Source organism: Sander vitreus, chromosome 12, assembly GCF_031162955.1.
Source record: "Sander vitreus isolate 19-12246 chromosome 12, sanVit1, whole genome shotgun sequence".
Lineage (NCBI taxonomy): Eukaryota > Metazoa > Chordata > Actinopteri > Perciformes > Percidae > Sander > Sander vitreus.
In genome coordinates, this window is record NC_135866.1 from 16,120,451 (window position 1) to 16,264,629 (window position 144,179).

At 39.5% G+C, this 144,179-nt stretch overlaps 3 protein-coding genes and 1 long non-coding RNA gene across 6 annotated transcripts in view; all 4 read right to left on the minus strand.

The window, feature by feature from the left end:
- Positions 1-14,442: 14,442 nt before the first annotated feature.
- On the minus strand, positions 14,443-88,748 carry pde1cb (phosphodiesterase 1C, calmodulin-dependent b). Its single transcript, XM_078264506.1, has 18 exons — positions 88,412-88,748; positions 82,532-83,303; positions 76,183-76,209; positions 42,034-42,147; positions 39,752-39,934; positions 37,695-37,761; positions 37,378-37,494; positions 36,466-36,606; positions 33,172-33,272; positions 32,323-32,451; positions 31,703-31,804; positions 28,138-28,258; positions 26,682-26,763; positions 25,272-25,392; positions 21,786-21,955; positions 19,657-19,887; positions 19,114-19,176; positions 14,443-18,423 (listed from the first exon to the last, which is right to left on the minus strand). The coding sequence occupies exons 2-18, from the start codon at positions 82,630-82,632 to the stop codon at positions 18,404-18,406; spliced, it is 1,890 nt and encodes a 629-aa protein (XP_078120632.1). The 5' UTR covers positions 82,633-83,303; positions 88,412-88,748; the 3' UTR covers positions 14,443-18,403.
- A 30,552-nt stretch (positions 88,749-119,300) lies between these two features.
- LOC144527165 (vimentin-like) lies at positions 119,301-125,341 on the minus strand. Its single transcript, XM_078265076.1, has 9 exons — positions 124,694-125,341; positions 124,258-124,318; positions 122,247-122,342; positions 121,792-121,956; positions 120,716-120,841; positions 120,223-120,443; positions 120,070-120,113; positions 119,886-119,971; positions 119,301-119,777 (listed from the first exon to the last, which is right to left on the minus strand). Exons 1-9 carry the CDS (start codon positions 125,221-125,223, stop codon positions 119,736-119,738), a joined length of 1,371 nt encoding a protein of 456 aa, XP_078121202.1. The 5' UTR covers positions 125,224-125,341; the 3' UTR covers positions 119,301-119,735.
- An 8,224-nt stretch (positions 125,342-133,565) lies between these two features.
- Positions 133,566-137,386, minus strand: LOC144527177 (uncharacterized). Of its 3 annotated transcripts, none has more exons than XR_013502796.1 (4): positions 137,332-137,386; positions 136,170-136,454; positions 134,664-134,761; positions 133,566-134,536 (listed from the first exon to the last, which is right to left on the minus strand). It is a non-coding gene; the product is annotated as an uncharacterized LOC144527177 (long non-coding RNA). The 3 variants fall into 3 exon arrangements; XR_013502797.1 differs by having other exon boundaries at positions 136,170-136,450; positions 137,332-137,374; XR_013502795.1 differs by having other exon boundaries at positions 136,170-136,450; positions 137,221-137,359.
- A 339-nt stretch (positions 137,387-137,725) lies between these two features.
- Positions 137,726-144,179, minus strand: part of LOC144527166 (uncharacterized) — a 9,213-nt gene continuing 2,759 nt past the window's right edge. Inside the window, 2 exon segments of the mRNA XM_078265078.1 lie at positions 137,726-138,585; positions 138,587-144,179. The exon segment at positions 138,587-144,179 is cut by the window's right edge and continues 40 nt beyond it. Coding sequence (XP_078121204.1) covers positions 138,400-138,585; positions 138,587-144,179 — 5,779 coding nt within the window. The 3' untranslated portion in view covers positions 137,726-138,399.

The window sequence follows — 144,179 nt, forward strand, 5'->3', positions numbered from 1 at the left end:
AGATAGATAGATAGATAGATAGATAGATAGATAGATAGATAGATAGATAGATAGATAGATAGATAGACAGATTGAAAACTGATTAAACAGAAGAATAGAAATGTCAGTTTTAAATAATCCCAGATTTATTCAATTTAGTGAAAAGCAATGGGAAACAGGGAAGTTAAAACCCTTAATTCAAAAAACATGAGAGATGGAGCAAACCTCAAGTTTTTTTGTGGATATAAAAACGGAATGCTGCTTTGTTCAGTTTTGACTCGGTTTGTATTTTGGTCCTAAACCGTGGTCCTGAATTGTATTTATTCAAGAATTTGCACATACATAGGCTACACATGTAGAAGTGTAAGACATCGGCATTTAAACACACATACAGTATAAACCCTGTGAAGGTATTGTACAAAGACCTGCCCTAAAGCTCAAAGCATGATAATTTAATTAAATTTAATGAAACCAATTATAAATGCATTTCTGACCGGAAGCTGCAAACAAGGAAAAAAAAACGGACATGTGACCAACACCATTTAAATTATACAGCTGTACTATATACAGATACAGATATATGTCTGTCTGTTAACTCTAATGTTCTGTTTCAGGTCCTCTTAAACAGCTCAAAAAACACACCCAACACTGTTTAATCATCTGGACACCTTTATGAGAATTGCTCATAAACATGATTTTTTTAATTGACACATTTCTTCGGTTTGAGGTCTCCAATCACAAAATATTTGGACTTCTAGTACTTGTTATGCTGCACCTAGTCTATATCCCTAACGTTCCACTTCCGGGATTGCTCTGTTGCCGCCAGGGGCGTAGCACAAAATTCTGGGCCCTGTAGAAAGGCATTTTCTATGGGCCCCTCCCCGCATCCACTGCTATTCATTCTAGCATCTTTTTGGGCCGTCCTCACATGAGGGCCCTGGGTACCCAGTCCCCTTCCCCCCCCCCGCAAGAAAACATTTCTATGTGTTCTGGAGGCAGTTACAAACAACATATTTGGTTGTTTAATTTGAAGGACTGTGGTTTATTGATGTCAGAAGAAAAGATTTTTTTTTTTTTAAATGGTTGATTTTACAATAATTATTATACAGCTGTTGGGTTTGTGGGACCTCAAACAATAAGGAAGTAAAGCTCTCTTAACAAAACTCAAGGGTTGATAGACTATGTAGTATATTATATAAATTGAGGCCTGCGACTAATGATTATATTTATTATTGATTAAACTGCAGACAAATTTCTCGATCAATCGTTTCGTCTATAAAATGTCAGAAAATAGTGAAAAATGCCCGTCACATTTTCCCAAACTTTTTGTTGACGTCATTAAATGTCAAAACATTCCATTTAAAAGAGAGGAAATCTGCATATCTACACATTGGAAAAGCTGCAACCAGAGAACTTTCGGAATTTATGCGCAAAAAGCTGACACAAACGATTAATCGATTATCGAAAAAGTTGCATACAATTTTTCTAACCGATCGTCTAATCGACTTATTGTTGCAGCTCTATATTAAAAATTCCAGCAGGCACCTCACATGCAGAGGATGCTATGATACCAGGGGGGCGTGCACAGTGTTGGTACCTCAGGACTGTAGACATTAAGTACACCCCGTAGAAAAGGCCCAGTGGCACGCTGCCAAATCCACACTGGGGCACAGCTGGCACTCGATATGGGTACATGCACTCCTCAGTTATGTGAAACACACACACAAGCGCACACAAATGTATCCCTGTGAATGACCTTGTTGCAAGGAGAATCAATTAAAGTGAAATATCAATCTCTCTGTATTGGACAGTATAAGACATTGATCAGCAGTAAGGGCCTGGCAGCAGAGTGCCACAGCGTGTTTACGACACCTGACGGTGTGAGCTCAGAGCATGAAAAATGAATGGCGAAGGTAAAGATTGCAGGTGACAACGATAGCATCATCTCACACACTGGTGACTGTGCATACACTTAACCCTAATGTGTGTGAGACAGAGCACCAAACGTGTTCACACAAATACAGGCAAGTGTGTGGGAGCGTGCATGTGGACGAACACATACTGTACATGAGCACACCCCCCCCAAAAAAGAGAATAACAAAAAACAAAAACAGACCCCTCATCACTGCCTTCCCCCTAAAATGCCTCAGCTGGTCTGCTGATCGTTCTGGTCCAGCACACACACACACAAGCATCTGATGAGTCAAACTCCCCATCTCAGACTAATCAGTTGACTGCACTAATTGCAAATGCAAATATGCAAATTTATATTAATTAATTACTCCACTAATTAGTTCTCTTGTCTTTTCAGGTAATAAATCATGGTGTGGTTGAGAGGGAAAGAGAGAGACATGGCAGTGATCTTTTGTCTGCTAGAAATCCTCCTTTCAGGCCTGAATCTAATCTTGTTCTGATGTTTTTAGGGCGGTTTTCATTTAAAACTGTCCTCAGCTAAGACTGACTTTTTTTTCTCCCTTTCTTACAGCAGTCCTAACCTAGTTAATTATTTCAGTTGATATTTTAAGTGTCATACTTCAAGGGTGGAAGCATTGTAATTTGAGAGGTATAACAAATAGCAGAGGTTGGTAGATCAGGGTGTCTCGCTGACAGTTCTTGCCTGTCAGCTCTTTTAATTATCACATTATCAGCTTTTATAGGCACGGTGCGTGGTGTTGAGCTGCAAATGAAGGCGCCACTGATCGCACGCTGAGTTGCAAGCATTTCTCAATTGATGTCAGCAGTTAAAGCGAGTTTGTGTCTGGATGATGAGTGCGAGGTGAAGTGGTTGAGCATACGGACTTCAGACATAACATGGGCAACTGTCAACTTCTAGTAGTTCTCTGATGATACAGCCATCATTAGATGTGCATCAGAAGGGAACAAACAGGAATACAGGGAGGTCATCAAGGACTTTAACCACCTTCACCTAAACGCCTAAGACAAAGGTCATAGACTTTTGCAGGAAGACACCCCAGACTTCACCGGTGAACATCCAGGGATGGTATATAGAGACAGTGGGAGCGCACAAATACCTGGGTGTTCACCTCAACAATACACTGGACTGGTCAGACAACATTGCTGTCCTGTATAAAAAGGGCTGAGGTCCCAGGGAGGTCATTTGGAGGTTGCAGTTGACACTGTTAAGAACATTTCATGACACTGAGAGGTGGCATGTGGCATCTGCAATCGTCTACGCAGTGGTCTACTGGGGAGATGGAAGCACGACGAGGGACGGAAAAAGACTCAATAAAGTCGTTAAGAGGGCTAGGTCTGTCTTGGACTCCCCTCTTGATTCCTGAGGTGGGTGAGAGGAGGATGTGAGCCAAGCTGACGTCAGTCATGGACAACACCACTCGCATGAGACTGAGGCGGCCTTGAGCAGCTCCTTCAGTAACAGACTGCGACACCTACAGTGTAAGAAGGAGCGCTACTGCAGGTCCTTCGTTCCAACGGCAGTTAGACTTTTTAGCACGAGCATAACATAATGTAACACTGCTGTTGTCTGTCACCATCACCCACCACTTACAACATGACAGACTATCCTGTGCAATGTCCTGCTTGTATCCTGTACAATTATATTTATACTGTAGATATTGTTTTATTTTCTAGTACAATGCTACACGCCATGTGTGTATTACAATGGGCAATTATCTTGTGCAATTATCCATTATGTACATATCTGTAATAGTTAAAGGTGTATATAGCTTTTATATTATTTAATTTCATTTGTATTTTTGTATTTTTGGTGTGGCAATACAACGTGATACTGTCCAAAATCAAATTCCCTGCATTTTTCTTTATAGTTAATTTCTTTAGTACAACCCTGTGAGGCAGAAGAACGCTCCGAAATGAACTCTAAATGCAAAGCATGTATTTTTTTAATCCTGACACTGACTCCGTAATGAGCCTGCTGTTAATTTTCAGTTCCTCAACAATCTAACAACTCTCACTATTTATTTTGCATTGCTTTACGCTGAGGTGCATGTACAAATAACTAAAGCTAAATAAGGAAGTGCTTAAGCAGTCCCAAATACAAGTGCAAGTCATTTATTTTGAGTACCTAATACACAGATGAATACCTTGGTTGTTGCTATTAAATTGTTTCAGATTTTTGTTCTCACACCGTAAACCTGATGTTGGCAGATTTATGTCTTTATTTATTAGAAAATGTTTCCAAACCTGACATGCTCATCTTTTGTAACACTAGTTTATTTAAGTTTAAATGTTTTTGTTCCTTTCCTTTTTCCCCCTTCTTTTATTTAACCAGGTAGAAGTCTCATTTCAAGAGAGTTCTGGTTTAAGAGGGCAGATTAAACTGTGTTACAACAATAAAACACACAATATTACCAGCCCTGTCTCCTCGAAATGACATATACTGCTAATTTGTTTGTTTTTTCAAACAAAACATGACTGCTGCCTGGTTTATGTTCAAGTACATGCTATGTTGTTGTACTGTGCTCGACTCCCAGTCGGTCGGGATGGATTGTGGACATAAAAACTAAAGGACTTTTACCCTGGAGGCCTCACCTCCTGAGTTACACATTCTGGCAACAAAAGACTTTGGTTTAGGTGGAGCGAGTGGGGTTTTGGTTAAATGTTGATAAAGTGAACATGTGCTTTAAGTCACTCTTAACTACCTAAACTCTCTAACCTTAGTCATTTGAGTGTCTAAACGTTAAAAGTAAAAAGCAGTATCACCTAACCTTTAGTTGCTAAGTAGATATTGTATTGCTGTGAGCAAATATAGTAATATAGTAATAATGTATTTAGTAATAATAGTGACACATTCCACAGTGACACTCTTTACAAAATGTGTTCAGAATCAGTCAGTATAATTAAGACAAATTGGAAATTAAGTTGACATTACATTTCAGTCATTCTGCAAATGATTTTGTCCAAAGCAACTTGCAATAAGTGCATTCAAAACCAAAAGCGCTAAATGTCATCAATAATTGGAAGTTCAGGCTGTCAGGTCACGATTTAAAAACAACCTTGATTCAAAAGGGAAAGAATTTTGTTAAACACTCTTAATGGACAAGTTTCATCATGGTTTCAGCAGTGGAACACATTCAATAACCCCCACCCACCCACCCACCCAAGGCACACATGCAGCACAGTGGATGTGCAGAGGAGGGCTGAGGATTGTGGGACTGATTACCAGAGGCCAGGTCCTGGACTGGTGTCCTCCAGCTGTGCTGTTCTACCCAATTAGAAACTCCATATGCTGCCCCACTCAGCTGCTGAGTAGCCACACCTCCCACCCACACAGGTGTGTGACTGTGTGTGTGTGTGTGTGTGTGTGTGTGTGTGTGTGTGTGTGTGTGTGTGTGTGTGTGTGTGTTCGTCTATACAATCAACACAAACACTTTGCTGAGAAGTAAAAACATAGTTTCTCCTGTGTCCAGTTGTGTTTGTATCCAATATTTTATAGCATACAAAAATAGAAACAACTCACAGATCTGATTTAATTTTGTGTGATGGTCCACAATACTTTCTTAATCCCAACCCATTTCTTTACACCCAAACAAAGTAACTCTGACTGTCACTGCTCCTTTGATAAGAAACACACAGGTATTTAGGTGGGTGGCATAGAAGTGCTAATAGTATTAAAATATGGGGATATGAATAATGGATATGTTTTTGAAGATGTATAATGTAAAGATGTTAGTCCCGTTTTCAGACAGAGATGGGATGCAGACGTGAAATGTTGCCAGAGGCGCTCGTTTCTTTTTCAAAGCACAATCTGTTCGCGTACGTTCAAAGTGGCTGTGACAATCTGTTGTGGTAGAATGCAACACTTCCATACCCAGAAAGTGATAAGATAAAAAAAAAGTGTCAGATATCAAAAGTCACGTCTTTAGTTTAATATAAGTATTGTATGAAATGTATGATAAACTCACAGTAGAGGTGGTGTCTGACAACAGTGACCTACAGGAACTATATATGTCAAGAAAAACATTCATATTCTCTGACATGAGGAACATTGTTGCAGGAATTTCTCACTAGTATGTAATACAAGTTTTAAAAAGTGTTTTTGCCATGCACTACTGACTACTGCCAATTTCTATGCATTTTTCTTAATAGCACCTCTGCTTTTTTTCCAAGCATGAAGCCAAGATGATTGACAGGGTTGTAATGTCGTTTTCTCACCTAATCGACACTCTAAGTGTTGATATAATGTCTTTCTCAACTGTCCTCAACTCCCCATCGTCTGAAACTACTTCTCATTCTTAACAAAGTGTGGCACAGACAGAGCTTTAGTGTGCAGTGCAAATACATTTGAAAGTTGGTTTAGACTACTTCATTCATGTTATTGGAAAAAGTCTTGTTTTTGCTGACCGTAATGCTGCTGTGTGACATACTGTGTGTTATCAGCCACATAAAACATATTAGTTTGGCTGGTACCACAACAACTACGAGTAAGAGTATTGTTTGAAATGCTTCTTTCCCGCTCATACGCTGTAAGTATAGAAGAGCCTTTGATTCGCTTGCCTTACTTTTCTTGTAGGAGAAGTTTAACATTTCGGGAAATACACTTTTTTGCTTTTTTGACGAGAGGAAGATGAGAAGATCGATACCACTCTTGTATTCTTACGGAATATTGAAGTTATATTTAACGTTGTGTCACCGGTTAAGTTTAGGCAGCAAAGCTACCGTTAACAGTTTAGTTTAATATGACCATTCTATTTAATGCTGTGAAACGACAACCGGTATTTGACTGTGACGATCCAAAACGACTTGGTTAAGATAAGAAAAAAGTTTGTGGTTTGGGTTAAAATAAGTACTTTTGGGACACGAGCACTGGTCCCCTGGGTTAACGTCCTGTGTTTGGTAAGAATGTTACTCTTTAAATCGTGTTTCTGAGAAGAAATGTCTGCAAAGTCATATTGTAAGGTGAAGAAGTGCATTCTTCCATATTGTGTCCAAGAGTCATAAAGAGAAACGAGGGAAGAACAAGGACCTCACAGTGACTCTACTAAACATGCTGCTAGTTAGCAGCAAGTTGGTTCTTCAGTCTTTTTGTGTCTGACCTACGTGTATTTAATCTTTTGCTCAGACAGCTTATTCTGTGAGAGGAACAAATTCCTAGAACTCACTACCTGATCATTTACTGATCAAATTTGCTGCACCACTTTTAAGAGAGCTACCCAATCCTGGTTTATTCAGCAACAAACCTGTACTCATGTCAAGTTTTAAATGTGATGTGTCAATGTGTGCTTTATTGTATATTGCTGTATCCAGTTGACCTTCTTTTTAGCTCACTGTTCTAATCTCTTAGTTTCTTAAAAGCCTTTCTATTAGGGTGTTGCAAACTAGCATCCGCTATAAACACTAAATACTTGCATTGGATAGCTGTTTTCAGTTTTTCTGTGTATACTGTATCTGTCCCTTTCTAATAAACTATCAATAATAATAAATAAATGTGTAACAAACAAAACAATTAAAAATAATTTTGGGCCCATCATTGCAAACTCTATACAGGTGTGGAAGAAAGCAGAACGTTGGATGGGCGGCCCTTCTAAATTCTGCCAGAACACGCCACTATGGCATAACCGGAGGTTATTATGCAGCAACGAACCATTTAATCAACCATCTTGGTCATCTCTTGTAATGAATACATTAGGCGATTTATATGACACTCAAGGTCTTTGTTCCATACAAGATGTAAAAACACACTTTTCTCTTCCTGCGTCCTCTTATTTTGTTTATTTTCAGCTAAGATCAGCCTTAAAAGCTTATGGAGTTCCCTGGAATTCTCCTCTCCCCTCACATCCCATGTTACAATGGATTGCACCATTACTGGGCAGATCTTCTGTCTCCTTAATATATAGTACGCTGATTCAGCATAGTGCCAAGGCTTTACCAACTGAATCCATATGGAACAGGGAGTTGGGGAGTTTGAATATAAACCTGGATTGGGAGAGAATATGGTGCAATCTATGTATGACTTCTAAGAACCTAGATCACCAACTAATTCACTTCAAAACCATACATAGAACCTACATCGCACCCTATAAAAGATTCTAGATGAAATTACAAGCTACTAACACTGCTTCACCTGGAACATTTTTACACGTTTTGGGATTGTCCAGTTATCTCTAAATTCTGGCTTCATGTAAACTCAGTTTTGGCGGACATACTTGACATTTCTTATGTTCCTAATCCTGGTTTTTGTCTCCTTAATGATAATTCTGATATCAATCTAAAGCAAATTCAGTTCAAAATGGTATTCGCAGGGTTTACCTCTGCAAAAGAAAACAATTTTGAAAAACTGGTTCATTCCGGATATGTGTATGAATTCATTCTGGATTCATAGCCTTGTCAACATTGTCAACCTTGAACATACAACTGCACAACTCAATAAGGCGCGACCAGCGACTGTACCAGCTTGGAACTCTTTCTCATCTAGGATAATCTCTTGGACCAGGAACAACAGCTAGCAATCATTGTTGTGAACTCTACCTGCCGTACATGTTTTTGTTGCTTTATGTATTGTCTTACCAATGTGATGTTTTCTCTTATCTCTTACCCCCCAGCCCCCTTTCTCCATTTGAAAAGCAATAAAAATGTTGATCACAAAAAAAAATCTTCTTCATAGCCTGTTAGGTCACGAGTCAGTTTATCAAATTCATAGGCCCAATCCCAATGTCCAAACTCACAGACACAGACTTTGAGGAACGTGAAATGGGCTGTCTTTTGCAGACATTTTAAGCCCTTTATGCACACTTCCCATAGGTTTGCATTTCTTCAGAATTTACCTGAGGGATTTACCCACAATGCATGGTATGAGAGGCTATTGCGTACTATGAAACAGAATCCTGCCAGCGCCACCGTGGCATTATGCTGCCCTTTGCTTGTTTTTTAGTAAATAAATAAAGCCGGCAAAACAGCTGACCTTCACTGTGGCATTATTAAGGAATCCAGGAGCCCGAAGGTGTTTAGCTTAGCTTAGCTTAGCATTAATACTGGAAACAAACTGGCACATCTAAAGCTCCCAAAGTTGGCATAGAGACTGAAAACAACCCTGCGCTGAAAATGAAAGATGAAGAACTCATAATTCACCTCTGGCTGTTCAGAATATCTCCACCTACTTCTCCACTCTGTTACACTCCATTGTAAGGTTGCTTGAAATATCCCAACATGACATCACGCCATCTGTGTTTAACCAGTTTTAGCAAGAACGAGCAACATGGTGTTGCAGTGTTAAATTGGCTTGAGTTTGATTTAAAGGGAAAGTGCTGCTGATGAACAGCAGCTCAAAATAGAGTCATCATAAGCATAATCAATGATACATTTGCAAGTGGTAGTAGTAATGTTGTTAGTACCTCCTCAGCAGCCAATTAGAGCATTTTTTTCTGTTGATTTCTTGACATTATAGTTAGTTAAGTTACCAAAAGGTTGAAGTATTCAGATCCAGATAAGGGGCAAACAGTATTACAGCAATGTAACAATACTCCACTACAAGTAAAAGCCCTGCATTCAAAATCTCACTTGCATTGGCACTTGTACAGGGGAACTCCACTGATTTTACACATCAAACTGTTTTAGAGAGTATTACTGCATATGTGGAAAAAGCTTTGTAAAGCTTTTTGTGGCTCCAGAGGGTTCTCAGTGAAATCTAATGAATTAACCCTTTAATGCATGAATTATGAAAACTTCAGTCAGGATTTCTTCCCCCAAGTGTTTTTATTCTTCTTAAGGCATGAAAAAAATAGTTGAACTTTTTTTTTAAACGTGCATTTTTCACTGCAAACATTGAAATTTAGACTTTTACTTAACAAATTGATATAACTGAATATAATGATAGTATATTATGTGAAAAATATAAAATGTTTTTTTATGGTGTTATACTGTTTTCACATATAACATATTCTAATACTGTTCAATGCAATGCAAAACCTCGGGTTGAACCCCCCCCCTTCCCCTTAACTGTATATTTTGTATATTTTTTGTTTTTGTTTCCTCCCAGCAGACAATCAATACTTGGACAATTTCCCAAGTGTATTACTCCTTAGGTGTTACTTGATGTTAAAACTTCATTTTTACTTGCAAGGGTGTCCTACTATAGAAGGATTGGCAGGATTTTCCTGAGCTGTTCAGCATGTGTGTCTGTCTGTCGGCCATCTTGGATTTGTGAAATTTGTGTGGCACTTACAGCACCTGGTCAGTGGGTGACAGTGAATGGAATGACAGATCAGTGTCCACAGTGGTGGCTGATCATCAAAACACATGCATATGCACGGAAATGGTGTTTGAATAGCTGTCCACTGTAGTGACCACTATGTTTGAAAGGGTTAATAGCGTTGGTTGGGCTGAAGACTACAAGTTCGAAAATTAAACAAATCTTTTGTTGTGGAGTTAGAAATTAGTGAACCAACTAGACCTCTGTAGCCCACTCCTCATCTCTGCTTTAGGTAGCGGCTCAAGGCTACATTATAGTAAAAGTACAAAGTAATGGAAATACTATGTAAAGTAACTCAAAACTGCAGTACAGTACTTGAGTAAATGTAGGCTACTTTCCACCACTGGGAGTTAATGATTAAAGTGAAACACATTCAATCACAAATTTTCATTATTCTAAATTAACTCCTCACAATTTCGTAGTTAAAATATTTTCATTTTATGTTTTTTCCATAATGCATTACTGCTGTGGAGTCTACTGGAGTGATTACCACTTTCACAGCAGATTTTGTCTCGAGACAAGGAGCTCAATGCCCTCTGCAACTTGCATAATCATCTGCTGTGTGTCACAATGCTGTAGCCGTGATGGGGTCTGCCCTGCCCCTTGTGCCCACCTGAGGGGGGGTTACAGTTGGCAGCCTTGCTCCTCACCTGTCAGGCTTCCAGAAAGGAACCTCTTGGCTGCCAGCAGAAATAGCTTCTTCCTATTTGGGGGTCTGCCCCCAGTCAAGATGAGGGAAGCTTGGCTCTTTAAGAGTTGGGCCAATTCCCAGACACATAGCAGCTCGTGCCACAGGGCCCTTTGATTTTGGGCTTTCAATCATTCACTCTAAATAGTGCTCTGTGCTCTTTCTAGTGGCTAGACAGGGTTTAATTTTTATTAAAGAGCTTGATATGCAAAGTCTACTTTACATGCTGCGTGAAGCAGCCATGTGCAGTTAAGTGGCAAGAACATGTTGTAGTTCTGTTAAGGTTAGGGGATGGATTCCCAAAAGGCCAGTCATATTGGAGCCTTGCTGTGACAGCAGCAGACTGTATTTACAGTGATATATTTGCTATATATTCGGCAGCTATTTTTAATTCATTAATTTTCATTTAGTTTCATTCATTTTATAAGCAAAAATGCCTAATTAAATTAGTTTTACCTTGTTAAATGTGAGGATGTGTTGCTTTTCTTTGTCGTAAATGGCAAAATACTAAAAATACATTGCAATGAAGATGTTTACTTTTTTCTAACATTTTAAAGAACAAAGAAACTGATTAATCGAGTAATTAAAGTAATATTTAGTTTCATCCCTACTTTTCTTAATGTTATCTCTGCCATGTATCTAACTTGTGTGTGTGTGTGTGTGTGTGTGTGTGTGTGTGTGTGTGTGTGTGAGAGAGAGAGAGATAGGACAATAAATAAGAGTTATTTGTGTTTAATATAATAATATACAGTATACATAATGTGCAGAGCTCATCCTGCCCACAAATGTGGCTGTTTTTTTTTTTTTTAGATGAAGGAAAAGCAAACTTATTAGCAGGTCCAGGTAACATCAGAGCAGCAGTTCCCGCCAGTGGCCATGTGATTAAATCACACAGAGTGAGTCTCAGGGAGCTGGGCATTGAAGGGACAGGCTGTCGGATGCCTTCACACCCCTCCCTCCTCCTCCTCTCCTACTCTTCCTCAACCATGTCATAGTGGAGCTCAGCCCGAGCCAGGGACAGGAGGTAGGGTGGAGCACAAATACCAACGCTCACATAAATGCATGGACAAACTTCATTTCCATGTATGAGAGCAATTGAAGACCAAAACATGCATGTTGTCTTTTTTGTTAATACACAAAGTCATGAGCATGAATTCACAAGAAGACACACAAATACAAACATGCACAAACACAAAGAAAGAATAAAAGAGTTTATGTATCTGTAAATTAGCTTTCAGGTAATAAAACGATGAAACAACCACCACAGGACACACACACACACACACACTCGTGTTTATCCAACCACCCTTGACTGGAGTTAATACCAGAAAAGGAAACTCATTTGCACATTTTACTTGCAAGCAAATTGACTATTTAAAAGAATAATGACCAAAAACAAAAGCTATGTAAATCAACAGTGAGCCAAAAAAAAAACAAAAAAAAACATAAATCTTACTTTGCAGCCTCACCAAATTCCTCAATCGTGCCAAAAATAAGTATTAAAAGCTCTTTAAAATACGGTTGATGGCTTTTGGTTACAGGCAGTCCCTATTTTCATGCCTGGCAATGGTCTTTTATGGCGAGGGACCTAATACAAGATTTCTGTTCTAGTGCAAACACAGTGGCCATGGGCACCAAGGAACAGCTGCCGTATAATTGAATTAACATTCGCCTTCTGCTTCGGCACTCAACGCTGTGCTGAGAACTCATACACATCTCTCCACGAGCTCCATCAACTGGCCCATGAATATGCATGCTGCTTGTGATAAATATGCGTTCTGTGTGTAATGTTTGTGGAGCTGCCTATATGGGGGATAAAGAGCTATATACTGACTATCTTGGGAGTGTGACACAGTGTAAATCAAGTCCGTTGATCATTTTTAATGATGCAGCCCCTCTGAGGCTGAGAGGCGGTGTTGGTGTGATTTAAAGTCTAATAGAGACATCTAGTGGATTACTGACTGTGAGACATGTACATCTTATAGCTAATGCGCAATACAGTTCATAGGCTTTGTTCACTAAATGTAATCCTATGTTCTTATTTCAATCTAATGAGGTTTAAATATCCTATTATAGTGAGCTATTAATACAGTAAAATCAGTGTTATCTTTCATATCATTTGTCACTAGTCTGTGACAAAAAAAGCATTATTAGACTACATCAATTATACTACATCAATTAAATAACACGTCTTCTCTTTTAGAATCAACAGGAAAATAAAACATCACCCAAGCAGACAACACAGAGATTATAACAATATAAACTCCACAGCAACTGCAGCCCATATCGAAGGTAAAAAACAGCTGCACAGTTTGTACACATGTAACGTTAATGAACACACATGCACAATGCTAGGCGTTGTCTAGCAATGTTGACCTTCTCCTCTGGAGAAAGTTAAAACCATTTCTTGAGCACTGCAAAGTTCTCCACTATCTGCTCCATGTTCCACTTCTCAGCTTGTTCACTCTCAGAGCATAATATAACCAGTCCACTCAGTCAGTCTGTCACACTGAGCTCCTCAGACTTTTCAAATATGTCATGCTGAATGACACTGCAGTCACAACTATGACAGAAGTTAACAGTCACAAACAGCATAAAGGCCTCACACACCTCACTGAAGGTAAAAGCTCCTCAGCAAGTCACCGCTCGAGGATCCACCATGAGCATTTTAGCATTAGGCATGTTAGCCATACCCAGCATGCACCTGTACATTGTGGGTGTGTTTCATTTGGGTCACTGAGCGTGTTGGCCGGGTGGTGCATTAAACCAGTGATTCATTTAGGTAGATGCAACCCTTTTTTTATTTCACCTATGCCGAGATAAAATATTGCTAACTTTAACCCATAATTGTTGTACAGTACTATACTGAAACTGTCCTTAGCAATCCCCATCAATTGGTCCCAAAACGTCCCAGTTAGATAATGAATGCCGTAAACATATTCTGTATAAATCTTTACAATCATTCCCCGAAAAAACCAAGCTGGCCTGCCTTATTGCACAATCCAAGTTTTCTTCAAACAATGCCATTTTTAGCATGTAGCTTTCTAGCTCAAAGTTTGTTGTTGTTTCCCGAAGGGAACGGTTTGAGGCCAACACACAGAGCGAAAGCGGGCAATTATCCTGAAAATGTACTTTCATTGATTCAGACTACTATCCTGCAGCTGAAACACTGTCTGTGCAAACACATAAGAAATTGTATGCTACTTTTATACTACTAATTAATTTTTGCACAAAACAAGGAGATTGTTGTAGATTGTTTCATTTCATCTCTTACATTCAAAGCACATTCGGATGAGATATGGAGGAATGATAACAGCAATAGAAAAACAGTTTAAATGCTGATATGGGCACACCATTACTGTTTAAAGAGAGGCTTGAAAAATTGTGAACCTATCCTTTAACTGTTTTTAGAAATGTTGTAGACAATTAATTGATGAATCGAAAAAATAGTTGCACTCCTAGATCTTACACTTCTCAAAATACAACCCTGACACTCCACTGATCTTCCATGCGTATAATCAGGAGTGTCCTTTAAATGTGTAATATAATACTGTGGTGGTGTTGTAGAAAATGAAGACAGGCAGACATGATCTGAGCCCTTTGAGTCCAAATTTATTGATACAGCTGTGCAGTCACAGAGCATGGTGGCACACATGGCCGCCTGGCCGGCATGGGACAGTGACACACACATGCATGCACATACATGCACACACACCCATACGCACTCTCTTAGTCCCTCTGTCTATTCATAGATGTAGTGGAGGTTAAACCTAAGGCGGTGTTCTTTTGTTAGCTAGTCCGACTTCTCACATTTGTTTTTTAATAGTTTATCCACCATTTAGCCCAACATCATTTTATCATTTCATCTTTATAATATGTCTACTTCTGTTTTATATATGTAAACATATCCAGTGGAATCGGCCTAATATGGTAGTACATATACAAAATATGAGCACTGGATCTTTAATGTGAAAAAAATTGCTGACATCTATTTGTTGATTATGCTTTTAGGGGTGAGAATTGTATACCAGCTTCAACAGTCCACTGCATCACTTTTTGTTTCTCTCTCTCTCTCTCTCTCTCTCTCTCACACACACACACACACACACACACACACACACACACACACACACACACACACACACACACAACTTTAGTCACTTTTGGGGACATATAAAGACGTACATTCATTTCCTGGAGACTTACCCTTACCCTAACCACTGACCCAAAAATCATCATTTTTACCAATTGGAGAGGCCATCCCCAATTAACTAGCCTTAAGCCTAAATGTGTCCCCGAAAGTAGCCTAAGTCATGAACACACTTACACACATACACACACACACACACACACACACACACACACACACACACACACACACACACACACACACACACACACACACACACACACACACACACACACACACACACACACACTCACACACTCTCATCAATAGAGCAGGTCACAGTGAGGAGATCAAAAATGCACATTAAGTATTTTTCGGCAGTTTCACACACGCACGTACACGCACGTACACACACACACACACACACACACACACACACACACACACACACACACACACACACACACACACACACACACACACACACACACACGCACAAACACACACACTTTACATCCATTTAACCTCAGTCACTAGAACAGTTTAAGATCTGTCATTATAGAGTGATTCAGACTAAACAAGGAAACAAAGCATTAAACAAACGACAAATAATCTTTTCATAGTGAAACACCATGTTATGAAGTCTTTACCTGTCATAAATACAGCTATGTTTCTGATTATGGTTGGTATAAATTCTTGTTAAATATTCATACAGTAGGCTATCACAGTAGCAAGTGAAAGATGGAGCAAACTACAAGACTGTACACGTGTTGGTCCCTGGATACAGAAAGCATATTCCACTTTACCAAGTGTCAGGCAAGCTATTTTGAGAACACAATGAGCTTTGTACTTGTTCTATTTATGAATTACATTCTTATATGATTGTTACACTTAAAATTTACAGTTTTGAGCCACTTGAATTTTTTTGACTTCAGAGCTGGTGGAATACAACATATCTAACAGACACACACAGGGACAAATAAAACCAGAGGAGAGACAAAATGACAACAGAAAAATGTCATTACATGTTGACGACGTACTTTTTGACAACCTAGCGAACATTACAGTAAAAACAAACAAAAAACTATACAGCTATAAAATAGATTTTTCTAAATGAAAAAGAGCAAAATATATCACTATAAATATTACACATCTGCAACATCAAACGTCTGACTTTACAGACAGACTTCCCAACAATGTCTTAAATAAAAGTCTTTACTCAAGACTCTTTAGAGCGAGTAATTGTAGTAGGATATGATCTGTTTTGTTCGACTGTACCTGGATCAGCACAGATTCAAATGACATCACAAAATCAGTTTTCCTACAGGTGAAAGGTGTCAAAAGGAAAGTACATATACGTTTACAGGCACACATTCAGGCAGCTGGCTTGCTAACCACTGACTGTAGTCTTTAGGTAGAAAGTAGCATGTGGTTACATTACATGATAAACTGCTTTATATCTCAACATGATACTAAAGTTCTGTTTATAATATAAAAATGAGGAGTGTGTATTAAAACAAAGAGGCTAAAAAATAATTCCAACAATTTTATATAAATGTATAGGTGTTAAATTATGTAACCCTTGTGAACCCCTGTTAAAGTATACATAACAGTATACACATGTACAGTATACTTTAAAATAACATGCCAAGAACTTGGTCTTGGCACAATCAATTTTAGGATGTCCATACCAAAATAATTTAAAACATAAGGAAAAACAAAATAAAAGTGCACAATTTTCAGGAAAGAAACTCATCAATATGCAAATACTGCCAAAATGCTTCTTTTCTTCCAATTACACATATTATGTATGTATATAGTAAAAGCTGCATTGCAGAGGTTCCATATTTTACATATGCACAGTAAGCAATATTTGCATCTCCTATACACAACATTACAAGCCTTAAAAACCTGGCAAACAACCAAGAAGCAGATACAGTTTGGACTAACAGCCTCGGATGCATCACAGAAGCATGATGGATTCAACTGGCTGTGTACGAGCACACTGTAAACACATTGATAAAAACATTACACCAACAACCTCGTAAGGCGAAGCTGCTCTAACATAACTGTACTGCAAAAAAAAAATACATATATAAGATTTTTTTCTAATTCAGCGACAATGTTGACTTTTTGCTACAGCTTAAATACATATAAGAAGGCATTGAGAAGAAGTCTTTTGATGAAGAAATGACATACAGTGTGAGGATATTAGACACATCTAGTGCATGATTCATATAGGACACAACAAGTGCAAAACAAATATGAATGTTACAAAAAAAAGTAAAGAAAAAGATTGTATATATTACAAAAACTTGAACGTGTGATATGTTTGAAATGCAAAAGTTGCATTCTAATTTTTGGACATTTCTCACTACGATATCTTACATTATACCACAAAAAAATATGTTGCGGTGTATTGTATTGTGTATGTTATAATCTTCCTCAGATCCATACATATACAAACTTTCAATATATACAGTAAAGAGGACAGAAATACCAAAAATAATATATAAACCTGGCTACAAGGAACACAAAGGCATGTAATTGCACAATGTCTGAGGAAACGTGAAAGGGAAAAAATGAGCCACAACTGGTGGAAAAAAAACTTGTTTTGTAGTAGCCTCAGCAAACATAGGAGACTCCCAACAGGAGCTCCTAAAGCACAGGGAAAAGTTCAGTTTTTTACATAGAGTGGAAGAAGTATTTTCTATTAAAATAGTAGTGCTATAAACCTGTGAATTCAACCCCAGTGTACTGTACACATACTCATATGCTGTACATACTGTGTAGCAGCTATAGAAGTCCTTATATTCTGCATTTTCCACAAATCCGCACTTGTGTATTATTCAGTAAGTACCAAAATAAATGACTGTGACGCAAAACCAAATGTTTCTAAATAACCTTATTTTACCAGGCGATACTTGTGATGTCAAAATCTAATAAAGAGAGTCAGAGATGCATAACACAACAGTGAGATGTGAGACTTGTACAATGGCTACATGTCTGTGGCTGAGTTGAACACACAACTTAGAGCAAAGTAAAAGATTGGATAACTAAAAAAAGAACATTTTCAGTGTCAGTCTTTCAAAGGCTCCTCTTTCATCGCTGCCGTCGCCTTAAGGTCATTCCCTATCAGGTAAGTAAGCAGGTATGTAGGAATAATGCACGTGGGTACAGTTGCAAGCTCTGTATGTAAGAGCCTAGGAGTATAAACATGGTAAAAGTAAAAACAGTTGATCACAGAGACAAAAAAGGAAGTGAAAGTATCAGTTTCTTGGTGTCCTGTAGAGGGCGACACAGTCCAACTAATGGCCTTCCCTCTGTTGTGAGTTTGAGTCCTCCCTTACAGGTAAAAGCAGGTTCAGGTCGGCAGCAATGCACCAAAGATGCAACAGTATGGCCGTGATTCTCCACAGCTCGCTTATTCCATCGCCACCTCTGCTTTGGGAAAACAAACAAGGAATATTAATAATTTAGGTGAGATTACATAACAACAAACTGATCATCTATTATGGGGAAATCTCCCTGGAGGATGACTAATTCCTATTAATTATAATTTCTGTTTAATCTTCTAATCAAATCACAAAAAATCTGGTCAAATGTTCCACATGATTAATGAGCTGTCTTCAACTGATTCAAAATATTGTTTAAATTGCAGGTAAAAACTGTCTTTGAATCAACATTTACACACCGCGATCGCTATAAATCTTCATGTAGGTACACATACAGTGTTTTCCTCCTAATGCAGAGTTGTATTTCAGTGCAGATGTTATCTCTCCACAGCCAACGAAGATTTAGGGCGAGTGAATTGAAATACTGGTTGAATTTTTTTTTTTTCATAATGTCATGAAGTACATGCCAGTTTATTAGGTACATACAAGTGTTTCTATTATTCTGTCCACCCGATTTATATCAAGGAGGTTAGGCTGAATGACCAGAGGTGTTTCACCTCTGTATAATATAGCAATAGCCTAGAATTTCAAAGTAAATTACAAATTACCTTAATGAAGGTAGGATTTATTGCAGGGCTGTTCTGATCTTTAGCTGGGTGTACCTAATAAACTGGCAACTCAGTGTAGACACTTTAGTTTATTTTTTGTCAATAGTCGTGGGCTGCAGGAATAAACTCACCATGGTCTCTTTTGTTCTTCTTTTCTTCATCCTCTGGAGATTCAGTCCCTTCAGACAACTCTCCTAACAAGTCAGAATAGTCGTCTTATTCGTCACACATTTATTAGTGGCAAATATGTACTCAATCCAAATAAGAAAATGAAATCCTCAAAGCATCCTCTCTCCTTTATAAACTTTGTAAGAACATGTTCAACCTTACTGACCTGTCAGTCAGTCATTACAAACTCATGGCGTGCAGCAAACCATTGTTCAAACCCACAGAACTTTATTCAAATTCTAGTGGACTTATTCTTGCATTGATTCAAAACATTAAAAAGGTACTGTCTAATAAATGTTGTACAATGTTAATACACATATCTCCTACAAACATTGCAATAATATACGAAGCCCCATAAATACAAGGGTCACAGTGGGAATTTCTTTCTGAAGTTCTTTTACATTCTCTTACAACACACTAACTGTTCCTATGGATCATATAGCACATTTAGAGAAATTGCCATATGTCACCTCATGCTGTGGGATTTCACAGTTAAAGGGACGTACCGTTCTGCAGTGGAGGATTCTTGTGTGTGGCACTCCCAGGCTGCGCTCCTGGCTCTGTTTCCCCCATGTTACCATCTTGTTCGCTGACCTCTGCTGACTCGGGCTCCTCTCCCTCCAATTCGTCCTCCTTTGGTTCAGGCTGTTCTGGTTCTGTGTGGACCTCCTGGGGCTCCCTAGCCTCTTCTTGCTGGGCTTGCTCCTCCGCTTCCCTTTTAGCTCTTTCCTCCGCCTCTGAGGTCACATGGAGGGTGGAGGCAGGTTAGCACGTGTGAATGTGTGTGTCATTCATTCAGTCATTGGTGTCCATGTGCATTAATTCATCACTACCTGATTCCTACTTCAAGCCAGTAAAGGTTGAGAGAGCTCATTGGACCGTTTGTTTTGTTTTCAACCTGATATGAGGCAGATATCTAAAACCTTTTTATGAATATTAACTTAAAGAGAAACTATTAACCTGGACTCTATTTTCCCATGTTTTTGTGTCTAAGTGACTAATGGGGACAACAATATTTGCAATTGGTCCAGGATTGAGCGAGAGACCTGCAGCTGGCAGCCGCGTAACAGGCTGCAATGTAATCACTTGGGGCATTTACGCACCGTCAATTTACGTCCACTAATATAGCTTGTTTTTACCTCTAATAGGCTCAGCTTGTTATCATAAGTGTCTGACAGCATTATAGAAAAAAATTATTTACCTTTCGCTTGATCTGGTCGGTTTGTTATGTGTCTAATTAAGTCTCACTCAAGTCTTGTCCTGAAATCTCGCTAGAGGTGACTTGTTACCGTAAGACAGCGATAGAAACATTGAGTGAGAGTTGGAGAGAGGAGGGTGGCAGGTTGTGAGAAAAAAATCTCTTTGGTTGCTGTTGATAATAAATATTAGTAATCAACTAATAAATGCACATTAATATCTCATTTATAAGCCAACACGACTGCAGACAGAAATGTAAATTATTCATGAATAAATTCTTCTTAAAATAACAAGTGTAACACGGCGATGCGTGTTAAGAGCAAACTATGTATTCAGCTAATTTAAATAGCTCACATTACTGTATAATATGAACAACTTAATTTAATACTTTATGTGCTGTTTTCTTTTGTGGTGTGCAAATGTTTCTCCGAAACAAGTTCCTTTCCAAGATTATTTTGCAGAGTCACCGTTGCTCCGTCTGGAATATAGCAATTGCAGATGATTGTGATTGGTTTAAAGAAATGCAACAACCTTGAGCATTTTTCACTCCTACCCCAGAATGTATCTGTGGTGTAGCCAGACCGTACTCCAGAGCGCTGTGAAGATAGGTCTGGCAATGCGAGACTAATGGCTTATAACTGAGGTATAAAGCACAAGTTAATGATTTATTCTCAATTAATAAAGCTAGTAGTTACAACTTAGAAAACCCTTATGGGTGGTTAACAAGAAAGTAGTCTCGCTATGCCAGACCTACCTCCACAGCGCTGTGGAGGAGGGTCTGGCTAGTCCACACAGCATTCCGGGATGGGAGAAAAACGTGCTCTGGTTTATTGGCATTTCTTTAAACCAATCACATTCGTCATGGGCGGGGCCAAGCCCTGCACGGAGCCGCTGCAAAATCGCCTCGGGAAGGAACTTGTTTTGGTGGAACGTGTGCATTCAAAGGTTGTTTTAGTCGTGCGAGAGAAAACTCTGATTTGACAAATAGTCTAGCTAGCTGTTTCAATTTACCATGCAGAGATCAGAGGAGCAGTTAATCATAGTCCTCATAAATCTACCGGAGTTTAAAATCCCAACACAAAGAAAGTGGAAGGAAATGGACATTGGCGAAAAGACATGCATCCGGCGGAATTTTCTGTGGCACCGGAGCAATCCCTGAAGTGGAACGTTGTGGATGTAGAATAACTAGAAAGTGGTACCAACTTACATAATTAAATAAAAAAATGCATGTGAACGTACTGATCGCTGTGTATCCCACAATAATGCAGGTCAGTCAAAATCCCCCTCTAAGTGAGCTAAGAGCTTTGGAGACGTTAACAGCATTGCAGCTTTATGAAACAAATTACCCCAATCAGACAGATCAGTTTTACCAGGACATTCATATTCCCTGAGTCCCCAAATCACCTTCATTTTTGTGTATGTTATTATTGGTTGTTACCTTTAGCAGCCTGAGCTTTCCACCTCTCTCTGTTCTGATAAACCTCTTCGTTCCACAAGGCCTTGAAGTTCTTCTGGTCCACCGTCAGCAGAGAGCTTTGTCCAGACGAGCTGCTGTCGGAGCTCTTCAAACTGTGCCTCTTGGTCTCTTCTGCGCTAATACTGTTCAGACTGGACAGATAACATTTTGAAGGAAGAAGGGAGTTAAAAGTTCAACAAGACGAAGAGTCTACAGCCATGACAGCAGCTCTCTGCGGCTCTACTGACACAGCGGTGCTTTGAGCTAAATGCTAATGTCAGCATGCTAACATGCTTACAAAGACAATGCTGTCATGCTGAGATGTTTAGTAAGTATAATGTTTACCTTGTTCACCATCTTAGTTTAGCATGTTAGCATGCTAACATTTGCTAAACACAAAGTATTGAGAATGATGGGAATTGCATTAAGTTAGCAGGTATTTGGTAAACCAGTGTATTGGACAAATTGAAACTTTCTTTGAACTGATGATGGAGCTAGATGAAAAGTTAAAGAGGCACTCCACAATTTAAAATATAGTTCAGTTTATTCTTCATTAAGAGCCAAAGTGAAAACGTCTTTTGTTGTTCAGGAGGGAGCTTTAAAAAGTTTCTTAGCTTTACAAACTGAACTTAAATACGTGGGCATTTAAGAGGCAGGGGTCTGATAAAAGATTCTGTCAAGTTGCATTATGGGAAATGTAGAATCCTTGGTTTATTGAGCTTGACTCATACTAGGGACTAAAAGTCAGAATACCTCACCCTCTGCTGCTTTAATCTGACCATTCTTTTTCCAATATATCTCTTGTGAGTCCCACAACCATGGAAGTGCAATACTAAATTGCTAGAGTGCTACAACAGGGTCTTCTCTGCTATCAGGTCCGGTGTAGCACCCCCAAGCGTAGGGTTCGGGGATCTCGGCAGAACGCCCTACCCCCTGGGTGAGGAGCCAGGAATCCGTAGTCAATTACTCTGTCAATTACTCTTACTCAACAAACTTGGCGGACCCAAAGCCGCGCAACCACTGTACTATCTGCTAGACCAACAAGGGAACATTCCTACCCCACCCGGGGCCGGCCTAAATGGGGACGACTACAAACCAGAAACCGGCACCGGAACAGCAGGTAACGTATCCAGGGGAACTATCGGACCGAGGCTTGCCTTCCGACTACCAGTCGCCAACCAACGTGTCCGTGAAACTCCCACCAGAAACCCATCAAGAACTGTAAAGGAACAATGCTCAACCGAGCTATGACGAGCCAACAATGAGGTCACCTGGGCCGCGATGGCCAACCAACCGCCGCCGCATCAGAGACCCCGCTCAAGAGCTAACCCACCCAACCGGATGAGTATGGAACCCTCTCGCAAGGCCCCTTTATGACAACGGCCTTCCATGAATGCATCCATCCCCGCCGACCAACCCCGGCCGACGCGGGCTTCAGAACCAACTGGCCCGAGGCTTAAACGAAAGTTACTGTCGGTTGTATGATGAAGGTAACAGCGTCAACGAGTGTCATACCCTCTTAAACGCTGCAGCCCGGGGGCCCACCTCCCCTCCCCGAGACTACGATGATGGACCTAGGTCACCATTACCATAACTTTCGAGTCGGTCAACAATGTCCCCGGCAGACGCTGCGTCCGTGGAACCCTCTGTAACCCGACTTACAGTGGGCGCCACTCCCGACTTGATGAAGACCAAGTCGGGGGCTAGGGTCCCACCATCTGGACCCGTCCATCTCTTTTCCCTCAATGTTACCCATTCGAGGCGCTCAGCTTCCGCAACAAGCAAGTCGCATACCTTGTGGTGCCTTCTAATCCGGCTCAACTAGACCTTCGGGCAAGCACCAAGAATATGAGAGCAGGTCTTGGGAGAACCCCGACAGTACCGACAGATGGCAGCGAGGTCTGATGGGCGCCCTCTCGCCTGAAGCTCCCAAGTTAGATACACATTCGCACTTAGCTGGAAGGCAGCCACGAACTGGCCGCTTTTTAGTGGGTGACGCCTTTCGCCCAATAGCCAGCAGATGCTTACCCTGTCGGCCTCGAACAAACGCACACCCTTCCCTTGAGATCCAAGGTCAGCCCACCTGTCGAACTCGACCTGGCGCCAGTCGCACGGGACTAGGCGCTTGCGTCTGGGCGTCACAGCAGCTGGGTTCTGATTTTCTGCCCTTACCCCTTCACCAGGGGAGTCTGACACCACATTCGGGGGTTTGGATCAGCGGATCCAGGGCGAGGTTAAATAGCAAAGGTGACCTGGAGTCACCCTGCTTGACTCCGAACTTCATGGCGATTTGCGCAGTGTCACCTTCCGCACATCTCTCAGAAGGAACCCTTCACTCGAACACTGGCACTAGGCCGGCCAACAGTGGACAGTGTCCAACGCTTCCGGCTGTGACACCTAAGAGAGTCATAGTTACTCCCGCCGTTTACCCGCGTTTAGTGCTTAGTTTTTCCTATTCCTATATATGGCTGTTGAGACATTTCAGTCTGGACCAAAGTGGTGGACCAACAAACTGACATTGCCATCCCTAGCTTGGTAAAAAAACAGGAGCTTTCAGATTCAGAGGCACAATGAGAAAGAGAAAGATGGGTGGATAATCAGAGAGCAGACATAGTTACAGAAGATTGGAGGCAGCTATAAATGCTTGGAAGAAAAGTCCATGGAACCCCATTAGCACCCAGGTGTGTACAAAGACAAGGAGACTGCACAAGTGGAAACACTATCTGAGATTTCCACTCGGTTAACTTTGACTGGAGGCCCACTGAGTGATGCTAATGACTGCTGTTGAGGAGAACGGGTAAGCTGATATTGATGTGCAGGTGCAACGGAAGATGCAGAGCCAGACTCCCCAAGTACTGCTGTATTTTCCGATAAGCTCACTTTAAAAGACAAAAATAACAGACTCAATTGTTTAAAATGATCTTTCTCTGGATAGTTTAATTATTAGTAACGCAAGAGCAAGTGGAATTTACTTTCTTATCTGGATGGTTTCAAAGTACTGCGCCGATTAATTAAGCCAATGGAGATAAAATCTCTTTGTTTTGTATCTCGAGAGGCTATTTTGTATGCCAATCCAGCACTGAAGCCCACTCTTGATCAGTGACGATGTGTTTAGCATCTTTAAAATATCAATTTCAAGGTGTGTGGCTCTGCCCGATGAAAGGTGGAGACATTTCCACGCACAGAAATGGATTACTCATGGGAGACTCATTTGCTGTTCTCAATACATCCATTTGATATGCTGTTACTGCAGGGGAGCTGCTGAGGTTTAATCACGTCATTGAGCGAGCAGTTACTGGAATAGCAGGTGAAGGGAAGAAAACAGTAGATTTTCCATTCTTGATTAAGCAGGCAGGTTCATTAAAATTTGCATTATACAGTCACACACTTCCATCTGCTCAGTCCTGCTACTGAACAGCATAAAATAATCAAAAGTTTTAATTTCCAAATGAAAGTGCTGTAGCTCACCTTGAGCGTCTAAAGCCAGCAAAACCTGAATGGGATGCCTCGTCGATAAGCGGTTTGACGATACGTTCCATCATATCCGTCAACACAGTGAAGGTGGGCACCACAATGAAGTCGATGAACCCTGGTGACAAAGATATCAGCAATAACAAAATAATATCAGTGCATATTTTCACATTCATTATTTAAGTGATTGAATTGTTTAATGCAGACTGGGGTGAAAAAATTCCCCAGAAAGCACGAAATAAAGCTGGAATTTATGAAATTAAGATGGGAAAATAAGGCCACACATATTTCCACAATGTTTTAAAGTAATTATCAAATCTGAGATACAAATAAAAATAAGTCTATAGGTGTCATTAGACTGTCCACCTGCCAAAATTAAGATGGGAGAAGCTCTGGGCTAATAAAAACATAAACATGCTCATCTAGCCTTGGGTTCAAATGGTTAAAGTCTATCTTAAACAATACTCACATGTCTATCTGTACATTGAAACTGTTACTAGTCATGCTTCCATCTAATTGTTAAGCGAATTTTAAGCAAACTTTTAAAATGTCGCAAAAAAGAAAAAAAGGAAATGCGAATTAGAAGCGTTTCCATCAACTGCTTTAGAGCGAATGAACTAGACTATGCAAAGTGTAGTTTAGTCACAAGTTGACGTTACACATGGTTGTAGATTGCAAACCGGCTTGCTAAATCAAAGAGTTTAGAAGCGAAGTTCTTTGGCTAAAAGGAGAGAGGTAGCATTGTACAAGTTGGCCACCTGTGCAGAATACAGGGTTGTGGGCCATACGATTCAAGATGTTGAGCCAATTCGTCAATATACCCGACGTGGCTGAGGCACAGGCTATAGCGTACCGCAACTCCACTACGCACCTTGTGCCACAAGTGTATGGCGCACTGGATGGGATGGGACCCATATCCCGATCCTTCCCCCATCCGATGGATACCAGGACTATAGTCATGTGAGTTACATGTTTGCTACGTCACAACTTATTCAGCAAAGCTGTTTCCATCTCCCATTTTGCGCATTAACTCTTTTTCGAAAAAGGCAAAAACCACCTCAAGCGAGCGTGAAAACTTTTTTGCGAATTTGAGGAAGTGTTTTTGAATTTTGTCGTTTCCATCAACATTTTCTAATGCGATACTTCAAAATGTGCATAAAAATACGTTGATGGAAACCCACTATTGGTTGCTGTATTTGTTCCTCTTGTGGCTGCAAAGAGATCTCTTCCTAATGCTATTTTGATGTAACAGATGAGGGACAAAATGCACAGTCCTCACTCTGTGCAAGGATGCAATCTAAACGTGAGAATGTGAGTGTTTAAGAAGGATAAAACCTTCAAGAACATACAATGCACAGAACACAGCATTATGCAGGTGGTGTACATGGAGATAGAGAAACCACTCACCAATCTGGGACTGGGCCACCATTGTGGACTTTCGGTCGCAGAGCGGAGAGAACGGCAGGCCGAGCTCAGATTCTTTGTCCCCCTGGAAATAAAGCAGCTTTCTCAATCCAAATCGTTCTCAGTTTTTGGTATCTATAAAAAATGTACCCCACCCTCCAGATATGCACACACAACTGACTGACACGCACAGTACACGAACACAACGCCATAATATGCTCACACTTCTATCAACAGGCTTGTCTGGCCCCCGCCCCCACGTTGTTTTTGGGCCACAAATGTGTTTCATTTTCTCTTCTGATTTGTCACAAACAGATGAGATGTGGAGTTGGGAGGCAATATTCTTTGGAGATGCTATTTATTGGCAAGATACTGTAAAGGCCTCATGAAAGCAGCCACAATAACAATAGCACTGATAATGAGAACAATGTGGATTAATAATGGAAGAGATGAAAGCAATGTGGCACCAGTTAAACGCCTGTCCTTCTTGTTGACGTTAACAAATACACAATTTATTATTTATAGACAGATGCATTGTCAAAGAGGTAATGTTGTGCATATTAATCTGCTATGGCGCTTTGTCATGGCATAATTTTTTTTAAACGACAAGAAGCAGAGTGTCTGCAATTCAATTTATGAATATGACTGCATATTTTACTAATGTAAAGTGCTTTGGGAGGTAGAGTTGTGCCAAAGCACCATATTAAAACAATCATTCACTAATATTGTCATTATTTTATTCCTGGTGTGAAAGAAACTGAACACACTTGCGACTAAATTGGATAAAAAGATTGCTTTTGTTGCAACCAGTACAATCCTAAACACCAGTACCAAAGGAGCAGCTAAAAAACTATTTAAGTTTACTATTTCACTATTTATAAGAAATCCTAGCACAATAGTTCCTCCCAGACTCTGCAGCTGGTCCAACATAGCATGAACTGTTACATAGCAGGAAGAGCACAGGGCTATTTGAAGGTCAAGAATAAACTTTACATCTCAACTTTTGAGGCAACATGGTAGAAAAGTCCTTAAAGTGATCAGAATTCTTTCAACTGGGCAAACAAGGAATGAATGCACCTGCACTTCATTTCGGTTTTCCAGTTCAAGGACCCTAGAAGTTTGTCATTTGTCATTTTTCACTGGGGCACTCAAATGGAGTGGCGCCATCATTTACCTTTTTGGTTCACCTGTACTCTTCCTTAACTCCTGTTTCTGTTTGAAACAGTTATTCAGAGATTATGTTTCAACTATATGGTCATTTTAGAGGCCGTAGATTATATAGCAATATACTATAAAGGTGTTTCTAATATTTAGCTCTGTGTATGTGACCAGCTGGAAAACATGCTATGTTCTCTCATCATGCATCTGAACCTCACATCTTCAAACCACTGAAGCATACACTGGACCCGCCACCCATGCATTACTCTGTGACCTGTCTGGGTACTGTACACCCACTCACCTGTCTGAAGAACTCCTCCAGTAGGGAGGTGGTCCAGCGATGGTGGAGGTCCCAACTTTTGGCTGGGTGGCTGATGTCTGCTGTGTGCAGCAGCAGTGACAGGGCTTTGGGCTTGTCAATGCTGCAAAAGAGAGCAGATACAAAACTGAAGTCGGCCAGAGAGTATCTTCATTTGTTTTGTTTTTAAATGGTCCTGTACACTGGTTTTTTTAAGTGTGGAATGTTGTTTTTAAGTGAGGTAACAAATCAACTGATCAACTGAAGTTTTATGTATTTTGCCCTTGAATAAGACACCTAAATCATTACAGGTGAAGCCAAATGGTTTTTTCCTTTATGTAATGAAGGGATTTTAGGTTAAATACACTAGTATCTGGTATGCCAAACCCCTGCTTAGTCAATGTCCTGCAAAAACTACATTATGAAGGCAATCAGGCATTACAGACAAAACTGCAACAAGGTTATTGGAAATCTACCAATCGGGGAAAGTACATTTCAAAAGCACTGAGTGTCCCTGAAGACAGTATGGTCAATCATAAAAAGAAAAATGAAAAAAATGTGGCACAGCTGCAAATGTTTCTATAGCAATCTGTCCACAAAAATTGACCATCTGTGCAAGAACAGCAGAATAAAATATTAAAAAGTCCAAGAGGATAGGAACCTTTTTATATAAACATTGGCCTGTATACAGTATACCCCTTATGGTGCCTAGTTCAGGGGGTTTCACCATGGTAAAGCCAAAACCTATGTCAATATGCTTTATGTGGCTAAGTGCAACATGTGCACAAACAATTTCAACTGGATCACATTTATGTAGTGCAAACAAGATGTAGTGCTTAGCAGCAGATGGAGTATAAACTCACCACTGGAGGTTGCATAATTGCAAAAGATGCATAGAATTCAAATGAGCAAGATGTAAGAACCCTTAAAACATATACTATTTCAATGGCTGACTGCAAAAGGGTTTGGGAGTCTGTAGGTCGAGGAGCATTTCTACTTTAAGGATAAAGCTGTTGATATTGTCAACAAATCCCATAAATAGTCCAAAACAACCATTGTATTAGTCCGTCTCTTGATTATTGTTCCCTACCCTGTCTGTGCCACTCAGCCCAAGGTGCATTCCTATTGAAGACTTAAATCTTTAATTTTTAAAAAGGCTTGGTGATTTCTTTGAAACTAACGTTACTTAAACAGGAATAACCAGTGCTTTGTTAGGGACTATTTTCAGTGGTGGATTAATACACATTTGGTAGTGCTTATTTCTAAAAGGATATGTGGATTGACCCAAAATAAACTACAGTTTGCGTTCATGGTAATAAGGAAACACGTCAACTGGTACAACAGTGTTGCTCATTTACATGTTTTATTAGCTTTTTGGCAGGAATGAAGCTGTAGGACAATGCTTATTATTATTATTATTATTATTATTATTTTATTATTATTATTCTTTTATTATTAGGATCAATTCATTGTTGGGGTTATCATGGGATTTGTTGCCAATAAGACATCCTTTAAGTGTTGTGATGGCACTGATCTAATAGAGGCACTCACAAGCTGTCAAACTAGTGACAGACAAGAAAATGCTAACATGTTTCTCTGCTAATGCTTATTAAAAAGATGCTGAAATATACATAGATGTCTATTGGCATGGGCATAAAAACACACACATACTCAGCCACCTTAACAGAGAAACAGAGAAACAGAGAAACACCTCCATCCAAAAAGAGTCAAAAATAAATAAAATACTGCCTTGATTATGCAAATCGGTTTTCTACACTGGAACACAGTGTGAAGACCTCATCAGACATCAGCGGTGTCTGAGATATCATCTGATAACCATATAAAAATATCATGTTTAATGAACTGATGCATGAATGAACAGACACAGTTCAATATGGAAAATAGGCACACAAATGAAAACACACACACACACAAACACAGACACACACACACAGCACAAGGTTAAACAGAGGTGAGAAAGACTGGCTCAAATTTCCCCTCATTCCATTTGTGGCAGATTGGGTCTTGAAGTACCCTCAAAGCAGCCCTGGAGCAGACTGGTTTGAATTACTTCCCATTAGAGTCTATTCAGCATTACAGCTTCCTGCAGACTGCAATCTCGTATCTGTGCGTGTGTGTGTGTGTGTGTGTGTGTGTGTGTGTACCCTATACTGTGGCTTGATGATTGCTTTCCAGTCAGCACTCTTTGAATTTCGAGATATAGTCACAAATAGGCAGCAGAATATTGTTGATTCCTACATATGTTCTCAGGAAGCTGCTTATCGCCACATCACTGCTTTCTGAGCAGTTTTCTAATTGTGCCGGGTGCTGGGCATTATCACAGTGAAGAGAATACCCCGGAGGTCAACGAGTTTCTTACAGCCGTCTCTCGTCAGCGTTGCAGCTACATCAGTAGTGATGACTCATCACGTCATATGATAGTTTGCTTGATAGCTGTCTTTTATTTCTGTTTACAAATGACAGCTCTTTGTCTGCATGTAGAGCAGTCCCAGCTATCAGTCACTGTAGAGGGTGCTGTACTCAAAATGTGTGAAAAGGAAGTTCTGGCTGCAGTCTGGTGACCTCGGGTGCAGCAAAAACAATCCATTCATTTGAAACATATTCACTTCCTGTTGCGAATACAACTGGCCTTTTCTTCGCACAGACTTCAACCTAACTGAACTTTGGCTTGCTAAATTTTAGAAAATCTTTCTAGATCTTCATGTGAGAGACGGAGACAGTGAGGAAGACTTAAGTAGCCTATTTTTTGGTAGTATTGCTAGCTTGTCTACTTGTACTGGAAGAAGTGGATAACACAACTGTTCCTGAGAAATGCTTAAAAGCATACACAGCAAAGAGAAAATTATACTACTGTGCAGAGGACTTCTGATTTTCTCAATTAAATAAAATAAATATGCCATCACTGTAAGTGGTGAGGATGCATTTAAAGCTGATATTTCTATTTGTATGCACGTATTGCAGAATACAAGCAACAGAACATAAGTGCTGGTAAAGACAATATTACATAGTTTGTGGGAGGCGAATGTTTGTTAGATGGTCATCTTAGCTGAAGCAGCCTACAGTGTTCCAGCAAACCTGCCAGCAATATTTCTGCCGCCAGCTATTTTTCACCGCAGTGTGCAAATAAATTACACCATGCCAAATCTGGTGTGATTGCACTATAACTCTGCTGGAGACTTCCAGCTCAGAAGCACAAATTATACTGTTTGTCTTAGATGGCCTGTAGTAATACCCTACTCTTCCTGTATACCTGGACTGCATAATGCATAACATTTGGTACTATTTGGCTACAAAATACTCATTCCATTTCTATTTTTTATTCAGAGTAAATAGCAGGTAATATCTGTCTGTTTGCTTAGAGTCCATTGTATATCAACATGAATGTTTGTTGTGTTGTGAATGTTTGCGTGCACCCCAGGGCAGGGTTAATTGGGTTGTAAACAGCTGGAGGTTAGTACACAGTGGCTGATGGCAGGGTTAATGAGGATGTAGATTGCTGGGACGAGGGCAGGGAGTGTAAACAGCAGTGAATGACAAGTCAACTGACCCCTCAGGTTGCTGTAGGAAGTTCTTCATGGTCTTAACTTGCTGGAAGTGGCAGGACATATCTGTGGCCAGCACCATCTCCACCACCAGAGCCCGCAGCTCTCTGTATGAAAACAAAACAGAGAGAAACATGAGCCATGTGCTGTATAATTAACTGTCAATCTCGCAGGTAATAAAAACAGACTTATTTCGGAAGTCACTAAGAGTAAATGTAGCCAGCCGGCATAGATTTTTGAGAGTTATTTATAATATCTGCTTTGACAAGTCCCAGCTTATTCCATGAGAAATTGGATTGCAGCTGTCTCTTTTAATGTATTATCACACATAACAGTTCCATTTAGTACAAAGTTGTTGGACCTTGAAGGTAATCCAACCTTTCAGATTTTTGCTCCACTGAGCACAGTTGTTAATGTTAAAAAAATAAGCGATACGGTTCACTTTGGGCTTTGAAGAGGTGATATGTTCATTGTGAAACTGTTCTGGTTGACCTGCTTGGTTTCCACCCGTCATGTCTGCCTCTCTATCTGTCTCTAGCTACAACATCTCTGAGTTTGATAACATTTTGCTGTCACTCAGCTCTCTCAGTCTCTTATTGTCTGTCGAAGCATGGGTATCACTGACCTCCAGTCATCCTTGGAGAGGTTGTAGAGGATGTTCATCTCATCGTCATCCTGCAGCAGACGGTAGGCTGCGCTGACATGGTGACTCTCCAACACTGCACGGTCATTGTACAGGATAGCTGTGTCTGACCTGTCAAAGAGAAAGCAAGGCAATAGTTTGGTCTATATTGGAAAGAACAGCTTATAAAGAAATAATGGACCCCTGGATGATGCTACGACTTCAATTTATCTGTAAAATGTGTCATTTAGGGGAGACTCTTGAGGGACAAAATCAAACACAGAACAAAACAAACAACACAAAGCCCAAGAATGATTTATGCATTACCTCTACTGCACCAATAATATATATAAAACACAATTCACAATGTCAAAGATATACAGATTGTACAAAATACAAAAATGATTAAACTGCTAGCGAATGGAATGAAATAATCTGAAAGGCTTCCCTCTCTGAAATGTATCATGTATAGAAAAATTCTTAGTTTCAGAAGTTCAACTTTGTAAAATTGTCCTTGTTGATTCCTTTAATTCACAAAGGACTGTAGAAAATGGACTTTTAGTGTGAAAATAAGGATACATTTGAGAATAATAAAAGGATATGAAGACAGTGTTTATCAACAAAATTAGTAACTTTAATTGTAATTATAAGAAAAGATTTTGTTACAATATGTTCTCTCCAACTCCAGTTCTCAAGGGCAAAGAGTTTGGAGTTCATTTGGACTCCCGTATGCCCCAGTGTTATTACTGCACTGCAGGCGATCTCAGTGTGATTGTAAAGCCCCCTCGCTGCAAATGAAAGCATTGATCGGGTGAGTCAGTGCCATGCATTTTTGATTTTATGATCCATTACCTTGTCTGAATGTGGAAGTTGTTTGTGGTCCCTGTGTGCTCGTAGTCGTGCACCGCCGCCGCAAAGATCATGGCAAAGATCTCAAGCTCAGTCAACCAATGCTGCAGGCAAAAGAGAAGGAGAAGAAGAGGAGGAGGGGAAAGGAGGGAAGAGATGGGGTGTGAGGTGAAGATAATGAAGAGGAGGAGGATATTAAGAGAAGTATATAGAAGAGGGGGTTTGTTGAGGACGGGAAGCAACAAGATGGAAAAGACAGCGACATCGACAGGAAGGAAGGAGGAGAAAGTAATGAACAGAAGAGGAAAGAATGGACAGAAATGAGAGAAGAGAAATGAGAAGCCAGCGAATGAAAAAAAAAAAAAAAGGGCAATGCAGCAAATGGTACATCATGACAGAAAGATTTAGAGGAGAAAGGTGATATTAAGGATGCCAAGAGAAGCATTTGGCATGAGGAATATATTACCGTCAGGGATAAAAGGAAACAAATGGGGAGGAGAAGATAGGGGAAAGGTCAGAAAAGCAGAGGAAGCTTTAGATAAGACAAGCTCTATTGAAAATCACTACTTTAAACTGTCACTTCAACACTCCTTCCTCTTTTCCTCTCAGACAGAGTCTCAGTCTATAAATAAAAAATCCACGCTGTCTTTAATTATATTATGAGTTAATGCCGTCATAGGTGAGGATACACATAATGCTTTTCTATTTGTGTTTTTAAACCTTTGTGTTTATACCTTTAAGCCTTTTAAGTCACGATTCATGAAAGAAGAGGATGATGTGAAAATAGCAGAAACTCAAGGAATAGCTTGACATTTTGGGAAATGGGCACTTTGATAGTTAGATCAGAAGATCAATACCACTCTCATGTATGTACGGTGACTATGTAGCCACAGCCAGTTAGCTTAGCACAAAGACTGGAAGCAGGGGAAAAATCTAACCTGGCTGCGCCCAGCAAATAACCCACCGTAACACCATGACATCATTCTGCACTTCAGTTTTTGTACGGAATAAACAAGCGAGATATGATGGGGTAATTAGTGAGCTTAAAGGAGAATTCCGGTCGATTTCAACACGTAACTCTGTTGTTTGTAAATTTGGAGTGCTGTCAGTAGCGAGAAAAACGAAAACAGTCGCTGTTGCCTACACTGTGTTATCCTCCTGCTACAGTTTGCACCCAGGAGACTGAAACAGGGCACATTTTAAACGTGCTTTTAGCCTCTTAACATGTTCGAAATGTCATTACAAGTGCCTACCCATGTGAAGAGATTCCTTCCGAGTGAACACAGTGAATCTGACTGCAGTAGATGTGAAAGAAATGCATAAAAGTTTTTCTAATTCAGCTCTGTTTAGTTCCGGTGTTGAGACGGCAGTAAGACGAGTGCTTCGGGGCGGTCTACAAACTACAACACAGAAAAGAGATACAAAAATATTTTCAAAAATAGGCATATGTTTTTTTTTTTTTTAAAGGTAAGTGCTGTAGTACAACTAGCAGGAGACAAGTTATATTTGAGGTAAGTTTGGAGACACTACCTTATTTAATCATTAAATTAATAAATATTTTTGTTGTATCTCTTTTTGGTGTTGTAATTTGTAGACGGTCCCTAAGTCTTGTCGTCTCAACACCGGAACTAAACAGCCCTGTTTCAGCCTCCTGGGTGCAAACTGTAGCAGGAGGATAACACGGTGTAGGCAACAGCGATTGTTTTCGTTTTTCTCGCTACTGACAGCACTGCAAATTTACAAACAACAGAGCTACGTGTTGAAATCGACCGGAATTCTCCTTTAAGAGGTGCCGGTAGGTGGATTTTGTTACCTTCAGAGCTAGGGCCTCTGTTCCCAGTCTTTATGCTAAGCTAAGCTAACTGGTGGCTGGTGATAACTTCATATTTACTGTACAAACCAGTATTCATTTTGTTAGCAATTTTTAGTCCCTAGTTGTACTGTCGTACTATACTGGGTTAAAATCATTAGTGTTTATAATAGTTTGTACTCTATTTGCATAAATTTAAGGATAAATTGACCCTTTTTTAATCCCAAATCCCACTAGACCACCAGGGAAAGAAAATCAGATTTGAAGAAAATTTGAATAGGTGATTTGGGGGGGGGGCATAAGCATATTTCCCAAAATGTCAAACTTTTCCTTTAACTGCCAGAAAAACAGTAATTGTAAAAATTGAGTTCCATCATATGAGCAACACCCACACGACCACATTAATCTAAAGATAAGGACGTAAGTAGTCAAAAAAATGTGAATAATAAGGACTGTACCTTCATGTTTGTGCTTTTATTTATGGCCGTTCATTTTTAATCTGTGAGTGTTCGCAGAAACCACACACCAGTGAGTGGAATCTTTTCATGGAGATGCATGTATCTGAGTGCACTCACAACACAGAGTGGGGATTTAGCTTAGGAAGCCCAGTTGATATCGGTGACTAATCAACAGTGGGGGATGGGGGAGTCATTAAGAACAGAGGGTGGGAGGTGGGTGGGGGCAAGATGGCCGCTCCATCCCTCACTATATTTCCTTATTGGGCTGGCTTTATGAATGAACTGTTGTTGATTTAATGGAGTCTGGAGTGCCTGTGAAATGATAGATGCTGTTATCCGGCTCTCCCAGGAGCCTGTGGTAGTAGCAGTAATGTGGTTTACTCTGCAAGGCAATGCCTAAAGAAACACACCATGTCGACAGCTGTCGCAGCCACCTTATTAAGGTGATTAAATAAAAACACTGGAAGCGGGGGCGGCCGGCTGGTTGGCTGGTTGGACTTTAAACTTGGCTTTACTGAGGCTAGTGCTTTATTTTTGACTGAATGCAGCATCAGAAATGCCCTAAAGTCACTCCAGGAGAAAGGAGTGAATAGGTCACCAGATGGAAAAAACACAAAGCCAACATGAAATATTAAGAGTAGAAATTAAGCAATGTTTGGGCAAGAAGTCAGAAAATATTTGACTTCAAATGTTGAGACAATGACCATTAATAAGGGTCACATTTTGACAGATATTCTTAGAAATGTGGGTTGTTGTGTCTCAAACCTGCCCTGAGGAAGACTTGGGTGTCTTGTTGTTTAATGAAAGATTGGTTTATGGATTAGCCAATGAAAAAATACGCCATATTTAGAAGATGACATGTCAGACAAAGCTGCAATTAGGCTGGCAGCTGACAGAGTTCTGAATACCATGTGGATAAAATGATTTCATTGACTAAGCTTTCCTACTGGGAACCAAACCAACTCTTTATATGTTCAACTGGTTTCTGTAGGTTTCTTAACAGTGTACAAAGTGTCAAATCCTTCTCACCACCATGCCAGTCTTGAGTAGCAAGTAGTGTACAGTCTGCGTGACATCAGCAGCATGCATCAGGTTGTGGTAGGGGTTTTTATGTTTACTGTATCCCACTTCTAGGGCCTCCACGAATGACACAACCGCAGAGATCGGGATCTGACGGCAGACAAAACAACAGCAAATGACTGCAAGCTAAAAACAAACAAACAGTAAAACAACAGACAGTAAAACAACTTCTTTAGGCTATTTGGTGATTTAAATAATGAGCACATACAATTTCAATGCATGCACAGTCTCCTCAGTATCTGAAATTGATATAAAATCATGGATCCTGAATCATTTAGGCTACTGCAGACCACGATTACATATTCATGTTGGCTTCATTGCCCGTGTCATTTGCTCCAAAATGCTGTCACTTTAAGTGGAGTGTCCTCAATTATAAGACGCTGTGGAAAATGAGCTCCACCTGTTTCAGATGTCCAACCCCCTTCATAATATGGTAATTGTTGAAATACAACAACATGATCTAACACTTAAGAGACAGAGAAGTGAGTGTGCTGACTTCCATCAAATCAGGCATGGTGGGGTGCGTGGATAGCTCAGTTGGTAGAGCGGGCGCCCATGTATAGAGGTTTACTCCTCGATCCAGCGGTCCCGGGTTTGACTGCGGCCCTTTGCTGCATGTCATTCCCCCTCTCTCTCTCCCTTTCATTTCTTCAGCTGTCCTGTCAATAAAGGCCTAAAATGCCCAAAAATTTTCTTTAAAAAAAAAAAAAAAAAAATCAGGCATGGTGAAGGGGAATTGTGAAGGCTCTTGTGATCTGTGTTGAATATTTTAAGCTTATCCTTGTTTTAATGACACAAAGGTATAGCAGTGAACAGTGGTACAGTATATAGGTAAGTTACTGTATATCCTTGTGGCTTTACCTTGAAACGGCTAATAAGGTCGTATCTTGTGAGCAACTCGTAGAATATGAATTTAAGTGCATGATCCCCGCTGGCCTCATTCAGAGCGAACACGTCAAACGACCACTTGTCAACATGCTGTAAAAAAAAAAAGAAGAAGTCAAATAATGAAATGCTTCTCCTCAAACAATATATTCATCTTCTCATCAAATTGTTAGGATGCATTGTACTGCAAGTCAAATTTGTGTTAGGCTATGTAGTCTTGATTTTGGCCCGTGTGTACAAAGTTACTTCACATCTGTGTGCTTCTGCTTGGATAAGTGTGCAAGTGTTAATACCTTAAGCACAGATATGACAGAAGAGGGGTAGCTGAGTCCCACCATATTAGAGGTACGCCGGTACATCCTGTTTGAATGAGATAAAAACATCAAATGAAGCGCACCGCTGAGTTTAAACAGCAGAGGTTACCATACTGGCCCTAAACCACAGCCTGGAAGCTTCCCCACCAAGACTCACGATAAACCCTAAAATCAACACAACTCAGTATGAAACTGTGTTGAAAAGGTTAAGTTGGGAAAAGGCAACAGCACCTGCAAGTCTGCAGTCTTTTTTCACATGCAAAAGGTTTAAGGCTTTGTCAAATATGATGGATAGATTAATTTAATCATAAAATGCTAAACAAGCTGTATAATTCTCCATGAGATTAGTGGAGGAAGTTGGAAGGCAGCAAAGTTGGTGTACATTGCTCAGCATTTGAAAAACACGTAACAGTGGTATACAAGAAAATGTGTAATTATTTTAATAGTAGGTGTCTTACAATAGCTTCCATAAATGCAACTCAGTTAAGATGGCCATTTTGTCAAAACAGGTCATTTTTTCAAATGTATTCCACCTTTTTATTTTCATCCTCTCTTTTCCCAATCTTTCTTCATTGTAAATGTCTGAAAAACAGACGGCCCTCTGTAAAAACAGATTAAGAAAGATTACAGCTTACATGTTTGAGGCTTACTGATTTGAACAAATGCATGTTGCATGTTAGGGTGTGACGAAGCAAAGCCTTGGAGCTGTTTGAAACTCTGAATGATTGTGCTTAGCTGAGCTTGCAAAGGCTGTGGTGATGTGTGGTCGACTCAGGTGAGTGAGTCATTGTGCAGATGATACACGCATTTTCCAACAGATTGAAATGTTAAAGTACCATACCAGTTTTCAAACCCAGTTGTAGTTTGAATGGTCTTCTCCACCTTCTCCGCTGACACTAGTACTAAGTACACATACAAGTTCAGAGAGATTTGAGAATTATGCACTAAATTACCAATTATCTAACCGAGAGAACAAAAACGTTTAGCAATTTCCTGTATCCAAAATCAATCCCCGTTCACTTACAGCATTCACTACTCCTTAGATCACTCAATAATTGACTCTGAAGTGAGCAATACATTGAGATTTCATATACTTATAATTCATTGTTGTTTTGCACCATCATTGAGTGTTTTGTTGTACGATTTTGGCATCTATGAAATGCAACATATTGCATTGTGTGATTGCTAGCAGAAAGTAATGTAAATGTCATGGGCACTATTTTTTTTGTTCCATTGTGGACATTAAGTAGTGCATAGTGCGACATTTCACACAATTCAAACACTCAAAAAAATGGCGGAGAGTAAATATAGTGCACTATGTTAGGTCTGCAACTAACAATTAATTTCATTATCGATTAATCTGCCGATTATTTTCTCTATTAATTGATTAATTGTTTTGTTTATAAAACATCAAACAGTGAACCCTCATGTCCATCACACTATCCCAGAGTGCATAGTGTCATTAAATGTCTTGTTTTGTTCCATCAACAGTCCAAAACTCCAAAAAAAATATTCACTTTAGTATGAGAACAAGAAAAGCAGCAAATCCTCTCATTTGAGAACTGAGAAACAACCTGGCAAATATCAAAGTAACAGCTGAATAATTGTATTTTAAGCAACAGTTGCAGCTCTACACTACATAGTAAATATAATATGATTTGGGACATTGTGTTCACTTTACTGGATCACCTACGAAAAGTAAGTTTATATGTATACATTTTTATATCCAACTGAAAAAGGTTAGAAAATCAAATTCCAAGACTCTGAAACACAAGGCTTTGCAAAATGTCAGTATTGTAAATGTATGTGCAGAAAATACACTGAAACGTGTAAAAACGTCGTTGTTGTCCATTGATAAATCAAGGCCTAACTAAAGATGTTGATAGAACTGCTTTAAGTTGGTCTGGGCCATGATAGATTAGCGACTTCAGTAGGAGAAAGATAAAGGTAACAATCCATATTAAATATTTAACATCGATGACTACTTGCCAATATGTGAATGTGGCTGTGTGCTTGTGCATCACAAACACGTTTACCTCTCAACAAATATGCCAGCCTGGACAGCGTGGACGATACTGCGGAAGCGGGGTTTCTCTTCATTGCGCCGCAGCATCAGGCCCATCTGGCGAGTGAAGGTGGAGGCCAGCCAATCCCGCACCTCTGAGGGCACCGACTCTGACTGGATGTCACTGAGCTCATCCTCTGTGTCCACCAAACGCCTGAAAGAAGGGACAAGGGAGGGATGTAAGGTAAAAGACAGAAGAAACCAAAGAAGGGGAAAACAGACAGATGCAGAGAGACTAAAAACGTACTAAAATATTTTTGCATTTATCGCAGCTCTACCTTTACAGGGGATCAAACTCAAAATCCCAGTGCTGTCCATCAAATAATATCACCTCTTATCTAACATCCAACATCCCAGGCCTCTTGAAACAATGATGGGGAGTATTCAAATCCAATTGAATTGGCATTGACATAATTCTCCACAGCTACCCTGCTGTGTTGACATGTACAGGGGATCAAGAGCAAAGCCTGTTGGTCTCCACCCTCTGAACTGAATACATGTTCTTATGGCAAAGAGAAAGCATTGACATCACACTGATAATCATGGTGCTACATGGATTCTGCACTGGATAGTTCATCATCCTTCATCCTGGAGTGGCTGTGCCCTCGCTGGCCCTAATCTGGTGAGATCTAAATGACGAAAGGCTTACATAATTCCATAAGCCTGGTCATATCTCAGATTCTGGACCTGTTATTGACATACATTGACCTTGTGTATTCCCTAATCTTAACCATACCTTAGCAATTTTTTGCCATAACAATGATCTTTTCATGACCTCAGCCAAGTAGTTTTTGTTGTCTAAACCTAACCAAAGGGGGCGGCAGATCAGGAAACAGTTTTTTTATTTTGTCTATCTGCCAACATTAGCCACATAAACATCAAATTCAGCGGGGAAAGAAGTATTTAGGTAATTTATGGTAGCAATAACAATGTCAAAAATAAGCAAAAAGTCTTGCATTCAAGCACAGAAGTTAGTCATATTATTATATAATTAAATCATTATTATTGATGCACTGACATGTAAGCACTATTTAGATTTTATTTTTTTAATTTGGAGTTCATGTTTACTGCTTCATATGCTTTTGGCTAATCTGTAACAATTAGGGCTGTCAAAATAACGCGTTGATTTCGATTAATTAATCTGAGAAAAATAATGCTTTAAAAAAAAATAACACAGACTAATCCATTCCTTATTGACGTTTGTCCTGGAGCCGTTCTAGCCACCATTGGACTGTAAAATGAAGGAGGGAGACGAGAATGTTCTGCCTGGATAATTAATTGGAATATTTACTTGTAAAAATCTTCTTCCTGCTAACCCTGGCTACCGAAATCTGGTGCCACCGATATGTCTGCGCTTCTCTCTGATGCTCTGAAACAGACGATACAGGCAACACAAACACCGCTGCACGTGATGCTAGTTAACACTATACTCGACAGTAGCTAACGTTAGCCTACCGCTAGCTAGTAGCTGGATTAAACACAGTTAAAATGCTGACAGCTAACGCTAAACGGTGTAAAGTTTGACTGTGTTTTACTGTAGAGGATTCAACACCGGTATGTAACAATCTGTAGCTGCCATCGGAGAAACAACACAGACGGTGCGTTCAGTGAAACTGGTAAACTACAGCCTCGTGGTGCATTTGAAGTTATTGTAAATGTCCTTTTCCCATCTGGTGGTTGTTTTTGTCGTTCAACAGCAATTTACTAGTGAAATAAGTTATTGTTATAGTTATTACATTATTATTAAATCATTTAATTTTGACCATATGGCCTTAGCAATAAACAAGCCGTTCTTTAATGTCACCAACTGTTGTTTAGTACCCTTTTTTTTCTTTTCTTTTTTTACTTTCTTAAAAAGTATCGGTTCAGGCACCATTAATTATGTATGCGATTAATTTCGATTAATTAATCACACAGTATGTAATTAATTCGATAACATTTTTTTATCGATTGACAGCCCTAGTAACAATGCATGCTTCATCTGAAAAGTAACTAGGTGTAGTGAAGTAAAAAGTATAATATTTCTAGATAAAGTAGTACTTTAGAGTTAGGTTAGGATAGGGTTTGCAATTTGGCTGTTACACATTTACATGTAACCAAGCAGGGAGACAAAATGGTTAAAAGGAAACTTAGAATTACAGTGCAGGTAATCATCTTTATCCATTTTCTAAAGTCTGGCTGTTGTCAGTGCTGCTCTCAATAAATGAACCATGTCAATAGTTGTTCCACTGTAAAAAGCTACTGTTTTCTTACCTCGTCTCCTCGATGTAAACGGATTCCAGCACCAACGCTGCATACTCAAGGTTTTTCTTGAGGTCAATGAGGGAAGCCTCTCCTCTCTCCAGTTGCTTCACCAGACATCGTAATCTAAAACAGAGATTCAACAGTCATTTAACAAATGGGATTACTCCCCCTGCCATCTTGACATGATAAATTAATTGTAACTGATTGAATTAAATTAATCTGGTCTGGGTTGCTGGTGCAGTAGGCAACGTTTTTGTTTTCTTTTGTGAAAATAAACCTGTCCTCTTGGTTTAAATCACAAAGTGGGACAGCAACAGACAGCAAACAAAATACTATTTGACCAATATGATTCATTTAATTGTGATATTGAGTGCACACTTCTCCATCCACATAAAACTGGCCAGCAGGGAGCTAAAAAAACCAGAGAAAACTGGTATTTTCTATTTTTAATATATTTAATTTACTCTCCCTTGAAAACCGCGGCCCATTGCTGCATTTCATTCTCTCTCTCTCTCTCTCGCTCTCTCTCTCGCTCCCCCCTTTTTTCCTGTCATTCTCCAGCTATCATAAAGGCCATAAAAGCCCTGAAAAAATAATCTTTAAGCAACAACAACAACAAACTAAAATGACTCACTATATGGACCAAAAAGTTGGGTTAGGGTGGGACATACAGTATACACTATGTTTTCATACTGTTCTCCTTCTCCATTTAAGCTCATAGGAGTCTTTTTCTTTAAAAAAAAATAATTTTCCTTCTTAAATGTCTTGATTTGCACAAGTGTAACACTGTCTCATAAGAGACATTCTGACAAACACAGGTGTTATTAATACCATTACTAACAGCTGCATGTGTCAGGTAGCTCCAGAGCTCTGGTATCGTGCATGCTGGCTCACTACTGGGACACTTAATTGGAATGAAGCCATTGTTAATGTTATTAGTTCCACCTGTGCTGTTCCTGCTATGACGAAGTCAAAATGTCTGCAGGCTCTGCTTGGACTCATTTGCATGCATTAGCTATTTAAAATTAAAATAGCTTTAATATTGCAGTTCTATGTGCTCCTATGTGGCTTTTGACACCATCAACAACTCAATTTTATGAGATTGCCTGCAATACTAGGTTAGTGTCACTTGTTTTGCCCTTGACTGGTTCAGATTGTATATTTGTAATGTTGAGCACTCCAACAGTAATTTATGAAGACAGAGAAGTCCTTTATAAAGTTATTTTCGCTTTCATGGTGGCAGAAATGTGTAAGCAATTGCGGGTTTTGTGGCTGACAGTTTAATAAATTAGTTCACTTCTAATCGTCACATATACCAGTTGAGTTTATAAGTGTTATATGTACAGTTAGGTGATTTTACATTGAAGCATAATGAGGAACTTTTCCTATACATGAAGAATGTAGGTGTAGGTTTACCTGAACATAACTGAATAAATGTAATATTTGAGCAAAAAAAATAAAAAAGTGTGATATCACTGAAACGATCTTCTCTCTGTTATACTTTTCAAGATTAATTCACTTGTGTACAAATATTCTCGAGCCCCGGCAAAAACCCACTTGAAATAGACACTAAAGAACAAAGCAACTTAACATCAATTTCTGCACAGTGCAATCTCTTGCAGTATAACACCTGCTGCTGTGCTGGAGGTCACGCGCTCACTTTCACAGTGAATGCCTGCAGAGGCTACGCTTATTGTTGAATTATTAAGCAGAAAGGTGGAGAAGGAAAAGAGGTTTTAGATGCATTCATTGATTGTATTCCCTGGCATCTTTCTGTGAAGAAGCTTGAATTAAAATGCCTTAATCTAAATATTCATAAATTTATTTTCCATTCATTAATATTTTTATGGCCAAAGTTGGGGTTGGGGCCTAAATGTAGTGTGTGCACAGCAGTGAAACACCCTTCACACCAGATAATTTTCAACACTCAGCCGACTTTCTTTTGAATGTTAAAAGAAGCCCTCAAAAATAGAGGGATAGCATGCAATTTGTGTCTATCGATCTGTACGGTTTCAATGTGAACCACTGAAATACTGTCTGCTGTGCAATACCAGGTAGGAAATTCTGAAAATAATCTGGGTATTTCACCAAGTACACCTCTGCAAAAGAGCCACACAGTTATAATTTCCATATTCATGCAGCGATGACCCTACAATTTCATGGCATAGTTGTCCAGACATTTCACTCTGAATCCAAACTATCAACCTGCAGGGGATCACCAAAGTCATAAGAACACATTGTCTAGGGAACCATGAATGTCTATACACATTTACATGGCAATCCATTTGTTGAGACATTTCAGCCTGGACCAATGTGTTGGACCGACCAACCAACAGACAAACTGACATTGCCATACATAGAGCCATGCCGCTAGTGTTTCCCAGAAGAAGAAAGATTGCATGAACAAGATCTGTTCCTTGAAAGGGGCCCAGTGGAGTTTTCTTGTAAACAAACAAAAGGTATGTTCACTTGCAGGGTGAAAAAAGGGCCAGAGCAGCACACTGATAGGCTTGTAGTCTGACTGACGGTTCACTTTCAGTGTTACTCACCAAAATGCATTGTGTGTATCCTTAAGGTCTAACAAATGTGTTAAGTGCATTTCCTCCATCATCAAACTGCTTTTTAAAGAATTTTAATTCGTCTTCCCTGCCTTGGCTGGCACATTGCAGCAAATCTTGGCGTGTTACCGTTGGGTACTGGAATAGTGTGACCGGATTGGTAGGACTGCATTGCATTAGATAAACAAAACAAACCCACTCATAAAAAACAGATCCATGGAGCAACTAGAAATCATAAACCTATAGAGAACCTTCAACTATGACAACACCTCATTCACATGCTGAAATGTCGCTCGTAACTTCCCATAGAGCACTTAAGAGTAAGTGGATAATGAAAGGAATAAGAAAATGAGTTCACTTCCGCACCATTACATTTTAAGCCATAGCAAATAACATGGTTGTTGCTTCTCCACCCTATCAGCTTTTTCTCTGGCCTAATCCTGAATTTCCCAAGTTGGCTCTGTGCTCAGGAGTTACTTTGCTGCCCGCCTGACCCGGACTATTAACCCAGCGTGTTGCGTCCCTTGGTAATGACAACAGGTGAAATGAGCCAATTTTATTTTGGTTGGGAGACACACAGATTTATCGTACGTTTTGGCACTCGGCTCTTCATCACAAGTCTTTGTTTTTAGTTTTAAAAAGAAGCCTAAGTGACTCAATGCCATACAGCCTCAATAAAGTTTATTTTTAAATGGTTGTATGAGATTTTCACTTCTGTCTTGCATCCTGCAATGCACAAAGGGATTTGAGGAAAAAAGTGTCTATTTCTCTTAATTGTTTCTTTCAACACATTCAACATTTTAAGCTAATTCTCACTAAAGCCCTCCTGGTTGCGCTACACCTGGTTAATCTTTTGACTGAACAAGGAAAATTGATTGGCCTTTTAGTTTAGTCTATTGTTAGCCAAACAAAAGCAACAACCCTGTGTCAAAGCCTTTTTTACAGAAACACTCACCAGAAGAGACATTTCTGTCAGTACATGTACTAATGTCATTCAACAAGGGCTTTCCAAGTAAGCACAGCGTGCCAGCACCAATGCAATTCAGGAAGGAACATCAAAGAAAAATATCAACCGAACACATTTCAACATTTATGCTGAATTATAGTCTGACAATGAGCTTTGTTGAGGAGGTATGGTATTTTGCTATTCTTAGCAGGGAAGCTCACATGGCACACAGCCGTTCTTAATAACCATCTTTAGTGCCAACCAAATGACATATGCTGTGATTCTAGAGTTGAGCTTACCCTTCATGCATTCACTTCCTTATGATTCTTAAAATAGCTGTCAGCAGCTTAAAGGGAATCTACTTTCTGTAAGCTAATAGTTTTACAAAGCCATACAAATTGAATCAGATGGATTAAAATAGTTATAAACAATAAAAAAGTGTAAAAGGATAAGTAACCAATAAAAAAACAGTCTGATGGGAATAGGACATACTGGACATAAACATTATAGAGTACAAATTCCTCCAGCCTAACGTGAGGAATTTGGTGTTGCCTTCGCATAATATTTTCAGATCTAGATGCTTTCAATTTTAAGTGCTAATGAAGCAGATAAAGGTATGCAGCCGTAACACTGTAGAGCAGCACAGTGCAGGTATTGTAAATAATAATAATAATAATAATAATAATAATAAATGTAAATACTGGCGCTGGTGTGTGTAAAAATATAAACAAAGGTTATTAAGTGCATATAGAGAATATTGCCTTGAAATACATTTTTGCTCAAACTGAATATTGCTAATACATATATGTGAGATACAGTTGACAGTAGTGATAAATATGGTGAAGGCACTGGACTGAGCTGCTTCTGTATGTGACTTCCAACATGTTTACAGCATACACGTTATGAGCTGAGCTTAACACCAGAGTGCGGAACTTTTACATATAAATGAAGGTCTGTTACATTCAAGCCCGTGCTAAACGAGTTCACTCAATGCTGATTAAATTAATCACCGCCAGGGAAAGCTCCAGTACCAGAGTTGTGGTGTCTGGTGGCTGTGGCGACATTCCCACGCTGGCACACGGGAAGTATGTCGATACAGCTTATTTGTGCTCAGAACAAATAGTTTCCACAATAACGTTGTTACATGAGCAGCACACAAACTACCTTCAAACCAACCTTACTCGCTCAATTATAGTTTTTCACAGCGTAGCTGCTTCTTCTGGCTCTCTGATTGGTTACACAGTATGTCAGTCTATCTGTATTACCCAATACCTTCAAAGGCAAGAAGTGTGGAGAGACCACAGCTACATGGCGTTATTATGAATCTCATTTCTTTCCTTAAGCACGTCAACAGTGTTTTTGTAATTACTTTCACTGCCAGAGGGGGAGACAAAAATGCTGCACTCCAGCTTTAGCATAAGCAAAATATCAGTGTTTGAAACACACTGAGCATACAGAAGGAGAGCAGAAAAGTGGTTTGAAATGACATGTTGAGGTCACCGTTCTCTCTGAAAGATTAAAATACAAAAGCTGCTGTTTTCAATAAAAGATTAAAATAAATGTTTGATATGCCAACGATTACAGCAAAGATTTTGGGTGAAGTATCAATTAAAGGTGAAGCATGGAGGCTGTGGGTCTTCTACTGAAATATACAATCATCAATACACACTAATTCATACGAATATAGAGTCTAAAGACAAAGACTGTTATATGGTCTGTATAGATTGTAAAGCCCTCTAAGACAAAGTTGTGATTTTTGGTTATATAATTAAACTTGGTCATGGCTGTACCAGAATACACGCAGCTCAAACTGCTTTCTCATTTCGGTCTGAACAACGCAGTGTCATCTACAAACTTGTGTAGTTTTACAGAGAGCTTTTATTAGAGCTGCAGGAGGAAACAGCCCACAGCAGACCAGCTCCATTGCTGGAGGTCATTGTCTTTTATGTGTGCTTCTCAAACTTATTATGTGATATCTCCTGTTTGACAGCTCAATATTTCACTGACAGGCAGGGTCAGCTGGTAAAGCTTGACCTGTAGGAGCTCTGATATCATGGTGTTGAAATCCACCTAAACAATTCTGGCATGTGTCATGATGGGAGAAATTAAGGTGCAGTGCCATGTTCAATATGTCATCACAGACCTTTGGCTTTATATGTGAACTGTAAGTGGTCTAACAGTGAGTCTGTGCCAGCTGGGAAGTGGATAAGGACAATTTTATCAAAGCAGTTTGAACTGCAGAGGTCAGAGTAACATTGCTTTTTAGGTAGGAATAAGGCATTTATGATTGGAAAATTAGTATTTTCCTTCAGCAGAATATACAGCAAAATACACACTCTTGTTTGCTTTTTATTCCAAGTCATATAACTTCAGAACTTAAACAGAATTGCAAATAGACTTTCAATATCAATTTCAATTTTATTATAGTAAAAGGACACATTAATCATCAGCTACAATCATACAGCACCCCTTAACCATCCCCCAATCAACTTCCAAGGCTGTCAAAATGAACGCAATAATAAGTTAACGCAAATTCTGTGTGATTTGGACCTTGTGCCGCTCCATTGTTTGGGAAATCAGGAAGCGATGCAGCACTGCTGAACTCACCAGATACTAATGAAACTTATCTCGGGGTCATAGAACATTATTTTGACCCACAGTGGGAACTTTGTTCTCATGCTTTGACTGTTATGAAGATAGGGGAAAGGCATTTTGATGAGCACTTTCGGCAAGCAGCCAGACAGTGGGACATTGAACATAAAGTCAACACACTGACCACTGATAGTGCACGCAACATGATTGCAGCGGCCAGGCAACTCCCATTCCAGTATATGCCTTGCGTCACACATAGCCTCCATCGAGCCATCACAGTTTCTCTCATACTTTATTTATTGTTTGTTTTAATTATTATTATATTTTTTTTTTATTAATTTGTTTTGATCCCACTATGAAGAAGGGGATGTTTTTCGTGAGCCCTCATTTTCCCACATGAGGTTAAACACAATTACATTGATATATTTAGCTGACCAATGCACATTTGCACTTGTACAATGTGTCTGTTGCTGTAATTCATGAGGTCCATCGTTTTGTGTTGAGCTGCTTAAAAAAAAAAAAAAAGGGGATATTTAGTTAACCATTACAAGTGGGACACTACATTGTGTTAGTATTACCAAGTAATGCTACATTCAGGTCAATATGCCCATCTGTTGTTGCTTGAGGGGCTTGAGTTTGCCATATTATGCTTTTAGCATACAGTACCTTTGTGGAGAATATTCTAGACAGTATTTGTCATTGTTTTTGCAATAATAAATATACAAATAAACATTTGCATCAAGCAAGCATATGTGTCTCCTATGTTGATAAGAGCATTAAAGTTTTAGAAGTGTGCGATTAATTTGCAATTAATCGGGAGTTAACTATGGACAATCATGCATCGCGATTAAATATTTAAGCGATTGACAGCCCTAAACTTAACTCATAAAATCCATAATATTGTCTCATGTTTATTTTTTCCCCCAAAAAAATTGTCAAATTCCAGTGGCCACTAGATGAAGCAGGCCAGTGACAGAGCGAGGCAAAGACATGAGCCTCCAGCTGTCTGCCTCTGTATCTGAAGATGAGAGATTTATTTGTTTTCCCTCAGAGAGGCTGAGCAGAGTGCAAAGAGAGCATCTTCTTCCTATATTCGCATTGCCTCCAGTTATTTGGCCTCAACTGACCTGCTCAGAGAGAAGAATGGAAATAAAAAAAGAAGCACCCAACAGTATACAGTTGGGCTCCACATTGCTCAACCTCTTGACAGCTGTTGTGACAGCCAGAAGTGAACATGAAAAAAAAGATAAATTAAAACAGCAGAGGGTAACGTAGCAACAGCTTTTTTCCTTCCTCTAACAATTGCTTTGTCACTCAAACAAAAAACATATTCTGCACAACCACAGGGACAAATGTATTGTATGTGAAATGTATTCCATTCTGACCTAATTTGTAATAAAAACAGGTCCATTCCTGCTATGAGAAGCCACAACAACCGTCAGAACCTACACAGCAGAAAGCAGGGGAGAGGATAAATGTTGTTGGTTGAGCAGAGAGCGCTGCCAGGATGCAAAACTTGGTCACCGCCTGTGTTCCAATGACATTCCACCCTAGACGGTGTGTAATCAATGGCCTGGGGTCAATGTAATCACCCAGGGAGATTAGCGTGCTTTCAGGGAACACACACAGGTTTTCAGGCTGATAAGCGGAACAAGGCCTGTAATAACATGATAACTTAGTTAAGCCGCGGTTACACATATTTTGCAGCCTCCACGGTGATTTGTGACTGTAGAGGAGAAGAGGTTAGTCAATAAAATATTAGAGTACTAGAGATTTTAAAAATTTAAATATGAATTAGAGTTGAAAAGATAAAGTCAAACATTATCTGGTTCCAGCTTTTCAGGTGGGGTGAGTTGCTGCTTCATTTTGTCTCATGTCATCGTAAACTAAGTCACTTTGGAGGTTTGAACTGTTGGTGAAAAGAACCAAGACATTTCTAAGATGTCAGCTTGACCTCAGGGAAATTGCTATGGTTAATTTTGACCATTTTCCGACATTGTATAGAGCAAATGATTAATAATAATAATAATAATAATAATAATATGTTTCTACCTAAGTAGATGGCATTATGGAAAGAATAGGGGTTTTCACAGATGTCACTCTTTGAATTTAAATTGAAATAATAAAAAAAAAATGCAGCTTGAAATGAATTTAGCAGTAATGTGCAGAATACGTGAAGAATACTATTTATGTGGGGGAAACTGTCTAGTTTTACATAAAAGCAAGCTCAAAGAGAGTTCTTTATCAATATGTTACCTTTTGATAATTCTGCACAAATTTGGAAAGAAAAAAATAGAAAAAATGAAATACATTATTGTATAATGCCAATTATTGTCTTCAGATTCAGAAACATGTCTATTACAGAGCCAGTGTGTCCTGTTAAAATATCCTCTCTCCTCTCTCTAGTGTTGCTGTGGAGCGTGAGCTAAATGCCTAAATGGTATGTAAATACAAATGTTAATGTGACACCCACACTGAGCATTGGTGGCCACTCAGGTTTGGGTGAGAACAGCAACAGCAGGCTCTGGCTGAATGTTTCTGCTGCTGTTGATGGCTCTTATTAAAATTACAAATACTGTTACAGTGCAAGCCAGCTGCACTCTCTGAACAATATTGGTAACTCCTTCAAAAAGTTCCCATATCTGTTCTAAACAAAGCCTTTCCCGTGGGAGGTTGTAAATGACAGATGTGACAAGAATGGCGGGGGACAGAAAAAACCTTAAAAGAGATCAGTGGTTGGCTGAATGCAGCCCACTTATGTCAGCATCTGCCAATCAAATCCACACGATTAAGTAAAAAAAAAAAATAAATAACACTATGAGAACAAAAAAAAGGATTAAAATCCAGTGTTCATATTGGAGAAGGTTAAAATAATTCAGTGGTTTAATACAACAAGGATACAAAGAGGAAGACTATACATTCAGTGATTAGATCCTGTAATATATTTACTGTCCATTCTTTGTTCAGCATCCACCTTTAATGCAAGACACCAAACAGAAACCCATGACCTATTTTGAGTCTTTTTTTTCTGTTATCACTGAAAATGAACACAATTAGCAATGGTGTATTACACAAGTCACTCAAAACTTGACAAATACTGTATAGCACCGACACAATGGGTTAACTCTACCCACTGGGTTATTTTGACCCAATGTTTGAAACACTGCTCATATAAACTGTCACAAATCTGTTAGTTGTAGAAAACAATCTGTATTCAAACCTGCAAATAAGTTATAATTAACAATACTGTAAGTAGCAATGACATGTAAGTTTAAAAAGAGAGTAGATTATAACAGGTAAATAACCCAACAGTAATATAAAGACTAACACAAACAACCACCCAACATTGTTTGGGTGGTTTTCTACTTTTTGGTACTGAGTAAAGTCAACTTAGCATTGCATTGGTTCTATTTTGATGCAATTATGACCTAATATTTTTAGTGTGCAGATATAAATAATCAATGTACCAGTACATATTACTGTAATAATGTAATGGGATATTGCATAAACACCAAATTGTGCAGCATGTAAATAAAACAGAGACAACATGCCAGTATTACACAAGTTACCACTTGACCTAAACCTTGCATACCACCACCTTCAGTCATCAGCTCCATGTAATGCTATAATGTTTGTTTTTTTATAACCTTTAATGCAGCTGTGCAGCATTTGAACCTAGGTTCAAAGCTGCTTCAGCCAGAACGTTTGTGTATAAAAGGCAGTCTTATCTAAAGTGGATTGTGAAGGCCAAAGACGGTTGGTTCAGATGCTTTGAATTCTCCATTTTCAATTCCCTCCCCCTCCACTCAAATGAACTTCAGGTGTCTGGTTTGACCCACTGGATAGAAGTCTTTTGACTGACAGGTAGGTTATTAAATATAAGCAGACTGTGTGGAGTTTGCTTACATCGTACTGCGATATTTCTGGCTATGGAGTTCAAACACCCTTCAACCATTTGCTTCTTGCTGCCATTTGGAGCCCAGAGTGTAAAAGATTGCTGTTGGTAACTTTACATTGGCCTATACTGTACATGTATGTAAGCACAGCATTTAGTGTGTGAAAGATGAAATGTGAATTTTCTGCACATTCACTATATTAGCAATATGACCCATTTTAACAAAATATAAAGAATAATATTACAGAGCATTGGAAAGAGGACAACAATCATGTTTTTTGTCCACATTGGTGTGTCCACGGTCACACCAATGTGGACATAAAGATATGAGCCGTAAAAAAAACCCAACATATTCAGCAATTCAGCCTGCACGTAGTGACTCAATGAGCAGTGATGGACCATTTGGCAAAAGCAAAAGGTGGGTGTTTGATTTACAAGCAGCCAAGTCACCATTGTAAAAGGTTGCACATTCATCTGCCATATGGGCTTTTATCCTCCAGCTTAACTCTGAAATAAAGCACCATGAATTCATATTGCAGCTCAAGAATCTTAATTTAAGTGCAATCTCTGATAGAGAAAAGCTTTACTTCAAGCAGATCATAAAAGTGGAGACTGCATAAATGTTTTAATTAGAATTCAGTTCTTTGGGTTTTATTTTTGTCTTATGGCAATTAGTTGTGATAACATTGTATTCTCCAGAGTAATGTTGAGATCTGGGAACACGACCACATTGCTACAATGAAGTCTGATGGAGCAAAAACCACAAGCAAGCAATCAGACACTTACTAGCAAAATTATCTAAACCACTTTTCTTGGAGTTAAACCACAAGTGAGTGCACCCAAAATGTTGGTATCAGGGTTGCAACTATATAAGATTTTCACGGTACGATAACCACCTCAGATATCACAGTATCAAGGTATTACACACTTATAATTATTCTTATTTTTCTGGACCAGGAAGTCTTTAAACTCTGATGGGTGTTTACAATGGACAGTCTCGATAACAATTGTATCACTTGTCTTTGTTTTTTCTTCCAAACAAGTTTCGTTTACAGCCTGTCTGATCATCTCACTGTTCTATTTTTTTTTTTTAAATGTTGTGTTGTGAGATCTCAGCTCTTAACTTGAGTTCAATGTTTGTATTACCAATAGTAGTGATGGTCAAAACTCTGGAAATAAGATCCAAGTTGTAATAAACTAGAGTTTGAAACTTTCTGACTTTGGCAATCCCCAATAAAAAAGGAACATTTCTAACACCTCTACTTCCACTTCTAAAAAGGTACAATTCTGCCTTCCCTTTAAATCAAGCCTTTTTTCCTATAACTTATCCCATTCGTTTCCTTTGCTGTGCTATATCCCAACCAATCATCCTGTTTCAACATCATTTGGCAAGTAATGACACCATTTAATGGATCCCTCATCCATTGAGTTGGCGGGTCAGAAATTATTGAGAATTTGTTGGAAGAAGACTAAAACCTGTTAGAATGACAAAAAATGATTATGATGTCCTAATTATCAAAATTCAAATTTCCACACCATGTTAAAAAAGATGGCTTTTTAATGGAGAGTATGGCGCCATATCTGTCACACAGAATGTCAACAGAGGGAGAGCACTAGGTTTTGAGAGGGTAATAAATATAAAATGAATGTGGTGGGTAAGAGTGCATGAGTGGTTGCACTGTTGTGTGTGTGTGTTAATGAGCAAGTGTGTATGTATTTGTGTTGTGTCTGCAAGAATCAAACGCCTTTCTAAATCCAAACTACATTTTCTTTAATCCCAGTAAGCAATTTGTGACTTCTTGGAAGTCATTTGTTCTGCAGGGAAATATAACAAAGCCAACAGCTTAACGGAGCGCATTGAGTCTGCACACAAGCAGCATTACTGCACGTCAGCAGTGCGTCACAGAAACTTCAAGCTGTGTGTACCTGTATGTGTGTGTGTACTGTATGTGTGTTTTACAGTATGTGTGGGTGTCAGCATGTGACAGAGTTACAGTAGGTAACACCCACTAGAGCACATAAGAGCATGGCCAGCGGCCAGAGGAAGGTCTGAGAGCTGACTAATCATATGGAGTAACACAGTGCTGGCATAACTGAAGGAACATTTCTCACCTGCTTGGAAAATACTTAAGGCAGGATATTTAACAATTACCTGGTGTATAAGGAATACACATTACATTCGGATAATTTAAAACAGTGTCAGCGGAGTCTGCATAAGTAGGAAAATTGCCATTTTTAAAAAGAACAAATGGTTCAATTAACCAGTTTGTTCATGGTGTTCAAACCCTATAATTTGAACACATGCAGGTGGTTCAGTCAATGCACGTGGATATCTTGTGTCTGAATTTGGGTTAATTAAACGTTAAATTAGAATAATTATGAAATTAAAGTTACCGTTAAAAAAAGTTACGTCTTATCTCTGACTCAAAGGAATTATGTTACATATTACTAATTAATATTACCAGATGTGTATCGTTGGCAACAGGTTTTTTTTCGAGTGAAGAAACAATCATTGCACGCAAATTGTATGAAGGCGATTATGTTCAGGGCAACTGTGAATAACACAAACACCAAACGTGCATGAAACCTGCAAAAGCAGACAAGGCCAATTAAGACTATGACTCGCACCATCAATTAGCAGAAGTTGGTAAAATGGGTAGAGAGGAGAGGAGGTCAAATTGAAGCAAACAAACTTGCAGTAAAAAATGCGAGCGCACCGGAACATAGACACCACTGCAGGATCGCATAACTAAGGATTTAATGGACTCACTAATGACTCTACCATTAGCTGCCTTTCGTTTGAAGGGGGTTTGAGCAACACATTGGGAAAGAGTTTTTGAAATCTACTGTAACAAAAGTAGAAAAAAAAAAAAAGAGCGAATTGCTCCACAATATGAATACAGATTGATCACTTATTTTGTTGGTAACCGTTGTTGTATAATCACAATATTACACTTGAGGAGGCCTATACTTCAGTGATGCACCTTTCGGACCTCGAAATTAAACCCTCTCATGTAATATGGCTTAAACAAACGTCTCTCTCTCTCTCTCTCTCTAGCTCCTCCCTCTCGAGGTCTGGAGAACTTCCGTTGTGTAATCTGGATGCAGCTTTTTTTTGTTGCATTTGTTTTCTGGGTTTGTGTGCTTTTCTTTTTGCTTATGTATTTGGTTGTGTTGTTTGTATTTGCAGCGCGTTTGCTGAATGCTGCGCATGTGTTGTCAAACGAATGAAGTTGTTTTTCTTTTTGCATCGCTTCTTTTTTCGGGGTTTGCGTGCTTTTCGTTTTGCATCGTTTTTTATTTGCAGCGCATTTATGTATTTGGTTGTGTTGTGTGCATTTTCATGCGTTTTCTTAAGTTGCAGGGCGTTTGCCCCTGTCGGCCACCGTACATTTGTTTAGGGAGTACATTATCTAAAATCAGCAACATGTAGTTCAAATTTGCATAAATAGCTGGAAATGCTACTGTAGCACACAGAAAATATGCCTGTTATTTTCTCTGCTACTTGATTAGCAAAGTCAGCAGAGTGAAGCAGCACAACATTCAACACGCGACCTCACAGCAACTCAAGTCTGTTAAAATGCAACAGACAGATATTTGTAATTACAGAAACCTTGGTGTGTAATCAAGGTTCAGTGGCCTGACACAAAACAACCCAACTGCACTAATTGACCTCACCGAGCTAAACCTCCTGTCACTCCAACATTTCACACAGGGAAATGATAAACATATACAGTTATGGAACATATGCCTCTCTTCAGTGTATTCAATATATCTACTGTATGACACTTTTGTCCTTGTACCATATGTGTGTAGTACAATGTCCACTCTGAATACACTGCAACAACCACTGTGTCTGTAATCTCACATACAAATCTGCTCCTTGATTTCTCTCCAGTGACTATACCTCCAGTACTAGCTGTCCTGTCAAACATGCTCTCTCCCATGACATGTGCCAGCGCTGGAAATATAATCCCTAACGCTCTGTGGTGCACGAGTTACATAACCCGAGAGATTAAAATATGCATCCCATGGCCAGCGCAGGTCTATAGGAGACAGAGGCAGAGAGAAATTGTATGTGGACATGAGTGTCACTAAGTAAACTTGGGGCTGTCAGATTGCGTGTTTGTTGCCTTAAAATGACACTGAGTGCCAAGTTTGAAACAGTAAATGTTTTATGACCCCTACGTTTTAACGTAAATATTTCTTTCCCCCTAAATGGTGCTTTCTACCTTATTGAATCACTAACAAAATCCGAGTTGTGGCTGATTGTTCAGAGTTGTGAACCATATTAGACTTTAAAGACAAAGTAAAATGGTGTGAAGTGTTTTTGGGTGAAATAAAATATATGAGACTAGTTTACGTTTGTAGATAGTTAGCCAAGCTAATGTAACATTACATCTTCTGTTATAGCAGACAAAAACTTCAGAGTACTCAAGAGTACCTTTAATTATTGAAAATAGTTCTTTCAAATGTTTTCTGTTTTAACTGGGTCTCATACGTGACTGCTTCATGAATGTTTTGTCGCTTCATTCAGTGTTGCCCACAATGTCTCCAGTTGGTACAAAGGACATTAAATGCCAGAAATTCACTTACAACAATCTAATAAGGTAAAACCAGATTTGAATTCCCATGTCAGATGAGTCATGCAGGGCAGGCTAGAGATAAAAAATAAAATAAAACTTTGTCTGTCTGCCTCTGTCAGCCACACACAGTCCCAAACCCAAACTGACACCAGGGTGCCCTTGAGCAAACCACTTAACCCCCAGCTGCTTCATTAATGCTGCTCAGTGACCAACAGTAAAAAACAAACTGTGGAAATATCAGGCAGCGACCCAAAGTCAAATGTGTGTAATGACATGAATGGTAAATAAGGTGTTGTTGAAAACAGAATATTCATACTTGGCAAAACCAGAACTAATTGTTTAAAAAGCATATTTTATCACTAATACAACAAATTCTACATTTAGATATAATTGCTGCTAAGAATAGCGATCAACCCAGGAACACTCTGGTTTCACCATCAGATGTTTAGGAATCTTTCCAGCACTGATTAGCTAGCACCACACTTGATGCCAGCAGCAGGTGTTGTTATTGCCAAATGCTACTGCTAAGCTAATGATTATAATATGGATTTTCTCCAACCTGACAGGCCCATGTGAGCACAGCAAACTCAAACCTCTGAACAACAATCACAACAAAAACCACCAATCTACTGCAACTGAATGGTGGGAAAAAACTTCCCTCGTGCTGTGGAAAGTGAAGATGACTTTGAGAGCAATTAAAAAACACAATTACACTTGAAGGCTTGGCAGTAAATTATACAAAGCATAATATGAACAAAACTATCACATGCAGACAGAGGATGGTGGGTCACAGTTGTAGCAGACAACACAGAAGAGAGGACGTTTTCTGATACGTATTTGTGCAGGTCAAGTCATTTCCTCAATTGATCATAGATTAAATTAAATCAGACTTTCAGAATTTTAGATTTGCTTTCTCATTCCTTATGAAGCTTTCCTCGCTGCATTGCTCTGTGAGGTCATCTTGTTCTGTGATGATACCTCCTTGCTGAGCTCTTCCTTGAGCAGATCATCAAAGCCTTTGAGCAGTTGAACTTGCTCTAGCTCATGGCACAGCTTCCCCTTCATCTCAGAGATCTGGATATATAAATCCTTATTCAGGTACCTTTCTGCTTCAAGCATTTCTTTTAACTTATGAACACCTTGTTGTACGTCTTCCTTTAGCACTCTTGATTCTCCTACACCTTTGTTTTTGGTGACCACATCAGGCTCTATTTCTCCTGATGCAAGGTCTCCTTCTCCTTCACCTGCCAAAACTTGAGACTTAAGGAAACCCTTTCTCCTTTGCTGCTCTCCAATGTTGTATATCATTTCATATGGGCCAGCAAGCACCACCTAAACCTATACTAATATATATATATATACATACATATTTATTATATACTATACTTTACTTGTTGGCAAAATCACTGCAAATCACAACCTGCTCTTTTCTCAGGCTGTCCATGACCTGGAGCTGTGTCTCTTCATCCTCCCAGGCCTTTAGTTTCATGCTAAATTCCTGGGCTACAATATTTTTCTCCTCCAGGAGGGCTTTGTCCACCATTTCAACAGACATTTGATTATATTGTAAAGGTCAGTATTCTCCAAGTCGTATTCCCAAGCCATGGGTTGTCAGAGGATGCTCTGAAAGGGCCAACATTATGGTGGAGGTCGGAGGAAGGAGTTGTTAGGTTGACAGAGGGACTCAAAAGCCTTAAGGGTGATAGTCTGCTCTTGCCAACTCATTTTTGCTGCCAGTAAAAAGGCCTTTATCCGTCAGTTATGAATCCTGTGTATCTTTCTTTTTTTCCACATCTGCACTAAAAGGATTATTGTATTTCATAATAAAACACATCTGAATAAGATGTAGTCCCACTTCATCTAAGAAATATTCTTCAGTATCCCCCTCACTTTTTCCTCTCTTCTTCCTCAGTCAGTCCTCTCCTCATCCTTTGCACCACCCTAATAGCAGCCTTCACTTCCCTCGTTCGCAGGATTAAAATACCTTGTATAAATTGTATGTTACAAACAAGCTTAAATGGTATTACACATACTGTATAATAAACAATAAAATATACATTACTAGGTCAATTTTAAATAGTATGCTAAAGAAATGCTCTTCAGGGAAACTAAAATTATCATGTCAAGTGTCTTGTATCGTAAAATCCAGATGAGATTTAAGACATGTTCACGTCACATATATGTGTGTCTCCGTTATAGATAAATCTGATTGCAATCTGCCTTGGTTCCCCATGCTACATGTGTCACGGACTCAGACTCAGGACAAAGAATAACATCCAAAATGTCTTTAAGTAAAAAACAGTAGCAAAAAACAAGGTAGAGTCCAAGAGGTAAAAAACACAGGAGATCGCAAAGGCGAGTGGTGCCAAAGGCAGTGTCAAAAATACAGAAAAAACTCTGGAGACTTGTAGTTAAACCGTTCCAACAAACTTAGAAGTACAAGAGCCCAGAGAATAAACTTCACAGGAGACAAACACAGGAAGATCTGGCACAGCACTGGAGCAGCAATACTGAGGGAGTCCATATGCCATGTAGAGACAAGACCAGATAACTGAGGACTGGAGAGGATTCTTATAGATGGGTTAATGAGCTGAAACAGGTAACAGGTGAGGAGTGCTAATAGGCTGGGGATAGTGAACGATGATACTGAATAGGTGGAGAATGGGAAGTGAGCGTGGCTGAGGGAGAGCCCAGTGCCGGTGTGACAACATGCCAACTCCAAGCCAGACGAAAAATACCTTCTGTACTTTTTAGTTACAGCAATAACTAAGTAAGTAAGTAAGTAACAATAAGATTAGATACCGTTAGCTACATAACAACAATCCGTAAACACATGAATGAATCATATGAATCGTAGTTTTTACCTTAAATCCCCATGTGTTATGATTTCTATTCATGTTTTAATGTGCAGAAACTCAGAATTGCAGCTTGAAACTTACTTAGTACAAACATTTTGATCACTTTGAACTATGAATAAAGCTACACCTGGTAACTTTGAATGTATTGGCTCCAAAAAGCAACTGCTTGACAAATATGGTGCGTTTAATAAACTCCACACAATATAATTATGTCTAGCAATTTAGTCAATCTGCGATACTATCGAAGGGGAGGGTCAATGACTCTCATTTCTCAGAGCACTTTCTGAAATAGGCTGACTGTAAATAGTATGTGTATAATTATAAGAAAGCTTTTTTATTTGGACATGTATGATTCGAAATGAACACAATGAATGCATTCCAGCTTTAACAGGACGTACACACTAGCAACAATAATAAGCACAGCAGAGGACTATATGCGCCATAAGACAATGTAAGAAGGTTCAACGTTTAGTGAGATTCCAGGGAGGGTCCAGCTAGGGAACTTTTGTAAAAATGTAGCATCACAATCGACTTTGACTGTCCTTTCATGGGTGATTTATGTGTATTATCTCATGCAGGAGACAAATAAAAACCCGTAAGCCTTGAGAAGTGTAGATGAAGAACAGTGAAGGTTATTGATAGATACAGAGGCGGGTTGGCCTGATATAACCTTATACTGTACTTACTGTAAAGGTAATCATATCCCTGAAGCAAAAAAACAATGGCATAGGTGACTTGTAGATGGACACACACACACACACACACACACACACACACACACACACACACACACACACACACACACACACACACACACACACACACACACACACACACAAACACACACAAAGGTCAGTCAGCTACTCAATGAAATAGAAGAGGTAAAAAGCACTTTTAATACAATCCTCTGTTTGACACTCAGCCAGAACATAATAACAGTCTTTCAGAGGTTAAAATCCAGACATAGTGATAGCCAACTATGGCTACATCTGCGTTACTCTAATGATGAGATCAACACAGAAACAGTGTGGCATATCCTCTTAAGCTGAATTACCTTGATGGTGTCATTAGGGGAACAGATATGCTCATGTGGAGATAATACTGGTTAATTCTAAAACACAAAGAGGAAGAGATCATGAGATATTAAGAGAGGAGGGGACATGATAACGCAGCGGTGTTCTGTCCTTTCCTGGTCACACACACACACACACACACACACACACACACACACACACACACACACACATACACACACAGATGGATCAATACAAGCTGATAAGTGGTACACTGTGGTGAGCAAGGTCATCCCTGGTCTGTCCTTCAACCCCTGGACAAACAAGGCCATCAGAGTGCACTTTATTTGGCAATGGGCCACATCGCACAACCCAGCAAAGACCTTGCAACCTCAGCCTTTATTCCCAGTGAACCATTATTCAGTCCAGCTGACGTGCCTCACATATGGGCATTCAGCATTTCAACATCTTATAAATGTCACTGGTAAAATATGAATCATACCAAATGTATGCTGAGCTTTTGTACAAAATTAATTGAATAAAAATGTAAAAAGATACCTCTTGAATTAAGACTTTGTTGTGTATGTGTCCTTGGGTATTATGTACGCAGCTAAACATTCACCACTGCACCCTACATGCAAGAAAGTACAATCCCATTATGAGCTCTCAACAAAATGGCCAGCTCCGTAGAGAATAGGGAAATGTTACCGAGGTAGAACATACAGTGTTTTGTTAATAAAGTTTCAATATTCTCTTTCCTACAAATTAATACATAAATAATTAACAGAGTAGGCCTAGTTCAATAATTTAAATAGGTTGCAAAAATAAAGCATTCATTGACTTTCTTCCCATTTATCATTTCTCTGCTTTATACTCCAACTTGTCCTATTTTTTTTATCCTAACACTTATTAAATCATTCATCTTTTCATTTCCCATTTTCCCTAAAACAACATATTTCTCTTCACTTAATGAGAAAAAAACGCCTGAGCAGTAACAGCTCATGTGAAGTTTAAGTTTTCTCTCCATCATTCTTGTTCTTACATCAGTTATTTGTTGATTGTATTTTTTTTATTATTATTGAATCTGCCAAGCAACTAAAGGTATTAAATTAAGATAGTGGAGTAAACATTACAACATTTGTGTCTCAAATGTAGTAAAGAAGAAGTAAGAAGCAGAAAATGTAACCATCAAGTAAAGTACAAGTTACTCCAAATAGTATTTAAGTACACTTTAGGAAAATGTAATTAGTTGTTTTCCTCCACTGCAATCAGCTGTGCATGAGAGTAAACTGTATATTCTCTTTAGATTCCACCGTCATTTAATAATCATACAGGAAGATATTTGTCACTATAATGTCCTGAAGAAAAGTAAAGTACTTTTTCTTGCTCTAGCTGTTGGGTTAGAGAGTGAAAGGTTCAGGCCCATTCTCTGAGGGTGTCTACAGTCACTCTGGGTGATGTAGGAAATCACTAACTGGGGTAAAGAAACAAAAATACAAGTGGCAGGTACACAAAGTGCAAAAACTACAAATGTAATTCCTGACATTTACTTTGGGACCAGAAAATTCCTACAGTGTGTTTTTGCAGAAAAGACTGCAAAAACACTTTGGAAGAGATTCCACCCACTAGTATTTTTACCCAAAATGTAATGGTAGGAATTAATGGCACCCGAAAAGCAAGCTACTAATTATTCTAAATTTCAGAAAATGAAGACTTGTAGCAGCTCTATAGCTAGTGTATGAGTTCATTTTAACATTATGGAATTGGTAAAAAATATAAGAAAACACAAATGGTTCCTCCTTCAGTGACTGTTGATGAGTATGATCACGTTAAGCTAGACAGTGTTTTGCTCTGTTAATTCGTATGGTTTTTACGAATGCTAAACATTAACATTTTGTTTTTACAACTGATAAATTAAAATTAATTTATTTAATTAATTAATTAAAGTCAAGACAATTTCGCATTGCCTAAATGCTTTTACCTTGCAAAAACTAAAAATGACTTCTCAACTCAAGATAATGTATGCGGGTGTAAGTCTCTGATTGTATCTTGGTTACAAAAAGCTGGTTTTGGATCCTTTTGCCATTTCCATTTCTAAATGTTTAGAGCAGCAGAGAAGTAGAGAAAAAAGGCATTCCACCAACACCAAACTATCCCTTAAGGCATCTAGAGACACCAAATGTCTCCATCAAATACCACACTTTCCAAATTAGCATTTCTTTTATGACTCAATTAAGCTTCATTATGTTCAGCAGAAACAAACAGTAGTGTGGAGATGAGAGGGCTATTAAGCTCCCTGGCCACTTATTTACTTTAGATTGTCGGACTGGGAAATGAGGTCTCAGTTAGACACCAGTTTGATGAGAGGCACTGCTAATGAAGAGTGTGCTATGGTAGACCCCCCTCAACTTCTATGCACACAAACCGTTTACATCTTTAACATTAACATTAACTTAACGTTAAATGCTTTAAAAACATCTGTTAGTCGTGTCTTTTCCTGTATCTGGGACTGCAAATGGGATTGCAAAAAAATAAAAAATAGTTAGGACAATTTAATAGTACATCAGATTGTACATTGGTCCCATGGTTTGTGTGTCCATTGCTAAGGTGGATACAAATAGGGAAAATACATAATGACTCATTCTGCACCATAGTATTTGTCACAGTACAATAATTTGTATTGGTTTAGTCTGACTGAAGAACTCCCTATGGCACTAGTACTGTCCCACTATTTGTCTTCTTGGTGACATTTTATTCTAACCCTCACTATTTATCATTTATAGGCATACAAGATTGTTTGGTTGTATTATGTGTTTATGTTAAAAAGAAACATTTCTATCGGTAATTGGATTTTTTTAACTCCTAGATTGCAATGTTAGTATCTGCCTTTAAAATCCAGTATTGGTTAGGCTATAATGGTAAGCACGTATAGGGACATTTTAAGTGTTTATTCATTTCTAAGATAAGATACAAGATGTGGCTTAAAGGTCCAATGTGTAGGAATTTCTCCCATCTAGCGTTGAGATCATATATTGCCATCAACTCTCTCGCACCACGCAGTTCAAAGTACGTATTACAGCTACGGTAGCCTTCACACTTCAAAAAGCCGGGCTCTTGCACTTTTCAATATCCTTTTTCTTTTTATGGGCGAAGAAGAAGACCCCTGTTCCTAAAATTTGGATTTTGAATATGTGTGGTCCTCCATGTTTCCTTCTTCAAACTTGCCGGGGCCGGGAAGCTACGATACCCATTAGCAGCATTAGCAGCACCTCTGAGTGTATCATGTGACAGCGAAAACACGAAAGGCGGAGCAGTATGTCCTGTATGTCCCTTACCGGCTAACGCATTTCAAGATGGCGCATGAATATGGAGCGTCTACCCCAGTTCATGCAAATGCAAATGTAAAATTTCAAGCCAAAAGGAATACTTGGAATTGATGGTGAGGGTAAATATTCATGAAAAAGGACAAGTTTGTGAACGGGCAACACAGATTTTGATAATGAACAACTAAACACGTTACATACTGGACCTTTAAGGTTCTTTTTTTTTGTCAAACTACTATTTCCAAGGTCAAGAATTAACCTTCAAGCTCAACATGGCTTCATGTCTGCAGTTTTAAACCCATTTATAAACTATTTTCAAAATGGTTATTATTGTTGGCAAATACATTAATTGACATCTGTCCTAATATCGGCTAGTGTGTTATAACCAATGTCTTAAGTGTTTGTATATATTTCCTATAATTGCTTAATGTGTTACCATTTAGCAGTGTAAATGTAATTGAATTTAAGTCACTTTAACTACATCAAAAGCTCTTGATGCAATCATTTGACCCATGCAGCTCAACATGTGCTAAAGCTGAGCTTCATATCATTTTAAAACTGTAAATACTGTGCCTGTATTTGGTTTATATTTTAATAATTCTGCATCTTTTTAGTAATATAATGATCCAAAAGTTGCACAGCAATTCTTTATCTGAATATGGTATAATACATTTATTGTATTTCATTATTATCATTCATTAAAAAGTAACAACCTCCAGCATGAAATTATCTAATCATTTCAATATCATCTTGTGACTCAGCATAATGTAACTCTCCTGTTTTCTTTGTTCAATAGTTCAAGAGAAGAAGAATTAAGAACTCTCCAAAACCTACTGTGTTAACACGTGTGTCTGTCATACCGTATGTGTCAGGATAAATAAACACGACTGAGGAAGTGTACAATATGTGTATATATGAGGCATACAGTGTGAAGTCCCCATGAATTTAACTGTGTAAAAGTGAACTACTGTGCTGAATGTTTATTTTTTGGAAAGGATGTTTAGTCCAGCGTGTCCAAAAAAAGAATTTAAAAAAGTGTGACAGAAAGCAGAGACCTAACTGCGTCACAGCTGGGATTCACAGCATTCCTCTCAAATTAACATCAAAGCAAACACCAGTAGTTTTTATACACATTTATACGAAGCAATTTACACAGAAAAGCAGGTGTGATGAATGTTTGCAAACATGTCAAGCTCGCTTACACACACAAACAGAAGCACACAACCAAAGTAATTATCAATCTTTTCATATTCGACAAAAGAGCTTTCTACCAAGTGACAAACAACATGTTTCACTTTACTATGCCAAATCCTTCACTGTCCTCCGTTTACATAACAGCTAAGCAGCAACAAGCAGCAAAACACCACATCACTAATCAAGCCATTATCTACCATCCAACAGTGGCTGGATGCTTTTTTTAAAAAAAAAAGTGTCTGAAAACAACACTATGACAGCTGTGAGAGTGAAATAAAGAGCTGGTGAGCTGAAACTCTGTAGCTATAAAGCACTGTAAAGCCAAGTGGAGCTGCAGATTTAGGAGATAATTATCTGTGGGTTCATCACTACCTTTCCCATTTCTTTCCCATTTTATTTGATACATTGCTATAGAAATATTGATTATAGCCAGTTTAAAGTAGAAGATGACACAAACCCTGCAATAAATAGGCTACTACAATGTTTGAACCACATAACGTTTAGTTTAGTCGTGTAAATGCTGATTCAGCAGCATTCACAGTAGTGTTATCCGATTCTTTATTCTTCAACTTTCTTTTTTTCTGCTATTTAGGGTTTAGGTGTGACGCAACAAGAAGCGACGGCTTCCACGGATGAGATGAGCGTAGTTATCGCGCAAGTTTTATCTGAATTAGAAAGTATTCCTTCATTGAAAGAAGAGCAAAAAACAGCACTGGAGGCTTTTCTCGGAGGAAAAGATGTTTTTGCTCTTCTCCCGACTGGTTTCGGCAAGAGTTTGATATATCAACTGTCTCCGCTACTCGTGAAGAAGGTGGTGATAGACAGATGGTTTATCCAATCAGCTAACCAGTATTTTCGCCCCTTCCCAAAAATTCTCCAACGGAAAGTTCCCAGATGGATATGCCGAGCAAATGCGAAGCAATCCATCTGGCGGAGTCAGGTTAGGTGATGACATCACTAGAGTGGGAAGCCTTGGAAAATTGTCTTAATAGCATTATTCAACTTTTTTAAAGACATTCATATTATTTAGAACCATTTCAACTTTTGCACATTTTCACTAACTTGATCTTTTCTTACACATTGAAGCTAGCAATTCAGTGTAGCAATAGCTTTTCAGAAAACCTTAAATTATTCCAATTATTCAATTATTCGCCCCACCATTTCTATGCCCCTGCAACTTATTCCCCCAAATGATGTCCATACACATAAACCAGGGCTTCACATCCAGTGATATACTGCATAAAAACATGTTTAACTGCAACCCTGTCTACTGGAATGGCAACTACATTTATATGAGGGGGTTTAAAAAATAGATTTTCCGATTAAAATTGACTTTCATTTGAATGATCCAAAATCGATCTCCGTCTGTATCATATGAAACTAGAAGATCTAAGAAATCCATTGGTACCAACTGTGCCATGCTAGCTTGTGAAGGGAAAGGTGTATAACGCTCCAAAGATACATACAAGCTACATTTTGGTGAGGGAAAAACTGGCACTGCCATTTTGAAAGGGGTCTCAACTTAATATACATAATAAATGAAATCAATGCTCACTGCCTGTAAAGTCTGTAGAGTTGCACTTAATTATGTTGACTGTTGTAGTGTGTTCATGTTAAATAAAAAGTACATTAATGAAACTGCCTTTAGGTCAATTCTAAATATTAACATTAATACTTTGTACAATTGCAGAATCTTTCATATCCAAGCAAAATTGGTTTTACGACTGAAATATCCCTAATTGAATTGTTATTGAATCGGAATCAAATCGATTCAGGAAATCAGTGATGATACCCAGCCCTAACTAATTTGCAACAACCCGCATTACATTTTCTATAAACATGAGGGAATGTATATTTGGCAAGTTGCAAAAATGTTGATACTAAATGTGTCATGTACATTGACAATGTTTCATTTTTGTTTTCTGTGAAGATATCCAATCTTGCAATCCAATATCCGCTTGTGGTGACTATAGCTTTATAACGCTTTTTCATGGTTAGTTAAGGCGCCTGCAGCAATGGAGTAAAAAGTGTGCAGTGAGTTGAGACATCTATGATCAACTATCAACTATGATCTTTCCCTAACCTTAACTACTTTTGTTACCTAAACATAACCACAGTCGGGACTCAGGATGCAAACCTTTGTCTTTTCTGGTGTCAAAGTCCTGCTGTACATAAATGTAGTACTCGATTCACTCAAAAAATGCATACTTTCTGCCTTTATCCATCTCCTGCTTTAGCAAGGAAAGCCCATTTTGCAGAAATAATCTTTCACATTGGTTATGACAGAGGCTGTGGGCCACATAAGGTATGTGAATACACTATATTCAAGGTCTGCGACTCCCACTTGGACCAAAATGACTGGCTTAGCTGAAGATGAATGAGGTGAGATGATAGATAGCTGAATGGAAAGAAAAGCACAAGCAGTACTCACACAAACACACACACACCAATGGCTGTTAGTCATCACACATGAGTACACACATTCAGCATACAAAACACCACAGAATGATGTCTATTTTTTTTTTCGCATTCTCACACAGCGTGAACAAATATTTCCCCTCACTCTGAAATGCACAAACCGACACTAAGAAATACTCACACATTCCTGCTCTATCTCTTTGTCTACTTGGGGTAATACCCTTTGGACAAACAGTAAGAAGGTACCAGGGTAGAGATGGGATGAAGCGGCAGGCGAGTTGGAGGAAGGATGGATATAAACAACCAGATTAAGGAGACAATCTGCACCATAAATCTGCAATATTATCTGCTGTAGGCAGCAGGAAGGGTAAGCCTTGTGTGACGTTTCTGTTATCATCTCCGCTGTAGACTCAACTTAGGATAAAAGCCAATCATTTAGGTCTTTGTTATCAATCTTCAGACTAGCAATACACTTAGCTCAATAATGTCCTTCTGAGGTATTCAAGAGCGAAAATAATCTGTGTAGAAGCCCTTTGCAGCATAACGAAAATGCAGCGCTTCTGCATACACTCTTTTAAAGTCACTTTAAGATAAGCAAAGAAAAAAAAATAATTTCAAAGTGATTTGGCCCATTGTGTGCAGCTATTGAGGGGTATTGTTTGGCATGAATGGGAAATCCATCACACTTCAGTATATCCAAGCAGCGTTCTTTCTATGTTGCATATGTCTGTGAAATAGTTGCATGTTGTATATCAGAGAATGTGTATCTTCTATGCTTTTAGTTTGTGCATGTGTTCCGATGACCAAACTGAAGGGTGTCTTTTAGCACCTGCATGGTTTAGAAAACTGTGAATCATGCTAACTGAGGCGGTTACCTTAGAAAAGAAAGGAGCACCTGATGTGGAGCGGAGGGGAAGGAAAAGGGAAAAAGAAAAAGAAAGAAAAAAGATTGGTTGACAAGAATGTAATTAGCCCAAGCTTGAAGATCCATTTGAGCCGGGCAATTAACTCCTCTAATCATCAGGTAGTAGGAGAGAGGAGGAGATGGGGTGAAGGGAGGAAGAAGGAGGAGAAGAGAGATCGGAGGGAGAAAAGAAACGGCAAGAGAGGCATAATCATTAGTGTATCTGTTCTGTAAACCACAGCAAGACAATGAAACACAAAATCACAGCCACAATAGGTTTGCTGCTACATTAGGTTAAATTACACACAAAATGTTCACTTAAACAAAGAAACACACCCCAAATAAAACAAAACAGCTGCAACTCATCAAAACAATTACAGAAGAAATAGCGAGTCATCAATGGCTGAAATTGAGGTCTTGAGCTCGCTCAGCTGGACTGCTGTCTGTCGAAACACCCACAGACTGAAACGAAGAAACAAACGCCTCAGTTTTATATTATCAAAGGTCTACTGACCAAGCTGGTGCTCAGTCTGGCTAGTCCTTAGACGTATAAGAGATTGTAGGTGGCCACCATAGACTGTATAAAGGTGGCAAATCATGAGAGAGCTACAGCCACTGTACAATCAAATAACTAAATATTTCTATTTAACTACCCCTAACTGGTAATGATACCACTTAACAGGTTTTCTGTCTCTACTCCATGCAATACTTTGTTTAGTGAGATAAAAACAGCAATTGATTTTTAAACATGGATGATGAATGAACACTGTTTTGGCTGCTCGCACACAAAACATTTAAATTAGCCAGTTGAAAGAATGCTAACTGAACTGTTAGCTGTAGAAACAAAACAAAAACTTCATAAAAATAACATTTTAAAAAGTAATTATTTTCTTTCCACTGCTATTTGGTTTTTTGCAGTTTTTGCACATAAACATGTCATTGCTTATAATTCATATTTAAAATTGATTAACAGTGTGCATCGTCTTTATTTTTTAATTCATTATCTGAGCACATCATCATCTTTACTGACACTGTAATATCTGGCCATTGTTGTTTAAGAGACAATTGTTTGTTTGTTTTATGAGATGTGATTTGCATTTGTTCCGTAGCCAGCTAATCCAAAAGTGAGACCAATAGCAGTACTGCATTGTTGGCCCCAAATGAATCATCTTCAATAAATAGCTCAATACCTGTGGTGACAAATGTCCCCGATCCACAGTAAAAGAGAGTCAGAGAGACTGAGATAATGGCATCTAATGGGTCGTTCTTGAAAGGCAGCCAATGCCTGGGAGATTTGCTCCCTGATTGCTGGCATTAACCAAAGAGTTCAATTTCCCTGACAATATCTGTCCTCCTCTCTATTAATCTTGCTCTTTTTTTCCCTCTGTCAATGTGTGGATGTTTGTCATTCATTGTTTCCTCTATTGTTATTTTTATGCAAATGATATGCCATACTACGTGGACCAAGAGCTACCTATATACAAATTACTTTTTTCAGTAATTTAACTTCATGGCACTTTGAGAAGATATCTGCCAAGTCTCTCATTTTTTTGATCGATAGCCACGATTTCAGAAATACTGAGGTCATTATTCCTAGTCCTCCCAACACATTCCCCATCACCCATCCAGCCCAGAAGCAAAGTCTTACAGTGTTTGTATTGATTTTGAATACATTTTATATTTTTTGCCAGGATTAAAATCCTGGTGGAGAAATAATGAATCTTCATTCTTTTTGTATGCCCTTTTTTCATAAGTAACATATATAGTCTATAAAATACAAGTGTTAGCATATAAAATACTTTCTATGTGTACGTTTTTAAACTGTAGAATGTATATTCTCCCCAGGTTGCTAAAACACCTGAAATTCCCCCTTAAAATAAATCCTAAATGGTAACTAACGCCCTGCTGTTTTCCACTGTACTGCACAAACAGACATTTTTATCTCTTTTCATTTGTTTATCAAGTTTGGGTTTCTGTAGGTGGCACTTTCTTCAATCACTTCCTTCAGAAAAGAAAATAATAATTACTTCCTATCTTGCAGGTTTTTTATACAATGGGGAAAAAAAGAAATCTGCCTCCTACTTGGCATTTAGATCATCAAATGTCAGTTATTATTACAGTACGTGATGGAGAGAAACCAGAACATCCTTTTCTAAGAAAATAAGAAAAATAAAAAATGAAAATAAAAAAGTTTTGTTTGAAATCTCTTGCAAACCTGTACTTTAAATGCAATTAAGTAGAGATTTAGAGCTGTAGACTTGAGACTAACCTGAAATTTGACTTATCTCAGCTACCTGGAGACTTGGACTGGCCCAAAAAAAGACTCAAAAGAGACACTGCCCTTAATCTCTGTCATGAAAAAACTTCCTAAAACTTCTGTCCTGCACAAACATATTTACTGGAGCAAAGTGGAGGAGACCAGGCTGTAGACGCCTGAGTCAGTACTGCCACTGAAAACATGTACTGTAGCCATGCAAAGCTTCCAACACTTCATTAAGAAACAAACACAGCAGCACTGTTAGAGAGAAAGGAAACACAAAAACTCTCACATAAACACACAGACACACACTCTTAACAGAGTTGGCAACTGGGTAGGCTAACATAAGACCATTTAAGGCTGGAGGCTTGCCTGGATCAGATGGCAAAACACTTAGTCTTTAAAAGCTGGGCTACAAGGAGTGACCGTAGCATATTTACAGGCTTAAGTAAAAGCCTGTTTCATTCAGTGCAGTATTCAGGCAGCGCCTGTCAGGGAATACAAAGAGACACACAAACCATCTGCATGTTGCTTTGTTGATGAACAATCACTGTAAGTGGTGGTGCTTGGATGATCAATGCCTTTTTTTGTAAACTTAAGAGAAGGTTGTGGGCTCTTTTTTATTTGCATGTGGATTGAATCAATTTGCTCTGGCAAATTCAGAAGCACGAGATTAAGCAGAGATATGTCAAAGACGTGACACATTTTTAATCGATTGTTCACCAAACCCAACTCCTGAACAACGATTGTCCAATCACAGCTTAGCAACCGTAACTAGGCATGGCAAGTTTATTCAGCTTTCATTTCTTCACATCACAGCTTTGCGCATGGGGCTGTGGCAAGAGCAGGTTTGGAAGGTAATGTCTTTTTTCAGCCTTTACAAAAACAAAAGCAAAAGTGCAAGGAATGGATTTTGTTTGTCTGCTCCAACCCAATGTAAACTGCAAATGTTAGCATGTCTGGCTAACTAGCTTACTATCTACCATAGCAACCTAACCCAGCGTTACCAAAGATCCTCTATACTAAAGATAGCGCATTTCAAGCAGCGCCAATGGTATGAAACGGTACACACTTCCTGTCTCCTAAATGGGCGTGGCCTCGTTTGAAAGTGTAGTAAACGTTGAATGGATAGATGAAAAGTTTTTGTATAATTTCTTTTGCTAACATTAGATATTTACACAGCTAAAAGACATATTTAGCATCACAGAGTTTAGTTTTGTTAGGGCATTCACAAACATTAGTCGATGTTAGCTTATCTGTGTTGCCAGATCTCGCAAGAGTTTGGTCCTGAGACAGAAACAGGTCAAGTTAATTTTCTCCTGATGTGTCCATCTGAAAAATGCCATTTTAGTGTCAGAATGTTCAGAAGATATGTGACTTGTGAAGAATGGGTCCAATTTTTACTTTGGGGACTATGGGGCGAAATAATCGGTCATAATTTGTTTTAACGTTTACTTTCCCTATTTGGAATCAATACACTCAGGACCTGCCGCTAGTCTCCTAAAGAGGCATGGCAGTGGCAGAGCCCACATGACACCGATACAGGAAACTACTCTGAGTAGAGGTGCCTCGGTTTTAACTGTCTCTGGCGTTACATCCAAGGCCAAGAGTTAGCATATCATTAGCATTCACATCACGTATCATTAAAACTAAGAACAATAAACCTACATGTAACCTTAGTATTGTTTGTGCAAGTATGTAAAGTAAGGATCCAAACAGGGATATGTTAGAATTAGTCTCACATTGCTACAGCGCTGCTGAGGAGGGTCTGGCTAGTCCACACAGCATTCCGGGATGGGAAAAAAACGTGCTGTGGTTTATTGGCATTTCTTTAAACCAATCACAATCGTGATGGGCGGTGCTAAGCGCCGGCAGCAGGCCCGGTGCCGCTGCAAAATAGCGTCGTCGTTTTAGTCATGCAACAGAAAACTCAAACTGGACAGATAGTCTAGCTAGCTGTCTCGATTTACCCTGGAGAGATCTGAGGAGCAGTTAACCATAGTCCTCATAAATCGACCGGAGTTTAGAATGCCAACACAAAGAGAGCGGAAGGTAATGGACATCTGGCCGAAAAGAGGGATATGTGGCGTAATTTCTGGCGGCACCGGAGCAATCCCGGAAGTGGAACGTCGTGGATATAGACTATGTTAGAATTGAAACATAGTCTGATATTTTTTTCCTGATGTATTTTTTCCATCAAGTGCATATTTAAGACATTCTTGTAAAGGATTCTCATTTTAAAAGAAGTCATCCAGAGGCATCAGTTTCAAACAATTCATAGAGCTGATGTTAGCATACTTAGCTAGCTAGCTACAGCTGATAAAATCTTCCAGCGACAGATGCCATTTCAAAATCGACGGTCACAGGCTGGAATCAAGAAGCCTACTGTTGTCTTCCTCTGTCTGAAATCAAGGACTCGTGGTTGTAAAGAAATACTGAGAATTTTGAGAGGTAGCCTACATCTGCCACCGTTATGTGTTGTGGCGAGAATGGCAGGTTTGACCAAGGGGGTAAGCTTCTCCTCGGACCGCGAACCTGCTATGGCGCCATTTTGATGCTACCAAGCCATCACCTCCCGTTAGCATTCCATTGACTGCCATTCATTTTGGCGTCACTTTGACAGCGAATAACTTTACATCTGAAGCGTTTAAAGACTCTATTTGTCCATTGTTTATTTCTAAAGAAACACGACAATGTATAAAAGGCTCCATTACCTTGTATCTCACATTATGGCTCCATAGCAGACGTTTTTGTAAAAATAGGCTAACGATTGTGTCATAACCATGCGACTTACTGTCGCATAGCGTCGTCGTATAGTACAGGAGAAGCGCGCAGGCAGTTTCGTCTCACATTAGCTGTTTAAGTGTAATTACTAATGTTAACAAGCATTTTAGTTAGCAATAATTAGCCTGTGCCTATGTTATCTCCTTACATATACCTACGCTCTCCATCTCTGCAATAGTCGGAATGATTGAGATTTCTCTTGGCACAGCTACCAGAAGACTTACAACTTTCAGACACGTTGCTCACGGCACATTTACGTCGTCTCTCTCAGTTGGAGGCTGCGCAGTAACGCTCAGCCATTACCGGAAAAGTGCTTCTAATGGCCTTTACTGGTCTCCGTCCAGAGCAACGGGATCTGTTGGTCCATTCTTATATACTGTCTATGGGTTTGACAGGCATAGCAACAGTTACCAAAGGGGGCGGAGCTTAGAAAACTGGAAATTGTTGAAAAAGCACAATAGTGACCATGTGATTAAAAACGATAACCAAAATAGTAACAGGCAAACTGTTTCCAAACCCACATAAAACACACAAAGACCTAAATATACCATCTTTCCTGTCTTTACAGCCTTTCTTCCATCTCTCTTAACTCCCTTTCCACACAAACACTCCTCTCCCCATCCCTCCATCTGCATGTGTGAGGGTTTGTACTGGTGTGTCAGTAATGACAATGTCCCAGTGTTCCTCTCTGCCAATTAGCCCGGCCGTAATTACACAGACACATATGGAGCTGTCAATCACCCATCTCCTCCACACAGGAACTCACCCACCCAGCAGAAAGAGTGAGAGAGACCGAGAGAATGAGAGTTTCCAACAGCTAGCTCTATACCAATCAAAATGACCACACACTGTGCCAATAAGTAGCATGAGAAGAGTTTCACTCAATTATTCCAGCTGTGCGGCAATCCCACAGTTCACAGGAAACCGCATTAGAGTGGCTCTATGGCAACCTATTTTTATTATGAGATTAATTTGTGGAGTACCTACAATTTCCTATTCACTGAGTTCACACAAAGAGAAGTAGTGTATCGTATGTAGAAATAAACATGTATTTTGTGTTAATTAGTCCAAAATGCTCACATTTGAAAATTATAAAGAAAAATGGTTGGAGGATATGTTAATTTAACCAAAACTGAGAACATACCGTTGTTATGCATATTTACCATCCATGTCACCCTTAAATGATGCAGCTGGTGGTATTCTGTATTGTTTTTATTATCAAAAACCCCATGACAAAGACAACCATGAACAATGTATTGATCCTACTATCAAGTGCCTGCATAGCGAAAGAGCTTATTCCTCTGTGCCTCAGAGCTCCATTGTCGTCCAAAAACTATTGAGCCAAACTGTTGTGACATGTGACTTCATTATGATGAACATGTACAGTGTTGTTTATTTTAAGTCAATCCCACATACACCGTCCTGCTGCTGTAAATACGCACTAGAGCACCAAATGTGAAACAATCCAAAAATAGTCCCTGACAAATGCACTATTTACACCTGTTTGTGAAGTGTTTGCTAAAAACTACAGTGAACAGTTGTGTTAGGAAATTACTTAGTAAAGTAAATAATATGTTTGTGACCTGATTTTAAAGATTTACATTATTTAATAGGACAAATGTTCTTGAAGTTGCCACAGACAAGTCAGACAGTAGATACCAAATGCATTGTTGGTCTCGGTCTTTTTATGGGATTTGGTCTTTTCTGGTTGGGAAAACTGGATGCTTCCATTCAATCCCAGACAGAGGAGAGCAAATTGTAACTGTTTAATGTAGATGAGCATAACAATTAAATGCATTTTACACTACTATTCATTTCAAAACATTAAAAAAAACATCTCTTGTAAAAACTAAGCTTTGAGATAGAGAGGAAGTGTAGAGAAGATACAAAAAGTGAAGGTTTTGGCAAGAGTTGGACATCCACTAAGTATGAATGATCTTAGAGCTAGGAGGTTTAACCACTTACCACAAATGGACCTGGCTAGTTTGATTTCCATTTCAGACTATATACAAAATATTGGAATAAAAATATCTTCATAATTTTTCCAGGTGGGACTTAAACATGTTACACTTTTACAAGGTCTGGTGGGTCCTCTAAAGCATTAGAATATGTCCTTTGCATCAGAAAAAAATCATCACGTTTCAGATCAATACAGAAACATCTTTTACAAATGATACTTAAATCTACATTACCCACGCGTCCAGTCCCATCAATGAATCCTTGCTTTTGTGCTTGTAAATAAATGCATACAAGTTCCAGTTAATAGAGAGGGCCTGATTTCCCCTGAGCATCTCCAAACAGAACTAAACAAATGAGAGTTTCATAATAGAGAAGATAACATGCATGGCACTTGAGTTATTAGTCAAGCTTTCAAGTTCTGAGTTGTCTATTGTTCTAAAAGAACTGTGTGCCCATAATTTCTAGAAAGGCTAGAAAGAGCCAGATAAAGTATTTATGAATGCATATGAGTGTAGAATTTCTGGAATGCCTCTCAGGAATGATGTTGGATGCAAGGAGGGGATAATAATGATACTAATCGTATAGCAATAATATTAATAACAACTTTTATTCAAATTACACTGTTATAACAGAGCTGCAAAGCGCTTTGCAAGACAAGCAACAATGAATAATAAGGAGAAAAAAAAACTGGTAGAAGTAGGCCCAGTAAAAGTCCAGGGATGTAGGAAAGTGGGAGGAAATCCAGAAATTAGGGGAGAGTAGGATAAGGAGGAGATGGAGGAGGATGGAGGAGGAGCAGATGGTAAGATTATTGAGGAGGAGGAGGAGGAGGAGGAGGAGGAGGAGTCAGTGTCCCTGCAGCAAGTCTTACCTCTGGGACGTCTTCTTGTACTTGCGCCTGAGAGAAAAAACAAACATGAGGATAGTGAGGCATCGATTGAAATGTTACTCTTGGATACATTTTTAGACAGAAATAACAGACACTCGGCCATTTGCAAGAAGCATTCGTACGAACAGATTCACTCATGGCACGTGCAAGTGATTTCAAAGAATTTGTCACGTTTACCAAACGTTCTTACATATGAATGAAATTCACTATCGGTCTCATAAGTCGTGTGGATAGTCTGCCTTTCTTCACAGGAAAAAAACAAACCCTGGTTTGAATCATGAAGAATCACAATGCCTTAATTTGAATGAATTAAGGCATTAAGGATACTGAAATACAAATAAATGTGATGCAATATGAAATTTTGCAACATTGTGAAATTCATACGCTCATCATATCATCATCATCATCATCATAGCCTGCCATTTTAGTGAGAGGTTTGAGAAGTTTATTACAATATTATTGGCATATTTTTCGTCATTTATTCATAACAATTTCTACAGTTCAGTAGTTCGGAAAAATAAATCTCTACGTCCAACAGCTGCCTCAGGGTCGTTATGCAGGTTGCTCTCCAGTATAATCCTCTGGTGCACCTGACAGTGTAACATTAGCTGCTGTATCTTGTTCCGTCACATCGCTGTGACCGCTTCCCATCTAGGTCATGGACCAATTTGAATTATTTATTTATTTTTTGCTTTTTTTTTTAAAGATTATTTATTTGGGCATTTCCGCCTTTAATGGATAGGAAAGTTATGAAAGGGGGAGAGAGAATGTGTAGATTTATAGCAATTATATGTAAATAAGTAAAGTTCCCTTAATTTGCACTGGTTGTTTCCTTTCCTCATGCTTACAATCACTTATGCAGATGAGGCATTTAAGAGAAGCATAATGATATGCAAAACACAGCAGCCACACACCACCCCTGACATCCTACCTACTACCGACTACACACACACACACACACACACACACACACATACACACTCACTTACACACACTCACGAACACACACAGGGAACCTACACACACATTAAACATTAAAACACACCTACTTTCACTTACCCCAACATTTGGCCTAAAACACACCCACTACTCTATGAAGAGATAACAGCGTGGCTCTAAAAGCTGAATACATACATACATACACACACACACACACACTTAAGGCACCCATAATAGCGAAGAGGAGGGAAGGGTGGACCCACTGTCAGTCGACAACAGAAATGGATTTAAATTCCAGTCAGGCCGAATTCACAGCACTTAGGTTGATTTGTCTCACAATCATTTTCTGTATCAATCTTTCATGAAGCTCAATGTCGAACTGCAAGCTAAGAAAGTTTTTCCCTGTAAAGATATGTTAAGAGCTCTCTCAAGACTAGTGGGGAAAAAAGATTAAATCAATCACTTGGGGTCCATCAAGCAATTAAAATTAAAGAGACACAGTCAGATGGGTGTCTTAGAGCGTGTTGGTAGTTTCAAACAGAGTAAATTATACAAAAAAAAGGAGTTTTATTGTAAGAGAAGGACAAAGATAACAAAAGCACACAAGAGGCAGATAAATAAGCATAAATAAGAAAAAGATCAGGGAGGAAAAGAAGTATAGACATTTCCTATTCACTTCACCTCCCCTCCTGTCCTTTATCCCAGACCCCCCCCCCCCCCCCCTCACTGAGCTTGATGTACGTCTAAGTGTGTGTGTGTGTGTGTGTGTGTGTGTGTGTGTGTGTGTGTGTGTGTGTGTGTGTGTGTGTGTATCAACAACATAGAGCTTCTCCTAATTAGAAGGCTTTAATGCAATGTCCTCTGCATAATGATGATGTGGGTTGAAAGGGGTCATGGAAATTCCAGGATTTATTGTAATTATAAAGTTCACAGAGAAGCAACATTTTATCCTGTTAAAGTAAATGTTTTCAAGTAGCTGGCTGAATGGCTAACAGCAGCTTGTTTGTTTTGGATTATCTTATTTTATTTTAGTCAGTGCATCACAAATCAGAGTGTCATAAAGCGGTCATCTGGCCACCTTGATCCACCTTGGACCAAATCTCAGTTGCCCATCCCTTAAGGGAGCTCTTTGTGATGTGTGATTGTGAAGTTATTCATAATTCATTGATCAGTAGGTGACGGAGAGGTCGGGTGCGTCGCAGAGATCTAATTTATCAATGGAAATCCAATGGAATTCATTCACTGATGGAAAAACATAAATGGGGCCATTTGTCAGAGGGAAGTAATTATACACAACACGCTGTTCATGCATTGATCAGTGGATGCCACCAAGCTTTATTCAAGGTTGAGCTGCGGAAAAACTGTCCAGAGCAAACGTTCTCTCTGTCTATGCATGATGATTGGTGTATTCTGTGGAGTACACGGTGCCAGAGAGATTGCTGTGATGGCCATCCAGCGCACACACACTTACACACACTGCCTGCATAGACACAAATCAGCTGCTAAATAAATCGCCTAGGATAAGCTGGCAGCACATACAGTAAATGTCACCAAGCTGCCAAATACACTTCCAATCTATACAATCCACACGAGCACATGCAGAGTCAACCTTTCCCGATCATACAAACACAGTCATATGCTGCATACTGTCAATCCCTCCCTATACACAACATACACTCTGACGCTTTAACATCTGTGGTGGATGCCTGTCAGTTGGCGCTCCCTCTCTTCTGATGGAAGCTCTTTGTGAGATTAAAGGCTAATGTGATCTCTGACACGCAACAGGAGCCCTCAGAGCACCCAGTAGACTGCAGCATAGTCGTGATGAAAAAAAAAAGAAAAAAGGCCCAGGCCACCATTACATTCATCTGACTCACTATCCATCAAATATCTGAAAAGACAGATGGTTATGATAGGGGATTTACGACGGTGACCAAATGGAAGAGACAATGAAGTCAGCCGAGGAAACTAAATGTGGCAGAGGATGATGGTGGAGGGACCCACACATCGAGCTTCTGACACAGGAGAAAGAGAAACAATGACTAATCATGGAACAACAGAAATATCATGACATGAAAATAACTTTAAAAAAAGCAAATAAAATAGAGTTATGTGCGAGGAGAGGGGAGTAAGGCTGATAGATTGACTGCAGCCCCATGAACCAGTTCATTTAGTCCTCGTCTGAGGTAAAGGGGGAAACTGCATTTCATTCAGAGTTCCAGCAGTAACATTAAAGATTATTTTTTAAACACTACCCTCCTAGCAATACTACCAGCCCCTCCCCACTGCTGAGTAAGAAAGAACTGAAATTGGAAAAGAGAAAACTTCAACTTCAACTTGCAGATACGATGCGTGGGGCTCTCTTCACAGGGCGAAAGGTCATAGAGGTGTTCATTGTTCTATCGGCATGACGGAGAGAAAGCAGCAGACAGTACAGCAGGTAAGAGACTGCCTTTTGTGACTAGCTAACATTATATTAGCTGTTATGTGCTGGCATGCATGACTAGTTAAATTGATACCATGGCAATTTGCAGACCAAAACACAGGCAGTGTCAAGTCATTTAGGGCGCAATATGCTCTGATAAATGAAAAAAAAATCTGCGTCCTGCAATTGTCTGGGGCCTGCCAGGAGATGCTGTTTGCTAACAGTTCGGACCAGCTGATTGGGCTAACGTAACTTAACCTGCATCTGATTCAGTTAGGTGTCATGACTCATGGCAGTGTGTTAAGATCACCTGTTTGGCTTCCATCATTAATGTTTGTTTGATGCGAGCATTATAGCTGCTCTGATTGAACAGTGTATCTGTTTAAGACACAGACATTACCCAAAACAGTAGTTAGTCAAAAAATGTAATAGGCCTGATATAATGCAGGCTGAGACTGATGAAGCAGTGCAGTGGATGAGGTTAAGACAAGCTCAACTGACAGGTCGTCCTCTTTGCAGAAAGACGTTTCACCTGAACATCACAGTGAAGGAGCTCTTGGTGTCACAGCTTTGGACCAGCGGCCTGCTGAATAGTTTCCACCACGATGCTCACTGGGTCACATCACAAACTGGACTTGGATAAACAGCTGCTTCTGTAACCACTGGCTCAATGGACACCACTAGACTCAGGACTTTTACTCTCTCTAACACATTGCCACTTTATTGAAGTCTTGTCTTTTATTTTTAGCTTGTACATTTTTCATGTTTATATTATATAATTTCCGTACCTTTTTTTATTTTGCTTGTTATATATTTATATTTCCTACTACTGTACATATCTGTAATTGCTGCTGTGACACCTGAATTTATCATATAGGGCAGCAATAAAGTCCAATGTTATTAGGCCGCCAACTGTAGCTATTATAATTCAGTTATGATTATGTAGTTAAACATTTGTTCTGTGGAAGAATCTGAATTTGTTGAGACAGCAAAAATGATTTGTATTTGTATTTCAATAAAAGTGAAAATAGGCGTAAGAATTCTATTTTTTTTTATTTTTTTTATTTCAAATTGTAACAAAATGTTAAAATAAGTGCTCTTTAATAAACTATTGTTACAATGAAAGGTTCCGTCTTGAAATCTGGTCTCCCAGACAACGGTCATCTTTGCTAACACTCAACCAAACCATGACTCAGCTCCATCATAACACACGGATCTTTAGTGATGTCACCTCGCTACGAGTCCTGAACTGGGAACTTTTATTTCACGAGACAAATTTACCTTTCATCCAAGACAATGTATTATTTTTCTCTTTTTGAGAAGCACAGTATAATATGGGGCATGCAACAGTATTGTTATAAAATGAAAATTACAGCTCCACAGTGAATATAAGCATATACTGTGGAAGTTGTGGAAATGAGAGACGAGCAGCTTCTTTCTGACTATACTTCATGCTACACCTCTGTGTAGTGATTTTGTGTGTGTGAGGCCACATGAGCAGGCATGTAAGAACATTTTCACCATCAAGTTGAAGCCATTGTCTTATAAATAAAACAGTATAAATATAAACCGTCCTCCCTACAACCCTCCCTCAACTTGCTCCGTTGTCGCCGTTTTCAGGTTGCAGACAGTGTACTGCCCAACAGTCAGCTCCCCCTGCTGTCCCTAAGGTGCCTTAGCACCCGTTCCGTTTCAGACCCTCCCACCAGCCTAACGCTAAATTGAAATGGAAAACGCTAAATTGAAATGGAAAACGTGACTCTTAAAATGTCAAAGGGCAATTGCCAAATAAAAATTGAAAAGATACAATTGAAAATTAACAATTATAAAGTGCAAAGGCGTAAATGAAATTATTAGTTTTTTCTATTTGACATTTCAATCTAAGTATTTCCATTTAAGCTTTTCCATTTCACATTTTGAGTTTCATATTTGATGTTTCTCTTTTCTTATTTCCATTGCGATTTTCAATTTCATCTTTCAATTTAAGATTTCAGTTTGGGCATTTATATTTAAGCTTTACATTTTCAAATTATCATTTTACATTTCCACTTTGCTTTTTCAGTTTCCTTTTTCTTTTTTTGAATTGAATTATGGCATGATTATTCCTAGTAGCATAGTAAAATAATATTTTTATTTCTTTGGACTTTCAATTTGAATTACGAATAGATATATCCTCCATATTAGTCAGCAGACAAAGAAGAGAAACAAAAAAAAATAGATCAGAAATCAGAAAGAAAATTTGAATTAGCCTCAATACCTTAACCAAAAAATGAACATTCAGTCATTCAAGTCTTGTTGCATCATACTTCTACATGGACAACAGGTGTTAAAAGGGCATCTGGCATGTGGAGACCACCAAAACATCATCATTTCCTTGTCTCTTTAAAAGATTCTTGTACAAAAAAGTACTCAATTGACTTAAATAAACATGCAATATGGGTGCAAGTGTGAGAAACCCTCCCTCAGTTAACACTTCAGCTGTACAATAAGGTAAAACAGCACATTCAAAATAGTTCAAAAGAAATCGCTCAGAGCTGTTTGGTTTGAATAATTCCAACCTCTCTCTCTCTCTCTCTCTTTTTTAGGGTTCCACTCAATCAGTCTATCCTTGGTTCTTTCTCTCTGATAGAAACACACACACACACACACACACACACACACACACACACACACACAGATGATGCAACTTATACATGCTGTAAACAAAACCAGTGTGAGATGTAGCTTTTATTATGACCCCCAAGCTTTTTCCTGTTTGTATGTTTATATTATACTGTATCTGTGATAAAGCTATGACAGATAAATACACTTGTAAATATTAAAAGCCTAGCTTAAGCACAACCACACACACACACACACACACACACACACACACACACACACACACACACACACACACACACACACACACACACACACACACACACACACACCCTTGTTGAAAACAATAAAAGTGGATATACTCACAGTCCCCGGAGCCTGAGCCAAATCTTTTCAATCTGTTCCGGCTGCAGGTACTTCAGGGCCGTGCTTTCAAACTCCTCGATCTCTTTGGTGGGAGACTCCATGTCAGAGACTCAAAGAGTTCTGGATGTGCCAACAAGAGGTAAAAAAAAAAAAACTAACTAAAAAGTTTAATCCCTCTTAAGTGTGAGTAGTGAGGAAGACGCAGCAGCGAGCAGAGAGAGGTTGCGATGTGGTGGAACCCAGTGACCGAGGTTTCCTCTTTCTTCATTCACATTTGCACCCACAGCTGCGACAAACCGGCCGTCATCCTTCCTTTTTCTCTCGTTTCTCCCTTGTTAATGTGAGAGTGTGTGTGTGACTGAAACTCGACAACACTCAGTGCAGTGCTCAAGCAGCTGTGACAGCCCAACTGTACCTCTTTCCTTTCTCCCTCTCTTGCCTCTCTCTTGCCTCTCTCTCTCTCTCTCTCTCTCTCTCTCTCTCTCTCTCATTCGTTCACTTCTCTCCTGTGTGAGCACAGGGGTCCTGGAGTCATGCCATAGCCCCCCCACAACAACGGGATGTAGATGGCAGGGCAGCACAATCCGGGATTAACGCACACTGCCGAGCTCTCCACACAAGAGGGAGGGAGGAGTAACACCACCAGTCAAAGAGAGGGAGGAGTCTGGCTGATAATGAGAAACCATGTTCTGTTTCATCCACTGGAGAAAAAAACACAGAGGTAGTAAGGGAGGAAAACGAGTGGGGATGGAGAGGATCGGGAGGGAGAGACCTTTAGGAGAAGAGATGATGAAGGTGTGAGTGCCTTGGATTACTTTAAGCAAATATCTGGTTAAAGAAAGATTTTACTGTAAATGGGACTTTTTCCCCTTCGGACAGTGCAACGACAACATATCCTTTTCTTATCTTTTTTACCATATGATTCATAGAGACTTTTACACACATGCTTATTTCATCAGGAATATGAAGGTAAATGTCATGAAGCAAATACAGACTTCATCAGCAGCGTAGATCAACTTTCAAAATGATGAAAACATTCACTGCAAATGCGACAGCTTTAGATCTGTAATGTATTCATCTTAAAATGTAGATAATACATTTGCTGTACAACATGTTAAATGTCATGCCAGAGAGGATTAAATAGTGTGCAGACACATTGACTCTGATTTGACTGAGATTACTCTGATCCATTGAGCACATTCAGGAACATTTCAATCCCCCCAGATATAATATTCTTTCCGTCTCGTTTTCTTGATCTCTCTTACACACAACACACTACAGCACGTCCTCATTTTCATTGAAAATGTCCTTTCTACTTCATTTGGTCCGACTTACCAGGCCAGTTTCAAATGTAAGACTGTTTTATGATACCCGCAGCCATATAAACCATCACAACGCAATGGGTCCTGCATATATTATGTTTTCTATTGCATCCACTATGAAAGCTGCATCAGTAATTGCATTCTGAATACAGAAGGTGCTGTTTACTCTAGTTTCTGCATTTTTCTAGTCTGGACAATTTCTTCTTTAATGTTCTCTTTTATTATTTCTACTTTCTTATTATTAACTCAGCCTGTAAAGCATTATGAAAGGTGCTATACAAATAAGTCAAAAGTTTGATTGATTTGATTGCTATAACAAACCATTACACGTTTCCACATTTTTACTGAGATAGTGTATGTTAGTGTTATGTTATTGTGGGGGTGGCCTCTAGCTCACCCAGTAAGAGCGTTCACCCCATGTTGGCTGAGTCCTACAGCGGCATGGGTTCGACCCACTGCCCTTTGATGCGTGTCATCCCCCATCTCTCTCCCCCTTTCCAGTCTATCCACTATCAATAAAGGGAAAATGGCCCAAAAAATAATCTTAAAAAAAAGAAGAAATATATTGTGTGCAAACATCTATATCTTTTTGAGCTATTTCTGCCGCTTTCTGTTCTTCTTATCCTCTTTAGCTACTTTCTTGCTCACTGAACATTTAGTAAAAACCAATTCCAAACCAAGTCTTCTCACTTTCTGCAAGTCCAAAACTTGCAAGGATGACTCAGCCCAGATGCCCCTTTCTTCGAGCCCCCTACCATACTCTTAGGTCTTTCAATTACTTGATGCAGGATGCAGGGATAATGCCAGGGCGCCACCTCAAAGAGGCTCTTGCTTTCATGTGTCCTCTGTGAGTATGGAGGAGAGAGGTCTGCCTGAGTGCCATGAAGCCTGCTGATGTTCTCTTCAAAGGTGCACTTACCTATGTCGCGTTCTCCCTCTATCTTCGGCTTTTAGTTTATTTCTCTTTCTATCTGTCTTTCTTAAGTCTTTTTCATCGGTGTGTTTTTCTCCCTTTTTGTGGAGGTATGCCGGCCCCCAGGAGATATCAAGCCACAGACAGAGTTGACAGATCAACTTGAGGGGAAACAATAACAGTCCTGCAGCGACCGGTCACGTTAAGTTTAGCTGAGAAAAAGTGACTATGAGCCAGGTAATGGTCCCCGTGAAGTGACGGTCGTGACAGCAGCCATAACAGTTGATACTTTTCCTAGCTATATGTACGAATGGTTTTATGAAAACAGCCTGCAACAGTAGCTTCACATTTCACAGCTTGCGGTTCACATGTTTACACCCCAAGGGAACTGATGTCCCGTGTCATCTGTATGTGTAAATGTGACACAGAACAAGGTTGAGCCTGGTGAGTTCTGTCAAAAGCACTGCAAGGACTAGGAAGGTCAATTTAAGCTGCATAGCACTCAGAATCGAGAGTTTACGCGGAAAACAAAAAATAAACAGTAAGTGCTGACTGAAGAAGACGTAGTTAGAAGTTTACAGGAGATGACTCTTGATTGGAAGGCTGCAACAATCAGATGGTACAATCTGTGTGTGGGAAGAGAAGAAGAAATGTGGTCTCCTCACTAAAGGCAGATTTTCCAATTACCTCCAATCTCCAACACCTCCACACAAGAACGTCAGTATTGAATGATTCAGCATTACAAGGGTTTTTTTGTTTTTTTTGTTTTTTTTACTTCTAATGCCAAAACCTTAAAAATTCACATCTCACCTCATCTTCTCATATGCAAATGGTAACTACAATATGGCTACGGTTAGGAAAAGATTGTTGCTATGGCAAATAACTTATGGGAAATGAATAGTTAAGGTGTAATTATGCTTCAAATGAAGTGAGTCGGATGGTTGACCAGCATCTGTAACCCCTACCCCAAAGCCTTTTGGACAAGGGCGTAGGTTTCGTTTCAACATTGGCGGGGGGGACACATACTGTATTAAGCTGGGTCTTTGGCTCCTCCCCTATAAAATTAATTTATTTATTTATAAACCCCTGGACATTAATAGCTCATACGTGTTTCAGCAAGATTTCTGCTTAAAACATATCCCACATATCTGGGTTCTCTGAGATTTCGAGAATAAAGTTGGAATGTTACGAGAATAAAGTCATAATATTTCAAGAAAAAAATCTACCTGCCCTATAGCCTGCTGTGCATTGATATGCTAGTATCCCCTTCAGACTAACTATGGTCGCCTGCATAAAGGTCAGACATGCTACATGCCGACCTCTTCACCTTTACTTTTCCCCTCACAACATACAGGGCACACAACTTCCTGCACTGGCACTGAATATAGGCATTGGACATAAATGGTGAGGTGCATTTTCTTATTTTTACTTTACAGTTATAGAACTCAATAACAATAGGTACTTATCTCTCATTGCTTCTGATGTGGATCTCTCAGTCACATTCTTTGCAGAACAATAAGCTTTAATATTATTAAAGGGTTAAAGAGAAGATATTTATAGCATCCTACATTCACTAGAAAAAAGCTTGTTGATGCATAAAATAGCAGGATCAAGAATGCAATCTTGTTGAGAGAAATGTGGCAACCAAGCCTTTGCACACAAAGAATCTCAGATAATACTTTGCCAACTGATGAATGAAACACCTTGCAGACTGTGGAAATGTGGCGATTTTGGACCACTGGATGTTGAGCATGTGATGAAATATTAAGAATATGTGGAGGTCTTTTTGCATGTTCATTTCTAAATGATACAGTATGTCGTCGTTGCTGAGGAATCTGAGTAATTAGCGGTCTGAAGGACATATTCTAACGGGTACACACCCATACAAAGCACGCAAAATTGATTACATAGTCAGATGTTTAAACCAAGTTCAAAGGATGAGAAGCAATTATAACAGAATGTGAATAAAGCCTTGCTTGTCTGAATGGGTTTCACACATATGGCCAACATTTCATTCAATTTCAAGACGGATGAACCAACCCAAAAGCCTAAACTGATTGTGTCCCTTCACATAATGATCATCAAAATATGTCCCTGATTAATTACTATCACAGCAACTGCTCACAAATAAAGACTTAAAGTGCTCATATTATGCTTTTTGGCTTTTTCCCTTTCATTAATTGTGTTATATATCTTTTTTGTGCACGTTATAGGTTTACAAAGTGAAAAAGCCCAAAGTCCACCCCAAAGGGACTTACCATCTCCAACAGAAAACACTGTTCACAAACTGCTCCAAACAGCTCTGTTGTAGTCCAGCCTTTACTTCCGTGACGAACGTGCGTCACTTTGTAACACACGTTATAATGCTCGCCTAGCTTCTAGCATGGCACGCCCTCATACTCTGCTTCTGACTGGCATGTAGTCCTTACCTAGCTACTGCGCATGTGCGACAAGTGTGATGCCTCACTCGGTAGCTAAAACAGAGAGCTCAACACACAGGGTGAAAAGAGGAGCTGCAGCAATGTGAAGTGCAACAAACATATGGTGTTTTTTGAAAATTAAATCATGTAAACCTATTCTGATATAACCTCTAAATACAATTATGAACCTGAAAATGAGCATAAAATGAGCACTTTAATGAATCAAGTCTTGGAAAATGAATTATTCGTCTGACTACGACAGAGGGACTTGCTGGAAATTACGCTCTAAGGTATTCTTGTCACTGTGTTCGGGCTCCCTCAAAGCTCACACATTGAAATCAAGACATTAACAGCCCAGGCCATTTGGAGGTACATGAAAAATTCAAATCTCATTTAAATTTCGCAGGCAAGTCGATAAGGAGATCTATGCATCAAAATAGCAGTCGCCTTTGCAGTAATGACCACATTTTGGTGAAGATAATCTATCACAAAATACAGTATGTTTTCCCATCTATACTTAATGTCACCTTCTGTATTGGAAGTAGTGGAGATGGAAGGATTGGTGGGAGAAAATGAGGGCACCCAGCCATAAAGCTATATTTATCTGCAGAGGGATGAAGGTGGGAAGAAACTTCATATAAGAGATTCCTATGTCAAAGGTGATACATAGAATAGCTGAAGGCCCGAGGTGAGGAGGGAAGCAATCAGGCTCAAGCATTTGACTAGCACGGAGGCAGTAAACATGAAAATAGGCCTTCTCATTTGCACCTGTAGTTACAAAGGTACAAACAGTTACCACAGCACAAATTGTTTTGTAACTTCGATATGATTATTTTCATGCACTTTCAAATATGTGGCATGTAAACACAAGAAAGGAAACTTTCCGCCTAAACAGTATTTGTATTGATTTTTCTGTGGCATTGAAGTATTAGGTGGTTTTTAGCCACACTAGCTGCGAGACTCTATGGATGGTCTGTCAGTCTGAAGAAATGCATTGTTTAAAGTGCCCATATTATGAAAAAAAACACTTTTTCTGGGATTTGGGGTGTTCTTTTGTGTCTCTGGTGCTTCCACACACATACAAACTTTGAAAAAAATCCATCCATGCTGTTTTGAGTGAGATACAGTTTCTGAATGCTAACGCTAGCATGCTACCTCGTTCTCAATAGCAAAGCACTGCTACAACACACACAAGTTCACCATAATCTACAAAAGAACTACTTACATGTGCGCCCTCATTTAGAAGTCTCCCAGCTAATCCTGCCTTGTAACTGACTGAAGTTGTAGAAACAACCTTTCTTTTACTGTCTATGGAGCTAGCTAGCTGACATGATCTACATCTGAGCTACTGCGCATGTGCGAGTGCAATCAAAGATAGTACAGAAGAAGAAGAAGAAAAGAGGTCTCACTCTGTAGCTAAAACAGAGACCAGGTGAAAAGAGGATCTGCAGCAGTGAGAGAGAGCGGTGCAGTACAACAAAAATATGGTGTTTTTTGAAAATTAAACCATGTAAACCTATTCTGGTACAACCTTAAAATACAATTATGAACCTGAAAATGAGCATAATATGGGTGCTTTAATAAAAATCGGAAACATTTCGGTCAGGGAACGTTTCAGCCAAGCTAGCAAGAAGTTTAACGACAATCTATTCGATGATTGTGACATTTGCTACATATATTCAAAGTCTCTGCAGGATAAATTATAATAACTTTGATGATCCCTTGACTTTTCTTCTAGCACCAACAACAGGTCAACATTTTTTACTAATTCAGTGAAATATCTCAACACCTATGATGTGTTGTTAGCATTCTGATGTTAGCATTTAGCTGTCCCTGAGTACAGCCTCACAGCTGTAGCAGCCTAATCTCTTGTAGGCCTGACAGCAATCTCACAGGAACAGAAGTCTGAAATACTAATGGCTTAAGTGTGTATTTATGGCCAACATGTTAGCAAACAATTGTCTACTTACATAACTACTACTTCAGTAGGCACAGAGCAACATTAGTATCCCTTTGGAGCCATGTTTTCTGGCCATCTAATAAATAACATGTCACACTTGCATTTTAGCTTTGATTTGATCCACAAATTCTGTCATTTTGGCTTACTTTATAGTCAACTGCCTGTCGCTGATTTGCAAATACTATCTATCATTCACACTGGACAGGTAGTACAGTAGGCTGTCTGAGCTAGTGGGAACTACCACCTACACTTCCAGGTGGGGTTAACTGTGGGTGTTATTGAGAGCCATTGGAAGGCAAACACATAGTCTAAATACAGACTGAACCTCCCAAACAAAGTGCTAAAAGCAGCTTACAGCTTATAGCTCCGGCGTTGGGTGTTGCATTTCATTGACATTGGCAGTAGCCTACTAGAGTCCCTTTCACAAAAGATGGAGTTATTTTCGTCATTGTCAATATATTTTTAGATTGTTGTTTAAATATTTATAGTTAAGTATTAATGTATTGAATTAGGTTTGTCATTAACAGTATTTTTCTTTCTCCCTATCTACTGTGTATGTGTATTTGTTTATCTGGGTGACGAGCTGCTATAATTGACCTTACATAGATACATTAAGTTGTATTCAATTGAATTGAATATTAAAGATGTCACTTGATTTAGTGTTATCTTTAACTCTACTGTCAAGCATTATTCATATTATTGAGTTTAAAAATAAAAAACCCAACCCATAGAGGACAATGTGATCCTTAAACTAAGGTTACATTGTGAAAAGAAAAAGATTGTCACTTTGCTTGCAATGTCTTCAAAAGCTTTTCAAAAACCAGTTTGTGGACACAAGTGTTCATTTCTATATCTTTGAATCTCATTCGATCTTGTGTCTCTGTCACCAGCGATGATAATAATAATAATAATAATAATAATAATAATAATAATAATAATAATAATAATATTAATAATAATCATAAAGATGGTGATTTTCTGCCCAAGAGTTCACTTCAGGATCAAGGTTTAGGAAATGCCACACTCACTTACACAGCTCAAAGTGAAAAACATTACAGCAAATGTATGCTGTGCAGACAAAATACTCTCCTGCCCACCTAAGTGCCTAAAGCCTGTAACTGCTCTGATCCTATTACTATATTAACCCAACAACAAGATGTGTGCAAAGCCTAAAAAGAGGGAATTATTCACGTCATGGGTGAGCGATTTGCAATTCACATTGTATTTAAAGGCTGTAATGTGGGCAAAGTGAATAGGCTGTTAGAGAGTGAGGTCAGGAGGTATTAGGTAAGGGTGAGGTCAGATTCAAAGAAATCCCCTTAATGTATTTTTAGCCTATTTGTGAATGCATCTAAAGAAAATGGACTGATCTTATCACAGCAGATGGCAATGCTTTAACCCTTCTTCTGGAAAAACACAAAAACTATATTTATAAGTAGATTGTATTTGTTTAAATAAAATGTGTTTTAATTTCATCCACTTTTACACTTGTAAATAATCATAAATTACAAACGTATGTTTGATTAAACCAAGCTGACCCTCAACCCTCAAGAGCCTCTATTGATCTATACTTTAATCAATAACCAATGTATGTGCTGCACACAAGGGAATACACATATTGACCAAAGAAAAGGTTTATATGACCCCAAACATAATTAATATACTGTATATATTGCTAACATAAATTCATACTCTGGGCAACTCTGGATTTGGTCATTAGAGGTTTAGCACAGTTACAATTTTTATTTTATTTCCTGTTGTTGAAAACAATTCTTATATAGTCATAGCAAACTCTATAAAAGCCCGATCCAGAAATATGTGGCGTAATGTGGCAGACAGCAGTGATCCAGCTCTTTAACATCAGAACTGGGAGGTCATGCCTCAATCATTTTGATGAATAGCTCTGCCATTTGCCCATGTGCTTCCAGTCACACTGGCCAGCGGAGACTCATTAGCCGGCTAGTGAGGCTAGTGAGAGGGAGTTTGTTGCTGCACAGGGGATGTCACTGGGGGTCTCTGAACCTGCAGGTCAGCCTCCAAAACTGTGGGCTGCCGCGATGGACATAGCAGCCTTAATCAACTGTAAAGTTCACAGCAGCACAAAGCATCCAATTAACCAGTAGCTAAATCACACAGCTGACCACAGAAGAGTTTCAGCTGCATGTGTGCATGGCTGTGTAAATTTCACTTACTGAATGATACCTGTACTGGCTGTTTTGTACTCAAAACACACTGGAAATTAACAACAAATATTTTTTGTCACTAGTCACCATTTGATAACCTGTAGTTACCTTTGTATTCTTACATGGTTTATTAGGCTTTAGCTCTCTTTAGTTATTAGTGATGAATTTTATTTACAAGATTTTTTTTTTCGATAGTTAAGTCAAGAAGAAACTAGTCAAGTTTCCATCCCAAAATCCCAATTTTAACTGAATAATCAGAAAGTCTGCAAAAGAAAATGTTAATTAATGCATGTTTCCATCCACTACTTTTTGAACATTTTAGGAGTTGGGGGTATCGAGAGCCATTTAACAATTTCAGAAAAAGGCACAATGTGATGATGTAATTAAAAGAGCACCAGTTAAACATCGAATGAACGAAAATAGTCACATGCTTGCGTCATGATTTATCCACTAGGTCTGTTTGAATTTCCAGCATGTCCAGTTAGGTTATTTTAATGCACAAATTAAAAATGTGCATAAAACTATTATTCTTGCTGGCAAAATATCTATTTTTAAATCAAATTTTACCAGGCATCACATAATAATAATATTAATAATAATGGCTTTTTCATCTGTCTCCATCAATCATTACTTATCATTAAGTTAATATGCAATAATTACTTTTTTTTTTTTTTTTTTTTTACTAAGTGCTTTGGAATCACAATATTCCTAGTCTAGCATTGCCAGACCTATCGCCACAGCGCTGTGTTGGAGCTGGAGTGTGGTCTGCACTGCCTATCTATTCTGGGATAGGGGGAAAAACACTCTGGCTTGTTTGTATTTCTTCAAACCAATCACAAGCCTCCTAGGCAGCACTAAGCCCCGCTGGCAGAGAAAGCGAGAGAGGAGGGACAACCGAATCTTTCTCTTTCTCTCTCTCTCTCTCTCTCTCTCTCTCTCTCTCTCTCTCTCTCTCTCTCTATCTCTCTCTCTATCTAGCTCTCTCTCTCTCTCTCTCTCTCTCTCTCTCTCACGCACCATGTTGTCAGGCTTTATCCCAGCAATGTACATCCGTTGAGCCAGACTACACTAGTCCTAATAACATACATTATCAATACATGTGTTATTACAAAACATGTTGATCATATCAAATAATCAAATAATACTAATCAAATAAAATAAAAGCTGCTGGTTCATACCTTGAAATCACAATGAAACATGTACTAGTGTGAAATACAACAGCAATTAGTCTCTAATAAAAAGGTCATTTTGACTAATGAGTAATAACTTATCCTTTGCCCAAACCCTTTCACTTCCCCTTCTCCTGGGACCAGAATGGAAATAACCTTAATGGCTTGTTGTACTTTTTGCATTTTACCCCTTTAAAGGTTTGGCTGCGACAGCAGAGCTGCAATTTTAAATGGAAACAAAAATCAATCAATCAAACCGTTCGAACCGGATGAGAAACACTGCGGAAATGATGGTGAAGATACTGTATTCAAATCACACGGTGATATCTAAATGACAACCATTAAGATGTTTGTCTGATTCATCAACAAGCAGAATGGAGACAATTTTAAACAGCATCTACATGCTATCAGACCTAATGGAAAGTGTCAAGAAGAGGTTAGCCACTGTTAATATCACATACAAATTGTAATTGGGGAATTGAGGTGACAGGTACACAAATTATATTGAGAAAACAGTAAAACATTAGAGTTATAACTTGTATCTACAGCAAAGTAACTAGTAAATTTACGATAGCAACATAAACAACATGTGTGTGGCAAATTGTGAGTGACTTTGGGGTAAACAATGACACAACAGTATTCATACACAATGCCATTCAAAAATATCTCTGGTTTCATCTTCTGTGTGAAAACCCTATACAGCCCATTCAGTAGCTAGCAAGTGCTTTAAAATGCACAAGGCATTCCTAGCAGAAACAACAGCATGGCACCAGCAACACAGATGAGTCAGCGTGTGTTTAAACACTAATGGCTCCATATTGTTTTCTGTCCCTCACTGTGTGACTAAGCATGCACTCTATTGTGTTGTAGCAGCAGCTCTAATCATGAACAATTTCAGCAGCTGCTATGTAGCTGGAGTGTTAGGCAGCCATTCAGCTGATCTGAAAATAGGTGGAGAAAAAAGGTAAAAAGATAATAAGGTAGCTTTGTAAAGTGGAAAACTGCAGCCAACAAAGCTAATAAATGAGCTATTAGGATACTTGCAGGGAAATGTGGACTGTTGAGCTTAATTACAATGGTGCAAGGGATATAAAAAAAAATATATATATATATATATATATATATATATATTCAAAATGTTGTCATATTCATATTTTTCACTTTTACCTTCATTCAAGCCCAGTTAATGACTGCTGTCCTTTAAATCACTCACTCTCCAATAAAATCTAATTATCATCGCCTGGAGGAAAACAGCCAACTCTGGCCTCAGAGGGCTGTTTGCATCATTTTATGGTTTAGGCCTACTGCTAGTTCCTTGGTCATTTACTCATCGTGTGCCATAATCTTGCCATCTGTCATTCAGGTGTAGATCCCCACTACTCCCTGTGGGTGTGCCCTCTACACTGTATTAATCTGGAGATATTAAACAAGACATCTAATGTTCGTGGTTTCGTGTCATATGCGACACATACGGAAATTGGCAGCAAGGGTATTTGTTTGGCATATTGTACTTTTATCTACATTGTTAGTGCTACTGAAATGAATCATTCCCTTGCAGGCCAGAAGACAAACGCAAATTGTTCAGTCTCAGCCAAAGATTTAGCAGCATTTGGCTTGTGCTTTGCATTTGTTTCCCAGAGCAATTATAGCTAAAGCTATGTTTTAACAGAGTATGACACTGAAATAAGTCACTGTCTCTATGGACAAATGAACTGTTTCCTCTATGGAAAGTGAGAGTGCTTTTAGCTGCCCTGCACTGACTATGTTTTTCTTAAAAAATCTAGGCTGTAGCTTTTAAATGAAGGAACAGGCCAGTCAAGTGGAAAATCACTTTATCCTTGTCACCACCCTACTCTGGAAAAAAGGACCTGCATTCTGGGGGAAGACTATGGCAAAGAACAACAGTGCTTTAATTGTAAATAGCATGGAGAAGTACCAGAGAAAAATCATGTGTTACTGCAGTGAGACTTTGCAGAAAAGTAGAGTAAAAAATGAGACAATAGTCAAATGGAATTTCCACAATATCATACCAAACACCCCATAAATAATAAATATCTGTGATTGCTTGCACGTTGGGGGGAAAAAGCAGTCCCTTCAAATCAGCTTGCCATAATTCTTTGTCTATTTTGCTTGTTATCTCTCACTAGGTGCATTTTTAGGATCCTCTTACAAATGCTCACTTCTCGCCACCTGCAGCATTTGTAACGGTCTCCAGAGCCATCAAGGTTAATTGGAATCAGGCGTTAAAAGACGTTCAATATTCTAAAAGTGACAACAAATTATGTTAATCGTGGTTTGAAGTCCTTGTTGTCAAGGTGGAATCAATCTTGCCCACGTCCCTTGAGGTCAGCAGCCAAACACAGCAATTAGCACTGTGTGTGTGTGTGTGTGTGTGTGTGTGTGTGTGTGTGTGTGTGTGTGTGTGTGTGTGTGCGTGTTAAAGAATGAAGAAGAATGTTAAATGTCAAAAGGAAGATTATCCAGCAACTACTTGGTGTCTTGCCAACTTAATAATCAAGTTTACATTAATCAAAGTACAAAAATGCCAAATGAATACACAATGCAGAATGATGTCTGATGATGTACATTTCCTCGTGTCCTCCCTAAAAAGGATGTATGCAAATTACACCAAAATAATGAGCTGGACATAGCTGTCAATGTCCCACCCGCAGCCTGACACAGGATTTAATCCATAATAATAATAATAAAAAAAAAATCTAAAGCAGCCTGGCAGCAGCAAACCTGATGGCCGTTTTCTCTGTGACATCTGGTTCATCTGCTGTAGGAAGATCATCAGCCAGAATCTCTTCAGGGCACCGTGTGTCATTCGGGGGGGCTTTCTGCTCTTTGCCTTTGATCCCCATCCCTGCCGTGATGGCGTTCCACAAAGCACTCTGGGACTTTGAGCCTGCAAAACATTTTACAAAATAATAAAAGCCTTAGTGGTGTTTCAGTTATTTTGTATAGTGCCATGAACCAAGCTTATATTTGGTTAGCAGGTGGTAGTTTGTATACATTATGTAACAAAAAGCAGATTGTTAAATCTCCACTGAATGGCTTTCAGGATCTCACAGAGTAAGAGAATGCAATGCCTTTGTAATCCTGCCCCCATGTGGATGTATGTTGTCAATGCTAGTTTATCTTAAAGCAATACTATGTAACTTTTCCCTCTTCGGTCCCCCTACAGGTTGTCTCATTGGAACTACAGCCGCGCAACCTGTAGGGGGACCGAAGAGGAAAAAGTTACATAGTATTGCTTTAAGTATCACATTTACTACACCGTGGGCAAGTAGTAGTACTACTAAAAGTAGTAGACTATGTATATATTAGAGAGCACCACCTGGAATATACTGAAAAGATGATAATTAATGATTTCAACACATTTGATCTTGATCCTAATCAGTATTGTAAAACAGTATGGTTTGTCCCTCTCTTTAATCTGTACTTCTGGTAGAAAACAGTTCCCAATAAAAATAAATTAAAAGAAATCAGACAGGGAATGAGATAATTGTTAGTAACAGCAAAATTATTTATGGGAAATATTGTTATTGAGTTTTAAAATAGTTTTTTCTTGCTTCAATAACACCTAATAGAGAGAACACTTACGTGCAAAACTGGCCTGTGGTCTGGTGGAGCTCTCCCCATCTTCATTCGCCACTGGAAGAAAACAGATGAAGAGAATCTAATGATGCCAGAAAATGTGGGTTGTGTACGTACTCAACGTGCTTATGTGATACTATTTCAAATCATCAAACTCTTTGGTAATCACCGACTTTAAAGCTATAGTGCGTAGTTTCTGTCACCCCCATGAGGAATTTTAAGTAATGACAACAACACTGTCGGTGCAAACCTTCAGTGATCTTGCACCACCCCCACCCCTTTGTATCAACTAATTTGGCAATGGCTTGAATGTAACTGACGTTCATTAATATAAAATAGTTATGCACTATAGCTTTAAATATTTAGCTTTTGTTTTATTGTTACACACACTTGTTCTGTGTTGAATACTACGGAAATGTGGCATTTTCACATGTGCAACAAAGACCTGTGAGTATTCACAGTTCACATGTTAGTCTTAACTATAAAGAATGTGTTGTGTGCATAATCACTCAAACATATATATAATACATACTGCACAATTAATTTTAATGAGCCTCTCCACATCCTGTCCTTACTGCCTTTACTGTTTATTTATTTTGATATGTACATTATTATGTCTATATATGTATGCATATTTGCTTATTGAGGATCAACAAAATAGCTGGGGAATTTTGTGCAGCTGTGTAATACACACAACAATGAAGGTAATTAATTTCTTCCAATTAACCCTAGAATTGCCGTGTGATTTAAGTGATTGGGAAAAGCCCTATAATTGTTGCTGTTACTCCAAAGACATGGTGCTCTGCTGGAGTCTCTGCCCACTTAGTCTCGCTTTGCCAGACCTTCCTCCACAGCACTGCGGAGGAGGGTCTGGCTAGTTCACACAGCATTCCGGGATGGGAGAAAAATATGCTGTGGTTTATTGGCATTTATTTAAACCAATCACAATCATCTTGGGAGCTCTAAGCACCAGACAGAGCCACGGTGCCCGATGCAAAATAGCCTCGGGAAGGAACTTGTTTTGGTGTACAACGTGTACATTCAAAAGTTATTTTAGTCGTGCAACAGAAAACTCAGACTGGACAGATAGTCTAGCTAGCGGTCTCGATTTACCCTGCAGCGATCTGAGGAGCAGTTAACCATAGTCCTCATAAATCGACCAGAGTTTAAAATTACAACACAAAGAAAGCGGAAGGTAACGGATATCCAGCCGAAAAGAGTTGCTTCCGGCAGCAACGGAGCAATCCCGGAAGTGGAACGTCATGGTTATAGACTACTGCCCACTAAACACTGCACACAGTATGTAGAGTTCACCGAGAATGGTGACTGACACTACGTGCCTTAACAGGTGCTTTCTTTCACTGCTGCACACAAGGCTTGTGATTGTGCTACACATTTCAGTGGTTATTGAGGCCAAGGTGCCTTAAGATGCAGTTCCTCTATTAGCCACTAGACGCTGGCTCCATAAAACTCAGACATTACAGTAAGGAAGTCAAGACAGAAACTTTCCTCTAACAACAGAATGTCAATAAATGTTTTCCATAGTTAGAAACTCTGAAGGTTAATATGTGTCATAATGGTAATTAATAATTAATAGTAATACAAATGACTGTATAATTAAGAGCAAGTTTAAAAATGAAAGAAAAGTGTGTTTGACTGCTCAGTCAATCTTTGGGTTTGATTCCAGTCTTGGGACCTAATGTTGCATCTCTTACCACCCTCTCTCTCTCTCCACCCCCATTTTCAGCCTGCCACTACACTGTTGTCTGTCAAATAAAAGAGACATAAAAAAAATCTTTAAAGGTCAAATCATTTGGGAATGTTTATGTTGTGAAAGATGTGTGATACAACAATTATAACATCATGCTTGCTTTGGGAGCATTGCAATGTATTTTATGCCGATTAGATATTTGTACAACATTCAAGTGATAAATTAAGATGATATGCGTATTTCTTTTTGGGGCCATGGAAGTTTGTACTTTAAAGTTCTAAACACAAAGTTCTCCCCCCTTGGCGTTCAGCTGTCTTTACTGTTAAATTTACCTGACAAAAGGTGGGTTAGGCACCAAAACAACTAGTTAAGATTACAAAAAAGTGAAGCTGAGATCATTCCGGCCAGCTGGAGAGATCTTCTGCACAACAACGGCCTTCGGAGGTCCTCGCCACCCCGGAGATTCCGCCCGCCATCTAGTGTTGACGAACTGACCGAAGAGCCGGTAATTAACCCGACTCGTGTCACTGAACCGGGAGACTCGAGTTTCATACGTCAATGAACTGACTCACTCCTGTTTTTTTCTTTTACCTCTTTCGTGCCGTTGTGTGTAGCTGGTATTCTTCTGCTACTGTGTGTGTAGTCATCTAGCTCATTAGCGCCTCCACTGGAGTGGTGGTGGTAGAATCAATCAGCAAATGAGCTACCTAGACGGCCCACCAGGCTACCGAATGTAACCGTGGCCAGTGAGTCTAGTGTCGGTCAGTATGAATGTGTAAATAGTATGTTGAGACCGAATGTAACCGCAACTGCTTTGCGGTGTCTTGGTTCCTGGCGGGGGAAGTAAACGCGCAATCACAGAAATGGGCATGAATGGGCTCTTAGCCAGACTGACTTGCAGAGCAAATCTCAAATTTGCCAGAAGTTCGTCAGGGTTTTCCCAGGCTAGGAAACTGAAGCTATTGTATTAGAATGACATGAATAAACATTAAGAAGAGGAAGAAGAAGAATGCCTTTATCCACGGTGGGAAATTCACAATTACTTTATTACAATTGCTAAACGTAATGTGAATAAACATTCAATGGGTACTCGTTCTTGAACAGATGCATTCTAATTGGCAATGGTGTTTAACAATGAAAACTACAACTCCCATAATTCCATGCAACTTTACGTCATCAAACGTCCGTGTTTACCATCCTTTGTTTTGATTGAGAGACCCCTAGCAGCAGAAAATTACATATTGTACGTTTAAACAAGAATTCCAAAGAGGTTACAGGTTTTCCAGTTTTAATAAGAAATGATTCTAGATGAAGGACATTCTGGCTTGATCAGTTAATTATATTTCAGGGATTCCCAGTGTAATTGACTGTGCTCACAAAACAGGCATACCCATCAAAGTAAATCAAGGTGAATGTGTAAAAAAGGAAGTCATTCTACAGCATTAATGTGCAGGGAAAGACAGAACCGGTTATCATCTTCTTGTAAAAAGCTTCACTTCACAATAGACTGCACCTAATTACTACGACTCAAATGGCCAGGATCCAATTCACAGATGTATTGTAAACCTACAATGAGGAAAAGCTGCACAGGATGAGTCCAATTGTGTAGGTATTTTTGTAAGGACATCATAAGTATCAAAACTTAACTGTAGCCCTTACAGCCCTAGACTCCAAGAGTTTGATGGTTTCCTTGGTGACAGAGAGCACTGCTACCGATCTCACTGAGGCACTGACTCTGACCCTCAGCATGGCCCACAGTAGGACTAAATCCAGGATTGAGATGAACATCTGCATGCTCAAAGCTTAGTTCCACAACCTGTGGATGTTCAGGCTTAAACCTGATTGGTCATGAGACATCAGTCTGGCCTTTGTCGACCATGAAAGTGACGGCAACCCTGAGGATCATAAGAAAGAAAACTCTTCCACCCTACCCTACAGATCTCTGAGATAAAAACCTGTCTGATTCATAATTTCCCAAAAACATTTTTAATTGGCCTACCACAAACTACCACAAAAAAGAATGTATTTTTTATTATTTTATTAATTCTAGGTCTTTTTCATTTCTGAAAATTCAGCGATTCAGAGCAAAATGCTTTAACATTCTGTTACTGTAATAACGTAACCTACACTCTCCCACCTTCAATTTGTGTACCATTATCTGTATTTCTAGTTTTGTCCTTATGATAATGTGTTTCGCGTGGAAATTGCATTTTCACATTTGTGTCAGTGTCAGAACCTTTACAGGCAGCATAGAAGCAGAAAATACTGACCTTGAGGTTGTTCTATAGTACTTTTCTGTATCATGTCGGTCTACAGTTCTACAGTTATATAAATATAGTCTTACAATGGACATCTTATTGTTCTAAATTGTGCCATGGAGGTGGGTTGACATTTATCCTTATGATAATGGATAGCCATGCTCTGTTAGAGGGCATGCAAGTTTGAATGTGTGATAAAAGACGTAGAAAAGAAGAAAAGGCCATTGGCGATATTAAAGATGCATGTGTATGTGTTTGTGGTCCTCGTTAAATCTCTCCCACTGGCAGAGCATATAGCCTCTTCATCACATCCCTGTGATGGATATAAGCAATATTGTTTAATTTAGGCTTATAACAATATTCAGATTGTCCACAGATCTTCCATGTACAGTTCATTAAATCAGGGATCTTCAACAGGGGGTCCTCAGAGTCAATGCAGAGGGGCCTTCAAATTATTGTTCCAAAATTAAAAAGTCTTAACATGAATCCAACATATTATTAGCAAATATGTGGCCGTTGGGATCCACAGTATCCACAGATACAGTTCATCCTAAGGATTCACTGTGACTCATGTATGTATTAAAACACGATTTAAAAAAATCATGCCAACAATTATTAAGCTATTTGAATAGCTTAGTATTCTATGCAAAAAGGTTTTTAAAATGGCTTTAGGCCACCCAGTTTAATATGCAACTTAATTTTATACAATATATGTAGAAGGGGATTTCCAAGCTCGGAACTCGGGCAACCACCGAGTACCCTGAGCTAAAATAAATTCCAACATGGATGCCCCGTGCATCAACTGTTGTGAAAGCTGTAGTAACATTTTTAACAGTTATAAGCACTTCTGTGTTATTTGTGTCTCACTAAATCCGTCATACACACAGTCCTATCCATCTTCTATCTGTGGACATGTCATTCCCAGCTTCGGCTTCCGAGTTCCAAGGTAAATGGAACGCACTATAAGCCTCTGTGAGAGGTGGCATTGGGGGTCCCTACCTGTGTTTCATCATCAATGTTTTGGAAACCACCGTCTGGTAAATGTTGACAGAGTGGACGACGATTTATATAATTAGTGCTGTCAGCATTGTCTTTTTCACACAACATTCACTCGCTTTCTCTGCTGCTAATGTGCTACCATTTTCCAAAAAATATCTCTGTAGTCTGAATACACAGTCTTTAATATGTGTTGTTCCACTGGAGTGGAATAGGAAGTTCTGCAATATTTTTTTTCAAATGGAAAATGATGAATTTAATGAGCGCTCAACTGACGTTTCTTTTACGCTCACAGTGAATGAGCTTTAATCAGAATGAACCCATTTAGATTTGGTTGAACAAATTCTTGTTTGGAAACTAAAAACTTGTCTAGTTTGATGATCCCCGAGCTTAGGATTCATGGTTTGTTACGCCACCAACCTAGAATACCTTTGGTTCACTGCTGTAGACAATACTAATAACGACAAACCTTCAGCAGCATCCAAAAACATCAATTACAATTCACTTCATTCAATGCACTCCACCAATTTTACACGGAAAGGTCAATTTACTGCAAAAACCATCACTCAGCCTGTGATGTGTTTTAACAATAGACATTATACAACAGAATTTTTACAATGAGTTTGAAAGATGTGGGCATTTACCAGACAGGGAAGGTCTAACTAAAAGATGCTGTTGGGTGGATTATGGGAAATGTAGGATTCACCAAGAATAAAGTCTGTGTGTGAATCTGAACTTCACCACTGTGCCCACAGAAGTATGAATCTCCTGCTTTTAGCTGCTTTTTCATCCATGCCAAACAAGAGAGATAGGGCATGAAACAGACAGGGTGAGAGTTGGCATTACAAACGTTGATGTAACTAACCTGTCTAAGGTTTAATATACCCTTACTTTTGCCCTGCACGGCGCTAGTACTAATTATAGTAACATACATTCATTCATTTCACAACAATCAGTTTTAAACTCCAACATTTTGACAATCTAATCACGCATTCAGTCTAATATTTAGGGAAGAGGAGGATGAGACAAAACATGACTGTCAAAGACAGACAGATGTGTTGTTGTTGTGAAATCTAGACATACTGTGTGCTTTCAACAGATTGTGGCTACTGATGGTGCTGTATGTTTTAATTATATTATTGTTTTATTGGGAATTTCAATCTTTTGTGATATAGTGTGTACCCACGACTTCCGGAAAAGTAGTAGCCTATTGACAATGAGTGGATTATCCTGGTGAAATAAAAAAAGGGTTTGAATTGATTGTACATACAGTAAATCCCAGCTCAGTTTGCAATATTAAATCAACCAGCAAAATGCTAGTTACTAAAAACAAAATTGCAAGTAGAGAATGTATCAACTTTCAGGAAAAGGTCAGTGATGATTGGTGTGATGTTTAGGTAGTGTTAACACCTTATCAACAACTTATGGTAAAAGTGAGACATTTCTTATTAAACTTAAATGCATCATCCTATACAGTATATACAATCCCTTAAATCTACATACAGTACAGCCATGGTCTGTTTTATGAGAAGAGGGACAGTGGGCATTCCTGATTCCTTATCACTAATTATGTGCTTGTTTTAGATGCCCTGATACTTTGGATAATAGCCTAGGAACAAGGATTTTTTAAGATTGCTTTTTATACAGTGTTATATAAAAATGTTAGAGACATTAAAGACATTACAAAGTTAGATAGATTTTTAGGATAAAATATACAAGAATGTTTAGTCAATCTATGTTTTAGACTTATTTCAGTAGTGTAGAAATATGTGCCAGGAAAAATAACAAGTGTATATAATAATAATAATAATAATAATAACAATAATAATAATAATATTGTATAATCTTACACTTCAGAAGTTTAGAGAGATATGTATGGAAAATAGTTCTCAAGATCAATAATCAATAATCATGTGTCAAGCATGGAGTCTGTACTATAAGATATTAGGCAGACAAAAAAGCTTTTTAGTACAAACAACATTCATTCCCAATAGAGCCTTGCTTTGTTCAAAATTGCCACCAAGCCAAACCTGTATTTGCCATGGCAAGGACACAAATTAAGAATACACAATCTTCTTCAGTAATTTGCTCAAGTAAAAGATAAAAAAAAACATATATACGTAAAAAAGAAACTAAAGCCTGAATGCTCCGTACCCCTGCAGATAAGCTGAAAAGTTAAAATATATTTTCTCCACATGAGTTCACAACATCAACAAAAACATAACAAAGCTAACAAGCGTAAAACACCTCAGTTGGAATGGCGCAGGCTCAGAGGTTAATAGAGGAGTGAACACAAGGTGTCCAGCCAGGCAATGAGCTAGCAGCGCTTAGGAGTCACGCTTCAGAGGAGGTGATTAGAAAAATGCTGTGCAGACTGAATCTTAGGCCCAGTGAGCTATTGATTGTGATGCTTATGGGTTACCATGACAACTGGCATGCTTGTGAGTAGTATGAAATAGGCCATGTGTGATCGAGGCAGGTTTAGAAAGGCAACAGGATGTGTCCACGCGAGCGGAAAATCCAAAGTCTATTTTCTGTGGGATCATAAATATCATAAAATCCTTTAGGGCTGCTTTTAATGCTTTTAAAAAGATATCCGGAAATTATTTGAAGGCGTCTCTCTTCCTGTTTTTGTGTCTTCATGCCCATAACACTAATACTTTCCCCTTCTTATCAGTATATCCATATCATGCAGATAAGTTAAGGTGGGCAGTGTGTTTCCTGTGTCATAGTATTTCCTGTGTCTCATGCTACGCAATAACAACAGCACTGAGCTCGTGGCCCAGAGTTCAACCTAGGTGAAACTTAATATAAAGCACTAAGACAACACTTGGATGCACCCAGTAGTAAGAAGGCACTGACCAGACCAATATGGAGACGTTGGTTTTGGCTGTCTTAAGTCCCTGACTTGACATAAATTTCAAGAGCAGAATGTGTACAGTACCTGGTGACCATGGAAATAAAATAGAAAAAAACACTTCCTGTTGTGTACATCAGCTTACATATGTCTCTCACAAAAACAAATATTGTCAACATTAAAGCAGGGTTAAATAATTGTTTTGCCACTTTGGGGCACATATTATCATCGTATAAAGTTGTTGTAGTGTAAGTAAACAGTTGCTTATTTACACATCCAGCAGATATTGACATTTATTTGAAGTCATGTTTCTGACCATAGGGATGGGTATTATATTGATATTATATCAATATCGTCATAAGTGTTGTCTTTCCTGACTTTAAAAGCTGCATTACCATAAAGTGATGCAATTTTCTGAACTTACCAGACTGTTCTAGCTGTTCTATGATTTGCCTTTACCCACTTAGTCATTATATTCCCCTAACAAATTTGCAGTCCAAAATGCAATCATTTCTTTTAGCTCTGTTTCTTACCAACTCCTGAGGGAATTGTCTGGCTCTTTAACTTCTAAATGCCCCACTATCTTCACCATTACATAATTCTATGCTCACTGCTGTTTGGGCTAGGTGGGTTGCGTGGGTTTATCAGAGCTTATTTGCTGAAAACAGCTGCTACATCTGAAAACAAGATGAGTCAAGTTGGAAGCTCTAAAACCAAAACAATGAGCTGAAAGAAACGCTCTGTAAAGCTGAGGCAAGGTACCAGGTTTGGTGAGAACTCCCTCTGCATTTGTCTGCTTTTACACTACAACTAGTCATCTCAAAAGTTATTGATGTCGACAAGTCTCTCTGTGGAGACTTACAAGCTTGTTGGATAGCTTGATCCAGTGACGTCGCAGCAGCTGTTTACTATCAGCTGTGGCAAAACCCCTGCTGTGACAACACTGATTGGGGCGTGGCAAAAGGTGCAGTGACAGTTTTCTGCCTTATGTGATTCAGTGTTGAATTAACCCTGAAAGCCTATGTCCAAAGGCAAAATGCACATTATCAGTTTAAACAATTTAAATTTCTCTGTAAATAAAGACAGCTTTAAGGTAAAGGTTTTAAGCAAACTTTTTATCTTACTATATTTACCAAAACGAGACTTAGAAAAACTAATGCAGCACATGTTGTTTATCACACACAACAAAGCTGTCAAAAAATTTCTAATAAACTACCAACAGATTTGGGGACACAGTCCCTTTAAAGTCTCCAGCACAGAACATCTTTACATTTCTCTATTTTCAACATTGTCAACACTCACTCCTGTGAGAGTTTTCTCAAGCACTCAAAAGGCACAAGTGTCACATAAGTTCCTCAACACTTTGGTTGTCAAGACAATTGAATGAATTAATGGTGACGTCAGCAGCACACAGCTTTAGGCTGAAGCCCCTTTGTTTCCATGGTGTAGTTGAATTGCAGAGGTACACATCAACTTCAGTAGAATGGACGAATGGACATGGCGAGTTGTGCACAGGGACTGAAATGTGATGTGTTTAACAATGTCACTGTGTTGGAGCCAAACGCCTCATTGCTCTGCCTCACACTCTCTCACCCACATGTATTCTGCTCCTGTCACACACACTTTCATGCATCTTGCTCACATGCAAACACACTTTACCTTTCCTCCTGCTCTGCCTACCCTACAATGTCTTACCTATGGTGATGTTGAAGCCGTCAATGCTGAAGGTGGCACTCCGACCCTTCCTAAATCGATGCTTCTTGGAGTTAGCTTCCATTGCTTTGGCAACCTCCGATCACCTGTGCACCTGTTTTAATGCTTCTTGTCAGTTGCACTGTCTTGTTTCAGTTTTGTTTGGGTAACTCTCCTCCTGGAGAGAAAAAAAAATTTAGTCCTCTGACTCGCGCTGGAGGAGAACTGTCAAAGACTCACCACTTCTCAATAAAGGCACCGAGCTGGAGTATTTCTTTCAAGTCCTACTCCCTCCTCTTCTCTTTGTTGTACACATCTTTTCTTTTCCTCTCTCCGTTTCTTACACCTCAACAAGCTAATTTCAAGAAGCTTTCAGCACTGGATTTGTTTTTCTCCTCTCGATCTCCCTCCACCCCTACCTCCACGCTCTCTCGCCTCGTCTCTCTTCCCCAGGAGGTACAGTAGGTGTGAGTGGTGGGTGGCGTGGTAGTGGTGGTGGTGGTGGTGGTTGTGGTGGAGGTTGGGAGGACAGAACATCTCTAGAGGTCTTCAAATGAACGTGACTCCTCCTACTGTCAAGAATTCATAGAAAAAGCATTGAAAACTCGGAGTTGGTTTGATATAGTCCTATTGTAGTCTATTCTTGTTTTGCTCACACACACTCAAACATACAAAAATTCTGAAATCGTGTTGAGCCACAAAATGGTTGGGTGCATGAGCGCTGAGAGGAAAGGAAGAGGTGGAGGGAAAGATAGCGACAGAGTGATTATGTGTATTGAGTCAAAACTAGTCATTAATGCCACTGCTTTTCATTTTGCAGGAGTTACTCAGCCACAGAAAGCTGGAGCCCATTAACAGGGTACATAGTATACTCTTCTTTTGAAGGAAAAAAACAAGTTCTACATTACCCAATAGAGTAGTTACATTTGTAAGAGCGCACATACTGCCTCGAAATTATTTATTTTAAACTGGATATGACACTGGAACAAGGACACTGCTTCCTTTATCGCTGTTACCCTGCAAGGATTGACCCTTTATACTTAATAAAACTACATTTCTTTTACATCTCCTCACCTATGCACACACCATATCAACAGAGGATAAAAAGTTCCTTTTATTAGCCCCATCTGACATTTAGCTATAGAATTTTTTGGTGTTTCATTTTCCCTGCTGATTAGTGTCTGTGAGCGCTCCTGGCTTCTGGCTTGTTCGCACACCTTTTTCTAAATTCAATAGATATAATAGCCTATAATAGCAGGCACATGAGTAAGAAGACATAATGTCTTTTAGTTGCCATTTTAACATAATTTACCTACATATCACTAGTGATTACTTTATACAGCTCACTCCTCTATGGAATAGCAGAAAAGCAAACTAAACAATGTGTCCTCTTTACACTTAATGCAGAATAATTTAAGCTAATATTGGCCTATGATGTGTTTGTTGTGTTTTTTCTTCTCTTTTCCCTCTCTGTTCTTCCCTTGAGCCACTTTATAATAACAGCCACAACAAAAAATTATGTAATTTACTTTAGTGGCATGTAATATAATCTAAGCAATGTAACAACAAAGACAAGGGATTTAGAAGCATTAACACGTCCCCACATTAATGAACAGTTATTAAGTCCTACATGATTTCTGTGTGGCTGCAAATGTCAGTGGCAACACCTACTTTAGAAACCTGCACTACAATCACACACTGAAGAGTGATCAAACATTGAAATGAGTGTGCAGTCTCAAAGGGTGAGTGTTCACCAGTTGTTAAATAATCTGTCAAACAAGGACATAGTCAAGCATACACACAACGTATACATAACAATGGTACTATAAACAGTAATTATTGCACAATTTCTAAGTAACGTAGCAGTTAAGGTGTCTGAGGAAAAGAAAATTGATCACAATCAGGAGATCTATCCAATTGTAACAGAGCCAGTTTGACTCACTCAGTGCATTTCCAGCAGACACATTATGCACTTGTTAGATAATTACAATCCATCTAATTTTGTTTGCTAGCTAAGCTACAGTAAGAGCTCTTTATCCTCTCTTTCTCTTCAGTGACCATGCTCTTCACAGCCTCCAATGATACTGTATATAGCAATAAGCGAGGATCCTAATTTTGCAACACTCTCACTTTGCAACATAAAGCACACGCCTGTTTCATGGCTATTGTGACTTTTTTAGTATTTACTTTTGTCACCAGGTAAGCATTTGTTGAAAGGCCCAAACTGGTCGCTATGTGATTTAATTTGACTTTACAATTAAAAATGATTAGCCTGTTGAGGCCACAGTTGTGTCAATATGATTAATGATATTATCATATTGCTGCAGTCCTGTCACCAATATAAAATGCATCCCTAAATAATGAGTCTAAAATAATGTGTGCAATTAATGAAATAATTACAAAGGTGCTAAAGACCAATGCTTTCTTTAGGGGTTTATTCCATGAGAGTGGGTGTCTGCTCATCATAGTCAAAGTTTGCTGCAGTATATTCAAAGCTTCCCGTTTAATGCATTTGGGGTTATGGAAGATAGAGAGGAGATTGCTTAATACACTTAACTGAAGGAGTGTGCTTCTGTGTTTATGATGCTTTAGAGGGCTATGTGGTGCTCTACAGATTTATATATTACGCTTTTCACAAAACATTCTGTTAAAAGCCTCAATATGCCTCAGGATGGTGGAGGCGGTCAGCCAACAAGTCCTCCAAACCATACAACGATGGGTTGTTCATTCCTACTAAACCCTGTTTATTTTACAGAATGACCCCACAGCCTTTTTCTAATGCAATCTGGAAATCTTGAAAAACTTAAGTATAGCAAGTCAAACAAGAGTTGTTTTTTTTCACAGATGGTGTGTGCCTTTTAATTTAACTTAAAATGATCATGCAATTGCATTTTGTATTAACTACATTTAATTTGATGCATTATTAAAATTTGAATTATTAGTTTTTAATTTGTTGTTTAAATTGTGTCTTTTAGTTTTCAATAACGCTTTATAAAATGGATAGTTCCAGTCCTGGATTTTGATTGGCTAAGCGGCTTTTCGAAGCCACTGTAAAGTATTCTATAAACACACAGCTGTGACTGCATCACAATTACGTGAACGTCAGAAGTACGCAACGCTGTCATTCAATGGATGCCAAAATAAAAACCACAAAGATGCCGGCGAAAGAAACAAAGAGAGCCTAGGGGATTTATGTTTGAGCAGCCAGGGAACCCACTGTTTCCTTCCGCTTCATTGGAAAAATACCTGTCATTGCTGCCGCCCAATCCACTGGCCTTTTCATCTCCATCCAAAGCAGACAAACTAGCAACAATCTATGGTAAGCTTTAACAATGTTCTGCTAAATGTCGCTGAAGAACTACATTGCCTGGTTTATTTTTTCTTAAGAAATTATTGCATTTTTGGTTGATGTGTGTTTATTTTATGAAACATTGCCAAGTATATGTATTGACCATTGTATAAAAGCAATAAGCCACTTGAGGCCAGTGTCGTGCCAAACACCCCTTAGCTGTTGTTAAATCACTGTAAACCACGGCCTCTCAGGGCTTATGCTTTTTTTTATACTACCACTACTCATAATTGCAGTACGCTTTTTTAATAAGAAAGGCATGACTCACGGCTGCTGATACAGCTTGACAACACAGATACCAAGTGTGTGCCAAGAATTTTGGTTCATACCTGTCAAGCAAAAATACACAATACATAATCTGATGTATGTTGGTTTTAATGCCAGAGCACATTTCAAAAGGATCATGTGGTTTGTAGTACAACAGCGGCTCTAAGTGGTATATCCTATACATCTGTTGGGTCATTGTCAAGATCCATTTTCTTCAAGGGTCAATACCAGGGCTACGTCACTGTCACTAGGCAACGGGAAGCCCTTTCAGACATATTGCATAGATTACACTGAGGATGACGAAGGGGTTGATATGGCAAATAGCACTTTAGTGTGTTTTTTATTGTATCGTAGTAGTACATATACTGAAGTTATTTTACTGTGTTATTTTTAGTGTCTTCCACACCTACATTTTTTAACATGTTTATTTGACATGAACCAGGTAGAATAAACATACATTTTAATACTTAAGCTGATGCATTTTACAGAGATATAACTAAAATCATCCCCAGTTCCCAGGCAGGGGAATCTCTCATCTGTGCAGACAGTGATCATTGGAACAATGCAAAAGAGACAGAACTCATTCAGTTTTGATGGGATGATGGCAAAAAGTTTTAGACGTAAACTTTAGTTGTTGTTTTTTTTAACAAACCAATGTTACAGTGGATTGCTCGCACAAAAACACACCTGCTTGCTTTTTCTATGTCCATTGAAGGTGAAACATTGCTCAACCTTTGATCTGGCCATCAAACACCAGGACAGGCCACCACCACTAGATACTAATTGCTTGTGAAGATAAAGGGGAGGTGAGGGCTAATTTGGGGGATTAGAAATGGCCTCTTGCACCAAATTTATCCCAAACAGTCCTGTTTTTATTTGTAGTGAGTAAAGGTCCCATCCAAAAAATCAGCATATTTAAAGTATATGTTGACTCTCAGATAAATAAAATATGTTATAAATGACAATCACTACAATCCCTAATCGGATTATAATCCTACATTTTCCTTATTTTCTGATAAACTGACATGTCACCGTAATTTTTTTTATTGTGTAATTGATTCAAACATAACGTCAGTTTTGGGGGCTTTTTGATTGTGTAATCTGTCCTAGTAGCACATTGCGATTCAAGACAACAACTATGTAATCATACAGAAAAACAATCATACGGAAAAACAAGCTCATTAGAGGTCTCCCTCAGACTGTGGAACAACCTGCTCTTTGTCAGTCCCCACACCACTGTCGCCACAGTGACACAGTCATGTAATTAGGACACACAGGGTGTCAGGGAGCTTGCCTTTTCCCCTGCTAAATACTCATTAGAGGCACCTTCAAGGATAATGTTAGCCTGTGTTGCAAACCCGAGGGAAATGAGCTGACAAAACAGAGAGCTTCATGAACTTTCATCTCCTGCTGCACAAAGACCCTAAAGAAAACAGGAGGAAAAAATATTGAACTATAAAGTGCACGCGTTTAGCTAATGGTTTTTGCACCAGCATGGTTCCGGGTCAAAGAAGCTAAACCAGTTAAGTGGGTGAGTGTCACCTTTTGATTGAAACCAGGCATCTTACACATCCCAGACATACTCCCCCAACAGACCAAAGCAACTAATCAGTGTTATCTGGACAGCGTCAAAACTACACTTCCGCTCTTACATAACAATACATAAAAAAGTGTTGACGACCCTGCACACTGGGCAAATTATTACACTGGTCACAGAGGCCACACAGCTCATACACAAGATATTATAGAACATATTTCCTAGTGCTGCCCCACCAAATTCGCTCTAAATGTATCTGTAAAATGTTCAAGACTAGTGTTTTTAAATTGCCTATTCCTAAAATAACTACATGGCAACTGTAATATAAGGTATAGTTAGGACTTGGCAACAAAGCAACTCAGTTAAAGGGGCCCTTTAGAGTTTTCTTGTGAGCAGAAAAAGTTGACACCAAAATGCATTGTGTGTATCCTTGACAAAGAAACGTGTTAAATGCATTTCCCTTATAAAACTTGCATTATTCATATCCATGTTTACTAGCTAGCAGTTCTTTTCTGCCTTTACTGACACATTGCTGCATTTCTTGGTGCATTACCGCCACCTGTAAATCATTGGAATAGTGTGAAACCACAGATGTCATAAAGAATTGCTCAATAGCGCCAATAGTGGTCAGAAACTCCACAGGGTATCTTAAAGGTTATAAAAGAAAAATTGTGAATATAACGAATGTCAACACTGACTAAATGTATGATAGCAGATGTGAACCCAAGCCATCATGTTGAAGGAGGAACATTTAAAGTTACTTTTCACTGTGCAACATGAACGTCACACTGCTTCTTGTACTGACACAAAATGCAAATGCAATTCAATTACATATGAGCATAGATCACATGCCACTGGGCTTGGAATGGATTATTAGCATTCTTTTGTTATCTTAAAGCTTGTTTTTGGTTATTGGTTCTGATAACTAAAGTGTTTTTGTATTAACATGAAATTTGTTTTCTTACAGACAGGATACATTGTAAAAAGATTAAGCAGTTTATCCATTGAAATTGAACAGTTTAATCTCCAATGTCCCACTGATTCATACATACACACCAAAGACTATTCATCAAGGACTTTGTGAATAAAGATCATTCAAACGTTGATTGAATTTGTAACTGCATTTTACACACTCAATGTTTAGTCAGCTCTAAACCAGATGACAGCCATTGAATCACAGACTTTTCAATAAGCTTGCTCTATTATTAAAATATGAACACATTCATCTTTCACTGATTTGTATTGCCTCTATACTGTACGCATTTATGAAGGGTTGTTAACACATTTGTTCGTTCAGTGCCTGATGCAAATTTATACATGCTGCCTTCATGCGATACTAATGAAGATTTACTGAAGATTAATAACTTAATCATGTTCTGCAAATGTTGGTAACACTTTACTTCACGTCCCCTTATTTAGCATTTATTAGCATAAGTAGACACACATTAAACAAATGGTACAATCTTTCCCCTCAAAAATGTGTGATACTACAGTCTCAAACACAACTTTACTCCACTGCTTCTCATCCAAATGTGCCATCTAATAAAATACCATTCAGTATGACTAATATATGCTATGAGAGTGACTGCAGCTCCTTGTATGCCACGGGAAACTGTCGGAATATGACCCCTTCTTGTGCCAGTAAGGCAATCAACAGCAGGGTAATTGCTGCTCTTCAACATCCCTGTTGTTGTACAATCTCTCCAGTATGTTATATTTACACCTGAATGTATGACATTTCCCATAAAGTGCCTGCTACACTGGTCATGTATTATGGGCAGCTGAAATAGACTTGACACTATTTAAAAATGATTCATCCATCTTAATTGAAGGGGCGCGTGGTCTCATTTGGCATGGCAGCTCAGATAAGAGCCATGGTCTAAAGTTGTTAGAGCTGATGTCAAACTGTTGTAGTCCCCTAACTTCCCAACTAAGCAGTAGTTGAGATCTCTACACCGCGGGGACTATCTAATACTGAAGGGACCCGGGCAGATGAGCAGATCGGGAGGTAGGTGTCTGTGTTTTGTCCATCAGGTGGAATCAGATGAGTGTACAGTCAGCTGAGACTCCTCAACACACATGATCATCATTTGGGACCAGGGAGGAAACTCAGCGGGAGTCTACACTGTCATAAGATCATGGAAACACCACAGTACAGGTGGTATTTTAGGAGTCAGGCAGGGAGAATTATTTTCCTCTGGGACAGATATGCAGGGTGTTGGGACCAGAAGTGGCAGCAGTGGGATCAGCGGAAGATAAACGAGATGAACTGAAGGAAACACTGACTAACAGAAAGGTAAAAGTGTAAAAAAAAAACATTAAATAAGTTTAAGGAATAAAAATACTGTACGTATAACAGTAGTTAAAGGGTACACATATACTGGTACCATACAGAGATTCACTGAACTGTCAACTTTGTACCACGTATCTCCCATAAAAATAAAAATTACAACTTCAATTTTACATGTTAATCCATCTCAACTTACTTACTAAAAAGTCCAAACGTAGTCTAACTTGGTGATGCAATTAAATGATTGGAGCTTAGTGTGTGCAGCCAGTCTCTTTACAGATATGTCATTGCCATGACAAGCACCTAATTTCTGGTGTACATTCACCAGACAACTCATGCTGATTCAGTTAACGTTTGTACCATATATTTCCAATAAAGAAAACACAACACATCTCTGCAATATTGCAGTTTCACATGTGAATTTGTTAAAATTAATAGGACTGTAATTTGGTGTATTTCAGTCCGTGGGACACATCAAAGAGATGCTTTGGTATAGTGGAGATATGTTGCATTGAGGCTGGCCATCAAAGAGCTTCGCATTCATTCAGTGAATACCTTTTTTTCCACTAGCATATTCACAGTAATCCTCTGAAGTGACCAGTTGCTCTCATCTACAGATAGATCCATGAACGGAACCACAGAGATGTGCAGTATAAAGACACAACAGCTGTAATTGAGGCCAGGATGCTCCCAAAAAAATGGGAGAAATGTTTCATAAGCAAATAACAGAAAGCATACTTACTAAATGTGCTAATTTGACAAACTGAGTGGCCATCTATCACTATGATAGCCTACTTCTATAATTCACTGACTCCGACATCATTGAGTGAAGGAGTGTGCACTATACATATACCCTTTAGTCGGTGATCAATTCAAAAAAGTACAAAGCCAAACATAGATTAACTGCATGGTTAAACTGCATGTCAATGGTGTAAAGTATGTACTCAGATACAGTACTTAAGTACAATTTTCAGATACTTTACTAAAAGTTTACTTGCGGTACAGAATCATTACAAACAAGACGTACTTCTCAACCAAAGTAAAACCATTAGGCAGCAAAATGCCCCCAAGTGTTATCATTTTAATGGCTTGTAGCTGATCTACGGTATAAAGCATTAGTACATTCTTTAATAATTATGAATAGAACAATTAGTTATAACTAAGAAACTCTTTGTGAAGGGAGCCTTTTTAGAAAGTGGTAGTGTAAACTTTTGAAAGTAAGAGTACTGCTGTCCCTGGTAAAAGAAAAAAACGTTTTCACAGCAGACATTTTGACATGTCACAGCAGGAAAAGCACAAGTGTAATCAATAACATAAATAAGAACTGCATCCCATTTAAATAAGCATTCTCAGGGCCCTGCTGCTGGTTCACTGGAATGGTTTACAGGGATCGTTAGTCTTATTAGTTTCACCTGTGCTTTTTCCTGACAAGTCAAAATGTCCGCTATGAATAGCCTAATGTATATTTGCTATTAGTGGTAGAAGAAGCATTAAAATCATTTACTTGAGTAAAAGTAAAGGATGCAAAAAACTATGCAAATACACTCCATTACAAGTAAAAAGTCTTGAAACTAAAATCGTATAAGTATTAGCAACACAAAGTATCAAACCTATAGTTCCTCGAGGTGGAGCTTTTAGGCTTCATGTACAGTAGGCTACTGTTGGGTAATTATAGAACAATGCATCAACTTTTATAAACTGATCATGTGTTTTGTATGAAAAATTGATCTGGAATGTAGTGAAGTAGAAGTACAAAATAGCATAAAAACGAAATATCCAAGTAAAGTACAAGTAGGCCCTACCTAAAAAAACAAAATAAAAAAAAAACAGTAGGCTTACTTGAGTAAATGTAGCCTATGTGTGTGTTAATCTCCAGCACGGTATATTATGATTTCTTTGCAACAAATACACATTAAACCAACAGGTGGGTAACTTCTTACGTTACAAGCTCAGTAACTGTTAAACTTACTGCTTTGTTGACCGTCAGAAGTCTTTTTCTTCAAAGTGCGTTTAGCTCCGACGGAGTCTTGTCTGCTCAGCACCTCGGACAGCGCCTGGCGGGAACTCTGCCGTCCTGTTTGGCTCGAGACGTTGAACAGCGTGCTCTTCTTCTTAGCCCGGTCCGACTGCGGAGCGGACTGGCTTCTGTCCGGGTCCTCCGGCTCTGAACCCACTTTCACCAACGCGTTTCTTGTCCGTGTTAGAGCAGAAGTCACCGAGCCCATCACCAAACAAAGGTTACAGAGCTTCAGTTAGAATCGGTTTCTCTGAGTTTACCTCTCGTGCCACTCAAAACCGGTTGAAACTTCACACAATAAAACAAAACAAAATGTTTTTATATCTATGCTCGACACCATGATTGTTTAACTCGGCGAAACCAACGAACAAACCCCACGTCTGTCATTCACAACCCGTTAGCTTGTCATTTTTAGATAAATTCACCGACAGAAAGATATCAAATTGATTAAAGAACTGAAAAACAGAGTTTAACCGGAGAATGTCGGCATGTCTCCCTCGGTTTGTATATCCTCCGACAGACACGTCACATAAGTAAGTTGCTCTGGCCTAGAGACACGCGGGTCTCTCGGGGCAGACCGGCGAAAACTAGTGACATTAATTAACTGCCAAGTATCCCGGATTATTAAAATAGGCAGAAAGACACATGCACTGATTTAAAGAGGCCTAATATTGTTTATGATAATCATAAGAATACCGATAGAATTTCCTTTGTTAAAATCACGTATCTGGGATAAATGTGATTTCATCAAGCATCTTGCTACTTCTGACAAAACGTAGCCTGCTGTGAATGACCCACCACTGAAGGTAGTTCAATAGACATTAATCACCGACAGATGGCAGTCAAGTAAAGTATCTTATTACACACATTAACATTAGATCTTATCATTGGGCAGCACCAGTTATCATGATATTATTTTGAACAAGTGACCTGTGACTAAAGGACCATACCTTTGTAATGATAAAATGGTATTTTGTCAAACTGTAGCAATGCAACAATGTAAAATAACTCAGAGGCCTGCATTAAAAATCTTATTTGAATAAAAGCATATCAGTAGGATATTATCTGCAAAATGCACAAGCATCAAAACTAAAAGTACTCAGTATGCCGCAGAATGGCTTATTGTTGTGTTATTGTAATGTATTTGATACATGTGTGCGAAGTAATGTAAGCTGGTTGAAGTGGAGCTAATTTTAACAACTGTATCCTATATATATCCTATATGTTGGGTAGTTAAATGAAGTATTGCATCATTATTTATGAACGAATCATGTTTTATGTGAAATGCAATCTGAAAACTAACTATGGCTGTCAGATAAATGTAGTGGGAGTAAAAAGTAGGATATTGTACTCCAGAGTGCAATATTCTACTTTTGAAGTGGAGTAGAAGTATAAAGAAGCAAAAATGCTCATGTAAACTATTTCAAATTGTGCTTAAGTACAGTACTTTATTAAATGTACTTAGTAACATCATAACACAGCACATTCTATCTTAGTATGCAATGCCAGTGCTCATATATTCTGAAAGCATTTTGAACAAATGACCTGTGACAGATAATTTTTTAAGCCTTTTACAATTGATGCACAATCTTACCTCAAGGTCAATTTAGTAGCCGTCCCGGAGCAGCATCATTCAATGGAGTTTGCACGGGTGTCATGGAATTGTAGATTTTCAAATGTCCTTTTTTTATGAACGCATAGTCGTCCGTGTTGGCCTAAAAGTTGAGTTTCAAAGTTCACTCTTAAAACCACAGTTGACAAAATGATCTCGCCTCGAGGTACATTTAGCAGTTGTAACTATGCCTTAATTAAATTTGTTCTTAATTACACTACTGTTACTTCTGTCTACTACTGTAATACCCAACTCCTCCTTTCAGTAAGACAGTCCCTACTGCTATTCAGCTGGTAATGTACCTGGGACATGATGGATCCACCAAGACAAAGCTATCTACAGTCAGGTCCATAAATATTGGGACATCGACACAATTCTAATCTTTTTGGCTCTATACACCACCACAATGGAGTTGAAATGAAACGAACAAGATGTGTTTTAACTGCAGACTTTCAGCTTTAATTTGAGGGTATTTACATCCAAATCAGGTGAACAGTGTAGGAATTACAACAGTTTGTATATGTGCCTCCCACTTTTTAAGGGACCAAAAGTAATGGGACAATTGGCTGCTCAGCTGTTCCATGGCCAGGTGTGTGTTATTCCCTCATTATCCCATTTACAAGGAGCAGATAAAAGGTCCAGAGTTCATTTAAAGTGTGCTATTTGCATTTGGAATCTGTTGCTGTCAACTCTCAATATCAGATCCAAAGAGCTGTCACTATCAGTGAAGCAAGCCATCATTAGGCTGGAAAATCTAAACAAACCCATCAGAGAGATAGCAAAAACATTAGGTGTGGCCAAATCAACTGTTTGGAACATTCTTAAAAAGAAAGAACGCACCGGTGAGCTCAGCAACACCAAAAGACCCGGAAGACCACGGAAAACAACTGTGGTGGATGACCGAAGACTTTCCCTGGTGAAGAAAACACCCTTCACAACAGTTGGCCAGATCAAGAACACTCTCCAGGAGGTAGGTGTATGTGTGTCAAAGTCAACAATCAAGAGAAGACTTCACCAGAGTGAATACAGAGGGTTCACTACAAGATGTAAACCATTGGTGAGCCTCAAAAACAGGAAGGCCAGATTAGAGTTTGCCAAACAACATCTAAAAAAGCCTTCACATTTCTGGAACAACATCCTATGGACAGATGAGACAAAGATCAACTTGTACCAGAGTGATGGGAAGAGAAGAGTATGGAGAAGGAAAGGAACTGCTCATGATCCAAAGCATACCACCTCATCAGTGAAGTATGGTGGTGGTAGTGTCATGGCGTGGGCATGTACGGCTGCCAATGGAACTGCTTCTCTTGTATTTATTGATGATGTGACTGCTGACAAAAGCAGCAGGATGAATTCTGAAGTGTTTCGGGCAATATTATCTGCTCATATTCAGCCAAATGCTTCAGAACTCATTGGACGGCGCTTCACAGTGCAGATGCACAATGACCCGAAGCATACTGCGAAAGCAACCAAAGAGTTTTTTAAGGGAAAGAAGTGGAATGTTATGCAATGGCCAAGTCAATCACCTGACCTGAATCGATTGAGCATGCATTTCACTTGCTGAAGACAAAACTGAAGGGAAAATGCCCCAAGAACAAGCAGGAACTGAAGACAGTTGCAGAGCATCACCAGGGATGAAACCCAGCGTCTGGTGATGTCTATGCCTTCCAGACTTCAGGCTGTAATTGATTGCAAAGGATTTGCAACCAAGTATTAAAAAGTGAAAGTTTGATTTATGATTGTTAATCTGTCCCATTACTTTTGGTCCCTTAAAAAGTGGGAGGCACATATACAAACTGTTGTAATTCCTACACTGTTCACCTGATTTGGATGTAAATACCCTCAAATTAAAGCTGAAAGTCTGCAGTTAAAGCACATCTTGTTCGTTTCATTTCAACTCCATTGTGGTGGTGTATAGAGCCAAAAAGATTAGAATTGTGTCGATGTCCCAATATTTATGGACCTGACTGTATAAACTATGAACACCAAAAGTGTGACACTGCACACTGAGTGAACAGTTCATTAGGTCCACATGAACAACCTAATGTTGTCCAATACAACAGCCCTGCAAAAAATAGCTTTGTGAAGCCTGTAATGTTTAGTTTTTGTTGAGAGATGTTGATTAAACCCTGGTAATTTCACTTGTAAGACCACAGTTAGCATTGTATTCTATGGTGTGGTATTTCTAATACTTTGTTTCTCTAAATGCCTTTAGGTTACAGGCACCGGGACATGGTGAACCAGGAGACATCAACCAGAGGTCCCTGCTGAAGCTCCTGAATAAGAAAGTATGTTTATTCTGTGTATTCTATAAATGTTTATTCTGGTCTTTAATGTCTTATATCTGCTTTCAAAAACATAAAAATCATGATGATTATGATAATACATCTGGACAATTTTGTCTCCAAATCAGTTTTGCTTCTTATAACAGCTGATGCGTGTACAATTTTTACCTCATTAAGAATAATGTAAGTTTTTTAAGACTGGTTGCACACTTTAGTTACTCGCAAATGTGGATGTTGTTGTTACTTAAAATATGACAATTTCCCCTTTTATTCATATGAGGAATTGTTTTACTACTTCTACTTCATCACCATTGAAAAAATAATACCAGCAATACCATCAAATACCAAATACCAGCAAAGTATTACACCTTGTGCGCACAGTATTGAGCTACAGTCCTACTGGTTTATTGCTGCATACAGGCAATTGTGACATATTTAGCATACAGATTTCCTGGAGTGTGCATGCTGTATTGATCAAAAAAATACTACTTTGGTTACAAAGAAAGATTTCTGTAGACCTCAATAAGGATTTCTATGTTGTGCTGATTTCATTATTGTGTCTAAACAAAGGTGACAAAAGAGAATACTTTCAGCAGAGGAGGAAGCAAAATACAGTCTGTGTCAACCAATAGGCTTACTTGTTCAACACATACAAAAGGCACTTTTCAAAGCTGTTTGCTTTTTGTGTTGTTTGTTTGCTTGCTTGTAGCCCCAGTGAAATGTGTTTCTTATTATTGCTTTTGTTGACTGTTTGGCAAACACATTATTACTCCATGTCATCGTGGTTCTGGGTTGACTCGTTGATCACCTGAACCAGGATGTAGAGGACAAAGCAAAGGTTAGCAAGGTTGTCTGAGCTTAAATTATCCTCAGAAAACTACTTAATTGATTGAAAATCACTTGAAGTGGATTCTACCTGACCATCCCTGGTCTCAATTGTCTTGATGAGAACCTTCTTAGTTGTTGTAGCTTCAGAATGGGGTTTGAATTCAGTCATTGTTTCTAAAAAAACAAAAAAAACAGAGGTGTGTTGTTTTATTATCTGGCCATAGAATAACCAATTCTAACACTCCTGCTGTGAAATCAACATGCAGACTGACCTCTCAGGTTTAGAGATGAGAAGTTTGGCAGTGGGGTGGAGATTCTGAAAATAGAGAAATACAGTCCACAAATCAACATTTGTGTCCTTGTTTTATGTCATGAATAATAAGCATCTCTGTCAGTTAGACATTTTGAAGATCTTCATCCTTCACCTGTTCTCCTCTCCTTCCAGCAGCTTCCTGTAGGTGGCAATCTCTATGTCCAGGGCCATCTTGACATTTAGGAGGTCCTGGTACTCCCGGAGGTGACGGGCCATCTCGTCTTTCATGTTGTGAATGTCCTCCTCCAGGCGGCCGATGGTGTCCTGGTAACCGCTCGTCTCCAGTGAGAAGTTCTCCTCAATCTCTCTCATCTGGCGGTCCAAGGATTCGTTCTGGGACAGCAACCAAGTGGGATCAAAATGACACTTAGGCAGTGGAAATAACTTCAAATAAAATAATAATAAAATAGAAGGGTGATTTTTTTTTTTTTTGCTTTTGTGACCTGGATGTGTATCCATTTGCTGTGTCATTATTTAAGTATGCAGCTGTTTCTGAACTTTTTGTGCTCCATTTGTTTGATTCCAGCTACAAAAGGATTGAAAAATGTGGGGTTTTGCATTATTATCTTGTGCAGTACAGTGTAAGCATAATGTTGCATACTCACAGTTCCTTTAAGGGCATCCACCTCACAAGTAAGTGACTGAACTTGGCGCCTATAGTCATTGGCCTCTTGCTTGGCCAGTCGCAAGGCATCATTATTCCTCGCTGCCGCTTCGGTGAGGTCAGCAAACTGGTGATTCCAGTGACAAACACAGAGCACAGGGTAGAGCAGAGTCAACTGGTCAATAAATGATGAGTCAGAGGTTGAGGGAGAGTGACTATGGCAGATAGCGTGAAGCATGTGATGAAAGATGTGGCCACAAGAGGCTTGCAGACACTAGCTTGGTGGTTGAAGCAGTTTTGAGGTGACACTGGTCATGACAATCCAATGTTCAATGGTCATAAAGAAAGGAAGGTTCTACTTTACTGCATTGCTTTTCAGTATGTTGGCTGATGATTTAATGCCTTTTTTTAAGAAAGAAATTAAAAACAGCTGATTTTTGGGACCACATGGGGGAGTGGAAACACGCTGCGAACACAACAGTGACACTATAACTTTTTAGGTTGATATGGTGAACTTGTTAGTAAACAGTCAACACCTATTTACAAATCAAGCAGATGAGGAGCAACATTATCATTCATTTGGAGTTGTGTTTCTGGCCACCTGGTGAATGTAAGTCCAATATTCACTCTATTTTAGCTCTGTTTTGATCTCTACTAAGTCCTGGGGGGGATATGTGTCTCCTTAGCTGCTAAATGCTCCTCAAGAGTTCACCAGTTAGTTGCTAACTTTGTCAGCCATCTGGTGCTGGGCAGGTAGTGCCTACTGCGGCCAAAAACAACGCTGACGAGGGCCATGAAAAATGATCCAAAACGGTAAAGTTGGGGGACAGAAAACCAAAACAAAGAGCTGAAAGACACTAAAATGCTTCGTAGAATTAAGGAGATCTGCAGAGTCAGGTGGGTTTATCGCTAGGAGTAATAGTTTTCAAATACAAGTAGTCATGTGATCAATTACCAACTTCAGTGATCAATTGCCGCCTTATATTTGATAGATCTAAAAAGTGCAGAATGTGGGATTATATGAATTTCTTGAACATTTTTTAAATTACACCACATTCTCTTGTAGAAAATCTTTACCTTGGATTTGTACCATTCCTCAGACTCATGAATGTTTTTGGAGGCCAGGCTCTCATACTGCAGACGGACGTCCCTCAGAGCAGCTGTAAGGTCAGGTTTAACCATCTCCATGTCCACCTGCACATGCTGCTGCTGCTGGATCTGGGTCTGCAGCTCCAGCATTTCCTGCAATAGAATCAATAGAACTGGCATGTACAAATACTTTTTTGCTTACTCAGATGACATACATTGAGGACAGTATTGCGACTATGTAGACTTTTATTTTAATGTTCATTTATATACTTTTCCATGACTTTCCTAGCTGTATTTAATTGCACTGATGTATTCAACCCTATCGATTTGGTACTCTGACCAGATTAACAAATACCTCAAATTATTTGGCCCAGTATTTATTAGGCAGTACATGCACAGTGTTTCTGCAGTCAGCTTTTGCCAAAAAAAAAAACTAAGCTTACCTCATCATGCAAGTTCTTTAGGAAGTTGATTTCATCCTGGAGTGACTCAACCTTCCGCTCTAGGTCTAGTCTAGCCAGGGCAGCATTGTCCACATCCTGTGTAGTGACACTGACTCTTAACAAGGTGACTTGTTAAGGTTACATGAATTATGCATTATGTGTTTGCTGACATAGAAAGAAAATGCTCTCTCAAACATGCTGTACAGACACACTCACACAACAGCCACGTACACACAATGACCCATTGTGTAGCAAGGAAAGGTCACAAACACATGCATCCAATAGAAATCACCTGCAAGCACATGACAGATGTCACTGCCACCAAGTCCTCCAAACTATACGACCATATAGGTTGTTTATTCCTAATTTCCTACCATCTAATGGGACCCATAGGAGCATTTCATTAACTAGTGTCCCTAACGGTGGCAGGAAGTACAACCCACAGGAGCATTTTAAACACACCGTTAAAGATGTGAAATGGACGCAGGTTGGTTAGGTTTAGGCAGAAAAACTACTTGGTAAGGTTTAGAAAAACTTAGATGCCTACCCTTCCTTCTGGGAAAGAGGTTAAAAAGAAATTCAGTGAGATTGTTTCAATCCCTATATAAATGAATTTGATTTAATAAAAGGACACACTGTAGATCACCCAGAGCCACAAAGCATTATTCAAGAGGCCCTTAATCCCATTTACTCTTACCTAACTGCATTCCTTACTTGAAGGTTTCTATTGGTTCTTTTGGTAGACATTTAGTCATTCCACTGGAAGCTCTGTTACTGTGTGTCTGTCTTGAAGATACAGCAATTACAATTATTACAATAATTATTGCATCTTACCATTTATAACTTCACTGAATTAAGCATGAAGCAAATGTTCTCTTATTAAGAAAAATCACTATAATGTAAAACACTATTGTATTCAAAACATCCTACTATATTCAATTTAATTCTATCTCTCGTACGTACACACTCGCTGTGGCACCGCACCGCTGTGTTTTCTCAGGGCGTTGGCAGGCTGATTATTGAGGTATCAGCAAATAAAGGAGCTTTGCTCTTGCTATAATGCCACAGACAAAGTATGCTATTCAGCAGGGTTTCCCCAAACAGGCCCGGGGCTGGAAGAGTGACTGTCCGCCTGACTGAGTGGCACCATGGCAGGACACAGAGGACTTCCTTCCTGCCATTCATATAGACAAGGTTGTGATGGTGCAAAGTATTAATAACATACTGCAAGCACAAAATCACTGGAGAATTTAAGTTTACTCTTATTTATGTCTGCAGCTATGCAAATGCAACTCGTTTTTGTTGTTTTTTTGTAGCGTGACACTCATTTGAAACTTTTTCCACGACTCATCATTACTTCATTAATCACAATGAAACCCAGTGATAGTGAACAATCACTGACAAACGAGTGAGATTTTAATGTGCTGATGCTCTCCCTGAATGAGACAGCCGGATCACACGGTGGCTTGTCTTCTCGCTCTGATAACCACATTGGGTCCACACTGTTTTGTCCAGCTCATTCAGTGTGACCAGTCAGACTTAAAAAGATCTCCTCATTGCAGGCCTGATTTAACTCAACAGTCACAACTTGGCCTTTTGTACCAGGACAGGGTCAGTTCTGCTCTACAGTTATTTTGGATCATGACTAGAATCTGCTGTTGTGCCATCAGAAGAGTGCATTCCTGTCTCTGCAGCTCATGAGCAATAATTAGATAGAGATCAGGTAGGGGACCAAATAGACATTCACACCACATAACTGTTAGAAGTAAGCCTCATTGAGATAATTGAGGTTTTACATCACTTGATGTCAATTTATTTTTTTTTTGTTTTTTTTTTAAAAGCAGAATAGCAGGAGAAGTGGGGCAGTGCTCAGTAGTCATCAGCATCTTCTGCTGTTGAAAACTAAGGTCATTCCCTATTATTACTCTCTTTGTGTGTGTGTGTGTGTGTGTGTGTGTGTGTGTGTGTGTGTGTGTGTGATCTATATTTCACAACATGAATTGTACTGTACCTGTCTGAAGCTGTGCATGCTGCTCTCAGCCTCCTCCCGCTGGCATATCTCATCCTGCAACCTGCAGAGACAAAAAGCAGGCATTTTATTTTAATAGCTGATGGGACTCTGATTCCCTTCCACCTTAAAAGTATGACATCACCCTTTTTTCTGCCTCCCCAGCTCTGTTTGCCTTTTCTGCCTCCACTTCTTCATGAAAACATTTCAGTGAGAGATAAACTTCACTCAGACACAGAGCTGGTATATATATTTGACTAGTTACTAAAATAGCTATAGCCTGTAATTAAGTCTATATAGCAAGGTTATGAATAAATGGGGCATGCACATAGGCCTACTGATAATAACGAATCTGATTTATAGGCCTACAACATAACAAAATACGTATGGAGTTTCTTAAACATCACACAGTGGAGAACAGACGTGCCACGCCTCCTACTTCTCTCTCAGCCTGTCTATGTCGTCGGCCAGGTTATCCCGGTGAACTTCAACCCGGGCCTTCTCGTTGCTGAGCTGGTCCACCTGGCGCCTCAGCTCCCGCATCTCGTCCTCGTACAGATTTCCGATCCGGGACGTGCCTTTGCCCCGCAGCTGCTCCAGCTCCGCCAGCAGAATTTTGTTCTGCTGCTCCAAGAAGCGGACCTTATCGATGTAGTTGGCGAAGCGGTCGTTGAGCGACTGCATCTGAGCTTTCTCGTTGGTGCGGTTCGTCATGAACTCGCTGTTTACGGCATCGGACAAGGAGAAGTCCAAGTTCTCGGAGGGCAGCCGGGGCATGGCTGCGCTGCTCCGGAGCCTTCGGGTCTTCGCTGCGTAGATGGTCGGGGGGGCGGAGGAGAGACCGTAGGATGCCCGGGAGGAGCGCACCGGGCTGGAGTACTGGCGGCTGGAGTAGCTGATCCTGGTCGCGACTCTCTCTGCGCCAAACATCTTCTTGTAAGAAGACTGTGGAGCTGTTCTATAAGACATCTTGCTGGTATTTTTTTTTTCAGACAGTAGCTCAGTGTTGCTCGTGTCCCGACTGCATCAACGGAGTGCGCCTGGGAAGGCGTCTCCTAACCCATTACTTATTTATAGTCTCCTCCTCATGCAAATAACTCAACTGTGACCTGAGTGACACCTTGACGATCCAATCAGAGAACGGAGTAGGCTACACGAAAGTTGTATTTCAGGTCCATAACGAGGCCAAAGGGTTATTGCGCACAATAAATTAAGGATATGTGAGGTCTGGCATGTTCTGTCACCACAAAGATGTTCAACAATAAAAGTCACATTTGGGTAATTGCATTTGTTTCAACAACAGCACGTGAGTGTCAGGAGATGCAGATTGGGCTATTGATACAGTTGTTCTTGTGAGGATTTATTTTGGATGTTTTGCCAGAAACCCCTGAAGCAGTAGGATATGGGTCATATTGGTTTTAAGGGGACAAAGAAGATGAGAAAAAAAAAATGAAACGGTGACATTTAAATGTGTTACTCTGGGACAGAAGGTTTTCCCAGGGCTCTGTCCATGTCAGGAAAATTTCATCCTCACAATCCAGATTTGAGTTAATGCAGTGCAGCAAATTGCTTCCTGATATTTGATTCATCCATTTAATAAATTCCTTCCTCCTTTTGTCTCTTCCTCTAGAGTATTTTCACACTGCATGGGTTTGTGCAATCTATTTGATCAAGCAGTGTGTTATAAGACTCCTCAATAAATCAGGTTTAGAGGACATCATACAAGTGATGGAACATGCAAACACATATGGGCTGCTAATCTATATTACATGATTCTTTTTGACGATCACACACTTACAGAGAGGAAAAAGAGAGAGAGAGAGAGAGACAGAGAGGTTGGGGTGGGGTGCAAATTCAAAGTAATAAAATACCAGCAGGTTTGCCGCAGCTTTGTATGTTTGCAGGTTCTTAGTAATCACCCTTCCCCCAGATTGACCTGCAGCATATAATAAACATAGTGTATCAAATATGTCAGGGGAGACTCTTTCGCTCCCTGTCTGTCTGTCTTTCTGTTTCCCTTTCTTTCTCCCTTCTCTGCATAGAGAGCTGTCAGTACTGCAGTGCTGCTGACTAGCTGAGATTCAGTGATTGTGAAGGGAGATGCAGGGCAGCAGCAGAGCTGAGCCAGGGACACTCTACACCTCTCAGCCACAATGCACACGTCTACTGGGTGTACTGTGCTCTTTACAAAACACACACACACACACAAAAAAAAAAGGTTTTGTTATGTTTGTCGACTAGATAGCAGCCTGAACGCACAAATATTTATTTCACAGAGATTATTTCACAGAGATCACATTTTTGCCTCGAGGGCTCAGGTGGCTGCAGCGGATTGAAGTTGGCATGTTGCCCCTAAGCTATGACTGTGCAGGGACAAACCCAGCTACTCAGTAAGCTGGTCTGATCTTTGTAAAGCATCATAGGCTTGGGAAAACATCAAACTACAGTCTGGCTTTGTCTGAGCAACATTAGGGAGTTAACAGTTTAAGTTGTATCCTTATTGTCTGTATCGTACTAAACTATTTCGTTCACTTACAGTATCTGCAAGATCATTAAAAAGATAATTTTTTGTAACCCACATATCTATTCAATTAAATTTTATTTACAGTGTCAAATCATAACAGGAATTATCTCAGGACACTTTACAGATAGAGTAGGTCTAGACCACACTCTATAATTTACAAGGACCCAACAATTCCAGTGATTCCCCCAAGAGCATGCATGAATGCTTAAGTGCGACAGTGGCAAGGAAAACCTCTCTTTTAGGAAGAAACCTCGGACAGACCCTATCTACACTTAGTTTGTTCCCCTCCTGTTGTATGCAGTGGTGGAAGAAGTATTCAGACAACTTACTGAAATAAAAGCAATACCACACTACAAAATACTCCGTTACAGTCAAAAGCCCTCCATTCAAAAACAACAACTTTAATTACAAGTAGTGGCAACAAAATGTATAATGTATTACAATTAAAGTAGTGATTATGCAAAATGGCTCCTGTCAGTTTTATGTTATCTTATTACTGGATGATTATTATCGATGTATTCACTTGTACTTCAATGTTGTAATTGGTCCAGATGGAGCTAACTACATAATAGTTCCTTCCTGCCAGGGTATAATCTACATTATTACATCATATTTTATGAACTGATCGCATGTTTTGGTTCCTAAATCTAAAGTAACTATAGCTGTGAAATAAATGCATAATGGAGTAAGTACAAAAAAATCCCCTTTAAAATGGAATAGAAGTAAATAGAAATACTCAAAGTAGAAGTACCTCAAAATTGTGCTTAGGTACCATACACAAGTAAATATACTTCTTTACTCAATCACCTTAAGAAATCCAATAAAGTCACACTGTCAGGAGTGGCTTTGCCACTTAGAACCAGCGTTGAAGTTATTGTACAATAATAATCTAGTAAAGCTTGTGGTCAGGGGATATTCTAAAAGGGAGATTATGAGCATATGTAAGGACTAATACAGTGACACAAAACACAAAATATGTTGTACTGTATATGTATAGTATGTTCTTTGAATTGATTGATTTTCTACATGGTCTTATCCCAATGAAAGTTGTTATTTTTGTTTCTTAGCATTGGACTGCAAGGCACCAACTCACATCCATGTGCTGAACTCCGTTACACAATTTAAAAACTGCTCTGAAGACCCATCTTTTTAAAATCAACCTATGCACTCTAACTGCCTTAACATCATCTCACGTTTTTCTTTCTCTGTTGATCTTAATTCATTTCTGAGCCTTGTCCTATCTAATGTTGACTGTGCTGATGTTTTATTAATGCTTCATTGTTTTTGAGTGCTTTTATTACTATAAGTAATGTAAGGTGACCTTGAGTGTCACGAAAGGTGCCATTAAATAAAATGTATTATTATTATTATTGTTATTATTATTATAAAAGGTATATCTTAGCATTTGACTCAGGAATAGGCTAAGTGCTGTGGTGAAAGTAGTATGGAGATCTTTTAATTTAGGGGAAACTGTACCGAATTGTTTGTTTACAGGTATTGTCTATGTAAATGCATCAATGCCAGTGGTGCTAGAGGGCCAACACATCCTCAAACCTAAACGAAATTATAGGTCCATTTCCAAAGACAACCAAAACGACACATACAGCCATTTTATTTACTGTTGCACGCTGGAGGTTTAATCATGTGACCGTTATCATGTGACCCTTCTATTTGACGTAACGGGCGCAGTTTTAAACACATTCAATGTGAAACGGAACTAGGCTAGTTTGGGCAACAAAAATACTTAATTAGGGTTAGTAAAACATCAGGGATTGGCTGAAAATGAGTCCCGTAAAACTACTAAAATGAGGACAGTAAAACTTGGTTAATTTCAAAATGAAAGTTGACCTTTGGTTTCACGAGTGACATGAACCCTGGTCGCCTGAGTTAAAGTCCTGCGTTTGTTTGGCCAACCAACCAACCACCCCAACCTCCCTCCTAATGCAAAATTTGGCTCTCTTATACTTTGTCACCTCATTTCCTCGTTTGCTCTTGTGATCATTTCTACAGCTACGAGAGGGTGCACCTAACAAGAAACGTTATTGTCGGTCATTTTGAGGTGCTTGCATAATCGACCCATATGGTAGTTTTTGGGGTGAGGACGGGCTGTGAGGGCCCACACAAGGGCCCCAGTGCGAGTAAACAGTGGAACCGCATTACTAAAACAGGCAATGGAAATTCACATGATCAACACTCACTTAGAGGCAGGGGGGCTGTAAAAAATTCCTGCTCTCAGGCCCATTATAAGCCAGCCCTGCCAGTGTTGGCCAAAGAGACAGACAGAGGAGGCCGGGATTGTCACAGACAGAGCAGGGATTGTGTATTGCTGATCTGTCACCTAACTGCAGCGATAGAATGCAGACAGTAGGCCGTAATTATTGTTTGTAGCCCGTTGTTTGCCAGTGCCATAGTTTAGGCCAAATAGCTACCATTCTTGGCAATGTTTGGAATTTATCGTTTGGTTCTTTTATTTTTGTTGCTGAGGTTCCCGTTTCTCTCCAAAGCAACAACACTGCAGGGGAGCTCATTAAAACACTGGACAACAGGACTAGAAGAAGAATCAAATAAGAATCAACATTATTCAGAGTCAGTCAGCCTGTAATGGGAAAGGGCATCAGATAAGTTAAATCTTGTTTCTGGGTGTCATCGCTTCAAAACCGTAGGCACTGGGCAGCAAAAAGGCATCCTTTGTTTCATCTCCCATGATGGTGAATCACAGACCCGTGCGCCCAGTAGCCATAGCAATCGTCCAACATTATTTTCCAGCGTTGAAACCCAGACAGAGACAGATTCAGGGGCTGCCCTGTTTACAGAGATGAACCCTTACTGGAAATGAATATTATTTATAAAGTTGCAAAAATGCATGTTTGTAGTGTGCAGTTTGCAACAGCATGTCCATATCTTACATTAAGTTCATTTTTGGTTTTGCTCGTTTGTTTTTTTGGTCAGACAAATTGGTTGGCTTCTTTGTGGGGCGTGACATGGCAGATTTACTGGAGGGAGTGCTGCAGCACAATGTGTCTGTTGCGCCTCAGTGAATGTATGGAGATCAGACGGAAGTAAATCTAAATGTAACAAAGTATGCCTGTATATCCATGCTACTCTCCCCCACTAACCCCCAAATGTGCTTATGTCAAGTCTGTGCATGGTCGTCGGGTTATTTCAGTGGTGAAAATAAAATAACTAAGTATATTTACTCAAGTAGTATTTCAATGTTCTTCTACTCCACTAGTTTATCTGACAGCTGGATTAAGATTTAATTGTTGAGTTAAGATTAAAGCTGAAGTTCACAACCATTTTGGCTTGCACAAAAAAGCAATGTCTAGTGTGGGCCCCTACATTTCATGTCTATAAATTATTAGCAGCTCAATCAAAGAGGCATTTGCCATCTTAACTTCTCAAATGGTTGGAAACCACTGGACTAATACAGTAAATTATATTTTATTAATATATATATATATATATATATATATATAAACTAGACCCACCTCGACCAGCTACACCAGTAAATGTCCTACATAATAATATATATCACATAGGCCATTTTCCTACAGAACGAGTACTTTTACTTTTGGTACTTAAAGTACATTTTGCTGATAATACTTCTGTAGTTTTAAGGACTACTTATCACTTACTTGTAATTGAGTATATTTAAATTGTTGCATTAGTACTTTTAATTAAGTAAAGAATCTTAATCTACCTCTAGTTATGAGGAATTTTCTTATCTCTTTATCTGAAGCAACTGTACTGGAACTTAAGCACAAGCTTTTCTGTCAGTGGTCAGCAAAATGGGCAAATGAGTAATGACGACGGCTGTTCATTTCAGGGAATGGAGCTTTTACACTGGATAGTTTTCGACCATGGTAACAACAGAGGAATTCAATTGCAGGGGCTATTTTCCAAATCTCCATAGTGACTGACAAAACCCTTGGAAAGTATCCAGGAATGGCCACTTTGTAAAGTCCTCTCTCACTTTCTTTGTCTCCCTCTTTCTTTGTCTCTCTCAGCATGTGTGTGTTTGCAAGGCGTGATTGGGTCAGGAACTAGGAGGGGAAACAAGGAAAGAATAACTTCCCAGCATTTGCTTCTGTCATTAGCCAAAATCTTCATGTATAATTTGTCAAATATACAGCATCAAATTCTCAAATGAATTACACCTAGCCAATAAAAACACATACCCTTGTTAAGGATAATGTCCACTGTTCACACATAACTTAAGCCAGTCTGTCACTAAGTGTCATATACATATGCCAGACTGCATCAGGGGGCATCACTCCGACCGACTGACAGCTGCAGATGACACTCACCCTCTCCTCTGTGCACTCACCTGCATCAGGATGAGTGGATAAGACTGAGACAATCCCTTCAAGTGTGAAGGGAGAAAAGAAATGACACGTATGATACCTTATCATACCTCACCATTTTTAACATATTTACATGATTATTTGTTGGGATTTGAGAGAAACCTTATATAATTCAGGGCTGTAGTTGGGACTCTGGCACTCTTGCTGTACTTTAGTTCCAAGAATAAATGGAATATTGTAAGCCTCAAAGGCTCATTCAGAATTCACATGCTTCTCTTACTTAATCAGTCCCTCCAGGATTTCGCGGCCTTTTTATGAGATTGTTGCGGCCCAAAATGCCTGATTTTGTGGGAGCTTTTGTAAAAGAATTGTGGTAAAAGTTGCGTGTTTTTGTCTGTTTGTTGCAATGAAGTTGCGGGAGACAGTGAAAGTTGCCAAAAAAAAAATAGTTTTTGTATAGTTCTTTAAAAATGAAAAGGAAACATGTTTTGGGGAGAATAAAACTACTCTGGGCTGAGTTTTCCTAGTAACCTTACCAAAAAGGCTCAGGATGCTGTAAATGTTGGTATAATATGAAAATGGCTGGTGGATTTAAGACAATAAATAATAATTTATTGAATCAATCAAATTTGAACATATCTGTCAGTGGCTTGTTGATTTTTATATTGTTAGTTATTTTCCTATGCTGGCCTGGGACATACATTCATACGGTTTGATAAAGTACTGACTTTAACTTATCATTAACTTACAATAACGAGCGTAGCTGTCCTCAATTTAGGTCATCGTGTCGTCTCATCTCCTTTTTCTCCTGCATCCACCGTGTGTGTTGTTTGTGTGTGTGTCTGTGTGTGTGTTTGTGTGTGTGTGTGCAACCGTCAGTCGCGGGGGGTACGGAGCAGTAGCCCCACCCGCTGCAGAGAGCCGACAGCCAGGATTGAAACAGCAGCAACTTCAGCGACTTTTAAATTGTTACAGTCTACATTGATGTTTAAATGTATACAGGTTGGCAGGACGGTCTGAAATGTTTTGCACGGTCTTTCGCTGTACGTGTTGTTGGTAAATGAGTCACACACACGTCTCGTCTTCATATCAAAAACAAGAAAATGATCAACCCGTTCTCACTCCCGCCTGATCATTGGCTCTCAGAGTGCACGTGGGACTGCTGTGATTGGTTGAAGTCGTGGGAAACTTCAGGTTATTGGTCAAATGTGCTGAAAAGTTGCGGTGATTGGTCAAAATTGCGAGTCGCACCAAATTCGCGTGAATTGGCGCGATCGGGACATCGCGAAATCCTGGAGGAACTGGTTAATAATAACCTCATGAAAGTCGACTGTCACCACAGGCTAGATACTTTAAGGCAATAATCATGAATAGGATTATTTTCACCAGTTTGTATCTCACCCCCAAATGTAATGAGACAGTAGCCTGGCTCCGCCCTCCTACGTACTTCTGCTCAATTTTCATTTTCCTTCAGTACTTAGTCTGGGTTTGCGGTGAGTTCCGTAATGGCGGCGGAGAAAAATGCGAGCGAAGCCATTCGGTCCGTTGTGGCAACGCTGCCCAATATCCAGAAGTTAAAGCCCGAGCAAGAACAATCTTTGCTGAGTTTTGTTGGTGGCCATAATGTTGTGGCTCTCCTCCCCACAGGGTTTGGGAAACGTTTGATTTTGTATCGTACCGGGTTGCTCTACATCAGGACGTAGACAGCCATACCTCAGCTTCCACGCTTTCCCGAAGGACGAAACACTCCTCAAGTCTTGGGTAAGATTAATAAGGAGTGATGAGGGTCCTTCTTTTAATATTCTCTGGGGCAGCACTTTCGTTTGCAGTTTGCATTTCGATAAGGGGAGCATCTACGTCTCCGAAAGTGGTCGGAAGAGACTTAAAGCCAATACTACACCAACCCGGTTTCCCTGGAATAACGGGGGATGATTAGCCCCGTCGCCGGTCAGTTTTTGACCGTGTTAACACACGCCTAGGAGTAGCGGAGGGCGTTCAGGCTGGTGCTGAGTCTGCGGCGGAAGAGGACGAACAGTCTGCCGCCGGTAATCACGAACCTGCCTCAGACCACAACTATGCCCACGCGGGTGTTGTGGATGTAGTGGATGCTGATGCTGTCGAAACCATCAGGCTACTGGAAGCTAAAGTGAGAGATCTAGAAAGCCAACTAAGGGACCTGTCCTGTACACTTAACATCAACAGGTACTGTGCGACGGACGATGAATTCTGATTCTATACCCGCTTTCCATCTGAGAAAGTGTTTTGGTCGTTTTGGGAATCCATCGCCCCCTCCGCTTCCAGGTTAATCTACTGGAGTAGAGCCCAGAGGACAACTGATGTCATGGCACTGGAGAAACCCAGACCAGGAGACTGCAACTTGTTGACAAACTCTTTCTGTACTGCTGTTGCGTTGTGTCGTGTGTGTGTGTGTGTGTGTGTGTGTGTGTGTGTGTGTGTGTGTGAGAAACAGAGAGATCCTACCATCATTGTTGACTATATTTACTTGGCATTCAGGAGGTATGTGTTCATGTTCTGTATGTGTTGAAATAAAACAGATCAAGTTTATCTTTCATTGCAGTAATTAAGGATTCATTATGCCAAATTCTTTCCACTGTCAGGTCACGTTTTTGGAGCTTACCCACTGCGAGTACCAGGTCTACTCTACTCTACTCGGCCACGGTGCCCCTTCCATTTTCCATTGCAGATTTAGTACTGCCTCATGCCTGAGGCAAGCGTGGCTGGTTGTCATAGCCACGCCGCAGGAAACTGCCGTGACCTAACGCGACTCACACACAAAGGTGTTTTGTTTTTGCAGTGGGATCATACACCCTTGCCTCAGGGCTAGCCCCGAGGTAAGACGCATTAGGGTGAACAACGAATCCAGAAGGGAAGACATTGACATTACACAGGTCACTGTATTGATTTAACACTTCTGGCTCGAGGTCGATACCCCTTTTCATGGCAAGTGTTTGCCGTACCCCCTTCATGATCCTCACTGCGAGAGCCTGAGCAGAGGACTCCCCTCTCAGAGTAAACACTTCACCAAATCTACTGGAAGTTAAACGGGGCTTCCGGACTTCCTTCCACATAGGATTCTCTGACTGCCCACTTGTATGCTCTTCAACTAAACTAGCCAATTCAGAGGTGACTTCTAAACTCTGCAAGTGATAAACCTGGAGGTAACTTGAAACAAACTGTAGGTGTCGTTTAAATGTATAGCCTAACAAGGGGAGTTGTGGGAATGAGGGGGCTTCTGGGTGCTTAATGATTTCTTTGGATTTTTCCTGGGGGGGTACTGATAAAACAGAACGGAACCTTGAGGGACTGGCCCAAAACTTAGAGTCCACTAAAGTTAGGTTGGCCAGGTCACATACGATCTTGCATATTCCAGGTTGAGGCCGAAGGTCTCGCAGTTCATCTCCAACAGACAGCACCGCAGGGTCAGGAAGGGGTCCTACGAAGACAAGTAACAGGAACCATTAATCATTAAATGTTTTACACGTGTCAGTGTCTCTTCTTTTGAACTTGTAGACCATATTTGTATGTCCTAATGAATAAAATGATAAATATACAGCACTTACCTGCGTAGGCTCAATACAGTGTTGATTTGACACTACTGGTGCCTAGGTGCCTTGGGTTTTCTCACCACAAGTTGGTGCCTGGGTTCAGGGCGAATCCCCTGGAGCAAAAAAAAAAAAAAAGAGAATATCAATATTTCTGCACATAAGTCATATTGCAAGTATACATCTATATATACTTAAGTCAGTGTTAGTCACATGTCTAAATACTAGAACTTCAAAAACTATTACTGAGTAGACCATACAGGATGTTTGGCTAGACCTGAGGGATACACACAAAAACAGTGTCATTGGTCGGTGATAGGACTTGAGCTCACTGGTGCACTGGCACACTTTTCTCCCCTGTGAAGCTGTAGTGATGCGTCTGAAATAGGAGTGCAACCACATGATTGCATAACGCCTCTCCAGCAGCACATGAGCAGGAGCATCCATTTAACTGCACCGGTGTAACTGCACACAGCACAATCTAGACATGGAGAACATACTTCAGGGATAGCTTGAATGTTCAAGCTACAGAGTAAAACGCATCTACATTTAAACTACTTTACACAAGGTAAATCATCTCTGACAACACAGTTAACATTTACCACATAAACATCAGTGGATTAAGGAACAAAATATGAGAACAGAGAATCTGCAACAGCAGATATAAAACAGAACATTACAATCTGCAACATCAGATCTGGAGAGAGAGAGAGAGAGAGAGAGAGAGAGAGAGAGGGCGCAGCAACAAGAAACAATAATAATAAAAACACACACACTGAACGCACCTGAACCTGTGCACATCTTAAACAATGCTCTATTCATTAGGCGCTACATATTACGAATTTGAGGTGGGCCTATTGTCTGAGTCCCAACATGTAAATCTGGTTAACATGGTCAGAAAGGTAGGCCTAAGTGTAACAGTCCCATTGATGCAAAAAATACTACGAAAAGCGAGTTAAGCATGTTGTTGTGCATGGATAGAGCATGATTTCAGACTCAGGCCTGGGCATCCTAGCACTGTAACCAGCAGGGTTTGAGGATCCTCGTTTTTCCTCATAGAACAGTAGCAGTTCGCCCTAACTGCCACTTCCATATTAACTAAATCTGACAGTAAGAGAGGGAAAGATTATCACACCATACAGCAAAACGTCTGGGCATTGGTAGCCTATGACAGCCACCCAGCCATATTTAATAATAATTCTCAACTATGGTTCTATCAGTAGCCTGGAGCTTATGTGACATGCTGGCGACATTTACATGTACAGTAGGCAGTGCCTAGCTGCTACCTAGCTATGCTACCCAACATCTTGGGGCTCGTCAGGCAAAGTTTCAGAGCCACTGAGAAACTAAATATGTATTCCTACCAATGATTGTAAATAATATTTTTTTCGATTAATTAAAAAGGATGTTTCATCTGACACATGTATTACACGTATCTGACACATTCATGTGCTATATAAATACACTTGACTTTGACATTCAAGCTAGCTAGCGACAGCGTGTCAGTGGAATTCAAACACTTACCTCTGTAATTGAAAATGAATTTCTCCCAGAAGAACTTGTATGCCTTCCTCAGTTTTGACATTTCTACTTGAGAGTGTTCATTTACAATCCGAACCACATCGTCGTAGGTGACTTCAGGCAGGTTGCGGAGAGACTTGGTCCAGCCATTGTAAAAAGCTAACTGGAAGAGCTGTATCCCCACTCAGAAACGTTATTCCGGTCTTCAATTGTTGCTTGACATAGGCCTATGGAGAGTGGCCAGACTCTCTGTACGAATGAAATGTACGAGAGTCTGGTAGGACCTGGCTAATGAGACAGGAGATTACTGATGTGATTTTTTGTATGAAAGGAAAAAATGCATTACACTTACAAATTGTATGTTAAGGCAATCATCTGCGGTAGCTATACACTTATAACCGGGCTTCAATCACAAACAAGAAAGTTTGTGATTCAAATCTCTCTCCTGCAATGTCATAATGAAGTTCTCACTGAGTCTCTGGGTTTTTAACTAACTCTATGATAAGAGTAAAAACAGTCAGAAAATGAGACATTTGCTTACACATAACACTCAGTTATTCTTGTCAGCATTTGATTTTTTGCACAACATTTTCCCCATTTGAGAAATTCCTCTCGGACTAAAGAAAATCTTACTTAAAATGACATCTACAGTACAGATGATGTCATAAAGTTAACAGCTTAATGTCAGTTTGGCCACTTGGGGGCAGCGGAAACAGGTTGTGAACATATCTATGGTTGTAAACCATGGATGTATTAAGAGAACATGTAAACACGCATACCTTTTAAGTTAATATGGCGAACTAGTTAGCAGGTACATATCCAGTAAATACAGAGCAACAATGGCAATAATTCGGAGTCAAGTCCAAATGTGTCCACCTGATGAATGTAATGTAACGTTTAGTCCAATATTCACTCTCTTTAAGCTCTGACCCCCACTCCCGTGTATTAGCATACATCCCGGGTCACAGCATCAATTTCTCTAACAGATAATTAGCTAACTTAAGCTAACTGCCGATGTTTGGAAAACCCCAGAAGGTAGTGTAACAACACGTACCGCCGTTTCAATGATATTTCCAGAATCCTCAAGTACTCTTCTAACCATCTAGATGACAAGATATTCCGCCCGCTGAATTACAAATATATATGTTTCCAAGTTGTGACTCACTCTGTTTACTATCCAGGTAGCCGGTGGGCCGCCATCTTTGTTTTGATTCGGGAAGTTGCAACTCGGGGAAGTTTTTTTTTTTATGATTCTCGAAATACCTTCAGAGCAAAAGTAGTTGTGTAATTGTTTTTAAACGACCTGGGTTTTTCAAACATTGCTGCTCAATCATCTTTTAGACAAATTGACCCGAACAAAGAGTGACCCAAATAAACGCAACTGTGTTTTATAACAGAAAGCCTGTTACAAACCTGGGGAGTTGAGTTAGAGAGAAGCTGTTTTCTAACAGTTTAAGTAGGCTTTTACAATTACAGTATGAACGCAATCTAAAAAAATGAAACATGGTTTATTGAATATTGAATTAAAATGATTACAGCTAAAAACAAGCTTTGTTAGAAGCTGCCTTATGAATTTAGGAATTTTCTTGTCACAGAATAAACAGTTCTCAATTGGCATACAGTAGTCCTTTGTTAAAACCCTGGGAGAATCCACAGTAATCACTGAACATGCATTGCATAGATTCAGAGTTCTAGAAGAATCCAAACAAGCAATAAAAAATATAACAAGATATCAAATCTGCTTTCCTTGGCAGATACAGTAATTGCTCTGATGTATTGCACTATATTAAATAAGAAACTAATGACTTAGCTACTTGTAATAATATATACAGTGATTTACAGTCAGGAGAATTGAATCAGTAAAAGAAGTTTTAAAAAGTTGTTCATCTGCTGATAATGTTATATTCTCTTTTTGATTTTGTAATTACTTAGGCTACTTACTTAATTATCTCTGTGATGCATCTCAGCCACCACCAAAAACACAGCATTGCAGTTAATGTGTGTAAACGTATAGTTTTGATTTTATTCAAACATAAATAAGAGGCACAACTCTCTTCAATCACCACACATGTCTGTAGGTCTGGTGGGGCTGTAATAAAAGTTTTTGTTCATGATTATTTGAGGAAACACAAAACATTTCTAGCTGCATTACAACAAAATAACCATAGCCAAGACTGACAGCACACGCAGGACCAGTGTCTGTGAATATTTCTATGAAATAAATGTCCTGCTTTTATAGTATGGGGCAGTATTGGCCACATCTCACAGGTAGCGTGTCAAGGGAGTCTTGTGATTGCAGTACACGTCCTCCTCCACTAGATGTCCGTCTTGCCTTTGCCACAGCTGAGGACTCCCCCTCAGGATGCACTTTACTGTCAGTCATTCTAAACTCAACTGATGCAAATGAAGACAGACTACCAATTTTTACTTGCCCAGGTTTTGGACGTATCAATCGTAGGTGACACCCTGAAACCCCTCCCTTTGACACTGCTTGCATTTTTTTTCCCACTTTTGACACTGGAATCATCCAGAAAGGGGTCAGAATCGCTTCCATGTGGCATGTTATAGTAGGTGCACTTTGGTGTTAGAGGCTTCGCCATCTCCTCAAGCTCTGATGAGGATATGGCTTCAAGAGGGTTGTGCTGGGATTTCCAATGCGATGGGGAATCCTTGCTAGTGTTCTCCTGATCTGTATCTATAGATGTGCTATCTAAATGACTGTACATTCCCAGGGAGACTGGAGGTGATTTTCTGATGAGGTGATTCTCCTTGAGCAGCCATCTACCTTGGTCGATCAAAACCCCATCATCTGAGTCTTTTTCTGGGGTGAAAGAAATGCACCGTGTGGACTCTGTGGCAGGTTCGGCATCTGCCTTTTGTGAGCTCGCAGCACTGAAATAAGACAGATCCTCCTTTGAGGCTTTGGCGCCTGAGTCAGAAGAGATCCTCCCTTCACTTTTGAATGGGGCATTTTGCAAAACTTCTGTATTACTCGCAACAGACAGTTTGGAGTTAGCTCGCTCCGCATGTGTTCTCCTGTTAGGGATATCAGTCTTACATCTGCAGAATGGAGAACCCTCTTCTCCACTCTCAGTAACAATATCTACAGACCCCTGAGTTTTATATCCACCGCTCTCCGACGTTTCTGGCCTGTAATCAGACAAATCTGAAGTGCTCGGGCTCGGGAGACACTTTAAGCCGTACAAAACATCCTGTCTACTTTTTAGAATAACAGTTAGTTTTGTTTGTGTAACTCGAGCGTTATCTGGCTCTATCCTGATTTTCCCCTGAGTGTCGTACGTGAATATAAGTGAAGAGGACTGTAGGGCAGAGTTAACAAAGTCAAGTAATTCCTGTGATATTTCCTCTGGATGTTGTAGACTGCTGCTACCTTCCTCGGGAGGCTCCCCTCCCTCATCTGTTTCAAGTTCATTAACAGTGTCTGTTCCATTACCTTTATCATCCTCACACTGACCCTCAGAGGAATATTTGGTTGATGATTCAGTGTTGTGTTCTGCTACCTTTGCGTCTCCATTTGCTTCATCCCAGCTACTCTGCTGCTGCAAATACGAGGCCTCCTCTAGTAGGTTTTTACCATCTGTACTACTAGTAATACTGTCTGCATCATCAGTACCATTTTCTTCCTGTACCTCATCCTTTGATTCTTGCTCTTCATCCTTGTCTAACCCATCATTTGACTCATTACTTTTGTGTTCTTCATCATCTTCCCTCTCCTCTTCATCTAGCATTTGCCCTGTTTTCATATTTTCTTCAACCTCCTCTACAACTTCTTTCTCTTCTTCTGATTCTTCCTCAAGACTATTTACTGTTTTCTCTAGCTCTTTCCTGTTCTCCTCACCCTCGTCATACCTTTCTTCCTCTTCTATATTCTTATCAATGTCATCTTCTTCCTCTTCCTCATCTGTAGTCCCCCTTTCTTTTATTTGTATAACCTCAACGTCCTCACCATCCTCCCCCACCTCTTGTTCGCTCTCTTCTTCCTCCTCATCTTCCTTCTCATTGTCTTCCTCACTAACCACCTCGGTTTTGTCCTCTTCCTCATCTCTTTCCTCAACAACATTTTCTTCATCTTCCTCACCTTTCTCCTCAATAACCTCCTTCGTTTCCTCTTCTTTGTTTTCCACCTCAATACCTTTCTCTGCTTCCTCCTCAACATCTTCAGTAAACGCACCTGTTTCTTGTTCCTGTTCCTCCTCCTCCTCCTCCTCTTCCTCCTCCTCCTCCTCCTCATCCTCCTCCGCTTGTTCAATATCTCCTACTTCCTCTTCTTCATCTGTCTCTCCAATAACCTCATCTGCTTCTTCTTCTTCCTCTTCCTCTTCCCCCTCCTCAACTTCTTCAATACAAGCATCTGCTTCTTGTTCCTTCCCCTCTTCCGCTTCTTCAGTATTCCCTACTTCTTCTCCTTCATCTGTCTCCCCAATAACCTCATCTGCTTCTTCTTCCTCTTTCTCCTCCTCCTCAACTTCTTCAATATTTCCTACTTCTTCTCTTTCATCTGTCTCCCCAACAACCTCATTTGCCTCTTCTTCAATCTCTTCACCTTGCCTCACCTCAGTTCTACATTCCTCCTCCCTTTCTTCTTCATCAACCTCATACTCCCCCTCCTCTGTCTCCTCAACACCCTCTCTCTTATCTGTCTCTTCAACACTATCATCCTCTCTTGCTTGTTGAACTTCTTCATTCATTAATCCCTCCTCTGCTTCTTCTAATTTCTGCCCCTCTTCCTCTTCATCCACTGTCATCTGTCCCTCTGCCCCTCCATCTACTTCCTGAAGAGATCCCTCTTCCTCCTCTACACTTCCCTTTTCCTTTTCTGATTCCTCCTCTCCCTTGACATCCACTTCTGTCACTGCCCCCTCTTCTGCATCTTCCTTTTCTGCCTTTTCAGTCTCTTCACCACAACCATCATCATCATCATCATCATCATCATCATCATCATCATAAACTATCTCTTTTGTATGTCCATCCTCTCTGTCATTCACCACCTCCCTATCCTCTATGTGTTCCCCTTCTTCCTTGTCATTTTCTTTCTCTGTTAAGGGCTCATCTCTTTCTGTCTGGGATATTTCTGATTCTTTATCAGGTTCTTGCTCTGACTCGGTCGTCATCTTGGCCTGTTCAGTATACACAGATTGCATTTTCTTTAAGTTATCTATCTCTCCATTATCATCATCCTGTTTTGTTTGAGTAGTGTCCTCAGCCATGCAGGTAGTGTCAGGCTCAGATGATTGTTTTGTTTCATCGCTGCATTCTTCAACAAATGTTTCCACATCTTCTTCTGAGTCCGATTGGTTTCTTTCAGTTTCTACAAAAGTGCTGTCCTCTACAGGGTAAAAACTTTTAGCTTGTTGGATTGTTGAAGAAATCTCTGCTCTGAGGTCTTGCGGCATATTCAGCTCATCCATCAGCTCGTCAAGATCCTCAAATGCATCACCCCCTTCGGAAAAAAGATCCAGGGCAAATTCTGTTTCTGAAACTTTGGAAGACAGCGGTTCACTGTCAAGCCTTTCCCTCAGAATCTGGAAATCCTTCCAGCGTTCTCTGAACTGAGAAGATGCTCTGCTCTGTATATCCGTCAAACTTGCCCTCAGCTCTTCCTCATCCTTGATGGCAGAAATCTTTTGCAGGGATTCCAACATCAGCATGGCCTCTGAGGGGCTTCTTGATTGGGTGCAGTCTCCCGGCGCAAATCCTGTTAGGTTATCTCGCAGAGTCATCACTGATAACAATGACACAAAGGCTTTACATGACGAGCCCAACACTGACGCCACTTGTGTTGACAAATCAGGAAGGCTATTGGACTTCTCAAGGTTGGATGTTGTGTTGGTTTCAGATGCACTTCTGATGCAGTGAATAGATGAATAAAGTTCCCGTAGGACAGGTTTTATCTTTGCTCTTGAATCCAAAATGTTGGATTTAGATGAAGGTGCTTCATTGTCAGCTGGAACGATGGCCTCTGCAGATTTGTGTGGCTTCAGTCTGTTTTCCTGGTGCACAGGGTCGTCTCTGACACTCGGCATTGAAACACATAAACCTCTCACATATCGTTCATTGTGCAGCAGAGCTGTAGTTTCATGACAATGAGGTACTGATAGACAGGACGCTGATGCCTTGACAGCCTCGCCGGGCGATGGATAATACTCATCCTGATGAGTCTGGCATTCACTGTTTTCATCTGAATCAGAATCACCGCCTATCTGAAACACAATTTTTGTCCGAGGCTCTGATTCAGCTGTGATGGCCTCCTCAATGTATGGCACTGGGTCTGGGCTGACTTTCTCCAACCAATTCTCAACATATTGGTGGATTTCAGAGGGTGAAGGATTGAGAGAGGGCATCGAAAAACTCTCACTCAACTGTAAAGACTGTTTAGGTGATGGTATTCTGTTTCCAGTCATGACTTTGGGCTTGCTAATTGTCTTTTTGTCAGGATCAAGTGATTTTTTGGGTTGTAAAATGTCTGACATGTTCTTCTTCATTTGAGGCCTTCCAGTTGGAGTATTTACATTATGGCCATTATATTTAGCAGCTGCTTTACTCACGTTTTGTCTCTTAGGTGTAGTTATTTTTCTTACTTCCTCTTTCCTGGGCATCTTTTCATCTGTACTCACTTTCTTAATTTGAGGCTTTTCTGCTCCTCTACTCTTTTGACCACTTCTAGCACTTTCTGATGAACTTAAAGCCTTTTTTTCCACACTGGCATTGCTGCTGAGCTTGTCTGGAGATGAATGTTTGCTATTATTTGAGGGGCTTACAATGCTTTCCTTTTGTTTTTTACCTGAGCTGCTTGTTGAAGTTGAACTCTTCTGATTCCAAGCAGGTTTAATCATCTTTTTCTTTGTCTCACGTTTAGTTTTGTCTTTTCTTACCTTCTCCTGTATTTGGGAGTTTGTTGTAGTGATCTCATGTGTTTGGGTTGGCTCTGATGACAATGATAACATCTCCTCTTTCTGTCTTTGTAGTGAGTCAGTTGTGGGTGGCTGCCAGCTAAAATCTACATCACAGTCATTGCTGGGTGAACGCTGCCCTGAGTCAATGGATGGTTTATTTTCTGTCGCTGGAGTGGCACATTGCGAAGGTTCACCATCTACGTTATGTTTATCATTTGCAAAATAGTTGTTGTAGCAGCCTTGACTCCCATAAATATGCATCATGGTCTCTGTAACCTCCATCCCGTTATTCTGTATCTGAAGGACCTCAGCTACTCCTGACGAACTGATAGAGGAGTGGGAGCCTTTGTTGCTCGCCCCTACAGACGCTGTTTTGCGAGGTTTTGGGATTGGCCTTTTGCTGTTGCTGCTGCTGCTGCTGCTGTGTTTGACAACGCAGTATCCTTCAGTTGTCTCACCATCAGGCGTCCTCTCCATGTAGGAATAATGTCCCAGTGTGCTCTTCTGAACCCCTGACTCTCTCACTGTCTTCACACGCTCAACAGACGTCTTCTTCGTAACTTGCCGAGGACCTGGCGTAGGAGTGCATTTGAAACCAGTTTTTGCTTTTCCCAAGGCCGTGGAAGTGGAGCCCTCATATGCTCGCTCGTCGTTAAAGCCGACACCCTTTCCAGCTCCATTTTCATCTTCACTGAAGCTAGAGGAATCTATGGCAACGGCGTTGTTTAAGTCAAGTGAGCTGTTGCCCGACTCAGATATCGAAGCACAAACTGTCCCCTTGCTAAGGCTGGAGCGGCTGAGTGTGGTAGTCCAGTGGAGCATCTCTTCCTCTTTAATGGTCAGACGAACTTTCATCTCCACTGTCATGCTGCCATCTTGATTCACACGGAAAGACTTTTCGATGTCATCGTCCTGAGGTACAATGCCAGCATGATGCTCATTATCTACCTTCCTGGTTCCACGTGTCTCCATTGATTTGTGACGATGGTTGACCTCCGTTTCAAATGATCCGTTGTGGTGAAGCAGGTGGCCGTTTGGGCTTCCATTTCGAGAGTTCTTTATCTGGTTGACAATATATCTCTCTGATGATAAGGAAAAA

Coding starts and splice junctions, on each gene's coding strand:
- pde1cb (XM_078264506.1), bottom strand. CDS start 82,632: ATGGAGTCTCCCACCAAAGAGATCGAGGAGTTTGAAAGCACGGCCCTG. Junction 76,210..82,531: donor TGGCTCAGGCTCCGGGGACT/GTGAGTATATCC, acceptor TTTTTCTCTCAG/GCGCAAGTACAAGAAGACGT. Junction 26,764..28,137: donor TGGAGGAGTTCTTCAGACAG/GTGAGTGGGTGT, acceptor CTTTATTTCCAG/GGGGACAAAGAATCTGAGCT.
- LOC144527165 (XM_078265076.1), bottom strand. CDS start 125,223: ATGTCTTATAGAACAGCTCCACAGTCTTCTTACAAGAAGATGTTTGGC. Junction 120,842..121,791: donor AGGAATGGTACAAATCCAAG/GTAAAGATTTTC, acceptor TGGAATCACCAG/TTTGCTGACCTCACCGAAGC. Junction 119,972..120,069: donor CTCATCTCTAAACCTGAGAG/GTCAGTCTGCAT, acceptor TTGTTTTTTTAG/AAACAATGACTGAATTCAAA.